Raw genomic sequence first — 106,357 nt, 5'->3', positions numbered from 1 at the left:
TAGACTCCGATCTGTTCCTAAATACTTACAATATTTGTGTCTACTACATATAGTTTTATAATGATTTGTCCATAGTTTGAAAATGAATTGAAAAAATATGCAAGTGGAGTTGATATGAAGGTGTTTTAAATTGTTCGTGGGAGAAAAAGAGAGAGGGACGGATAAAAAATAATTAGTACAAGTAAAATTTGTGAGAGAGTGATACTTTGGCCTTGTTTGGTAAAGAGCTAGCTCCTAAGAGAGCTTTTAACTTATATGTCGTTGAGCCTATTAGAGATTTGACCATAATGAAAAAGGCTAATTTGTGTGTTTGGTAAGCTAGCTTTTGGGCTCAAAACGTGAGCTTTTTTTTTAATTAGGTTATTAAATATTTCACATTTATTCAATGCAGTTAGGGCCTGTTTTCTTACGTTGAAATTCAGTTCAGTTCAGTTTAGTTCAGTTCAGCTCCTAATTTCCTTCTCTTATAAAATATTCACTTCAGTTCAGTTCAGTTCAGCTCCTAATTTCCTTCTCTTATAAAATTAAATATTCATTTTAGTTCAGTTCAGTTCAGGTCAGCTCAGTTCAGCTCAATTCAGTCAATAAGAACAGGCCCTTAGTCAAACTTGCTATTACAACTAGTTATTCAAAGCAGTTACATCAATCAGGTACTAGCTAAGCTAATTACCAAGCAAGACCTTTTATACATAATGAATTAGTGTAAGTGAGATTGGTGAAGCGAAGACATAAACATTAAAAAATAGTAATCCCAAATCATATAAAAAGTGTCAAAGTATTAAAAAATAGACAAATGTGACAAATATTGCGAATATTTAGGAACGGATGTCAGTGATTAGGTTTGAATAAAGAGGTAATTATAAAAATGATAATAGTGAATTTCTAGTCTAAGTTGAGTAACTTATGATTTGAACTTATTGTTATAGCGAAAGTTTAGTGGATAATTGACCTGGCTAACCTTATCTAGTAGACGTTTTTTAAACCGATAAAAACACCCTAATCACCAAGGGCAGCTAGTAGCTACCAAATACACATCTAAAACTTACAATTCACTTAACTATGAGTCTATTAAATATATTATATTTAATGAACTCTGTAAAGAAAGATGCACCTTGTTAATATGAGCAGTACATCAAACATAGCAAAGCAAGTGTTTTAATTATTATAAGTTGTTCCAATCCAATAATCTTTTTTTCACACACGATTAACTATCATTATGTTATAAAAAAACAGAAACAAAAACTCCAGTTGGAATTTGACATAGAGTATGATAGGTCAAAATAGGCCAATAGACAAAATGGTCCGCAGTAATAGACTAAACGTTTATAAATAGGCAAAAAGTCTTAATCCATATTCTCTGGATTAGACAATCTGGTCCTTCGAATGAACAGTCTCACGCACCCATAACGTGTGATTAGAATAGCCTCGTTTTAATTAGTCTAAGCATTTTGATTTGACTTGTTTTAGTATTAGTTGTTTTGATTATTATGAAAATAAAAATGCATTATCAATTCTCTAGATGTGTGTTTTATTGATAATTATAGTAGACGTCATATGACTTATATTAATGAATAATGATAACTCTTCTTATTGTAATAACGTACAACTATACAAGTAATAATAATGCCAGTATAGCTTGATTTGTTTAATTAATGAAAAAAGATATATACAGCCCTAAGTGTTGCATATAAGAAGCTAAAAATGGAAAGAATTGAGAATAAATAAATATTTATTACCCCGATTTACTCGTGAATTGCTGATAAATTCTCAACTTAATATTAAAAATGGAAGTATATTAAATGCTTATATGTAGCTCTTACCTTTCTTTTATTTCCATATTATAACGTGTGTAAATTAAGGTACGTAAATAACACAGGGTTTAAACTAATATGTCTACACATTTTTAGTGAACTAATAATGAATGTGAATACAAACTCACAAAGATTACATTAATTATGTGTATTCTGAATTAGACTATTTTATGTAGGTAGATTATTGTCTTGGTAAGTTTGACCTTGAAAAAAAACACTCTTTAACAACTATAGGTGCTTTACGTACTTCTTGTTAAAAAAAATATCATCACAAATGTTTCATCAAAATCTAATTACTGGTTTTTCTGTGTGTATTCCTACAGTTTGAAAAGCTTGGTGCTGCGTTGGATTCTAAATCGTGTTTTAATTTGTGGGTTAAGCACGGTAACATATTAAATCGTGTTTTAATCGTCTACAATATTATCGTACATAACATAATTAATCATCCCACAACCTGCAAATTAATGTGACTAAGGGCCTGTTCACATTTACTTAATTTCAGTTCAGTTCAGTTCAATTCAGCTCCAATCAGTTCAGTTCAGCTCTTAATTTCCCTCTCATAAAAATATTCAGTTCAGTTCAGTTCAGCTCCAATCAGTTCAGTTCAGTTCAGTTCAGCTCAGTTCAGTAAATGTGAACAGACCCTAATGGTTCAGACCATAAACCTAAAAATCATATTAACCTGTAATAAATGTTACTCCCTCTGTCCCATAATACATGAGATGTTGGACTTTTTTCTTTCACTATTCATGCATTAAGTTTGACCATAGTTTTTTACTAACATAATAAAAATACATTTTATCATAAAATATGTTGTTGGATAGGTTTTCAAATAATGTTTCATGATATAATTTTAAAATAATTTTTATTAATATTAAATTATATAAAAATAAAATCAAACTAATGTATTGGCATATGTGCAATGTTGACTGTGTCATGTATTACGGGACAGAGGGAGTAGTAGCGTATTTCATTCAAAATTAGATTTAAACGTTAAAAAAATACACTAGGCCAGGGTTACCTCTTATTTACAAATCTATTACTCGTATAAAGTTATAAATATCAGTGAACTTAAAGAAACTTTTAAATTAATTATTTTTTTTGTACAATTTAATTTTAGTGTAGCCAACCATAAATTGCATAACACCACCCCCGCACCAAACTGTATTTTGCAGTGTGCCGGTACGGTGTATTTTGTTGATTTATTTATAATTAATTATTATTTTTTTGTATTGTGATTTGATTTGAGGATCTTCACCATTTAGTTTGATTTGGGTCTTAAAATCAAACCAAACTACGAACATACTAGTAATCTCATGAATAATGTAAACTTATATGTTGATCTTAAGTTTTGATGATGACTCAAGGAACCTAAGCAAACCCATAACGGCTTTAACTTTTGTCTATTAGCTTTGATGTATTTGACAGGTTCTTATATGCAACGAAGTTCTAGAGTTAGAATGGAGCATGGAACAAGTCTAAAGGATGAGCTATGGACGAGCATAGAAGACAATCAGAAGCCAAGTTCCTTGAGTGAGGAACTGAAGCTCCAGAGTCGAAGCTTCACTGTGTTCCAAGGAGTCTATTGTATCTTTATTATTTATTTTAGGCTTCTTGTATATATGTTAAGTACATTGTTAATTGATAGGATTTAAGTGGATTTAATTTCAGTTTATAAAGATTTTATTTTTCCTTTCTTTAACAAGATTTAATTTTATTTCGGAAAAATATTTTTTTAAGTAAAAATATCTTATTTATTAAAAGATTTTCTGTTCTGATTTTATCCTAATATTTTGGAAAATCTGACTTGGTAAAACTATTTTTAAAACGACCTTTACTTGGTAAAGGAGGTTGAGAAAATAAAGGAATCACTTCCTTATTGTATGCTTCAGCTTGCTGCCCAAGCATCCACGAACTGCACTTCCTTATTTCATGGAAGTTGTGGTATAGTGGGAGCTAAGGCAAACGTAAGGTTTTCAACTGCTTTCCTCCTGTATAAATAGGATTAGTTTTCTGTTTTGAAAAGCACACTTGAGCATTACGATTCTTAGCTTTTCTAAAGAGTCAAAAATCCACTTAAGTCCTTGAGTGTCTTTGTACTTAGCATCTTAGAAGTTTTAATCTTGAGTTGTATTGGGGTAGAGTTTGGGTAAACTCTAGAGTGTGAAATTGCTTAGAGTGAAGCAAGGAGAAAGAGAGAGATTCGAAAGCTCAACTGATTGAGGGATCAGTTGAGGGGGAACTTAAGTTCGTAGAGGAACTTGAGTTTAGAAGTCTTAATTTGTAATAGGTTGTTTGCCCTATTATTATTAAGAGTTGTGATTAAAATCCCTTGTGGTCGTGGTTTTTCTTCTTGATTAGGGCCAAGAAGTTTTCCACGTAAAATCTCTCTTGCACTTTAAAGTTTTGTTTAAGTTTCTTTAAGAATTCCGCAAAAATTACCCTAGTTTCTCAACAATACAATTCACCCCCCTCCTGTATTGTTCATTCGAGTCAACATTATATTTAGCTTATTGAATCGGATCAATTAACAAATTTATGTTCACAAGGAAGATATAGTTAATGCTGGTTTAATAAAAATTTAAAGCAGGAAATTCTCCATTATTGGAGGGTTGTTGGATTTTAATTAACACTATGGTCAATTAATGTTTAGCTATTGTTTTCTTGTAGTCATACTTTGTAAATGTTAACATTAGTTTCTTACGTATAATTAAAGGTGGGCATCATGTCGTGCCGGGCCGCCGTGGACCGTGCCTGGTCGTTCCTTAGGGTGGCTTGTGCCAGGCCGTGCCTGCTTCCCTGCAGGCAGGCCCGTTTCTGAGATTTTGGAGGCCTAGGGGCGGATAAAAAAATGAGGCCCTAGTTGGCTGATGATTGACTTTACTAAGAGAAAAAATTGGATATGCAAAAAAAAAAAAAAAAAAAAAAAAAAAAAAAAAAAAAAAAAACTTTATTTATATAATGTAAGAAATTTTATTAGTACAATAACGCTTATACAAAACATTAGTACAATAAAAGTTAAAGAATGATATCACCGAATCTCGCAAAATGCTAGTAGTAAAGCCGGAAAGTCCAAAAGTCGTCAAATTAAAAATTCAGTACAATAGAATAATACATTTATGTATATCATTTATCATTTGACAGTTCGACATAATGTGATACTGATAATTCATTAATTCATAATTAAAAATTTATCAATGGACAATTTGATATACTATGAACTGATAATTCATAAATCATAACTAAAAATTTATCCTTTATCATTTGACAATTTGACAATTCATAATCATTAATCAAATATCATAATTCAAACAAAATGAGAATTAACTAGAAAAATATAATCCGTATGAGGTAAGACATCGTATAAAAACTATAATTCGTATAACATCGTATAAAATTAATATTTCAGAATAAATCATATAGTAAAATTAATTAATACTCCGTAACTTTTAATTTCTGGAAAAAAATTAAATCAAAGAACTTACCAATGACATAATAGAAGACTCTACTGTTTCTGATTTCATCTTCGAACGTTGAAGCCAATTTCCATAATAATGGTGAAAAAATAATTAAAAAAAAATAGAAAAAAGTGATCAAGGAAATTGATATGTGAAGAACAATTGAAATAGTATAATTTTAGTCTTAGATTTGTATCCCATTGAAAATTGATTGCAAAGAAGAACGTTTATGGGGAAATCATATTTTTAGATTTAATCTGGAAAGATGAAAGATCAGAAAAATAAAGGTAATGATAAAAATAATTGATTTCAGGAATGAAAATGGAATATTATACGGATAAATTTGTTTAGATTATGGGAAATAATTTGGCAATTCCCCAAAATAAAATAGCTATTTTCTAGGAGAAATTAATGTAAGGAGATTATTAAGTGAATAATTTGATTAATTGACAAAGAAGAAATGCTGCTTAATTACTTCGTAACACTCACCATTTATTTTCAATATTCTTTTTTTTTTTTAACGAATCTGGATTTCAGATTTGGGGGCCCTGGGCGGGTGCCCCGGCTGCCCCGGGCCAGATACGGCCCTGCCTGCAGGCTATGCTAATTTTTGGCACACCCCAGCCCACGACACTGCACGACCCACGTGCATGGCGGGCCACGGGCACGGGCCGACTAACCGTGCCGCCCGCCGTGCTCGTGCCGTGTTCGTGCCTATTTTAAAAAGGTTTGTTCACGACACCGCCCACGGCTCACACCTGGGCCGCCATGCCGGATTCGTGCTGAGCTCGTACCGGCTCAGGGTGGCACAACCCATGCCCACCTTTATGTACAATGTATAATATTTTTAAAAGGCAAAGAAATATTACTACCAATAATAAGTCACATATCACCTCCTCTATACAAAGTGCAAAGACATTCATACAAATGAAGCTCTTCATATACAAAATGTGTCCAAGCTATTAATTTAATTAACACATAAAATTTAGTTGTTCATTATTATTTCAGATATTAACTAGCATTTGAGTCTAGATAATGCTTCATTCGGGTCATTACATAGGGTTAACAATTAGTAAGCACTTAATTTATGGCTCAATTTATAATTCTTGTAATTAAATTTGTTATTTATATTGTCATTCATTACTTATTAATATATTTTTTTCAAACTAGAATATAGAGTATAACATAATTTGATGGTAAGCCATTTATTGTTTGAACGAAAAGTTACCTGTTCAAATCTTGTATGAATAACTTTTATAAATAAGTTGATGAGATTCATGAAATGACAAATAAAAGGTGAAGTAGTGTGCCTTGTGGCAACATATATAGACTTCATTTTAAACGCTTTTTAATATAGGAATTTTTTCATAAAATCACCTTTTATTTTATTTTATTTTTTTTTTTTTTTTTTTTGCATATAACCACCTTTTAAAAAAAAAAAGTTACAAAAAGCCACCAATTTTAAATTTCTTTTTGCAACTTACCACTCTTTTTAGCCAAGTTCATCAACTGTTCTACATTGAATTGGTGGTAAGTTGCAACAAAATTTTTAAAATTGGTAGTCTTTTGCAACATTTTTTTAAAAGGTAGTTATATGCAAAAAAAAAAAAAAAAAAAAAAAAAAAAAAAAAAAAAAAGATTTAAAAGGTGCGTGGTTTTATGCAAAAATTCCTTTAATATATATTGGTATTAGTAAGATTTATAATGGTAACTTTGTGTATTGCATATTTGCACTCCATACAAAGGGCCTATTCACATTTACTTAATTTCAGTTCAGTTAAGTTCTGCTCTAATAAGTTCAGTTCAGTTCAGCTTCAATAAGTTCAGTTCAGTTCAGCTTAGCTCCAGTTCAGTTCAAATCAGTTCAGTAAATGTGAACATGCCCAAAATCATTATATTTATTACCATCATTGTGAGAAAATTATCATTATTGTATTAAATAAATAAACATGTGCATACATAGATTTCTTAATATATACGATTTGATATATTATATCCAATGTGAGAAAATTATCATTATTGTATTCGGCGCCTTTTTGGTGCAGCAGGCCACACCGTGTAGCCTGCTTCCAAGTCAGCAAAATAACGGAGAACGACGCGCGTATAACGGGATTAGGAAACAAGCGCTGAACAAAATGGCTCTACAAAACACGCGCAAATTTCTAAACCTTAAAACCCATAACAACTCATTTACGAGGAGCGAATGCGAAAATTGAGCGAAACCTCACACAATTTTTCTTCCAGAAATTAAAGAATAACAATGGTAGAACAATTCGAAAAATTACCTAATTCACAAGAATCATTAGAGATCGAACAAATTGAAGATTCTTTGATGAATCTTGGAATCCAAACCAGTAATCAGGTATTGGATCTGGAAGATGAAAACAGATACAATGAAATTGAAGAAATTAACAAGTAACCCCTGTAAAATTAACATGTAACCCCTGTAAAACTAATAACTAACCCCTGTAAAATTAACAAGTAACCCCTGTTAAACTAACAAGTAACCCTAAAAAAAATTAACAAGTAACCCCTAAAGTAAACAAGTAACCATAACAAAAATTAACAAGTAACCCCTAAAATAAACAAGTAACCCTAACAAAAATTAACAAGTAACCCCTATAAAATTAACAGGTTACCCTTGTTAAACTAACAAGTAACCCCTAAAATAAACAAGTAACCCTAACAAAAATTAACAAGTAACCCCTATAAAATTAACAAGTAACCCCCGTTAAACTAACAAGTAACCCCTAAAATAAACAAGTAACCCTAACAATAATTAACAAGTAACCCCTAAAATAAACAAGTAACCCTAACAATAATTAACAAGTAACCCCTATAAAATTAACAAGTAACCCTAACAAAAATTAACAAGTAACCCATAAAATAAACAAGTAACCCTAACAATAATTAACAAGTAACCCCTAAAATAAACAAGTAACCCAAACAAAAATTAACAAGTAACCCCTATAAAATTAACAAGTAACCCTAACAAAAATTAACAAGTAACCCCTGTATAATTAACAAGTAACCCCTAAAATAAATAAGTAACCCTAACAAAAATTAACAAGTAACCCCGAAAATAAACAAGTAACCCTAACAAAAATTAACAAGTAACCCCTGTTAAACTAACAAGTAACCACTAAAATAAACAAGTAACCATAACAAAAATTAACAAGTAACTCCTAAAAATATCAAGTAACCCCTATAAAACTAACAAATAACACCTGAAATTTAACAAAAATTAACAAGTAACCCCTCTAACTTAACAACAAATTCTGTAAAACTAACAAGTAACTCCTAATAAACTACGAATAACAAGTAATAACCCCCTAAAACTTTATAAATAACCCTTGTAAAATCAACAAGTAACCCCTCCCTATAAAACCAACGAGTAACCCCTAAAACAAGTACACTGTAATTTTTAAAAGTAATCCCTACATAATGAAAAAAGTAACTATTGTTGTATCTTCTACATTAGCAAGCTCTTCCAGCATCTTCTTAGCAGCCTCCATTTCATCTACCTTTTTTTTTTCTTTTCATTCTCTAGTAATTCTTCATAAATTGCTTGATTTCTACTCACGAATTCTTTCACACCACCAAGAACAATCTCACGATACTTGTTCAAATTGCAGAGCATAGATGACAGAAAAATCGAAAAATTACTAAAATTAGGGTTTGATTTATATCAAAAGTAGGAGAGTTCAGCGTATATGTCGATCCTTTCTTTCCCTTGGGGAAGATTATCTTGATTTTAGTCATTATCAACGAAAAGAACAATTTAGAGGAGAGAGAATTTGAGGAGAAGAATTTGAGGAGAGAGAAAATGGAAGAAGAATAGTTTGAGGAAAGAGAAAATGGAAACAGAAAAAATGAGAAAACTTTGGGAAAGAAGAACCTTTTGATGTAATAAAATGAAAAAAAAAAAAAAGAAAGACGCCTTTTTTTTAATTTAAAATAACGGACCCATTTGGTATAACGGAGTCCGTTATATGAAACGGACTGGCCACACCATGTGGCCAGCCACATATAAAAAGTTGCCTATTGTATTAAATAAATAAACATGTGCATACATAGATTTCTTAATATATACGATTTGATATATTATATACTCTTAATTATACTGTATATAATAGTTATAAATTAAGTAATGGTTGTTCCTTATTAGTAGGAAGCCATGCATATATGAAATTTCTAGAATTTTTTCATTTAACAAACAATATTGACATGGCCTGGTATACTAATCAATGAAATTAATCAAAACGGCAACAACTCCATAAAACAATATTGACATGAAACATATCTTAGCTAATAATTGAGATCACTGTATTTTAAAGTATATCATTTTATAACATAACACACAAAATGCACATGGATTCAATAAAATTTTTAATTAAAAACTACAATAAAAAATGAAAAAAAAAATTGTTTCAACTTCCAAAGCACAAATTTTATTCCTACATGTAAATCTTAGAACCGAAAAAATATATACGATCACAAAATTAAAATTATGTATATGTAATCATATATACAAAAATCAAACTACTACTAGTATACATTAGCTTATTGTTTCTAGTTGAACGAACTACTTATTAAAGGTTATGGAATATAAATTAAATGGACCGACATGGGAACATTTATAATTAAGCTTAAAATTTTTTGGTTCATTTTTATACTACAAATCGTATTAATTAGGTATATGAATTATAACTTTAGTGTATGATTTTCCTGGTTTTGCATGTGCAATCATAAGAAAATATCAGCCATTTGTATGATTTAAGTAGGTACGGAGTATATCATCTATTCATTTTGATCATTGACTTAAAACCGTTAAAGCTGATTAGTTTGTTAATTAATTACTAATTAGTGAATCATTAATTAGTTACGACTTAAAAAAATATACATGTAACAACTTATCTAAAGTTGTTGATTATTCATCTAGATAGTCATTGTGCCCTCGTAATACAATGGAACTGCATGTTGTGCTTTAACAAATTTTTTTATTTTTTTTATAAAAAAAAATTAATTTATTAGTCTTTGTATATTTATGTATTTCCCTAATTCTAATCTATATGAATGTATAATTGAGCTATGCCCTTTTTTTCCTATTACATAAGTTTTTTTTTTTTTTTTTTTTTTTTTTTTTTACAACATACATATGCTTAAAGAGAATCAATAACAATATACTACAAGACACACCAGCAATGACACGTGTCATTTTCTGGTGTGTCCTTAGTATAATTTTTTTAAAAAAATAAAGTTTTTTAAAAATTGACAAAAAATATACGCAAAATATTTACTTTCAAAATTTAGGTAAAAAAATTCGTATAATAATATATTTATAAACTTAAATATTTAACCATATCTTTGTATAAATAAATTCCTATATTAGTGATTTTTTTTTTTTAATAAGAATTAGTGATTACTTTCTTCAAAAAAAAAATTAGTGATTACTTTTTAATGTATAAGGATTATTTATATATAGTTAAAAAAAATCATGAATATATATTTTTCAACTTAATATAGTTGGTGAATGAAAAATTATCATATTTGGAAAAAAAAAAAAAAAATCCATCAAGGTTCAAAATAGAAGAAAGCAATATAATATGTATTCAAAAAATATTTAAAAAAAAAAAAATTAAGTAACTCGATTTGAGATATATATATATATATATATATATATATATATATATATATATATATATATATATATATATATATATATATATATCAAATTGATACTCCTTGACAAAGGTTGAAAAACCGTGCATGGCACGGGATCTAACCTAGTAAAAGGCAAAATTAGTGAATAGCTTAAACTTCTTTCCCTAGTTCATGGCCTACCCTAAAGAATAAGAGGAAGGATGATTAACATATACTTCGTAGTTTGGTAGACTTGGGCCATAATCTTTAGAGCTGCTCTGCTCTGCTCTATCTTGCTATGTTTTGCTCCACTCCGCAGTGTGTGGAAGTCTAGTCTGCAGAAATCTGCTCTGCGTGCTCAGCTTTGTCCTACTCTGTCCAGAAGGTCAAAAGAACAGGGCCTTAGTACTTTAGTAGACTACTCCACTATTTGTTACTAATTAGTTTTAGAAGGGAACCATGCTTTAGTAGATTTGTATGCAATGTAGGTTTAAAAATTCTAAAGTAAAAGATATACATTAACTAGTACTATCGCTTAATTAGGTCATTATTGTCTTGTATAGGGATATACATCACTTAATTTGGTATCATTTCAAAGTAACTATCAATCTACAATCATATCTAATTGTATATTATAGCTACTTATACTATTGAGTTAACTAGGCTCCTAATCATGAACAGGAATATATTGTCATATATTGTTATATCAAACATTACATAAGCAATAATTAATCATATCCAAATTAGAATCTATAAGCCGATAACATCTAACCGATTGAAGGTATATGTTCATCGGAAACAATTAATTTGATTAAGCATCTATTATATCTAATTACTAATTACTAATAAATTGACTACAAATAATGAAATTCCCATTTTAATTATGAAACGGAGTAATATTCTTGTAAAATGCCTCTTTCCTACCGAACATATGTTCCCGTTGAGTAGACATGGCATAGAAATTAGAAATACAAATAATTTGACCCTACAATATGGTTGCACGTGATATAACCCATGATTCTCCCCCCTTGGATTTATATTTTTGATCGATTTTTTTTTTTTTTTTTCTAATACAAAAAAATAAAATAACATACTTATAAATAAGTAATTAATAAAAAAAGACAACAATATGATGTATTGATGCCCCATAAGATTAAGAAGCATCCATATAGACCATATTAAGAACAATATGACAATAAATTCCCATGCATAAGATCGATCTTGCTAGCCCTCTAAAATTTGTTTTGTTCCTTTATCTTCCTCTTTGTAATCACTAGGTCATTTTAAGTTTGTTAGTTTGGGGTTAAGTTAGAAGACCCTACAATATATTTGATCTGAGTGTCTGACCCAATATTAGTAATTGTGGCCGGTACTCATTGCTTGGCTAAGATATTAAAATTGTGGTTATGGTTGGTCGTATTTAGGTCTTGTTCTATTTAATTATATGATTTTCGCTTATATGTTTATTTGTTAAAGTTCAAATACGGGATAATAACTAAAAATGTTAAATACAGGTCTAGGCTGCATGCACCCGCGAACCAAGAGAGAGTCCACTTCACAAGTCCAAAGAAGGTTCCAGTCCAAAATCATATGACAACAGGAGGAGTAAGCCGGCACTAAGCCCCTTAGGCCTTAGCCTTATAAAGTGATAAAATCTCTCTTCTTCAATCAATGTGGGCTAAGAGTTTGTGACACTTACATGTGGTGATACTTGAGACTTTAAGAGGCCTATTCTTCAACACTCCCCTTCACATGTAAGGTTCCTTTTTCACTTTGTCTCTTGTGATTTTTCGAGCTAGAGTGTTTTTTCACTCCCCCTCACATGGACCTACTCTTGGCCTAGTAAACTTTAGCCATTTAGGGTCCCACATTGTGGGTCTAGCTTTGATACCAGATTAAATACGGGTTTGGGCTGCACCCGCAAACCAAATGATGAGGTTGTATTCCAAAACCATAAAAGCGAATAGCCCCTTAGCCTTATAAAGTGATTAACTCTCTCTTTTTCAACCAATGTGAGACACTTACATGTAGTGATATTTAAGAGGTCTATTCTTCAACAAAAAAATAAATTCAAAAAGATATGTATATGAAAAATAAGTTCAGATAATATATAAAGGATACTCGTGATCAATTTAAAATAAACTAAGTTTAGATAAGTGGTAAATCTGAAGTAGAATTTTATATTCAGAGTTTTATTTTTACTTATTTTGAGAAAATGTGTTCAAATAAGAACTAATTAATAAGTTGAAATAATTAAGATAAGATCTACTATAGGTTGATAAGATTTGCTAATTCAATTATTACCTAAGTAGGCCAGGTTCTAATAAGTTCATCATGTAAGTTCAGTCAAGTTCAGAATAGTACGGGCCTGTTCTCATTGACTGAACTGAGCTAAATTAAACTGAACTGAACTGAACTGAACTGAAAATTTTATAAGAGAAGGAAATTAGGAGCTGAGTTGAACTGAACTGAACCGAGCTGAGCTGAGCTGAACTGAATTTCAACGTATGAGAACATGCCCAGTATAATTTGTGCAAATTAATGAAAATCAGTTGAATTAAAGAAACCCTGACCTATTAAAATTCCCGATTGGAAGTTTTGATGCACCTACTACAACTTTCCAAATCCTCAACTTTTAATGTCTATTACTCATTCTTTAATTATGCTTTGGATATATTTTATTTATTAGCACGATTACTCTAACATTTCACAATTCGATCAATTGTACTCCATAAACAATTGTGAATATTGCACGAAACTGAAAACGACTTTCTTCATTTAATTATTTTTTTTTTTCATAATATAAATCACAAAAGGCATTATTGTTATGTAATAGTGTCAAAGTCAAAACCTATCAACTAATATGAAACGGAATTCTACCACATATTAAAAGAGAAAATAGTGAAAAACAAGAGTCTATAAATGGGGATATAATAATTTGAACGTGTCATATATGATGACCATTGATTGAGATATAAAATGGGTGGTTCGGGTTGAGAAGTTTACGGTCAATTTTTGGTCCCCGGTGCATGTGAAACCCTCGTGGTCCTATATACTAATTTTGCATGAGAATACTTCATAATTTATATGCCCATTTGCCTACCTATTCAATGTTTCAATCGTGCCTACTTAGCTAACTAGCTTAACTACAAATTTTCAATAGTCACAAATTTTGTTTCCATTTTCAGAAAAAAATTGCTAATTAGTTTGATGATTGATACATGATGTGATGTCATTATAAATTAATACATAAACATATACTTTGTATAATGTAAGGTCAAATTTATAAATCTATAATACACTATATTCTTCTAGAACATCCTTTCCTAAGAAGGCATATTTTTATTTGCATTTTTTCTTCATCTTTAATTTATAAAATGGAGTGATTTACACCTTGTTTCTACCCAAAAAACATCTTATTATGAAATAACTTAACATTTACGTTTACTAACAAATTATAAGTTAATTAAAGAGATAATTCTAATGTGGTTACTTATATGGTATAATATAGGGTACGAAAATAATTGCACGTTTAAAGTAAAAGGACATGAGTGAAAAGATGCACCACTTACATATTATGGGATAAAAAAATTAAGAGATGGAGGGAAACAAAAAATGTAAAGAATTTTCAGAAATAGAGTTAGTATATATTATTGTTTGTATTATTTTTCATTTATTAATTTGTTTATGGATCATATATAATCACTCTACAAAGGAAATAAAAGTTGATAGATATATAGGTAAAAATAAGCCATAAAAACAAAGCAATGTAGCAACACAAAAAGTTTATGGTTGAAGAAAGTTAAAAGATAAAACCAAAAAAGAGTAGACAAAATTAGAAAGCATCTTCACGTTAGTTTGCATGGCAAACTTATCATCAATTTTGCCATTGTTGTACGTACGGATATTTTTGTGGCTTTTATTTTGGTGTAGAATCTTCCATAAGTAGCATCATGCAATAGCAAAAATTTTCATCACAAAAAATATAAAGAAAAGAAAGAAAGAAAAAAAAAAAAACAAAAGCAAATAATAACCATAATTTAATCCATCATGTCACCATATTTTATGGTTCTTTGTTTATTTACGTGGGCTTTGCAATGCGGAATTTGTGGCAAATTTTACCACCTTCCATTTTTTTTAGAAAAATAATTAAATATAAAATCTTTTTTGGCATTTATATTTTGGTGCAAATCTTATTTTGTCATTTGTAATGATGATATATAGGTTGAATCGCCATGAACGGAGGAGAGTGAGAGAGTAAGGAGTATGTCTCCAATTTAGCCTTTTGTAACCCAAAAGAGAAATGATAAAAATCATATAAGAAACAAAAAGGCTAAGAAAATGGCATTATTTGACGTCTCTTTTGATTGGTATATAACTATATATACTTGATTTGAAGATTTTTTATTTTTTAGCTTTTAAGATGTAAAATGTTCATGTAAATTAATAAGCATAGTTATTTCGTATAATTACAAGTAGTCTACAATTGATTTTTATTTATGTAACTCTTTATTGTGTGGTTATTAAATAGATCGAGGTGATCCGATTTCTTGAACGAGTACATTATTTAGCTTGAGAGATATTTAGATATTCGGTATAATCTAGATACGAAAGAAGAGAGTTTCAATTCAATTCGTAATTAAGACAATTTAAATAAAGCTTAAAACTTATTCAAATTGGTTCAGTGTGATAAGGATTGTGTATATAGCACGCTAACAAAACACGATATTTGTTTAATTTTCTTAAAACATAGATACAAATGTACTTTTAAAACAAAATTTTCAACTAATTAAAAGTCGAGGACAAACTACTGTCTCCATGTTTTAAAAAAATAATGGATAATTTTATGGTAGTCAACCTACCATTATACTAATTTTTATAGGTTGATTTTGATTATTTTAAATTCTAAAATTAATTATAAATCATTTATCTATTTTTTAATTTCATTTATCTATTTTGTAATAATTATGATTTTTTTTTTTTTTTGTGTGTGCTTTTAAGAAATTTGAACATTATAGTATTTTCTTTGTAAAAATGTATTATAAAAAAAAAAAAAAAAACATGTATGAACACCAAATTATTAATTAAAATTTTATCACAATTAAATTATGTCGATGTCTTAAAAAAATAATAATAAAAAAAAAAAAAACCTTTACCTCTTGGTCTCTTGCTCTGAGGTATTAAATATATATATATATATATATATATATATATATATATATATATATATATATATATATATATATATATATATATATATATATATATATATATATATATATATATTTCATGTGAATTATAAATCATTTTCTTTTGCTTTCTTCTCGACTCAATATATAACGGTAAAATGTTCATGATTGTTAGACCGATACTTTTAAAATTTTATTGTATAATTTGGTACATGTTACTTTATTTTTTGTTGAGAGGATAGTTATTATTCAAATTGGACTACTAATCCTATTAAAGACTTTCAATAAATATATATATTGTGGAGTATATATAGTTCATTCATTCAACACTATTTTACAAATTAGCTATTCATTACTATTTTAATAGTTTAGAAGCGATATAGTTCATATTTTACAAATTATAAAAATATATATAATGTAAAATACAAAGACTAGAATAGACTCGGTCTACAATAACTTATTGTAGACCCAACCTTCTTGTATACCATACAAATGTGATTATATCATACGAGATGTGATTATATTACTACAAAAGTGATTATATCATTTTGAAACTGTTATGTAAATGTACAGCTCAAAAAATAAATTTATCATTATAAAAAATATCAAATAGTAAATTACATCATTTCAAAACATGATTTTTAAATTTTATCATCCTAAAGATAATTATATAATTTCATTAAATGGTTTAATATGAAATTATATAATTCAAAATATGACTCACAAAAAGATAATTATATCATCTAAAAAAAGTGATTATATCATCCAGAATGTGATTATATTATTTGAAAGTGTCAAATTTTGGGTCTACAATAATTTATTGTAGATCTGGTCCATACAAGACCAATTGAATATAAAAACTATATAATAAATAGAAAAAAAATATTAAATACTCTTCCATTTTTTACTAATGTTTTTATTTACAATTTAGGTATCAAACATATGCAATAAATATATTTTGCAATTTGTAGAGGATTAAAACGTGTACTGTTATGATGCTATAAATTATCATAAATGTTATTTGCAAATTGGATAAATCTCGTGTGTAAACAAATATTTAGCCTACCTTTAAAATACAAAATCATGACTAGGGGTGTTCATAAATCGGTCCGGACCAAAAAAATGGACCGGTAATTCGGTCCGGTCTTCAGGTCTTAAAATTCATTTTTCCGGTCTTCGGTCCGGTCCAAAACCCTATAAAAACTGGTTTTGGACCGGACCAATTTTTTTTATTAAAAATATGTGTGAAACCTTAAATAATGGTTAAAATTATCCTTAATAAGCTTAGAAACTTTAAATTTATAAGCTTTTTTGCACTAAACATACAAAAAAGACGTAAAAATGACGTTACAATATAGTTTTTCCAATACTTTTTTTGTGCTTTCCTAAACTTTATAAAAAATTTAGTTTTCTTTTAAAAAAAATTCTTAAATTGGTCCAAAGCGGCCCGGTCCAGATTTTGGACCGGTTCTTTCGGTCCGGTCCGGGTTCGGTCTTAACTTAATCGGTCCGGTCTTCGGTTCTTAAAATTCTAATTTTTGATTTTCGGTCCAATCTGAGTCGGTCCGGTGCGGTCTTGGACCGATGAACAGCCCTAATCATGACCTTAAAATCAACATAGGTAATAGAAATAATTCCTCAAAGGATTGCTATATATATATATATATATATATATACACAAAATACAATATGTTGTTAGACTAAAACTAAGGAGTACAATATTATATTCAACGCCTAATTCTAAGGAACAGAAACTATGGGCGTGTTCGGAAAAATATAGCTGTGAAGGTAGTTGTAGCTTGAGAGGTAGTTGTTAGCTGTGTAGGTAACTGCTAGCTGTCAATAAGCTATTAGTTGTGAAGATAAATAATTTAGATATGAGTGTTCGATAAAGTAGCGGTTGACTAGCTGTTACATATAAAAATCAATATTTTATTTTTAAAATTATAGATTAAATTTTCAACAGCCACCTCAAAACCTACCTCTAATTTCAAAAACTAATTTATCTAACTTTTCATAAAATCTACCTCCACCACTAAAAGCTACCCTAACCACTACTTTGCCAAACACTCACTATGCTTATCTAATTTACAAAAGTTTAGGAATAAAAAAAAATATTCACATAACCGAAAGATATATTCACATATACTCTCCAATGTTAGTTGATCCAACCTTAGTTTTAGTTACATAGTTTAAATGCAAAGAATGTTGGAGATTTGAATTTCATGAACGCAGATCCAAAACGAGAACGGGTTCAGTCGAACGATAAATTTTGTAAAAAAATACAAACATAATTTTTAGGAAAAATGGAAACTAATAATCCCACCTTTTTCATTTTTGCTCAAAACAATCCCACCTTTGAATAATTTCAAAACAATCCCACCTTTGCACCCCATCTGCTCAAAACAGTCCCTTGACTGGTTTGTCAAATCAGTAACTGGTTGAATGGGTAATTTGCCACATGTCTCATTTTAATTATCCTTTATTAATTATTTAAAAAACAAAATTAAAAATAATTTTAAACTAAAAAAAAATGTCCTTCCAGTTCTACACCTAGACAATCTGCCGGAACAATCCCCACAACCCCGCCTTCCCAGTCGACAACAACTCCATTGGTGGGAAGTGGACTTCGGTTCGGTGTGTAAGTGTTTCGAAAATGGGGTGGGGTTCACTTCAGTGAGTTGGGTTTCGAACTAGGGTGGGGTTCTTGGTTCGATGCACCGATTTTCGGGGTCTGGTGGGGGTGGACTTTTTGGTTCGGCGGCGGCGTGGGAATCTGGTGGGAAGGGATGAGGGTGGAGGTGGGTAATGTGCGTGCCTTTGTGAGTGAGAATTTTCAGCATGGTTTTATTTAATGGTGTTGGTGGGTCTCCGCCAATTCAGGGTGGGGGCGTCAGATCGTCCGATGAGTGGGGTTTTTGGGAAGAAGCCATCATGGAGGTTCAATTCAGTTCGTTAGGAGCAACATGGGTAAGAATTTTGGGTTGCAATGTGGTGGTGGTCATGGAGGGTAGGTGGTGGTCATGGTGGATTATCCAAAGATGAAGATGGTGAGGTGGGAAGAGAGAGAATAAAGAAAAAATTATTAAAAAAAATAAAAATTAACCTGTATAACAGGTTTTCGGTAAAAAGGTTTGTTTTGAGAAGATGGAGGTTAAAGGTAGGATTATTTTGAGATTATTCAAAGGTGGGATTGTTTTGAGCAGAAATGTCAAAGGTGGGATTATTAGTTTCAATTTTTCCTAATTTTTATGTTTGATATTATTTTACTATAGGTGTGTAATTTAATCCACAATTTTCAAATGTATCATATTATTCAATTTGTCCAATGTGCTATTAATCCTCAATATTAAATTCAATTCAAATTTCGCACGAATAATTTTACTTGCTGATTTAAGATGCATTACATATATAATTGTTTCATATAAAAAAAATCTAACATATATATTGTTTTTCTTATATTTTGCTCTAAAATTGATAATTGGTGGTTAATTGCACATTATTTGACATTATATTTTATAATAGAAATATCACTTATATTGTAAATATATAAGTATTAATCAATGAAAATCAATTTGATCCAAATAAATATTTTTAATAAACATGCGAGTATGGATGATGAATAGGACATTACAATATAATCTAGTAGCTAAAAACTATGAAGTAACATGAAATGGAAACCCTAAAACATCCCAAATAATTTGTTCATATGTTGGGAGTGATTCCATTTAATGGTAGGGTGTTCCAAGGAGACAACGGAACAAAAGCTCAAGTCTTTTTCCCACGCAATTAAGGGCCACTTATCAGGTGGTTTTATAGCTTTTATTTGTCTTTATTGATATGCCAATGTGTTCTAATATTGTTTGTTCCAACTTAGATTTTTTATTAGTGGGCAATTTTTATGACAAATGGTTGAATATCAACCCATGATGCTATATCAATGGCAAATATACTAATTGGTATCAATAATGAAATAAAAAACGATAACAAGCAAGTATGTATGTCACGTGTGACCTTACCCTAAAACAGTAGTAACATATCACATCATTTGGGCCAATTACATATACTGTAAATGCTCAACAAAATCTGTATAACCATTTAGGAATAAAAATTGCATCTAACCATTTCAAATTTTCGTTAGCTACGTTTTCCTACTCCATTTAAATAAGTCAGTTTTTTTTTTTTTTTTTTTTTTTTTTTTTTTTTTTTTTTTTTTTAAATTGGTACGACTTCCGTCATTTTTTTAGTTGTTAAACTTTTATTTTCACATACTCCTAGAAAATTTTTTAAGAGGAGAGAGATAGAGAGAAGAATAAGAAGAACCCATGCGGGTAAGAGAGAGATAGAGAGAAAGAAAAGTCAAAAATGAAAAGTATTGCAACTAATTAAAAATTTTCAAAATAGAAAAGTGTAGAAACTAAAAAAAAACAGAGTAAGTATTAAAACCCATTTAGTTGTTTAACGGTTATAAATTAAGTGAATGGTAATATATTTGTGGGTATTGGGTATGTATTACTCACTTACTCATACTCAATATCATGGTAATGAAATCCATTACATTTGGTAATGGATAGTAATGAAATTTTACGAGGAACATGAGAGCTTAAAAATGACCTCACACACCACTGATATACTATACAATTTTCTCTACAAATTTGCAAATTGATACACTACCATTTTCACTATCTATAACCGCTAACCAAACGTGTCGTTAGGTCTTCACTTATTTGGTGATTTCCTTGATGACAAGTTAAAGTTTTGAGACAAAATACTCTAATGACATTATAATTTCAAACAATTAAGCATTTACTTTAGATTTAACTTGCTTCTTCCATTTCCTTTTTATTACATTTATTATTTTCAAATTGCGAATTCCTAAACAATTTTTATAGTAAAGCGAGATAGAGAAAAAAATAATAATAAAATAAAGTGGGCTCAAATGATATAAGAAAAAAGATAAAGAGAATTTATTGATAAAAAGGAAAAGTGATGTATCTAAATCGAAACTTTCATGTATAGATTGTAATGCATCTATAAAAAACGGAGAAAATAGAATATTGTTTTTTTTTTTCAATAATATTGTTCGAATCAAAACATACTAAGATACTCCCTCTATTTTAAATACTTGCTCCACTTTTTTTTTTCGGATTCTTTTTAAATACTTGCTCGATTTCCTTTCATTTAGAAAGCTTTTACAATATTTAATTTATTTCTCTCACCTGGTGGAGTCAAAATAAATCATATTATATAAATTTCATATTCTATAACCTCCCATTTTCTCAACTACTTTTGCTTTTTGCAATTTTTTATTCTTTCGCACATGGAAAAGTAGAGCAAGTATTTAAAAACGAATTTTCTCAAAAAAAAAAAAGAAGTATTTAAAAATGAAGGGAGTAGTTATCAACAATTTAAAAGATAACTCAGCCATCAATCATGTAATATGAGGAGCATCATTTGAACTAAACACTAGTTTTCGATGATAAATAATATTTAGGGCTATCAGGCTATGGAAGGTATGTCGTTGCAAATGTGTAGGTTTTGTGGGTCAATATGTTTTTGTCACTTAAATTTGTATTTGGGCAATAAATTTCGTTTTCATGGCACAATCACAAGTATGGGCTACACGTTACAGCTATGTTGCACTAAGTTTTAATTGGGCTACAAAGCTTGTATATGCGTATTTTCTTTATATATGAGGACAACGAAGTATATCACTATCACTAAGCTTGATTCACTTGACAAGTTTTCGGATTCTAAAGGTTCCAGGTTTGATTTTTTTTTTTTTTATCGAGGGTTCTTTATTCTTTGCCCTGGATCGAAGGCGATGAGTTTGTTTGACACTCAAATTGTGGGTTGAGCAAAGAAACATTTGCTCAATGCACAACATAGAAAGGTTGTCTACCATTGTGCTGGCCGTCGATTGTAGAAGGGTTGTTGAAAATTACAATTTTTTCGCGCTCTTTTATCTTAAAGTAAAGTGAATGAAATAATAGGGAAGGAAGAGTTGGCTTCTATAAAGGATAAAAACAAAGATACTATTGGGCCTGTATTATCACACGACTCATAATGAAGCTACAAGGAGACAAGATAGCACAGGCAATAAGGTGCAACTTCAAAGCTACCAATAATGAAGCTGAATATGAAGCAATAGTCACAGGATTAACCGTTGCAAAGGATATGAAGATACAACATCTAGAAATAATTTCAGACTCCTTGCTCAGGGTAAACCAAATCAACGGGGAGTATGCAGCAAAAGACGCCAGAATGATAGCTTACCTGGAAGTCGCAAAGAAGCTCATTAAAGAGTTCAAGGAATTCAAAATAGAACAAGTACCCAGAAACTTGAACACTGAAGCAGACGCCCTGGCAAACTTGGGATCAAACATCAACCCAGAGGAATTTGGAACTATCCCTCTAGTGCACGTACTCTTTCCAGCCATAGAGAAAGAATCAACAATGAGTGTTTACGAAGTTCAAACAAACCTTACAAAAGAGGAAGACAACAGCTGGACAGCACCATTGAAAGAATACCTCTTGGGCAAGACAAAACCAACAGGGAAGGTAGCAGCTCAAGCGTTTGCCCAGAAAGCCTCCAAGTACTGTCTAATCAACAATGTACTCTTCAAAAAATCTGCAGAAGGACCTTTCCTACGATGCCTAGAAGAAAAAGAAGCTCATCAAGTCCTACAATCCTTACACAGCGGAGAGTGTGGAAATCATTCCGGAGGAAGAAACCTAGCCAACAGAGCACTCAGAATGGGATACTACTAGCCCAGCATGAGAAAGGACGCAGCAGGGTTCGCCAAGAAATGCCTAGCATGCCAAAAGCACGCACCCTTGACACACAGGCCATCAGAAGAGTTACATCCAACATTGACACCTTGGCCATTTATGAAGTGGGGAATGAATATAGTAAAGCTGCCTCCATCATCAGGACAGAGAATATACTTCTTAGCAATGACAGACTACTTTTCAAAATGGATCGAAGCAGAAGCATACAAGGAAATCAAGGATAAGCATGTCATCTCGTTTATAAAAAGAAACATTCTAAGTAGATTCGGAGTACCAGCAGAGATCATTACAGACAATGGATCCCAATTCATCAGCAATAAGACCACCAAATTCTGTAAGGAATGGAACATCTCCCTCATCACATCTACACCTAGATACCCACAAGCAAATGGACAGGCAGAATCAAGCAACAAAGTCCTTATAGGCAACATGAAGAAAAGGCTAGAAGGAGCCAAAGGGAAATGGGCAGACGAACTACCCAACATACTGTGGGCAGATAGAACAACTCCAAAAGGCGCTACAGGACACACTCCATTCTCATTGGTGTACGGATGTGAAGCAGTGATCCCAACAGAGGTAGAAGTCCCCACATCAAGGTATGGGTTAATGATAGAAGAAAGAAACCAAGCAGAATTAATCCACAACCTAGATACAATAGAAGAACTTAGAGAAGATGCACAAATGAGGATGGCAGCATACCAGCAAGAAGTAGCAAGATCTTTTAATAAGAATGTCAGAACAAAAGTCTTCAAACTAGGAGATTGGGTTCTCAGAAAGGTATACGAAAACACCAAGGAAGTTAACGCAGGGAAGCAAGCACCCAACTGGGAAAGACCCTACGAGATCATTAAGGTAGTAGGTAATGGAGCTTACAGACTCAGAAATGCAGAAGGAAAAGAAGTACAGCGAAGCTGGAATGCAACACACTTAAAGCTATATCATTTTTGAAGAAGCGAAGGTATGTAGTTATCATTTCAATTCTGTCTTTTTTACCAAAAAAAAAAAAAAGAAGAAGAAAAACACAAAAATCTCCAACAGCCAAAATCAGCACGAAAGGTACTCCTCTTTACTCATACTTTGTCAATTCAATTTATGATCATTACGAGTACTGACTTTGGCATCGGAGGGCCGTTGGGGAAACCCACGGCCACCCCTCACCTTATTCTGTTTTGCAAGGAACATTACCTACACTACTAGGCAAAAGCACAACAGACCATCACAGAGCAAAGGTTAACCATCCCTACAAGGAACAAACCAACTATCCTCGCAGAGCAAGCAAACACATGTAAGCAACACTACATTCATATTACAACTGTAATACAACTGTAATACAACTGCAATACGACTGCAATACGATTATAAGACAGCAATGATACAATAAGAAACATAAATACAGATCAACATAGCAAAAAGGAGACATAAATACTTAGTTGCAGAGCAACAAAACAAACAAATTATCCAGCTACAGAAATGTAGCACAAAGACAAAACAAATTATCCAACTGCACTAAGGCAGTAAAAACAAACATCCTTCAAATCTAACAAATTTTTAAAGGTGACACAGCACCATTGAAACTAATTCTCATCCATGTTGTCAGCAGGGACCACTTCCTCAGCAACAGGCTTCGTACTCTCTGGGACATCCCTAACATCGGTGTTGTGAGGAGAATTCACTTCCTCATCAGCATAGCTCAGCAACAATGTGCCAGGAGCAGCAGTCCCTACAGGAAATGCAACCTCAAAAACAGCCTTGTCAGCCTCATAATCCCAGGCCTCATGTTTTCCTTGCTGAAATTCCTCCATCATTTCAAGACGAGCTTTCCCAAAGTAATACGCTGCAGCATCAACAGCCTCGTTCCCAGCCTCCTTCAAGGTCCTTTTCAGCCTATCACGTTCATCCATGCAGTCCCTGTGCCTAGCACGTTCAGCCTTCAAAGCCTCAGTAGCAGCCTTGTACTTATCAGAAAGAGCATCACGCTCCTTCTTCATAGCCTCACACGCTCGAGTAAACTCAGACACTTTGCCCAGTACGCCCAAGCAAGGCTGCAGGCTCTGCAGAACACGAAATCAAGTAAGGAATGCGCAATCCGATTTTAACCATGTTTATTAAATTTCTGTTTTTTTTCGGAGTATACCATACCTAGAAAGACTGCACAACAGCCTCCTGAGAAAGATCAGCAAAGGTCTGCGAAGATTGGCGATCCTTGAAGGACGGAAACAGTAAGGTGTCCACATGCGGAGCCAAGGAATAAAAAGAGAAATCAGCAGCATCAACATCAATAGGCACCCCCAGCTTCCTCTTAAGGCCAGTACGAGGTGGAGGCGGAGGAGCACCGCTCTTTGGAGCCACCGTATTAAGAGGAACAACCTCAGTAGTTGGAGGAGAAGAGCGATGTTTAAGGCGGCCCAGAAGGGAAGATGAGCTAAGAAGGTCATGAGACCTTAGTGACCTCGAAGTATCTACAAGGAACATGGCAGAATTCAAAAGGGAATGTAACAGGGAACACAACAGACATACTCAACAAAATACATAACCACCTCAGAGAGGACAAACAAATTAAGAGCTAAATAAATCTTTAACAAAGGCAAAACAAATTTGCAACAGGACACATCCACAGGGAACAACACAACAAAAACCACAAACAGAAAAGGAAAAAAGAAGAACATACCTTGAGACATAGTTGGGGCAACTTTCTACTCAGAATCAGAATCGTCCAAAGACCTGATCTGGATAACCGCCTCTGATTGCGTCAACTTGATGAAAGATCTCTCGTCCACACTCTACTCGTACAACTTGTCTACCAGGGACAGAGATTGAGAACGCTGCTTCAATTTACTCACTGCAACCATCAAGCAAATAAGCCCAAATCAACAAAGAAGGAGAGCAGAACATAGGAGAATAAGAAAACAAAATACCTTCAGCCTCAACAGTGTCAATCAAAAAATCACAATCATCACCCAATGAGTCAATCCTCACAAAGAAGAACTTGTGATACCACTTCTTATCAAACGCCTTCTCCAAGTCAGTCACCAAAGGACCAACACCATCCTTCAAACGAAGACCAACCCGACCCTTACCACTGGTCCTAATAGTGTAAGGATAACACAAGTCCCTTACATCAAGCTCTATACCCAATTTTGCACTTAGCAAATCCAAAATTCGCAAAACCCTCCAAGTTTGGGGCAATAACTGACAAGGTGAAACCCTAACCCTAGAAAGAAATTGACGAACAAGAGCAGAAAAAGGGAAAGTATGCCCAATTACAAAGGGATACTCGAAGAAACACACCCAACCAGGGGCAGTCCAATCAGCCCTCTCCCTAGAAGATGGGATTTTCACCACAACCCCATCAGGGAATCGCGCAATAGCAGCGATGTTCTGAACTTCCTCTTTCGTGATGGTAGAAGGATAGACATCCTTAGCAGGGAAGACGTTCTGCGCCACCAAGTTAGGCTTTTTCACACCCTCATCCACCCCAGCAAACACCACTTTCACATGACCACCCATCGCAAAACAAAAAGAAAAACAACGAAGTAAAGAAACAGAGGAAACAGAGAAAGAAGAGAAAATACCTGGTGAAAACCGAAATTGGGGCAAAGCAATGAAGTGATTAGACAAGAGCCTGCACACCCAATAAATACCAAAAAAGAAATAAACCGCCACGAACGGTTATCGAGGAAGTTGCCTTAAAACTGCTATCACGTTTCCTATTTTGCTAACCGTTGAAGTAATTTCTGAAAAATTCAAAATCCTCCCAACGGCTTTTTAAGTAATTTTCACTTCCAAATACTTGAAAATAAAAATTAGGGGCAATTGTTGGGCCCGTATTATCACACGACCCATTGCATCTAGGGCATCAATCCAAGACCAATAAATCAGCAAGAATATGCAAAACGGCTTGATTGAAGTAAACAAAGAAAGCAGCATCATACATATCAATCAAGGAGATACTTGCCAAAGATACACCTACAGAACAGGGAAGAAGATAAATCAAGATCTTCCCCATTTCAAATATATTCTGAAGATATTTGTAAACCCTAGAGATCCCTAGGTATAAATAAGCATAATTAGACATTTTTAGCATTCATGTACACACGCATACACCTAAATATAATAAAATTACTCTACTTTTGTCTACGGAACTGTTTCTCTACTGAACAAGGAGGCCTGTCTTTACTCAGTATTGTATCTCTAAACTCATCTTCTTTATATAATCGAATATTTACTGCCTACTTATTGATTACTTGTTGATTCATTATCGTTCTTAGTTATTTCATATGCTATTGGTAGAATGATTGTTATTACCCCTCAAACCTAGCAAATTCTTAAATGTCCTTATTGAGATTTGCCTAAACATATACCATGTTTATTAACACGAAGTATACATGTAGAAATTTTTTTAATTAGAGGTTATTGGATTTAAATACAAAAATGGCAAAAGATATCTCATGAATTCAAGGTAAGCCTATATCAGTTTATGATCATCGGAAGGCAAAAACATATACAGAAAAAATGAGGTCACTGCTCACTATAAACTAGATAAGTTTGAAAGAGCAGAATTATACTGATGTTAGTCAGTCAATGCTCATTGTGCCAAGGCTAAACCAAGTCTGAGATAGAGAAGATACAATTACACCTCGCCCCCCTGAAACATGGATTGGGGGCAAGAAAATACGGAGGGGGGGGGGGGGGGGGGGATGGGAGAGTGAAGCAACACTCGCTATACCATCACAGCTTTCCCTGCATACATACAACTATACAAGATGACACCAAGAATTTTCATGAACTGCAGCTTCACCTACAAAATGCCTGATATGATCCCTCTACTGGACGAGTGGACGAATGACCAGCCAAAAGTTCTGACGAGGACAGTGCTTCCTGTTAGCCAAAAAAGCTGGGAATGAGTAAGGTGACCATCTCATTTCCTTAGACGAAAAATAGGGAGATTGGGACTTGAGCAGCTAAATTTAGGTTTATATTATAGAATGCAACTAAAAAATTTATTAAATCCCCCAAGAAAAAGTTCGCAATCTTAGCAGTGATATTTTTTGCTCATGGATCTGTAAAGAAAGGTCCTAAAAACAATAGTGACGTATGAAAGAAAAAAAAGATGCAAATGACATGAATGCTTACAATGGAGCCATACTCCCTTATCACTTCAGTTACTCAGGCTTTTTAATCAAACTCAGAAGCACACCGGTGGAAAGGCTTGTAGCCACAAAACCAAGAGATACTTCTGTTCCGACATGGAACCCTGAAAGAAAAGAAAAGTAAGAGAGAGAAATTAAACCATTCCTGATCAAACAATAAACATAGACAAATAATAAAAACCAGGAGACATTAGTGTTAAAACACCCACCAAAGTAATCAAGGATCATCTTCAGCCCAATGAAGCCTAGTACAACAGCTATGGAGGGCTGAACAAAAGAAATTGTAGCGTTAATTAGTATTTTAGATAGTCATAGGGAATGACTCCCTCCCAAATAAAAAATAAAAGAAAAGAAGATGATGCTCCACAGGAGCTTGGAGCCACGGAGGGGAAAGCAACAAACAATGAAAATATCCAGGGAAATAGAAATACATATGAAGTAGAAACCAAGCCAATAGTACCCTTTAATTACTACTAATGATATATCCATAGACCGCATTTCTATTGGCAAACATTATTCAAACTGCACAAAAGGTGAAAGAATACTTTGAATTCCTTTTGAGTTGACATATTTTGTTCCAAGCCTTCATCGGTTTTTTAGTATTTTATTTCCCTAATGAAAAAGCATTATGGTTATCAACATGCAGCAGATTACTAAAACAGCAAAACATAAGTCTGTATAATTCACAATAAAACAGGTCTACTGATGACAGGAAAGTTAATTCACCTGCAGGTACTCCAAATTGGCCATGCTTTCAGAAATAAGAGTATATAGCGATCTTAAACCTGTATTAAAATTAGAAGCATCAGTCATACTACTACTTTATAATTATAAAATAAATTAAAAATGTTAGCCACTCAATACACTTGGATCTTTGCATTGCATTTATTTTAGGAAATTTTAGAAAATAACACCACAAAAATAAATTAAAAAGATAAAAAGTGACACGTGTATTTGCTGGGGCCTACAAACGGTTTTTTGGACGGCATCCACTAAGCGGCGGTAAAAGCAAAATTTTGGGATTTTTGGTGGTGTTATAGTAAAAGTTTTTTTTTTGGTGGTGTTATGATTAAAATCGTGTGTTTTTTGTGGTGTTATTTTCTAAAATTTCCATTATTTTATGGTCAAATAAAGTTTCAGAGAAATTATCTACTTTGTATTATCTTTTAAACCTAGTTTGTGTTCCTCTTCTCTCAGCCAAAATTTCCTATCCCTGTATATTTTCCTTAATTTTAGTTCAATCAAAATATCAAGAAACGTCTCTTTCTTTGTCCACCCTGAGCCCAAATTTTTAATTAGCATCTTTTTTTTCCATTCCCTTGGCTGGGCTTGAAGAAGCTTTTGACTCATTCATTTATAAGTTCAAAAATTATCTCAGATTATGTAGTCCAATGACTACCTATTTTTTTTGTCCATTTAGGTTCGTAGTCTTCGGACTTAAAAGCTATAGATAATTTTCTCACTTTGGAAATGATTATTCTGTCACTTAGAGTCTAATAGAAAGGTTTGATTTATTCAGACATAGCTTCCAGCAGGACCAGCACCATAGTTGCAACTCTAGTTACCATTCTAACAGACAGACACACACATACCTCAAAACCTTAGACTAACGTTGTTAAAATAGGTGGTAACCAAGGAAACATAATCTAAGCCAAGACTATATCTATATATCATCAGGTGTTCAGCACTAAATGTGCTTCTTAAGCATTCCAAGTTAAAAGTGTAGCAGAAAATTTTTAATGTCTTTAGTTTCAAGTTAATATTACTTCTTCCATTATGCTATCACAATGTTTATGTTCCAACAAAATGTTCTGCCACCAAGATAGTATAATACTCCACGGATAAGATTCTCATGTTTCATATAATAATGAAGAAGAACCAGTAAGTGATACCTAAACAGTACATTCAAATTTTCACCAGCATAGTGAGCATAGTAAGTGGAATATTCAATGTTTTGTCTAGAAAACTAACACCAATAAATTGTTGGTTTAGCTTAATTACTGAACTAGTGAAGGACTGAAAACAAAATATCACCTAAGATAGCAAAGAGATTGGATGAAAATACTATGAAAGGATCTCGTGTTACACCAAACACAGCTGGTATTGAGTCGACCTGCGTGTAATAGATATAGGCAAACAAAATACTGATTAATTTGTTCATGATCTAAGCATACTTAACCATGAAGTTTATATGAAATTTAAAGCCAAGAGATAAAAGAAAACTTACAGCAAATGCAATATCACTCAATTCAATAACTGCTACAGTGAGGAGTAAAGGTGTGGCCTGCCCAAAATGTTTTATGCCTGTTAGAAGCCAAGTACAAATGTACAATTACTGTAACAATACAAGATAGAGACACCAAAGGAAACATATGTGCACACATTGATTAGGAAATTTTTTACTAATTATCAAGTCATCAGAACAAAATATAAGGTGAAGTGATGGGCAGAAATCTGTTCAAACAGCAAGATAAATAAAAGAAAATAACTGATTTAAAAATAAATTGGTCATCTTATCAAAATAAAGAGCAAAATGGAAAGAACAATTTGTTACATAGCTTGGCGAGTCTTGAAATAAAGCTCTACTCTGTGTTACTCATATACACACTTTAGGGAAGCTCTTTTTAAAACAGTCTAGGATTTTGACGGTGTTGAATTTTCAGTTATAAATTAATTTACGGTATATATCATTTTTTATACTCTCTCTTTTTTGTCTCTTCTCACTATCTACCACCAATCCACCACCATACTCTCCTTACTCTCTCCTCTATAACTCTCCACCCCCACTAACAACACCCTCCTCTCTTCACTCTCCCATGTTATTCTACAAACACCACCTTCACCATCCTCTCTCCTATTTGACACCGCCACCACCATGAACACGTGATCATATCTCAATTAAATCTAGGCATATAAGCAAGGGGATGGTCTGTGAACTATATTAAATTCACAAACTGTTGGAATTATTTTCAGAAGAGTTCCCTCAAAGTTGGGATTATTAAGAGATAATAAAAAAGATTAACCCTATAGTTTTTTTCCAAACACAAACCCCTTAAATAGCTAATTACATGTTTAATGGAGAGATGACATGGATAAAGAGACATGACAAGTGCAATGACTCAATTTTTTATATGACAAACTTGACTGCCTGGTCCAATGAATGATCCATTTTACCTGACTAATGATGGGGGTACTGTTTTCCTTTTCAATGTTTCTCTATGGACGTGAAGAGGTTTAAGAGAAATAGCATTACATGATGAAACCCATAACAACGACATACCAAAAAATCATGTAACTGTTGGCACACTTCAATTTGATTGATGTGCTCAGTATAAGCTTCCATGGATAAAGAAATTAACTAACAATTTTCATTGGTGACTGACCTTCCAGACACCATTGTCGATTGTGAAAAACCGATTGCCATCATACCTAGCTGCAAAGTTCAAATGATGAGAAATGAGATTTTGGACAACAAATCATGACAGCAAAGTATAAACTATTATCATCAGCCTTACAGGCTTACAATTATGATTTTCTTAATAAGATTTTAAGTCTGTTTGGTAACTCATTTCACGAGACTTAACTATGTTATCTGAATTTTCCTGACAATTTCAATTAAACAAGAGAAATTTCTTTAATTTAAGCGACTTAAACAGCCACTTCTACATTCTAACTAGCAGCTCGTGCAAACATCTAATGATCAACATCCTTATCTGTTTCAGTTTCAGTTTCAACGACTTTTGTTTAAGATAACTTGTCAATTTTAGGCCCATATCTGTTAGTATTGCCAACAAACATAGTTTCTATACATAATAGAGCCTGACATGAATTGTAACCCTACTAAGACTAGGAATCCAAACAACTTAGGATCCTTTAAAAGATTACAGAATTTGTAGTACATGCATCATTATTTATGATTCATTAAGAGCAATTATAATCCATTCAAAACTACATGTCATTAAGTGAAAGCTAACAACAACTCAATCGATTCCATTTATCTATTTCATATACAAGAGAAACTAAAAATAACGGCGTTATGTTGGTAAAATAATTTCTCATCAACAAACTCATGAACAGAACTCTTGTTGCCACTGCTCATACAATAAAATCTTTGAAGCCAGGCCTACTTTTAATCAACTTCACAATAATTTTTATTCGTCCTATCAGATATTTCAAGGAAAAGAGCTTCTCAATCTGATAAATAAGTAACACTCCCCACCCCCGAATTTTTTCTTAAAGATTTATATGTATGATACTATAATCTAAAATAGTAGTAGACAAGATTGCCTATTCCTCTGATCTTCAAAACTTAAGTATACTTATCTTGATACATGGTTCGTACACTTAGAAGACAAGATTAAGCTTGAAAGTTCAGGGCACTTTCTTTTTTAAGTAGAACAGTATAGTATCACAAAAGGGAGCCATAACCAGACAATATTATTGGACACGTCCTCGTGAGCTCAGCTGAATGATTGATAAAAACTAAATGTCAAATATACATAGAACAACTGTTACCTGTGACAGGAATTACTTTCTGGCAAGTCTTCACAATAAAATTGTCCGACAAGTCTTCATCTTCTTCTTCAGCGGTAAATAACTATTTTCGATATGCGGAAAAGGGTACACCCAAAAAAAAAAAAAAAAAAAGGGGGTATCAGAATGAAAATTTTGTGCAAAGTAAGAACAAATATAAAGCAGAAAGAACTTCTTAAGCCAGCTGGGGAAAAATTAGAAGACAAATATAAGCAGAACCTAAGTAAGAGGAGCAATTTAAGCCATAGTATGAAGCACGGACCAGGTAACACTGCCACAGCCTACTCAAAGTACTGCAAGTTTGCCTTAATTTAGCATCCAGGACAGGCTTTAAGCAAGGATTCTTTAATGTTTTAGTTGTCTTAAACTATTAATATCAGCTAATTGCGAGTTTTCCCTGTTATTTCAATTATTATTGGGTAATGACCAGTGAAAATAATTAAATTTGATTTGTACTAAGTACTTTGTGTACAGGACTATGAAAAGACCAAGAGATGACAGTTCTTTGAAAGACTGCAACCATATATACCCAATCACATGGGCAACAGTAACAAAGGAAATTATAGAATAAAAAGCTATATGTTGAATTTCTTAATGATGAGTTAAAAAACCACAACATATGCAAGGCATCTATACATGCTCATCTAAGAAAGGGAGAACTGCCAATAGAATATAATATGCAGGTACTTATATACTATTCTAACAACAGAGTATAATATGGCCAGTGCCTCTTAGTTTTTGCTAAACTATCAATTATAAATTTAAAAGTTTGCATCTTATACAGATAAAAGTGGCCCTATGGTTTAGAGTAATGTTACCTTAAATGAGGAATACAGGAGTATTGCTGCTAGTAGAAGGTTCACGACTTCAAACCTCTATCAGAGCAAAACAAAATGTACAAGTTAAAACACTGTCAACAGCAAGTGAAGTTTCAAAGGATTGTAGAAAAAACCATAAAACGATGAAGAGTCAACCTGAAGCGTGGCTGTCCCAAGAAGTATCAGTGTAAATCGGAATACAATGGCCCCAGCGATCCCATAAGAAAGAACACGATTCTAGACAACACCACAAAAAAAGATAAGACATTGAAACAAGTAAAGAAAAATTCCCCTAAAAGTCTATCTTTCAGTTAGAGAGGTAATACAAGTTCTACAGCAGAATTGTCACAATGATTTTAACTGACATAACCTACAGATCACAATTAGCAGATAAGCCATACCTGGTACATAATTGGGACTTTGAAGTACTTGAAAACTAAAACAAAGACAAATAGATTGTCCACAGAAAGACTTTGCTCCAACAGGTACCTGAAAATGACTCTCGTCATACTGATGAAGATTCACAAAGTACAACAGCAAATGTGTATAGTAAAGAGGACAGAGATGCCATACAATACAAATACTACCTCCGTTACAGGTTATGTGCAACGATTAGACAATTTCCCTCTCTGCTTTATGTCAAATCGTTGCACATAACCTGTAACGGAGGTAGTATGTATCCTCCATTTTTTCTTAAAAAAAATAAATAAATAAAAAATAAATAAAACATATGTAGCTGTCCTAGGACACAGGCAGTAGTTATTTCTACATTAAAGTTTAGTCAATTATGAAGCTCTGACTATCATTGAGTATATTATATCTTTCCTTTTCTGCCATCACAACCATAATTGAATAAGAATTCCCCTTTTTCTCGAATCCATCACTACTCAAACTCCAGACAAATACGATAAGTCAAGCTACCACAACCTCATGTCAATTGATTTAGGTAAGAATTGAAGAACAAAGAGGATGCATGAGAACACTAATGAATGAGAATTGTTTTATTAGCTCATCTAGCACAACATATTTAATGATTCAGATGCACAACAAGAAAAATGACTGAAAATAGATGAAGTTTGACTTGTCGGTCTTTTAGTAGTGATGACAATAACCTACTACTGTTAAAAACTTCTTACGAAAACATGTCTTTGTAGTTCCTTATAGTTAGAAGTATAAACATGTCTTTGTATCCTACTACAACACGTATAAGTATAAGCTGCCACTACTCCATGCTGAAAGTTAGGAGAGTAAGTAACTAAGTAACATAATTTAATAAGACCAATCGAGTTTCACTTATATCTGAGAATTAGGAAATTCTTATTTAGCTATGGCATGATTAGTTGTTGTTAACTTGTCCCTCCTAAATCCAATGAGAACTACAAAATCCTGGTTAGAACCCAATTTTAATTCATGCACAAGCCAAGTAATCAACTCCACACAATTTCAAAAAAAAAAAAAATCAACTGCACACAAACCCAACCATATTTCCATGTGTTTTTGCCAGGCACCACCACTGTTTCCACATGTTTCACCATACATCTACCCCCAATCCACCAATAACAATAAGCATAAATTTGCTGCAAGGAGCACAAAGATTAGCTCAGAAAAACGAGTTAAATTAGTGAGCGCAATCTGATGCAAACCCCACAAATTAACCTACAATGAACAAACCAAGATAATGAAGATCTAAATTGAATCAGTAAGTTTCCTCAACTCCATTTTGTGAAAGCTATCCTTGCATTTTAGCGTGTAACAACCAAATACTCCATGCTGTCCATAGTTAGTATTTAATACTATTCATGGATCCATGTAACCTTACTGAATTTACAAAATTCTAATAAATATAATTCCTCTATTCAACTGTTAAATGGGAGACATAATAATTTTCAACATCAAAAAGGCACTTAATATTAAATTTTAAATAGCTATGCCAAAGTTTTATACTCATTAGTCACAAGTGACAACTTTTATACCAATAGTGGCCCTTGAAAGTTGGTAATGATGATTTGTAAGTATATCATTATTTAATTTTGATTTTCAAACGTAAATATCCTCACTTTAGGTTTCAGCTCACTTTCCTAATTCATTCATGACTTCTTTAGAAGTTGCAGCCCAACTATTTCCAAAGACCTTAAACCTTATACAAGTATACAATAACTTTGAACTTCCAAAAAAATTCACATAGTATTAGATTTGTTGCCTAAATACATGCATGGCTTTGAGATTATTGAGCTTGAATGTACATGTTAAGTGTAACTTGCTCTCATTACATAAGCAATTCTCAAAACCTCTTAGAAATAGAGGAACAAAAAATTGTTCATCTGTTGCCATACCCTACAGATGTACTATTTTCTGGGAACCAACCAAGCAAGTTATATCTATTTTCTGGGAGAGGACGGTAACATAAATAATTCTGAAATTTCATTTTGAAAGAATCCCACAGACTAAATATGAATGAAGGAAACAAGAACAGCAAGAGGAAAGATATAGAGGAGGCTAAGGATTTAAGTAACAGTGTCTTTGAAACAAAAATTAAATATGAAGCAACAACTAATAAACACTCTCTTATCCTATTTACCATCCAAACAGTAAAATGAAAAATCATCAAGATCAAAATCATCAGATATGATTCTCCAATTTGGCAAGCCGTCGAGTTCTGTAAGCAGCACCAGCACTAAATTGAGTAAATTCAGCATACTTATTTTTTATGGCAGTATGGATCACTCATTCCATTTGTATTCATATGAGACATGTAGTACAAGACAAAAAGCAAAGCCATGCAGTTACCGGGTATTGGCACATATTTATGCATTTAATTTGTACAGATTTGACAAAATGAAATTACAGTATCATACCCAGCAAAAAATTCTGTAGCTTTGCCAACTCCTTCTGTGAATCCCACACCGATACCAAATGCCACTGATGTGCTTACCTGATAAGATGATTGACTACATTGTTTAACATAAGTGAAAGTAAACAAGGGGGAAAAAGTAAAAAATACTTTTAAAGATACTCACACACAAGGCAACATTTCGAACAGATGACATATAGCTTCCTTTATCATCCTTTTCTTTTATTGCACTGCCTGCAGAAGCTGACAGATGAGACTTCCTATCATTACTACTGGGATATGACTGAGTACTATCTCCATCCTGTTCTGCATGTCATTCAAGCAACAAGCTACTTCATTTACATGAAAAAAAAAGGACGCCTAATAGTCCAAAGACTTTTCCACTTTTGTATAGATACTCAAAATGTCAAACTACCAATACCATTGAAGATTCAAAAGACTTTTGAACTCGTCAAAATAAAATGAAATGATAAGCTAAACTATAGCATCAAGATTGAGGGGAGGGAGGAGAAGAGGGGACTCCAAATTAATACTACCATTCCCATCATCATGCAACTCTCCCTCTCACCTTTCTCTTCCACTCTGCAAATTTTACAAGTAGACCATCATCTTTCTACATATATTTCCATATTATTTTCTGTCAGATAATCTATTCTTGGTAACTGAAAGTATCACAGCAAGGATTTTAAAATAACAAGGAAAAAAAAAAAACCAGAAGTAGAGACTTTGAAAGAATTTGAGATATGATTGTCTTGTGTTGGCAAAGGGAAGAAGTTGATGGATAAAGAAACAAAATGCAGTTTTAATTAACAGCAAAACTGTATTTAGAGCAGCAACATGATCAGCAATTAATCTTGGTTAGTGTTTTGTGAGACCACTAACATGTACATTAAAAGGGAGTATTTGACCTTTTAAAACCTTTCTAAGTGAAAAGCCTCAAATTATATTTAATTGCTTTGAGTGACTCAAGATACAAAAACATCTCTCAAATGATTTTCAGGCAAGCATGTGGCTACTGTTTGTCCGCTGAATATGGAAGAAGAGAAAGTGAAAGAAGCTCAAGCTGACCTGTGGCTTGAATGGAAGCTTTTAGGGTAGGTTTTGTTACTTAAGAATACAACTATACAAGATGATATTATGTTGAAACGTACATAGGAATACAATATGATTATTTGTAGATAGAGGGAGTAGATCATAAGTATACATAGTTGCTCTATGGATGAATTATGGTGACAGCAAACAACTACAAATAGTCGATGCCAATCCCACATACCCAGAAAGGCAATAATTATGTCACATGCAATAACAAGCAAGTCGAAAAGAATGCATTGGATGGATGCCCGGGAACTCAATGACAATACCACATCCCTTCTTGTGTTCCGTTAACAAAGATCAAATTCTAATTTGTCTTAAACTACAATGTACATCAAAATTGAATCATTGTGATAACAAATAACAATAATGCCACTATATTGGTAATCAATTTATACTTTATTCCAAAGGACAGTCCATGAGTACATGCTAATGTCTAGGTTAATGCTTGACCCCTTCAAGTATCTTTTTCGGCCTCCTAAAATTTAGGCTAGTATTCCCTCGTTCTTTAATGTTGACCCCATTTGACTTTTTTAACAATTTCAAATGGATATCATTGAACAACAATATCTTTAATCACGTATGATTAAAATTACAAAAATTTAAAATATTGAAGCTATATCAAAATTTTAAATAATCATGGTCACAATTCCCCACTTCAAATGAAATTATTCGAGATCGAACATAAAGAACAATCAATTACAATAATTAATAGAAATTATACTAGTATAAGGTAATCATTTACAGCAATCATACTTGTATAATTGTAATTTATACCGCAATTATACTTGTATAAGAGCAATCAATTACAGTAATCAATAGAAATTATACTTATATAAGGTACCTGAGGTAGTGGAAATACTATCTTCCTCTTTAGTACTCTTGGCATAAACAACTGATAAACTATGCGTTTGCTGGGAATTCACTACATCAAAATCAATCAAATTAAACAAAATCATCAAATTAAATCGAAACATCGAAAACGAAACTTAAGAGAGAATTACCTGAGCGAAGAAGAAGAGATTTAGGATGCAAAAAGTGAGTAGAAGACAAAGAAATGGAAGATGAAATTCTAGTAGAGAAACCCTTATTGAAATTAAGAGGAATTGTTTGGACACCATTGTTGATCACTGAAGTAACTCCCATTTTTGCAGAAAAAAAAAAATCTGGGTTGTAATTTCGTAACACTTTAATTTAAAATCTCACTCATCTAAGAAAGAAGTCTGGAATTCAATTTTGGTTTTTGTGAATTTGGAGGGAGGAGGAAGATCGTCCATTATAGATGGGGATAATAAACTCAGTAATGTTGTAAGGCTTGATGATTATTCTGATGCTGGGTACGGGCTGGGTCGGGCGAGTCAATGTGTCATGTTAGCGGCTCTCGTGCTTTGACTAAACATATACTACCTCCGTTTTTTTAGTTGATACATTTTGGTATTAGCACGGATCACTATTTAGTCACACTCCTCTTTGAGCAGTGACGGATCCACTCAAAAAATTATATGAGACAACAAATCGAGAATGTGCCAAAGTGTTATATTTATGTATTTGAATTCTTAGGGCCTGTTCACTTCAACTTAATTTCATTTCACTTCAGCTCCAATCAGTTTAGTTCAGCTCTTAATTTTCTTCTCTCATAAAGTATTCATTTCAACTCACTTCAGTTCATTTCAGTTTAGCTCCAATCATTTCAGTTCAGTTCAGTAAATGTGAACAAGCCCTTAGTCCTTCTCAGATTAATTCTTATTTGATTTTGTTAATTATGTTTTCATTATCGTTAATTGTCAATTATATATGTCGTATAACTTTATTTAATGAAACTAGTTTTGTACTCCTTGCGATGCCCGGGTTGTTTATTGAATTTTAAAATAAAACAATTTATCTAAAATATATATGTTATACGGAGTATGAATTTTCTACTCAAGGATTAATAATCACTTGACAATCATACTTGTCCGTTTATGGGCATTAATAATGTACAACAAAAAAGAACGGTTGACTAAATCCATGATCTCTCTGCTTTCAAATGAATATCTAGTGAAAGGTTGGTTGCATATTAAGACTTAAGAAAACGGTTATATATAAGGAAAATTTGTCAAAAAAAAAAACTTTTAAATGTCTCATTTTGCAAGAAAAAACCTTTTAAAAGGATTTTTGTTAAAAAAAAACCACCACGATCACTTTTTTTGTTAGATAAACCTCTCCTCTCTTTTCCGGCATTGACTCAAGGTTTTATGTGTTGACTCCTCATTTTCTCTACTTGCATCCTGTTGTTGGCTAATTTTCCAACCTTTTTCTTAGCTCCCTAATTTTCCCTCTAGGGCAAATATCCTCACATCAATTGAAAGAAAAATTAGGGCAAATTAAACCTCCCCAAATCGAATCAATTGAAAGGTAAACTAGGGTATTTATTTTTATTTTTTTTCACAATTCTAGTGCTCACTAGGGATGTCAGTGGGGCGGGGATGGTCTAGCTTTGGCGGGTCGCGGGGCGGGGATGGATCTAAAATCCATACCCGCCATGGGTGATGGGGCGGGGGTAGATTTTAAACTATACCCGCGCCCCGCCCCGCGCTGACCCATCCCATACCCGCATCATACCGACCCATATGTACATTAAAAAAAATTATACAGAAAAAAAGAAAAAAATGAAGTACTTAGTACTGACGAACTCCGCTAGATAAGACTTTGTAAAGTTTTAAAATAAAAAAATAGAAAAAATAGTACTCTGTAAAAACGCCTAGCTGCCGACACTCACTCTCACCAAGTCACCACCACTGTGAAATGTGAATTCCCGGTCAATTTCCCCAATTATTTTTTCCCTTACCATTTTTCTTGAGGAGATTCAATTTGACAAATCAACTTAGAAATTAAGTTCAGATTTCGCATGCTTAAAACTACAAGAATGTTGGTTCGTTTGATTTGCTTGGTTTTATGAGTTATGATAGGCTTAGTTTATAGATGGATTTGGTGGGGATTTGGCGGGGATTAGGTGGGGCTGAGACGGGGATGGATATCCACGTGGGGGTGGGGCAGGGATGGTTTTGGAGTTAGACCCGTCGGGGCGGGGATAGAGATTAATTTCAGACCCGCCACGGGGATGGGGATGGGAATGCCAAAACCCGCCCCGATAACATCCCTAGTGCTCACCCCACCACTGTAGTGCTCACTTCACCCTTCTTCTCTCTAACAATATGTGGGTTTATTTTAGCAGCAAGTACAATTTAGGAAACCTTGTTTTGCGACCAAACGACCCATTTCTTTCTCCTTTACCCATTAACGACAACAAATAAGTGATTTTGTCAATTGTGGTAAAAGAAGCCCTAATTTTTATACTATTTGCAGTAATAATTTGATGGATTAACAATTACCTTAATTTTTAAATTACCACCCAAAAATGTAACCATTTTCGAAATAACCACCCGTTTAATTTTTAAATAAATGCTCAGATTACCACCCATTTAAAAAATCCGGCGGATTTTCCGTTTGTAGGCCCCTCCTAACACTTATTTTGACCCTTTTGACTGATTTCCCGATTTTTCTCTTTAACAACGTTATCTAAACTTTAATTTACATTTCCTTAACCAAATTCTACCAAATTTCAAAGAGAAAAATGTGAATTCAAGTTAGGAGAGCGTTTTTAAAGAGAAAAATTAGGGAAAGAATCAGTCAAAAAGGTCAAAATAAGCATTAGATGGGATCCAGAGACGAAAAATCCATCAGTTTTTGAAATGGATAGTAATCTGAACATTTATTTAATTTAAGAGGTGATAATTTAAAATAAAAAAATTAAATAAGTGATTAGTTCAAAAATGGTTATGGTTACATTTTTAGATGAAAATTTAAAAATTTTCGTAGCAGTAACTTAAATGTGTGTCTTGGACATTCCTCTAATAAAATTTTCCACTTTTACTCCGGCACCCTTCTGTCGTCCCTTTATTCAAGCCTACTCTGAATTCTCCATTGAAGCGGCTTCTGAGCTTTCTCTCCTCCATTGAAAACAGCTTCCAAGGTTAGATTTTTTTCTTTCTTTTATTATTATTTTGTTTTACTAATCATCGTATATCAATTTCACAATCTAGGGTTTATCGTTAATTCAATTGTCAGTATAGTCAATTTAGGGTTCTTTCAAGGTTGATTTTTGAACTATTAATTATGCTTCCAAAGTTATGAAAGATTATAACAAACGATTTTGATGCTAGAATTTGTTATGTGCAATTTATGTTGATATTCTTAACCTGAAGAAATTTATGTGAATTTCTTGCCTAATTTGATGATTGGATCAACTTTGGTTGCCATCTTGCCAATATATTGCAGGGTTTTGTTTATAACCCTTTAATGTTTGGACGGAACTATAAACATTGGATCTTTTCTGCCACGCCGAGGCGGTAGCCCCTTTTCCCCTAGCTAAGGGACGGCCTAGATAAATTTTTTCTATCATAAATATATTTAGACATTTAGTTGAGGAAGACTAGCTGAATCCGATTTATTGTTCGAGTATTTATTTACGAATCTTAAGATTTAGAACATTTGGAGGAGGTTTGGTGGTGTGGCAGTGTAGGTGTATTGTGCCATCGAAAGGAGCTGAAATTCTGAATATCCCTTTAAATTTATCTGTTGGGAATCTTCGGACTTAAGTCGTTAAATGAGGGCTGGTGTCATTTCATGGAGTTCAATCGCGGGTAAATTGTAATTACATGATGTCTTGAGGATTGTACTATTGTAGCTATGCTAAGAGTTGAAATACAGGAGAGTAGATGTAATTTTGTTGTTTCACTGTATGATTTAGAGGATATCATTCTGATCACGGTCATTCATCATCAATTCAGACTTGGGAATTTCTATTACTTGTATTGTATTAAAAGAATTATCCCCTCCTATTAGAACCGTAGAAGCAAGACAAGTGACATTGGGCAAATCAAACACATTTTTCACAGTTTTATCATGGTAGGGCTGTAGGAGATGTTTACTTTTGTAAGATGAGCTTCGTCAATGAAACAAGCCTGTTATTATTAAGATTTTTTTTTTCATTAAGGAAGTTGTAGTGTGAAGTATGACTGCTTTTGTCAGTACCAACACTACATCACCCCCCCCCCCCCCCCCCCAACAAAAGCATATTTGAAGTGCTTCCATATTTATCTGATGATGGAGAATTACAATCTAGGGTTTTATTCCAACTCAAGATGAGGAAACTTATTCAATGGTCATGGATAACTGCTTTTGGTCCTAGATCTTTGGGATAATATTTCAGTGAATGTAAGCATATTAGTTCTAATAGAATTCAGTTTGTGGATGAGTGCTCTTGGGAATTGTATTAAAACCTATGAACATTTGACTTCATTATCCTGCTGAAGGTTCCAAATGAGAATGCAACTATACCAAAATTATACAGAGTGAGGGTTAAAACCTATGAACGTTTGACTTCATTATCCTGCTGAAGGTTCCAAATGAGAATGCAACTATACCAAAATTATACAGAGTGAGGATCAGAGTCTTAAATAATTTGTACTTGGATGGCGGCTTAAGATTATCCTCGCGTAAACTTGTATTTCTTGGGATTGGGACATACTCTTACGTCTTAATGGTGTGTTCTGTTACTGAATCTGGCACATCTTAACGTAGGTTAACTTAATTTATTGGAGTCTATTGTAGCTGCTTGAATTTATTGGTACGAATGGTACCTATTGGTACTTATGTGTTTGAAGTAAGTTAAGTAAGTTATATATAACACAATTCTATGGAACTTTGACTTTATTCAGCCGTGATGAAGAAAAGATATTTGAAATGGTTGCAAAGACCTTCCATGTGCTTTAGTCTCTTAATATGACCCGAACCATAAGATGATTTTGTGTGTTTATACAGCCTTTTTTGTTGGCAAAGAACAAGAAGTTATTTGTATAAAAAATAAAAATTAATGACTAGCCTTTTTTTTTGCTGCAGCTATTGTTTCTAATGGGAAAGAAAAAATCTGATGATGCTGGAGGCACTTCAAGAGGTCAATCAGCTAGTTCTAAAGACGGGAAGAAAGAAAAGTTTTCTGTTTCAGCAATGCTTGCTAGCATGGATCAAAAGCCAGAGAAAACAAAAAAGGCATCTGTGTCGAGTAAACCCAAGCCAAAGGCACAAGCTTCATCTTATACTGATGATATAGATCTTCCTCCATCAGATGATGATGATGATTACTATGGCTTAGAAGAAGAGCGACAGCTGGATGAGAAGCAAAGCTCTTTACAGCAGCAGACAGAATCCAAGATCATTGGTGCTTCTATAACTGACAAAGAGTTGAAGAAACGAGAGAAAAAAGACATGCTGGCTGCTCAAGCTGCTGAACTTGCAAAAAGAGAGGCCTTGAAGGATGATCGTGATGCATTCACTGTTGTCATTGGAAGTCGGGCTTCTGTTCTCGAGGGCGGAGATGATGCTGATGCTAACGTCAAAGATATTACAATTGAGAACTTTTCAGTTTCCGCTCGGGGAAAAGAACTTTTAAAGAATGCATCATTAAAAATCTCTCATGGAAAAAGGTATGGTTTGGTTGGGCCCAATGGAATGGGGAAGTCTACCCTTTTGAAGCTTTTAGCCTGGAGAAAGATTCCGGTGCCTAAAAATATTGATGTTTTACTGGTTGAACAAGAAATAGTTGGTGATGACAGATCAGCGCTTGAAGCAGTTGTTTCAGCCAATGAAGAATTGGTGAGACTGAGGAAAGAGGCTGCATCTTTGCAGAATGTTTCTTCTGCGGAGGATGGTGTCAATGATGATAATGGTGAGGATGATGCAGGTGAGAGACTTGCTGAATTATATGAGCAGCTGAATTTGTTGGATGCAGATGCCGCTGAGGCTCAGGCATCTAAAATCCTGGCTGGTTTAGGGTTCACCAAGGATATGCAGGAACGCCCTACCAAGTCATTCAGCGGAGGATGGAGAATGAGAATCTCCCTGGCCAGGGCACTATTTATGCAACCTACTCTTCTGTTGCTTGATGAACCAACCAACCATCTTGACCTTAGAGCAGTTCTTTGGTTAGAAGAGTATTTATGCCGGTGGAAGAAAACTCTCATTGTTGTCTCCCATGACCGTGACTTCCTCAACACTGTCTGTAATGAGGTTATACATCTTCATGATATGAAGCTTCATTTATACAGGGGTAATTTTGATGACTTTGAGAGTGGATATGAACAGCGTCGAAAAGAGATGAATAAAAAGTATGAGGTATATGAAAAGCAATTGAAAGCCGCGAAAAGGGCTGGAAACCAGGCTCAGCAGCAGAAGGTGAAAGAGAGAGCAAAGTTTGCAGCAGCAAAAGAAGTGTCTAAGAAAAAATCAAAAGGAAAAGTGGATGAAGATGAAGCAGTGCAAGAAGCCCCGAGCAAATGGAGAGATTACACAGTGGAGTTTCACTTCCCAGAACCCACTGAGCTCACTCCTCCACTACTTCAGCTCATTGAAGTCAGTTTTAGCTACCCTAACCGACCTGATTTCAGGCTTTCAAATGTTGATGTGGGTATTGATATGGGTACCCGAGTTGCTATAGTGGGGCCCAATGGTGCTGGCAAATCAACCCTGCTCAATCTTTTGGCAGGTGATTTGAGCCCAAGTGAAGGGGAGTCGAGGCAGAGTCAGAAGCTGAGGATAGGAAGGTATTCACAGCACTTTGTTGATCTTTTAACAATGGATGAAAACCCTGTTCAATATCTCCTTCGTTTACACCCTGACCAAGAAGGGATGAGCAAGCAAGAAGCTGTCCGAGCTAAGCTTGGGAAATTTGGGCTTTCTAGTCATAACCACCTTAGCCCAATAGCAAAATTATCAGGAGGTCAAAAAGCTCGGGTGGTTTTTACTTCCATATCAATGTCAAAGCCCCATATACTAATGTTAGATGAACCCACAAATCACTTGGATATGCAGAGTATTGATGCTCTTGCTGACGCGCTAGATGAATTCACCGGGGGTGTTGTGTTAGTTAGTCATGATTCTCGGCTGATTTCACGGGTTTGTGATGATGAAGAGAGGAGCCAGATCTGGATTGTCGATAATGGGACAGTGAGAACGTTTCCTGGATCATTTGAGGAGTATAAGGAGGACCTTCAGAAGGAAATCAAGGCTGAAGTTGATGACTGAGAGACTTTTCCTGTATACTGTACAATATCTTGTTATAGCTCCTCGTTACATCTAATTCAGAGGCTATAATATTATAATGCTGCAATCTGGATTATCTGATTCATCCCCCATTTTTGCTTCTGTTTTGACAAGGAATGAAGCAGATGAATTTTGCAATTTTCGGTTTTCTGGTTTCCATGTATTTTTTTTTCATTTTTTAAAATTTATTTATCTTATTTTTTTTTATACCTATTCTTTACTGGATTTTCTACTGGAGTTATTTTTTTTTTTTTGAAAGAGTTTTTGTACTAGACGCGCAAAGCTAGTTTTGTATCATCAATTCAATTGCTGATAGTTTTTCTTTTAAATTACTCTTCCGAATTGAATTACATGATTTACATAATTACATCTGTATTGTTCTGCAAAGCAAGCACAGAATGTGCAGATGTAAGAATTTTGCTAAAAGTTCTGAATTCTTAAGCTTTGAACTGTTACTTTAAATTTCAGCTAATACAGTAATGATCTGCTCTTATTGTTTATAGTTAGTTAAGACGAATTACATCATTAAAAGGCTGCTTTTGTTTGGATCTTCTTAAACTCGATCTATACCTGATTTATGGATTGGAGTAATGAGATCAACAATATCAAATCCTAGATTTTTATTTTATTTTTATTATTTTTTATTGCAGAACTTCCATCAAAGTCACTCCCTTAAGCTGCCCAATTTCTTGTAGATGCGAGTTTTTAGGGGATAATTATGTATTAAAAAAAGAGTTGGAGAAGATATTGGGTTTTTATTTAGACACGAGACACTAGCAAACTACCACAACATTTCGATTATCCTCTATATATGAACCTGTGCTTATATGTAAAAACATACTCTGTACAGTATTATTTTGAAAATGGAAAATAAATTCAATTCCTAATATCCAGACATAAATATGATCAAACTTTGGACCATATCCAATTATATACTTTGTATGACATAAGATGATAAAAATCGTTGCTCAATGAGAGTGGTATTTTATTCCGTATTAGTCCATACTGAAAGATTTACTTAGTATAAATAAAAAACGAAGGGTAAAACAGTCAACGGGGATCTGTGGCGCAATGGTAGCGCGTCTGACTCCAGATCAGAAGGTTGCGTGTTCGATTCACGTCAGGTTCAATATCCTGGTCCCAACAGATCATCTTAGTTTTAGCTCATTTGCATTTTCCGGTCAAAGGAAATAATTAATCAAGCGAACTAAAATTTAATACATTTACTCATTTGATATTTACATACATGTTCTAAAGTACAAGCCGTCTGGAGTGGGTATTGGGTTGGAACCCCAACATTCGGTACCTACATGGTTTAAACTTTTAAGTATAAGACGTCTAAAAGAGCTTATGCACACTTGATAATCCATGGCAAAACAATACGGAGTATTTGTAAACACGATTATAGATTTTGACTTTCTACACATGGCACTCGAGCTGAGGGCAAAGAAGTAAGAATAATTTTGACCATGTTTTCTTACTAGTAATACATAAAAATCAGTTGTTGTTGTGACAAGTGTGTTAAACAAAATGTTATTAGTATTCAGAAATGCAAGAAGTAATAATGAAAAACAATTATGATCCACTCTTGAAAAATTCTAAAATTAATCAATGCAACATTATCTATCCATTGTACTAATTCATACTATTATGCATTTTAAACCTCTAGATTATTTAATTGGTTACTAAATTCTTAATATATGTGTATCCGACCATATTTTAATAACAATCATGAATTGATATTAAATGGAAGCAAAAAAATAATATTATTAACAAAAGGCCAGTAACCCGGACTCTAATGCCATAGGCAAATCGAAGGTCAAAAGAAGATTCCATATTAAATTAAAATCTAATCAATTGGTGATATTAGAAGTTTGGTCTCTTTAGCTTATAAAATGGTAATTATCTATCCTCTTTTACTAATGGGAATCATTCGCAACTAATGAAACTAAAATGAGTTTCAAGTTGAGATGACGCTTGTAGTTTTATTTATAAAATGGAATAATAACAAAAGGCATGAACTTTGGGTTTTCATCTTTCTCTTTGTATATAGTTAGTGTGGGGGTTACCTTTACCTCTTTGTAGTTTTCAAATTAGTGGGAATCAAATTATTTTAAGATGTGGACCATCTTTCTTGTGCTTTTTATATTTGAAATTGCAAAAGCCATTATTTAATTTATCCTCCAAACTTTATCAACAATCCGACCTTAGCTCAGTTGGCAGAGCGGAAGACTGTAGTGGTAAACACAGCTAATCTTTAGGTCGCTTCGAATCCGGCAGGTCGGATAATTATTTTTTTATTTACAATTTTTTTTTTTTTGTTTTTTTGGGGGGGGGGGGGGATAACCATTACTTCATCCGTTCTTTTAATAAGTGCTCTATTTTGACCGATCCAATTAGTAATAAGTATAAGCTATAGATATTTTATATACGAAAACTACACATTTAGACAAATTTAACCATTACACACATGACTATATTTAATCTTAGGTATAAAGCATAAACATTGGTCAAAACAATGTAGTATATGCTTAACTTGAATAAAAAGTTAACATGGAACACTTATTAAAAAATGGATGGAGTAGAAAGTTTCAACATGAAGAAATAAAAAAGTATGATTTCTTGTTTTCTGCCTTCTTTTTTTGGGGAGAGGGGTTTCTAAGCTACGCCCCATGGTTATTGAGTTTCTAAGGTGTGCCTGTGCTTTTTCAAAATTACAAGACGTGCCCTCCGACTTAAGTTGATTATCTAATTATACTCTTTTACGTTAACTCGATTTTACGTTAACCCGACGTTAGTAGTTGTGTTAAATGTGAATTACCCCACGCACTTTGGAGAGAAATTTCACGTTCAAATTGGATTAGAGTTATATAAAGGGATTCACATTAAGCATTTTTCCCCCATTTTCTCATCTACGTTTTCTTCTTTCTACTTAAAACAACCATTGATATGTTAAGCTCTCAATGTATTTCTTCTTCTTTTTTCTCATCTCCTTCTTATTATTTCTTATTAAAATTATTAACGTCAAATAACATTAAAGGGTACCGGTTGATTAAACAATTGAAGTTGGAGGTACAACTTGTAATTTTTAGAAAAAACATGGACACACGTTAGAAACTCAACAACCTTAAGGGCATACCTTAGAAAAATCCTTGCTTTTTTTGAACTCCAATTTGTCTTTGTTTGAATAATACAAAATATTATGGAGTACTTCGTAGGTTATAGGTAAAACTTTATAATTACTAGTGTTTATGCTTAAAATTATATGTAAAATACTATTACCTTAAAGGTCAAGCTTTTTATTATTTTCTATGTTGAAATTAGTTGGTACGTTTCTTTTATCACATTTGTCGATGCATAAATTTAATCGTAAAAATCTCTAATTTTTTACCACTTTAAGCAAAACTTCTTTCCTTGTTTTGGAGAACAACTTCTCCTTCCCTCCTTAATATTTTTTTCCAAACTATGTCTGTTAGAAGCTAGGGCCCCAAACATTGAATTCTCTATTCTTCTATTGATCAATGGGATTATTGGGATCCCTAAATACTTCTTGTGCTTATCTACTTGTCTCATTTTCAAAATACCAATCAACTCTTTGAGATCAATACTTTTACCTTTTTACTAAAAGAAACCTCCAATTTTTCCTTAATAATAAATAATAATCAAATACCAAACGAATGACTTTTATGAAGATGAATTTGTCATTGGGGAATTAATAAAAAAAAAAAAAAAGCTTGAATAAATCATTATTTTGGATATTATATGAATAAAAAAATTACTTTGAAGTTGCAACAAAATTTTCCTTTGCTATTTTAACCATAAATAATGAAATTAAAATAATTAAATTGGGCATTCGTATCCACAATCTCAACAAGAACAATTTTAGAATTTTAAAAAAAATCCAAATCATCCAAGTGAAGTTGTCAATTTCTCCTGCAAGCCCCCAATTTATGTTACTCATACTCTTCATTTTATCTCCAATATTTAAGTAGAAATTTCAATATTAAGACATTGACGGAACATGTAGACACTTAGGCTAAAAAGGCAAAAGCACTTTCTTTTAACAAAATATCTGATTTGAACACTCGTATAGTCATACGCATACCCATTCGGACATGAGCACCCGAGTTCAAGTAACATACTAACATAGTACATAGGGCACACTAAATTCTATGGTTGAGGCAATTGGGTAAAGATAACATTAACAAACATAAACATAGTACTACCGTTATTAAGCTTGTATTCAGCCCCTTTTTCTATGTTTTGCGTCATAGTGTGAAGTAGGAATACTCAAACCAAAAGCTGCTACGTATTTTGCAAAAGCTTAATTACCCAGAATGAGTATCAGCTCAGAAATCTGAAACTTGTCAGACCAAATTTGTAAGATTCCCATCATTTTCTCTAATTTTATCTACTTTTTTTAGCACGTATATTACTTTTCTTTCTGTGTTGCTTGCTTGATTTAATTCTGTATCTTCTGCTTAATTTAGCACAATTTGCTTGGATTATGCCTTTTTTTAGTGTTTCAGCTCAACTTTTTTTACTGTTGAAGTTCATCAAATTTGTAATTTCTCAGGAATTGCGTGCTTTCCCACTGATGGGTTTTTGCTTAGCTCGAATTTATGTAATGGGGTTTTATTACACAATGATTTATTTATTTCTTTTTGTGTTTTTTTGTTGGGTTTAATTGGAAAATTTTCAGTGAATTTTTTTGTTATTAGATTGGGGTTTATGATAATTTATGGAATGAGATTTAGTTGCTGCTTAAAATATGGATCTGCAATAACCCCATTTGGATTTCTGGAAAACAAGGTTAAAAAAAGTGAGGATTCTTGTAAATTTGCAGAAAATAGAAAATGGGTACCTCTTATTTAAGCAAATATTGTTTGAGAGCATGTGAAATTGTTTGTTTTTTTAAGAGTAATTTTTGTTTGGTGTGTGAAATTCTGGTTGAGTAATAGATTTGCAATTTCTTCAATTTGCCACAACACTTATGAAGTTGTGATCTTGTATATGCTGTCTTTTTAGACTTTGCTTGGCTGTTCAAGCAAAATGAAGGTTCTTTATTTTGCTGGTGCTAGGTGTTCAGTGATGTCTGGTGATTGATGCAGAACGTAAGCTGACTCTACTTGTAAAAGGAGAGAAATTGAAAGGCATAGAGCAAGTATATATATACCGGGCTCTCTATGCTACGCCCATCCTACTCGCTTTTGTTTTCAGATTTAGATGGGCATTCCCCTGCTGGCATTACATAGTGAGACATCCAGAGATCAGTTCCCTTTACTTATGGAGCGTTTGGAAGATCGTGAAGGCCATCAGCATGTAATTGATATTGCTGTTGTTAATGATGCTCCTTCTAGTATATCGAATCAAGCTGAATCTCATGATACTGTAGATAGACCTTCGAGTAGTACACAACAAACCAGCTCACCACAGTCTTCTTCCGGAAGAAATAGCTCTGGAAACCCCTCTTATGTGGGGAGAGGTGATTCTTATGGTTACACCAGCCCATTGAATTCTGGTCTATGGATCTCAGTTGAGCTGATTGTCACTCTTGCTCAAATTGTTGCTTCTGTAGTTATTCTGTCCTTGTCAAGATATAAGAGTTCAGATGCCCCGCTATTTGCTTGGGTTGTGGGCTATGCATGTGGTTGTCTTGCAACACTTCCTATTCTTTATTGGCGTCTTCGCAATTGCAGCCGTGGTCGTGATCGATTTTCAGTTCAAGCACATCAGAGTTCCTCAGAGAGTGTCACTGCTGAAGCCACTGTTTCCACATCACCTCTAAATCAAGAAGTAAATAGCCATGACAATTCACGTATAGTTTCTAGAAACAGTCAAATGAGACGAAGAATTAGTGTACGGTAAGCTATTTCTTTCATTTCCAAAGGCAATCTTGGCCGATGGGGCAAGAGCTAAAATATGGTATGTCTAGTCTTTAGTTTCTTTATTAACCTTAGCTGCCGTCACACCATAAAGATGCTTATCAGAGGAGAGAAAAGAGTAAACATCTATTTGATTGAGTTAGTAGCCCAGTTATGATGAAATCTTATTGTTGATGTCTTGTCATAAATGATATGATCTGCACCGTTCTGATTTGGTTAATAGAGCATATGTATCCTTAGATGCAATCTTTCTTTTAACTGAAAGTTCCTTTTTCTCTTACATGCATTCTAGTCCAAATTTTTATAATTATTGACGACTAAAATCTTGGAGGAAAATCTTCACCAAATGCAGTAGGGCTAGTTATTAGGGAATTTTTTGTTTTCTAGAAAGCATAACTATGCTTTTGATGAGTGTTTCATTCTTTGGTGCTGCTACTACTGCATGTAGGTATCACTGTTTCAGCATGTCTTTTTTTGTTTGATTGTTTGTTTGCTTGTTTTAAAATGACCAATTCTCTATTATTTGAATAACCCAAAAAGTGACCGTCCTTAATGAGATAAAAAAGAATGTGTGCATTTTATTTCATTACCAAAGTATTTGTTAGAGAAATTTTCCCTAATAGAACAAGGGGAGGACAAGAATAAATTGGACTGCACTAGTCACTTGGATTTAACTGGTTGTTGATGCCAATGATGAAAGAATTACAGAGAGGGGGCGGGGGGGGGGGGGGGGGGGTGTTCACTCGCAATATGAGATACTGTAGTTAATCTATACCAATTTTCTGAAGATCTAATTGGTAGTTAGGATTTTAGTGCTTAAGACAGGTGCCCTTTTATCATGTGCTGACTGCTGACTAAGTTAAACCATTTACAGTGTGCAACATATGAAGTCTATGCCATTTTGATACTTTGCATAACATCCATGTTCTCCATGTTTTAAACTCAAATTTGTAATATATAGAGAACTAGGATGACTGATGCTGGGTTATTGAGTTCGTGAAAACTTTCATGATAAATTTTTGGCTTGTACTTCGGACCTTTCAAGCTTTGAAACATCAAGGCTAAATTGCTCAACTCTTTTGTGGTTGAATGAGTAGTGTATGTGGTAGATCGGAGGGATTCACTGATAGATCATGGATGTAAGGAAGAAAATTTGAAAGGATATCTATGTGACTGCCTAGTCTGTTTATTTTCTCATTTTAACTCTGTTGCTGAAAGACAATGATTAACAGAGGCAACAATTTAATTATTGTAGTAGTCCAGGGGACCTCTTTCCTCTGGTGGATTGGCTTTTATAGTAGTCAAGCAGACATCAGAGAACTTTGAACTAAGAAAGACTGTTTTCATGTGTGAATCTAAGTCTTTTTTCCGGATTACTGTGTCTTGCAAAAGCTTGAAAGCTTCAGGTTGATTATTACCCTTATGGTCTTCCAATAGGGTGGAGTTGTAAGGACTTAAATGTAGCCTATGTAGGGCATACGTGGAGTGAAATTTTTTTGAAGCATTTCCAAATACTATTTTATGGCATATGCATATGCATCACGAAGTGAAGGGAATGGTAATGGTAAAATAGATACAGTAAAAAGGAAAGAAGAAATAGTAAAACTCAGTGGGGAATAAGGATATCTAGTCAATAAAATAGCTGGCCAATATCTAAACTAGGATGAATATGTAGCCTATAAATTTCCATGTCTTGGGTAAGATTTTTGGTCAATTTCTTTGTAAGTTGACATAAAATGATTTCGTCATTACTAAATTAGAAAACTTTTCATTTGCAGACTCAATGGAGTAGTGGATCACTTCAAGATGGCCTTGGACTGCTTCTTTGCAGTGTGGTTTGTTGTGGGTAATGTGTGGATTTTTGGGGCACATTCCTCCCCCTCAGTAGCTCCAAAGCTGTATAGGTACATAACCATAATTAGTTTCCATTAATCTTCTACATCTTTATACCTCATGTGAACTGAGTTTTTGTGCCCTATGCAGGTTATGTATAGTTTTCCTTACCTTCAGCTGCATTGGGTATGCGCTGCCATTCCTATTATGTGCTACCATATTCTGCTGCTTGCCCTGTATTATTTCAGTAATGGGTATTCGAGAAGATCTCTCAAAACCCAGAGGAGCAAGTATAGAAACTATTGATGCTCTACCAACCTACAAATTTAAGTCAAGAAAAAATGGGAGCATTGATGATGAACAGATATGCTTGAAGGCTAGCAAAGATGACATTTTGGCTGATGGAGCTCAGAATGAGTGCGTCATATCTGGAGAAGATGCTGTAAGTGTCGTGTAATTAGTTTCAATCGATTCTTCATTAATGATTTTATAATCATGGCTGGGGTTACAGAAATTTGGATTAGAAAGCTTAAAGTAATTTGCTAATCATCTGGTTGATGGAGGGACAATAGGAGAATAAATAACAGGATAAGTTAAATGTTCTTACTCTGATCTTTTGAAGGAATGCATATGGGTAGTAATGACATAGAAGTTAATTTTACATATCCATGCCACAAGGTCACAGATCAGTGATCGTTCACATATAAGTGATTTTACATATCCATACCACTTGTAGATTGACCGTGTAGCACTCAAAAGGAATTTTTTTTACTATTAATGTCATGTTCCTCTTCTTCTTTCGCATCCTTGAGCAAATGTTTCCAATTCTTCTTTCTGTTCAATAATCGTACAGCTTGTCTGTTTTGTGAACTTTCAGCTTAGAATTAGCTACTCATGGTTTCTCTCTTAAATTTGGATGCAGCTTTGTTGTATATGCTTGGCAGCTTATGTGGACAATGACGAGTTAAGGGAACTGCCTTGCACCCATCTCTTTCACACCGAGTGTGTGGACAAATGGTTAAAAATCAATGCTTCATGTCCTCTATGCAAGCTTGAGATTGGTGAGGATAGAACTAGGGCCTTGTCATCTGGCCGAAACAACAGCATGCGACAAAATGTGGATGATGAAGGCGATCTCAGTTTAACCTCCTCCAATAATCTGTAGTGTCAGATGTTATATACTACATTATGTAATACCAACCTTCCTTCTCTTGAAAAGTTCAGTATGACCAGTTTTCAGCTTTGTAAAAATTTGTGATTAATAGTACAGAGAGAGACTGGTCTCGAATATATTGAATGAGCTTGGATTACATTATGAAAATGCGACTTAATTGTCTCAATCCGTGCATTCAAAAGTTTATGATCATTTCTTGTTGATTGAAGAAAGTTTTCAGACAGCTAATGAGAGCCTAGGCAGAGTCTGGAATGCCATCTATCGCCATTATTTCTATGAACTAATTTCTTAACCATTGCTGTTACCTCATTGCATCTAGGTTTAAGGCGCTCGGGTACGTTCATACCTGAAGAAGACCCAGGCCGTGCAACCTTCTTTGTACAATCATACCTCAGGTAAAGTTCAGGCACTACTAATGTCACTGAACTGCTACATCATGCTTTACCAATAATATAAAGGACAGAAAAATATAATGGAACATAAAATATACTCCATCCGTCTTAGAATAATTAACATATTGAATTTTTTTTCACTATTCATACATTAACTTTGACTATACTTTTTTTATTAACGTAATAAAAACATATTTTTATCATGAAATATATTGTTAGATGGGTATTAATATAAAGTTTTATAATATAATTTTTTTTTAATAATTTTTATAAATATATATTTATATAAGAATAAGATTAAACTGATATATCAGCATTTGTGATTTTGTGCACAGTTTTAATTGTGTCAATTATTTAGGGACACATGGAGTAAAGAACACAATTGAAAATACATAGATCAATTAAATGAACATATCGAGGAAAACAATTATACCTATATAAATAGTAAAAGATCATAAACAACAATCAACTTATCAACCCAACATAACAATCAATAAAAAAGAACAATCTAATTGAAAGAACATTCAACTACAAACAGCCTTATACTAGTGTTTTTTTAGTCCTCATGAAGTCATGCTTTTTAGTTGACAAGTTTCTTTTATTACATAATCCAATGAACGAGTTTAATTGTTAATATCTCTAATTATCGTTAAAATTATTACAAGTTGATATCAGGTAATTATATGTTGAGACAATTCTAACACGATCACAATAGCTCTAGCAGAGGAAGAAGAGAAAGAAACAGCACAAAAGAACAATAATAATAAAATAGCGGCTTTAACACAACAAGTAGCTGGAGGATTAACATGCCCACCACTTTCAAATTCCAACCTTTCAAAGTCCTTTTCACCCAAACACACTCTTAAGCCTCGATTCTCCCCTATTATCAATTGCTTGATTATTTTGTGGGTTTAGATGATTAATTGTTTTGCTATAATGGATTAAGTTTATTGTAATTTTAGATTGTGATAGAATTTGATTTTTGTTTACTTGGAACTGTTCCGTGTAATTAGAGATTTTTTTTTTTTTTTTTTTTTTTTTTTTTTTTTTTTTTTTTAAATCCTGTTCATATAAATCTATAGATTTACCAACTCTTGGGTGATGAATATATGTGTTTTACAGTTTAAGTGATCTGATTGTGTGAACATGTCATTTATTTTCTTTATACGGGATTAATAGTCATGTATATGTTAGAAAATGTTTATAAGAGTTATGTTACCTATCTGAAGGCAATGTAAATTAAGTGATGTGGTGGGGATGAATGAATTCAACAATAATGAGGTTGTAAATTCATGTCATATCAATAATTATGCAAGTTTTTTTTTTTTTTTTGACAAAAATAATTATGCAAGTTTTTTTTTTTTTTTTTTTGACAAAAATAATTATGCAAGTTTAAATAGGATGTCCATAAAAGTAATGTCACCCTTCTATAATAAGTAATAGGATTTTTTTGAAAATAACACCACAAATTTTACAAAAAATGGATTATAAAACCACAAATTCTCAAACTTTAATTATAACACCACAAAAAAATCCAAAAATTGGATTTCACCACCACCATGTAACAGATTGTTGGATGGAATCAGTTAGTGGGGTCCGTACAAGACACGTGTCAAGTGTCTAGTGGTTTAAATAAATATTAAAAAAAACCTAATGATGCGGTTCCAATGCATCAATATTGTTATTATAATTATTTTTATTGTTATTTTTAGTTTATTATTAGATGACCGAATTTATTAGGATATTTTTGTTAGTTTAATTCGGTTAGTATAAGATAAGCTTAGCTTTAAAGATCATATTTGCAAAATATTATCTTTACAAGTTAGAGTTAGTTTCCTAGTTAGATTAGAATTTGTTTTACCGATTTTTAGGCTAATTATTTAGCTTATAAATACGTGATGGTGTTTAACGAAAAGTATGATTGATTGATTTTGAAATTTATAAAGTTTTACGTAAGCTTGTGCTTGTGTATTCTTGGCCTAGTTTAGGTTTTAAGCTCGTGTTGCTCAGCGTTTCTTGACCGAGACTCAAGATTCCAAACCTTTCAACTGCGATTGAAGGTTATATCCATCAAAATTCATATCAAATAAACGAAGGAGAACCAAGTCGATCAATATGACATTCGAAACTGAGTTTTTTGACACAAGTTGTCAAACTCGACCCTCGTCAAACAGCAGCCACACCAATTTGATATGAATTTTGATGGATATAACCTTCAATCGCAGTTGAAAGGTTTGGAATCTTGAGTCTCGGTCAAGAAACGCTAAGCAACACGAGCTTAAAACCTAAACTAGGCCAAGAATACACAAGCACAAGCTTACGTAAAACTTTATAAATTTCAAATCAATCAATCATACTTTTCGTTAAACACCATCACGTATTTATAAGCTAAATAAATAGCCTAAAAATCGGTAAAACAAATTCTAATCTAACTAGGAAACTAACTCTAACTTGTAAAGATAATATTTTGCAAATATGATCTTTAAAGTTAAGCTTATCTTATACTAACCGAATTAAACTAACAAAAATATCCTAATAAATTCGGTCATCTAATAATAAACTAAAAATAACAATAAAAATAATTATAATAACAATATTGATGCCTTGGAACCGCATCACCTAACCTAGCCCTCCCACCACCTATGCACCACCGCCCTCAACCGCCAATTGCCGCCGGCTTCCACTGCCTCAACAAAATCCGACGAAACCAACGCCTTTGACCGCCGATCCACCACTTCGCCCCCTCTCCCTCCCCAAAAACCACCTTAAGCCCTCCAAAACCACCGCAAAAACCATCTCTAACCGCCGCAAAATCCACCCCCATTCCTGATCTGCCGCGAAATCCACACCCATTTCCCCCAGTTTTGCGAAATCGGCAGTCGACATCGGCGGTCGAAATCGACCAATCGAGGGCTTTCGTGGTCGATTTTTGGCCGTTTTGAGGGTGAAAGGTAAGGGAGGGTGGTTTTCGGGGTTGGTGTTTGCTGTGGTAGGTGGTTAATTGTGGTGGGTATGCGGTGATTTGTAGTGGTTAAGGAGGGTTGGGGTGGTTTTCGGGGGGGGGGGGGGGGGGGAAGAAGGGAAGGGAGAATTTCGCCGGGTTTCGGAGGGGCAGGTGACGCCGTCGGCTTGGGTTAGGCGTTGGCGCGGTTGGAGAAAGTGGTGCTGGTGGTGGGTTTGGCTGGGTTTAGGTTAGGGTTTTTTTTTTCTTTTTTTTTTAACCAAGGGCTTATCGACACGTGTTCATCGTGGGTCCCTTTAACAGATTACATCCAAAAATCCGTTAGATGGTGGTGAAATAAATTATTTTTTTATTTTTTGTGGTGTTATAATCAAAATTTGAAAAGTTGTGGTGTTATAATCCATTTTTTGTAAAATTTATGGTGTTATTTTCAAAAAAATCCTAAGTAATATCCATTTTAATTTAGTGACAGTGGAGGGAATGTGAATTTAACAATGATCAGGGGCGGAGCCAAGGGGGGGCTAGGGTGGGCCATGGCCTCCCCCTTGGCTCAAGATAAAAGTAATATTTTGCACATATTTGTAATGATTTTTTATGTGGAGGAGTTGGTTTTGGTCATTTCATAGTGGTCAAGAGGTCAAAAGTTCAAATCTTACAACCAACATTTCATAGTGCACAATGATGATGATCAGCTCATAGAGGAATAGTTTAAACTAGGATTTTTTGTCAAAAACTATCTAATAAAGCCCAAATTTTATGAGAAACTACCTAATAAAAAAATTGTTGTAAAAATCTATCTAATAAAAGGTAAATTGTTGTAAGAAACTACCTAACAAAATGTTAATTGTTGTAAAATACTAACTCCGCTAGAAATCCGACCCACTTCAAAACACCCCAAAACCACTGGTAGTTTTCACCTCAAAACTAACGCAACCTACTTGAAATTACCTTCACCAAGCCGATACATACCACCCTTCAATCCCAAAACCACCACCTCTAACTCCAAAATCAACATTCCGAATCGCGACTTTAATTTAAACTACCCTCACCAATTTGGAATACCTTCTAATCACCCAAAAAAATAACCTTACCACCCTGAAAAGCAACCTCTGTGGTGGTTTCGGGGGTGTTTTGAAGTAAGTCAACGCTTTAAAATCAGATTAACGGTGGAAATTTGGCCAAAGGTAATACCTTACAACATTTTAGCTTTTATAAGGTAGTTTCTTACAACATTTTTTTTTTATTAGGTAGTTTCTCACAAATTTTAGGTTGTATTAGGAAGATTCTGGCAAAAAACCCTTTAAACTATTCGAAACTTGTGATAAGGTATGTATTTGATTTAATTTTAATTTTCTATTCTAACAAAAATCGATTTGTGAAAATAAGATGTTTTTATAATCCTTCTACCACCATCCCTTTAAAATAAGAAAATAGATAATAATTATTCTTGAGATTGGCTTTCAATTTCATACAGAAAATTTGATTTTTTTTTTTCTTGCTAATCTCTAAATTCGAAAGGGAGTGGATTGTATTAGTTACTAAGTTACTAATTTTTAAAAATAAAGCGGAAGTATAAAGGAACAAAATCAAAATCAAACACAGATTTTACAAGAAAATCATCCACAAATTTCCGGCACCATACTACACTATCCACAAGGTACGGATTACGTGTTAGTCTAAAATCAATAGATGATACGTTACACTAATGATGTAGTAGTTGTAAGAGGTGTGTGAGTGTATTAGTGGTAATTGTAAATATTTGTAATCAATAGTTATTCATGAGGTTAACTTTCAATCTCATACAGAAATTTGATAAACCATATGTGTTTTTTTTTTTAATCCCTCCAATGCAGAAAATTGATAGTTCAAATAAATAAGTTTAAGAGGGAGTGAATTGTATTAGTTCCTAAATACTAGTTTTTAAAAATAAAGCGGAAGTATAAACGAACTCATAATCAAACATACAGATTTTATGAGAAAATCATCAACAAGGTTCATGTACCATGCTACACTATCTATAAGGTACGGATTATGTGTTAGTTTAAAGTTAATAGACGATGTACATTTTTTTTTCAATTCCCTCAATGATGTACAACTGTTTGTATTATTAATAGGTATAACTTTGTCAATAACACTCAAGCCCTACATATGCTCACATCATTTGCAAATTACTTTTACGTTCGTGTTTAGAATGCAGTAAATTAGTTGTATACAATTAAACGACATTATGCAGCACAAAATAAAGAGATCGATGGCATGAATAATGTCTTTTACCAACTGTACATTGTCTCATTTAGTAATTTATGTGATTCCTTTTCTTCATAAGTTATTTTACATGTCAAAAATTAATGTAATTTTTTCTAAGATGTAATATTACATAGAAGAGACATTTATACTGCTCTATAAGATATCGGATTCTTGGGGTGATATTGGAGGATAGATGTTGGTGGATTGTTCCTACAATGATGTCCAAACACCAATATGTTTTATAGTTGAACATGGTGGAGGAAAGAAATGGCTAGATAATTCTAAAACTTCATTCACATTTTTTGTAACTATAATGTTCTAGAAATTTCAGGAGCCATTACGTATTTTTAGTGGCTTCTAATTTCCTTTCAAGTATGTTCTAGAATGTTCTTGCATTAAGAATTAACGTTGTTGTGATCATTTTTGTGCCGTTGTAACGTTGTTGTGTTGCAAACTTTCAATTGTTTAAAATAGAATTGACCATTTTGTTGAAATCATTTTGCTTTAGTTCTCTAGATAACCAAGTCAATTATTGTAAACATTTGACTCAGAGTAATTTGGAATGATGCATTTCTTATTTTCTTTTGCTATTGTTTTTTGCAGCTGTGGGAAAATAGAGTTCTCGTCCAGAAAAAATGATTTTATTGTTAGTTTTCAAAATCATGATGATTATAATATATTTGACTAATTATTACACTAAAACCAAGAAATTGGTAAATACAATATAATAATAACGAACGAGTCTATCTTTTTTAAGATCTGATGTGGTGTTTTTTCCCCTAAGAGTCAATTCTGGTCTCAGAAAACTTGAAAAGACAATCTTAAATCAAATTTAGCCTTATAAAACTAGAAAATATCACAAAAACATCCTTAAATTGTTTAGTAACAAGGTTCATAATTGAGAACAAGAACACTTTGAGCTTTGTTATTTTTGTATGTAAGAGCCTCATATCTTTCAGCTACATAGCACATATTCCTGCAGACTGTTAGAGCCTAAAATTTCAACAAATGCAGCTTAGAAACCTTAAAACTGCATTGCTTCAACGACGCTTAGCTCTTTAAGGAACATCTCCTGTGTTACTTGTAGCTCTCTAAAGGCATCCTCGATTCTCATTCGATCTTGAGGTGACTCTACTGAACACTTCACGCCGATGTCAATGAGAGACCATACACACTTAAGATAACAGTCTTTTCTTGCCAAAGCTACATATTGACTTCCATTGCTTGCAACAACATTATCATCAAAAAGCTTTGGGTCGATAATCTCTGTGAATTGGTCAGACAATGCTGATTTAGCATACTTATGAAGGTCTAAATCTCCCTCGAACATCTTATTTGTGGGAAATATACTGCTCATCATCTCTATCAACACGATTCCATAGCTGTACATATCACCTTCTTTTGATACCACGCTTCCTAGGCCGTACTCTATCCAAAACAGAATGTTTCAAAAGTCAGATCAGTAAAAATACTAATAATAACTTGTGAAAAATGCTTTTAAGTTTTCCTTTACTGATTTTTACTCAACTGAAGTGATTTGCATATCAAAAACTCATTTTTCGCGTAAAATGAACAGAATGGCCTTAACAAAGTAGTGTAGTTACCTGGAGCAGCATATCCAATTGTCCCTTTAACTGCAACTGAACTGCTGTTATATGTGCTTGCATTCGAATGAAATGTAGCTAACCCAAAGTCTCCGACATGGGCAACCATGTCGCTGTCAAGGAGAATGTTGCTTGGTTTTAAGTCGCAATGAATTATAGGAGTATCACAACTGTTGTGCAGATAATCCAGTGCACAAGCAACATCGATGGCAATGTTCAATCTTTGGAGGAGGCTCAGGGGTTTCGTATGCTGTTCAATGTGAATCCATTGTTTAAGGTTTCCATTTGGCATGAACTCGTATACTAATGCCTTAAAATCATTGCCTTGGAAGTCTGTACTCGAGCAAGCAGTGACAATCTTAAGTAGGTTCCTATGACGGATATTTTTCAATGCTTCACACTCTGCCATGAAACTCTTTCTCGCGCCTTTCTGTTCAAGGCTGATAACCTTAATGGCTACAACCATGCTGTTTTCTGGATCAAGGACTCCTTTATAAACAGAACCAAAACCGCCTGCACCTATTAAGTTTGCTTCCGAAAATCTGTCAGTTGCCTTCAGAAGCATATTATAAGATACTTTTGAGAAAGGCTCCTTCACATTCAACAATGATCCCTGAGATAGCTTGCTCTTTTTATTCCTAATACACATCAGGAAATATATTGCTGAGATTATCGACACACCAACAACTAAAGAAGCTACCGTGATAATCAGGGTCACAGCAACAGACAGTCTACCTCTCCTTTTAGACCCTCTTGCCAAGGTAGTATTGGTTGAGCATCTTGGCAAGCGAATCTCAGGAATCCCTCCACAAAGCTTTTTATTTCCCAAAGTTGTCACGGCACTTGTATTTGTGAAAACCCCTCTTCTCGGAACCTCTCCCTCTAAATCATTAAAAGATACATCTAATCCTTGTAACGAAAAATTAGACAGGAAATCCGGAATTTGGCCTGACAGTCTGTTATGAGATAAATTTAAGTACTTGATACTAGTTAAAGACTTGAAAGATTGAGGAATTGAACCAGTAAAGAAGTTTTCTCCCATTTGAAGTTCAAGAAGGCCAAAGCAACTAGCAAGGCTAGATGGAACATTTCCTGAGAATGAGTTTCTTGTTATGTCTAACACCACTAAATTCCTCAACTGACCAATCTCCCCAGGGAAGACTCCTTGCAGACGATTATGATCCAAATGAAGTTCGAGTAACATTGAAGCATGGAACAGATGAGGAGATACTAGTCCACTGAGGTTGTTTTCTGAAAGTATCAAGTATAATAAATTTGTGCACTCTCCTAGACTCGAGGGAATAGTTCCCTCAAAGCTATTGTTATCCATATATAACTCACTCAACCGCGATAAATTTCCTAATGAATAAGGAATATCTCCAATGAGGTGATTGTTACTGCAGGAAAAGTGTTCTAACTTGCTAAAATTTTCAATCTCAAGTGGAAGATGTCCTGTTAGTTCATTGTCTGACAATTGTAGTCTCTGTAAGTTAATGAGGTTGAACAGTTCAGTTGGAATGCTTCCAGTTAGATTGTTTTGTTGAAAATCTATCACAGAAATTTCTGTTGAAAGATTACCAAGAAAGCGCGGCAGAATGCCACCAAATCTGTTAGAACCACATTCTAACAGACTTAACTGACTACAGTTAACAAGAGTTTGTACAAAACTCAGATCATCAGGTTCTCCCGTCCCCAAATAGTTCAAAGAGATATCTAGCCTTCTAAGATCGGGCATGTCTCGAGCACTAAACATGAATTTTCCTGTGAAATTGTTAGAATAAACTGCTAGAACCTGAAGCTGAGTAAGGTTAGAAAGAGACAGAGGAAGAGTACCATGGAAAAAGTTGCCACTTATTTTGAAGTATGCAAGTTGAGGAAGTCGAAACCCAATATCGAAGGGAAGAGTCCCTTCTAGTCTATTAAGGTCCAAATCAACAACAAAGAGAGATGAAAGGTTGTAAAACGACGAAGGAATGGTACCTGAAATCTTATTTTGTGCAAGACTAATGTAAACTAAATTTGTTAAAACTCTTCCAATGTTGTCAGGGATGCTTCCTTCAAAAGAATTGAAAGCTGCAGACAAATAGCTTAAGGAAGTCATGTTCGTGACAACCGTGTTGAGGAGGTCACCTGTGAATCGATTCTCCTGCAGTATTAAGTAATTCAAGTTTGACAGACGGCCTAGTTCACGAGGAATGCTTCCTGTTAAATGGTTTCCTGCAAGACTAAGTCTCTCTAGTTTCGAGCATTGAGATATATTGGCTGGAACTTCTCCTTCGAAGGAGTTCCTCTGTAAAATTAGAGACCTTAGACTAAGAAGATTACCAATTTGAGGTGGTATATGACCTTGGAAACTGTTATTAGACAGACTCAGATTCTGAAGGAAACTCAGGTTTCCAACAGAAGGTGATAAGGTTCCTACTAAACCATAGGAGACAAGTCGTAAGCCAACGACTCGTTGTGAAGGTGTTGCATCACAAGTTACACCGTGCCATTGACACGTAGAAATGGTGGTGTTCCAAGAATTCAGAACACCTTGAGGGTCATTAGTAATTTGAGACTTGATTGCTAAGAGGGCGAGACGGTCTACTGAAGAATTGGCAGAAGTAAGGCATGAGTTTGGTAAACAGAAATAGAACATGAAAACAACAATGAAGAAGATGAGATTCATGACTGATATATGGTTTCAGACTTTCAGGTCAGTATATGATTATATGATTATATATACATACACGGATACAGTTAGCTTGGTAAGGTGGTAACTATATAATGCGGAGAAAAGATAAGTAATTGTATAATATTGATACAATAATATGTCAGGTGTTGACTCTTGACTCTTGACTAGGGTAATGCAATAATGTGTAGACTAATTGGATTATTAGTCATTATTTATGCCAAAAGAGAGAAACTTTCTGTGAGAATTCGAGGAAAGGAGAACCTTTAGAATGTTAGTGCCAAGTTAAGTTGAAATAGTTTATTTACTTAGTGTGAAAATTGATTGAAACTTTTGCAAGATATGAAAGCACTGACTAAAAGTTATAAAATGTGCATTAAAATACAAATAAAGTTTGTTTATTTTCTCTACCTTGACCAGTATTGAAATAGTTTATCATTTTCAATTGATCTCTGATATAGTGATATCAGTTAGTTCACACGGACTTTATAATTTTGTTTTGCAAATTGTCATTAGTTAACTAATTAATTATTTATTGGCATATGCTTATATACATATATGTACACACTTCCAATAGGTATTAATTAAGTAATTTCCCATGTTTTTATTATATAAATAAATATGTACTTTGTACAGACTAACCTCAAAAGAAGACTTTAAGGAGCTCATCAAGAAATTATCTTCTTTTACTATTTCACTGCAAATTGATACGAAGTATTAGTTTAAAAAAAAATAATAATAAAATAAAAATATGGTTGAGCTTTTGAAAAATATGAAGAAAAAAAACCCACAAATTTTGTATATGAAAAGTAAAGATAAGGTTCACACATCACACTTGAAACAAGAAAAATTACAGAATACCAATAAAAGAGAGTGAATTTGAAACACCACAAATACGAGTATAGGACTATTGGTCTATTGCAATTATAGTGAAACAGAGCAAGTAGGCGAGCAACAACCGCCATAGAAAAAGGCAAGAAACAAGCACATACCTAAATAAGAATTCTACTAAGATTATAGAATTGACCAAAAATTTTCACATGGACTGGCGTTTAAGCCGTTTATACAAAAAAGATAATTTAGAATATCTGAAAAACAATACAACAATTCGGAGTGGTTCATCTCCATCTATTTTTTGATGATCACAAAAAGGAACCCTGTAATCCAAAAACTTCTGTAACCCTCCAGAGTTCCTTGAAAAGAAGAATCAAACTCCAAATGTGGAGTATGAAATCATCATAACCCAAAAGCAAGGATCTCATTGAAAGCACATCTTGAGGGGCAAAAAATGAAAAAATCCTAGTCATAATGGACCTAATTATACACATTTGCAAGGCACATTGATAATCGTGTGGTGCATGACTTGCACATGAGAGCCCAGACCTTCTTCTGATGATTCAATAACTTAAGACATGCATATCAGGCAGGAATAGATTGTCTTTGACTCCACGGGAACACGACCCCCTTTTTCTCTCCCGACATTCTGACCCAAGTCATGTTTAAATAGGCATCTCATATACTCGTAGATCAGTCTGCAAACGGGTGTTATCATGCTCGTTAAATCTTCAGGTCTTCCAATTTCCCATTTATTGTGACAGAGCCAGTATCCGGATGATTTGCAGCCCCATTTTCAGAATTTTCGCAAGAGGTGTTTAGATAGGCATTCGAGACAGCAGAGCTCTTGCAGCCTTCAAAATACACAGAATGAGGAAAAAATTCGGCACATCGTGTCTTCCATCCTGCAACATTTAGATAGCATGTTGAAGATTAATAAATTTGACCAAGGAAACAAAAACAATCAGTCACATTCAAATCGCAACCCGTAAAAGGCAAAAAATCACAGCTCAAGATTTCACGAGATGATTAATTAGATTACATAGGTACAGATATGTATGCCTGGAAAAACTGACTGATAATCCAAATATCCCTACACAAACCAGAACTGTACACATGTGCCAAACCCACAACATTCCAACCCTGCCCAGCACAAAAATTAATGTGACTATTGACAATACATATCCAACCACACCCGAACCAGAATCAACAGCACAAAAATTAATGTGACTATTGACAATACATATCCAACCACACCCGAAACAGAAACAACTGGAGTTACAACTACAATATAGTGCACAACACATGATGAAGAGTAGCCATTCCAAAAGAAGATAAACTAAAAGTTGTCTTGTGTCTGAGACACAATTATAAGGCACAAGACCATGGACAAACAACTCGAAACAATAAAGATAAAAAAACCTACTTTGTATATCACTGCATTCAAGTAAAGTGTGTATTCAAGACATGAGGCACGACTCCAAGGTTATCTAAGTATCAACAGACGACTACTAATGAGAACAATAATTAACCTTCGCTGTTTTTTAAGCAAAACCAAGTTTTGACAGAACCATTATGAAGTTAAAAAAAAAAAAAAAAAAAAAAAAAAAAAAAAAAAAAAAAAAAAAAAAAAAAAACTTAGCCAACAGCTCATTATTGCAGATAATGTCAATGTTTCATCTTTTGACTTTCAAGTAAGATAATTTTTCTAAGGTCCTGAACCCAAGTACATCAGAAGGATATACCAAACTTATAGCTTGCAGACTTAAAGCCATTGTAAACCATCTTCATTTTTCCCCCTTTATTTCCGGGAAAGAGGACTTCCAACTTGAATCATTTAAGTTAAAGTTTTGTCCAAATCAGACGTTACAGAGCTTACAGCTATTTCCAGTAGACAAAATTCATCAAGATTCTTTACAAAACTGCTCATGAAAAATTTGTCAATACAGTCAATATTCTAGGACTAAATATGATGCACAACTTTGACAAGAAAGGCAATAATACTAGAAAGGCCACAAAATACTTACTGGATGCAGCATCATTATCAACCAAAACACTTTCCAAGAGTTTGTGAACGGCAATACAGTCCTTAAGCTTCCACTGCCCAACACGGCCGAAAGCTCCATTTCTGTAAAAATATTAAGTTTCAACATCAGCCTACAAAGTTCAAAAACAGTACTCATTTCATTTCAAATTATGTTATCTGCTTCACGGTCTCTTAACACACATGAAAAAGATAAAACTAGTAATCAAAAATTTAAATTGAAACAAAACAAGATCACATATGATAATGCTTTTCCCTATCTGGCAGTGAGAGGAAACATATAATGAAAAATTTATGAATTCAACTTTAAAAATTCAAATGGAGCGAGTTAATTGAGATTGAGAGAATGATATTGGCACTTAAAACAACATTTACAATATCAAATGAGATCACATTACATCGAAAGCACGTCATCTGATGACTCTTCAATCAACTTAACAGCCTCAGACTTTTTACTTGGTTCCAAAAGATTAAGCATTTCTGCGACTGCTGCTCTGTGCATCAAGGAATCTGCAGTAATAATAAATGTCAGCACATATTGCCAAAAGGTCCAAAACACGGGAAACGAGAGCAAGAGCCAAAATCTCCAGAAGCACCTTTATGCTTCGTCAAGAACGACATGTTTGCATCCATCAGAGATTTCTCATGCACTTGACTGCAGTAGAAAGCAATGAAGCAATTAGAATGAATAAGGATAAATTGAAAGAATTTATCCATGGCAATACAAACAATTTAGAAACCTTATGGATTGACGCTCTGCTTCTAAGACATTCCAGACAAGCCGCTCGGCATCAGAGGCAGGAGGAGGCATAGAGCTCACCTTGTTGAAAAATCTAATCTGTAATAAGCAAAAAACTTCAGCACTCAACCAATACGGTAATAATTAGAAGGACGAAGACACCCACCAACGCAAACCAAGTTATGGAAAATGAAAGGAACAGCCAAAAAGAAAGAGAAAAGAGTATACCAAACAGCGATGTGAATCTGGGTTTTCAGCATCCAACCTTAACAAATTCTTTACAGCCTTTAAAAAAAACAAAAATAAATAAAAAATCAATCAAAGAGCAAAAAAAATAACATTTTTTATATTATAATGCCAAATTTCCAACCAACAAACGAAGGTAATGTTATGACATTTGAACAAAATGGCAATATAATAGTGTCAAACTAAAGTGATTATTCCAGTTAAGAGTTGTAAAACTTAAGTGTTCAAATCCAAAATGCAGACAAATTACCTGCAAAGCAAGTAAAACCTTCTGCTTCCTCATATTTACTTCAAAAGAAAGCAAGTGCGTTTCTAAAGAATCAGCTGAATTTTTCTGCAACAGCTTCAGATACTTTGTAGCTTCCATCATTGTGTCCTCGACCTACAAGAATAAATTGTTTCAATGCAACTATACAGTAATTATGCAATTATACTTTAACTAAAAGGATTTACAAATTTTAAAACTACAATTCCTTGGTTACTTAAAAAAACAGCAGCCATGTGGGGTTTTGTTCACTCTCATTAATATTTAAAGGTATTAATGTTTGAAGTCATGTATTGGCAAATATTCCTAAAGGCTAAAGCAATGTGTCAACTATGTTAACACGGAGGAAACATATTTTTTAGAAAAAGTCTCAAAAACAATTTTTAAAAATTATCAAAACCTGCAAAAGTTTCTCTCCATGAGGATCAGGATCCACTGCTTTAACATGTTTTTTTCCAGATTTCGAGACATTGCTTGCAGTTGCTTCCTCATTTTTACTTTCCGCCTCCTGAAATTAGACAGAGATTAGATTGGCATTCAATGGACAAGAAGGATCCACGATCATCATTAAGTAAAAGACACATACTTTCTTAGCTCGGGCTTCTGCCTTTCTCTGCTTTTGCCGCAATTTCTTTTTCTGAGCAGGAAGCAATTTTGACATCTCCTCATCTTCTTCAGTTGCTGACTTGGAGGGGGCATCAAACAGCTTAATGTAGCATCTGCAGCCACCAAAAAATAGTCAACACCAAACAAACAAACAGGAAAAGAAAAAAAAAAAAAAAAAAAAGGGTAATAAAAAAACTTGAAAAGGTCAACCATCATAAATTTAGATTATGCATCAACTTGCAGAGCCAAATCATATAGAGAAGCTAATATACATTTTGATGTACTAACATAGAGCATTATGCTGAAGAAAAGTAATGAACTGCAGAAACAGAGTTATAATTCATGCACCAAAAAAATTAATATCAAATGAACATCTGAAGATCTAATCTTTCCAGCCTTCTCAGAAATCAACTTTTGTATGCAGTAACAACGACAAATTCACAAGACAACATACAAGATGATTTTCCACCACCAAATCTCTCATTTTTTTCATGAATTTCAGTAACACTTTATAGGTGTATTTGATTTGTAATGGAAAATTCATGTTAGGGATCAAATTTTGCTGTATTGGGCATAGGCATTATGCTGAAGAAAAGTAATGAACTGCAGAAACAGAGTTTAATTCATGCACCAAAAAAATTAATATCAAATGAACATCTGAAGATCTAACCTTTCCAGCCTTCTCAGAAATCAACTTTTGTATGCAGTAACGACAAATTCACAAGACAGCATACAAGATGATTTTCCACCACCAAATCTCTCATTTTTTCATGAATTTTAGTAAAACACTTTATAGGTGTATTTGATTTGTAATGGAAAAATCATGTTAGGGATCAAATTTTGTTGTATTGGGCAGAGGCATGAAATCTTTTACTAATCAATATACATTCCAATACCATCATTTATAAGAGTATCTAGCCCTCTAGCAAAAAGATTGATAGTACACAAAAAACAAACATTTGGAAACGGAACAACATGAACACGCATTACATTTGATACTTAGCAGGAGCACCTGAGCTGAAAATCTTTTGGCCATAGATTGTAGGCAAAGGGGAAAAAAACACAGAAATCCCCAATGTTAATGATAGACAAAAAAATGTCAAAATACATATGAGATATAGCAGGGTATCCACCTACCCAGTAAAATAAATTATTGACCCAGGTAGCTGCCATATAGAACACAATTTAGTACGTAGCTAAATCACCTCGAAATGCTTTTCAGCAAAGGCTCCAAAAGGTGTTTGTGTGTGTGGGCGAGCGCACACGTGGGGTGGGGGGTGGGGGTGGGGGGGGGGGGGGGGGGGGGGGCACTGGTTTTCAACTTTTTGTGTTCCATAAAATATGTGTATATCCATATAAAATCTGTTCCACACGTTCAGGAAATGTAAACTGACAGTGACCGAAAAAAAAGATTTGACAGTCGACCACTGAACAGCAATCTCAGTACAAACTTAACCATGGCATTTCGAGGGGGGTGGAGGGGGGATGAGAGAATCACCTGATTGCCCCAGCTGCAGCCTTTTGAAAATACGAGTGTGAATGCAATCGGTCCTGAAACTTCAGCATTTCCACATACGTTCTCAAAGTCATTTTTCTTAGACAGTAAGAGTGGAAATCAAATTGGTCCTCAGTTATATCAGCATAATGCTTCTCCACGGCTAGAAATTTTTTTAAAGAACGTCCAAGATCACCTTGTCTGAAATAGCTCTCACCAGATGCAAGCTCGTACCTTCCATACACGATCAAAAGCACAATCAATATCTTTCTCATATATATAAATTGCATTGAGAATTATTCATTGAATACCAAATACGTACCACATGCACTGCATGTCATACAAATTATTATGCTGATCACCATCTTTTGTGAACAAGACAGCTGTTTTCTCAGCTAAAGTCACCTATATATATGTCCAACAGATGGAAAATATAAGAAATGGAACTAACACAAAAGGTCCAAAAAATTGTTCGGCAAAAGAAGAAAACGAAAAAGAAAAGCGCAGACCTGATCAGCTTGCAGCATACGCTTGACACATTCACTGTTTACATAGCGATCAGCAAGATCCATGCATCGGGCTTCATCTGCTAAAGCAGCAGCTGCCTTCAAGTCACCAGCATGCTTCAAGATTCGGCTCTGTGGAAACATAGCATACAGTATAAGCAAGGTAGCATATAATTGTACAAAGTTCAGAGAATAAAGATGAAGGCAGTACACTTCTCAATTTAACAAACACGAGTCATTGATCACATAATGAGAATGTGATACATACGAGAACAGGACTACAAAAGGCAAGCTCGAGAAATCTTAAAAAGGCTGCGGGAGATATGAACGAACCTTAACAGAGTAAAGATCAATCACTGTAGGGGTGTGATTTATAGCTTCATCAATTTTTTCAAGAGCGGTGCTGTATTGACTACGTCTATCGTAATGCTGTAAAAGCAACAGGTGAAAAAGAGCAAATGAACTTTCAGAAAGTGTAATAGGGATAACTCATTGTAAACTGTAGTAACTACACATTCATAAATGTCAGAAAAGCATACCTGTGCCACCAAGAACAAAGTCCACATGAAGGTAGAAGGAGGCTCTTTTTCGGTTCTGTAAATTACAGAAGCTTAGCAGTCAAATTTTCAGAAATACAGATACAATAATCAAGTTTCTCAGAAAGATAAGCAGAAAAATCAACACACAAGACACAACCATTAATGTTATGAAATACAATGCTGCCCAGGGGTAGACCAAAAAAAAACATTTTGGCTAGAGCAAACAACAACATGCCAAAATAAAATGAAATAAATTACTACCTCCGTTACATATTAGTTGCAACTTTCACCTTGACACGGATTTTAAGACAAAATTTCATAATAGCGGATTAATGAATCAAACAATAGATAATTAAGGATAGGAGAGAGAAAGTGAAGGTAATTAAAAAATTAACCACCACCACCAACAACAGCCACCCCGCAACCGTCGCCCAACAGCAGCCACCCCGCCATCGTCGCCCAACAGCCTGAAAACACCTCCTCTCAGCCGGAACCACCCAGAAACCACCCACTCGCAACTTCTAACAACCTAGAAACCACCCACACGCACATTAAACAACCCAGAAATCACCCAGAAACCATATTTAAGTGTAGATCTGAGGATTTTTTGAGGTTTTGAGAAGATTTCGTGACGAACTTGTGGGTTTTGTGAGGATTTCGTGGGTTTGAGAGCGATTGTGAGGAAATTCGTGACGAACTCATGGGTTTTGTGAGGATTTCGTGGGTTTGAGAACAATTGTGATGAATTTCGTGGGTTAGATCAAAGTGCAATTGTAAGGAATTCGTGGGTTAGATGTTAGATTGAGGTAGGAGAGTGAAATTCATGGAGGAAGGAAAGAGAAACTCTTGGAAGAAGAAGAACCACTCATGGAAGAAGAAGAACCCAGAAGAACTACGGTATTGAAATTTCACCAAATCTGGAAAATAGCAATGAATTGGTTTGATTCATTAAATGAAGTTGGTTCCATTTTTTTTTGAAGGGTGAATGAAGTTGGTTGGGGAATAATTAATTTGTTGAGAATCATTAATTTAATGACTTTGGGTTAATGGTTAAGGTGATCAGATTATAATAGGTAATTGAGATTATGATTTTTTTAGTAAGGGTAAAGTAGTAATTTTATATGAAAAATTTTACCAAAAAAAGAAAGAAATAGAAAGTTGCAACTAATAGGTAGCACCCCTAAATGGCAAAAGTTGCAACTAATATGTAACGGAGGTAGTATATGACATGCCTCTTTATCCAACCCAAGGTACAACTACAGAGCAGATTATTACAATACAAACTCTTGTTTGCTACTTATAAAAAAAAGCACCTACCGTGAGAGCATATCAGAACTTTCAGAAGTGCTCTATAACAAGAGGCATATAGAAGTCAACATACCTTCCAGGATAACCTCCTGTTTTCCTGAGTGAACCCTCCAAGTCCAATATCAACTTTTCAAGAATGTCTACCTGATAAGTAGAGAAAAAGGCAGGATGATATATAAGAACATTAAACAATCTGACCATGTCCCTGACTGTCCTCCATATAACAAAAGAAAAGGGTGGAAGGAGAAATAGATCACAAGAAAATAATGCATTTCATTATGTCAACATTTTGAAACTATTCTTAAGTTAGTTTCAACCATATTTTTTTAACAACATATTATACTTAAATAAATGAAAAATTAAAAAAATAAAAAATCATTATTTTTATGTAAAAGGTTATTGGGTTGATCTCTATGTATATATTCAAGTAGTATATAACAACACGTGTTTTACTGATAGGCAATTAATAACATTAATAGTCAAAATTTTGTCTGACGACATGACAAGTGTGAAAGCCAAAATGTACAAAGCTAAAAATTAAAATACATAGGAGAACTGCAACAATGTCAGACACATTCACATCTGTCCAATTTCACATCACTTTAAAATGTATACTGACCTTTCCAGGTTGATCATACAGAGGAGACAGATCTGAAAACAAAGAAGGAACACCCTGCAAGCATCAAATAACAAGCATGGATTAATATGTTGAAATTACAACCAGATAAATAGAGGTAGCAAAATTCAGAATACCTTGGTAAGCAAAGGCTGGATATAGTTGTCTGCAGCTTCTTGAAACTTTTCCCCTTGCAGGAAATCAAGTGGAATCCGCTGGTAGAAAATAAAACCAGTAAAACAAGAAAATAAGCTTAGCAAAAACAAAATTGGGGAGGCCCGAGGGAGGAGCATGCTAAACTCTGAGGAATAAAAATAAATAAAGAATAACAAATGAGAATCCATCCAATTAAATCAAAATAAAAGGTTTATGAAATGAGAATGTAACTCAAGAACGTTATATTTTTCTGAATAGAGAAAGAGGTAATCAAATATTTGAAGAAATTAATAATTATAAATTCCTAACCTTAGCGGCAGATGACCATTTATATTCTTGCTGCAGTGATTTATACAAAGCATCGAGTTTCTCTATCTCTTCAGAAGTGTACTGTCCTTTTTCTGAATATAGTCCAAGGCATCTTTGCAAACCTTCATAGTATCTAGACCAAAAGAGAGAAAGAAAGATGAATTAGCCTCAATCCACCTTCCTAGCAAACCCCATTTGGCAGCATAATAGAGATACAATCACAAGATATTATAAGGTTCTGGATATTGGCAGAAAATGTTTCACATCTCACTTTGAACAATTGAGCGAGCATTTTTCCACAACTACAAACAATTAAATATGATTATTCATACAGAAAACTAGCATGCAGATTCCTATACAAGTCTGCATGTGTTTTAAAAACAAGTTATGTTTCGCTAATAAACAAAAGACATGAAATAGCAAAAACCTATAATTGTCAGGATTCATGGAGAGCAGCATTCTGTATAGTTTTGCAGCTTCTTCCAGACGATTAAGTTTCAGCAGAAGAGAAGTTTCCTGCTCTTTGTAAGATAATCTATCAACCTATATCCAAGCCAACAAAGGAAAAATCAAGATTATAGATCAACACATAGAAACTATACCAGGACAAAAGTCATATTATCATCTCACGATTTTGATTTCCTTCCGCTGTAGTTCTTCATGAGCTCTTTCCAAGGATCCACAATCTTCCAACAGAGACACCTACAGAAAGAAATTACAAATTTGATTAATGTCATTGCTTAACAAAAACAAGAACATAAAACTAAAGGCAGATAGCACAAGAGCAAGCCAGCAAATGAACCCTGTTATTGGAAATTGAACTACAGGTGAATCATGGAGTGTAGAAATAGTTTATGTGTTCCATATGTTACGTATACTCCATCTACTCCCTCAATTTCTAAATAATCTTGCTTCGATGGTGATTCTCTCAAAAAAAAAAATCAAAACAAGAAGAAAATTAGAAACGAGAGAGTAGTCCTTAATAACTTAATTCAGCTACTATTTTAAATTGAAGTCCAAACATTGGATAGATTAAATTATAAAACACATAGGAATTCTTCTACTAGAATTAAGAGAAAGCATAGATAAAAAAGAATCAAGTGAACCTAAAGTTTGGGATTATATTAATAGCTCAGTTCACCATAAATAAATGGACAATAAGCTTCTAATTTAACAAGACCAAAATCTTCAAACTGTCATAACAACAAATAAGAACATCAACACCACAAAACGTTATACTTGCACCATTCCACATAAATCGCTACATTTAGATACACTATTCACACAACCCTAACATAGTCACGTAGGATATTGTGAGATTCGTCTCAAATTATACTTTTAATATATCACTTTTTAATATTTTTACTCAGACATATATTAAAGATGTTAATAGTTAAAGTGTGCGTTGGGAAGCGTAATCTCTACAGGTTGCAATAAAGATGAAACAGGGGAAGAATATTTTAAGGATACATAGAGCTCAAAGAAAACACAAGTATCTAAATGACATATAAAATTAGAACAGAAGAAAAATCAATAATTGGGACTGCATTCATGTTAACATTTGCACAGACTATCAGAGTTCATAGCAACAGTTGGACACGCCTAGTTTTTAGGTTGTGTTCACACTCCTCAAAAGTGGACTCCACAACAGTGCCTAACAAGCACACGTCCATGGTTTCTACTCTTTGTTTTTTTATAAAGATAACACTCATGTCCAACAAGGGTATGACACAAGTACTGGAACGTAGGTAAATCAAAAGTTTGCTGAAAGAGCTGCCAAGTACTTTTTCAGCAAGTAAGAAAAGCATTTATCATTGGTTATTAAAATAAATAAATAAATAAATAACACATTGCAAGGGACGCCTCACTTGGAAACACACACATCCCCCCCCCCCCACCCACCCGACCCAAACAAAAAAATATACTGTTAACATTTAGGTGCCAAGCATGTCTTTTGTATGACATAGTCAGGTACCTTATACAGCAGCATTTCACTATGCTCACATCGTTCATTATCTGGTGGATAATCATCCTCCAGTGTTCCTTCATATGCCTCTAGAATTTCAATTGCTTTTGATGCACTACAATCCAAAATTGAAGAGTAAGATTTAGAAAAATGCAGATATTCAAGTTTCAAGAACTTCCAATAAATCACATTATTGGATTATACAAGTACATTATAATATTTTCTTACAGATGCACAAACAGAATGAAATGTGCAAGACAAGGAGACGTTTAAATGATTATCAGTAATATGAACCAAGTCAATCAGTGAACAATTCACCGAAACAAAGAAACTTCCATCTGATACAAAAGTACAAAACACACTAACAATTGGTCCTATTTCGCAGTCCTACATCCTAGTAAATTCATCTAATATTTGATCCTGTCAAACAGGTAACTATTATAAGGGCCCATTAGTCCCGCATGTTATTTTACTTGGAACCTTCATGCCCTTCATTGACAACTGAATTGCTGCTGAATGCCTAAGCCACCAGATGAAGGTTTAACATCAGTAGACAATTTAAGCATCTTGCATATGAACAATCAGTATGCCCTAACACAATAAATGCACCCTCGACTACATTGAGCTTTGTTTGGACCTTCCAAAGAAACCATGTCACTAGGTATCACCTAAATGTCTTGCCAGAAGCGCATCGCAAGTATGTGGACCATATACAAAACATTGTCGACTTCAATCGGTGCACCAACTCAAAACAATAAGCAACATCACTCATCAGAAAAGGTAATCCAAGCAAACATTACACGCTAGCACTCAATCCATGGGAAGTGGAGAAATATCTTTGACTTACAGGGCCAATTTTAAACCACCTAGGGCCATATGAGCTTTTAATAGCAATAATCTAAATCAGAGAGAACAGAATCATCTTGGATTAATAGAGTCCAGCGCTTGTACAAATCAATTTCCTCCAACTACAAAGACCCTAAATTTGCAAACCTCATACTTAATCAAGCTAAAACTACCTGGCTTTCTCAACATGGGAAATCTGAAGAATGAAAAAACTTCTTGGTCACCTTTAATTTATACCTTATAATTCATTTATCTCCACCAACCTCTTGCAGACGAGATAAGTAATTGGCAAGGAGTTTAACTATGCAAAATGCGTAAAATTTACTAGGTACACCTTTCATGCACTGATGCACCGGCTCACCTCATAAAATTAAAATAAAATAAGTAAAGTAAAATAAAAAAGTACCAACCAAAGGAAACTAGCAAGTGGGTACACACAAAAGATCATACTTGCACATGTCCACAAGGAATTTTAAAATATTGAGAAATTCAAGATAAAATTTATCTCAACTACAAAGTGCAGGGCTAAAATGCCAGGTTAAGAACCAGTTTCTAATTGGACTCCAGAGTCCAGACAATCAACAACCCAAATATTGAGAAAATCAAGAAAGTGAGTTATGGAACAAATCAAAAAATCGCCTAAGGCACAACAGACAAAAAAATTATCTCCTCATGGTCTAATTACACTTGCAAAAAAATTTTAAAATAATCCAGCAGCATTCTCCTTAATAGAAGATGTTAAGAAAATATTCAAACGATGGAATAGTCCTATAATCCCTCAGTTACAAATACCATCCCAAACTACATCAAAAGGGCACAATTTTTTTCACAGATATTAACCAGATGGAAAACCAACTTAAGAAGAGAAAACATATATACTTTGAGTTTAAGCACAGATATTAACCAGATGGAAAACCAACTTAAGAAGAGAAAACATATATACTTTGAGTTTAAGTGGTGTGCAACTGCAAAGCCAATCCAATTCATGCGATGATTGGGTTTCAAGCTCAAAAGCCGCTGCCTTGTTTCCACAAATCCTGTCAAGTCACGCATTTGAGCCTGCAGGAAAATCAGCAAGGAATGCCTTACAATTTTACAGAAGAAAAAGAGAGAAAGAGATACATATATACTCAATGTGACTAATGAGTAAAGACTTTTATTCTTATCGATTTTAACAATTTGGCTATACTCATAAGTATTAAGAAGAGATTACTGAAGGATTCTTTAGTTCCATGTCTTACATATACATACCACAAAACCTAAATAACAGATCATTGCTCTTAGGATACATTAAACTGACCCATAATACTTCCAAGAGAGTGGCCAAGTCGTAAGAATTCTAAAGAAAAGGAAAACAGTAAACAGTATATCACCTGCAAGAGAGATAAATCCCGCAAAATCTCAATGTTATCAGGATCAATCCTCAGGGCATTTCTGTAACATTTAATAGCCTCCCTGTATTCCCTGTCTGAGCGATACAGAAGGCCATACACATGCCAACAAACATGACTTTTGAGATCATTCTGCACCAAGAGATGCATTAAAATTACAATCTTACCCAATGAAAACAAGACCAAACCATAAAATCCACTAAAGGAAATCTAAGAACACACATGCTAACCTTTAATCCAAGTCTAACAAGTTCATAAGCTTCTGCTTTACGGTCCATGCAATTCAGAGTTAGCCCTTTCATGGACAGAGTCTCTGTTAACCATTCAAAGATAGACTATAAGTTTGCCATTAGGACCTACAGTCTTGAAACTAAATTACAGAACACAATTATTTAGAATTTATCATACCAATAAAAAAGGGAAAAAAAAAAAAAAAAAAAAAGCAACTCCCCACACATAAACATAGCCCATTCACATACAAACACCCACATTTCAGTGTATTGGCAGTGAACTGCTTGATCTACCAGGAAAGAGTTGTGAATAGCATCTTTTAGGGGGAAAAAAAAAAAAAAAAAAAAAAAAACAGACATTTGAGTGATTGGGAAGGCTATTACTCCAAGTAAAAAAGGTAAGAGCAACAGGTGAAAGTATCATATGCATACACAAAGATTATCACCAAAAAGGAAAAACAAAAAATCAAGTTTTCTCACAAGCTCGGAAGAAGTAACTTGCATTAAAAGCTAAAGAATTTTTTTGGGGAGGAAGACGTGATCGATGATCACCATGAATAATTAATACCACGGCGGCACAGCCTCATGTTCATTGATCACACTGCAGCAACATGAGATGCAAGCCTGCCTTGGATGGCATGCAAGAAAGGGGATAAGTGGATAACTACCTATGAACCTGATGTTATAAAACCCCACACAAGCTGCCATCTAAAATTTGATGCAAAAGACGGAAGCTTTATAGTTTTTCAAAACAAAGATGCCAACTTTGGATCAAGGAGTGTACTCTGAAGGAAAGAAAAATCATTAGTGGAACAATTCCCAGGAGTCCTCGCAATCTTTAAAGTAAGAGTATAACAACTTCACAAATGATTTGGGTTTTCTTAGTTTCCTTGAAACATAATAAATTGATGTCTCAGGTTGAACAGAATCATGAACTTTCAAGTTTCAACAGTCTAACCCAGTTTTGAAGGGAAAAAATGTGGTAGAAGAGCCCCTCGACAATAGAACTTCAAACAAGCGATCACAACAATATATCAAAATCAAAGCACCTAACTAATGACTCACTGTCAGCTGAATTTGCTAATTTAATAATATTATATATACATGGAAGATTCACTTTACCAGAGTCAGAAACTTATATGACATAAGATTTTTACATACCTCCATGGTCCGGAAACTTTTTCAGAATGGCATCCGCTGCCTTCAATCCCTTCTTATACTGCTTTGTTTCATAGGATTTCTGGGCAAAAAATTGAGCAGAAAATAAATTATGATTATAAATCCATAAGCAGTCACAATACTGTATTTAAGACCTTCCAAAATTTATAAACAAACAGAAACTCAGAGCTAAAAAGGTTGAGCCTCAAATGTTAAAACTACTGACTACATATACACATAATAAACCCAATGCCCCCTAGTCTGCCAAGCTACATCACAAGGGAAGGAATACATGACAAGTCTTACTCTTTATCTCCTATTACAGTAAACAAGACAATGCTTGTAATTCTTAACTGTGAAGAATTAACGACGGAAAATTCGCAGAAAAAACAAGTTCTACTTTATAAAGCTCGAGAATAACAATCAGCATAAGAATGGTTAATTCCAATTGATCAATTCACCAATTCCAGCAGTGTGTCATTGGACCACTGACACCACTATGATGAAACAAAATTCTACATTATCATCTGTTTCCCATTGTTAAAAAACAACCGGCATTCGTATTGCTAACATTAATTAATAGCTAGAACAACAAATGTGATTATCTGAGTAATTAAACCAGTAGTCAACAAAGAACAACATCAAGCTAAAACCCCAATAATTAAATTTAACAAAAATCAAGCACAAAGCATCAAAATCAATAAGAAAAAAACAACAAAAAAAATCCTAAATTTAAGCCATAAATATTCCAAACAATTGAATACTAATCTAGGGTTTAAGGGGTGGCGCAGAATATTCAATGACGCAAATAAATCAACAACAAAACAATTGAACCTCGATTAATGAAAAGAGTTGAGCAAAAAGAAGAAAGAAATAGCGAAGACATACAACGATGAGCTTGAAGAGATTGGCTTCCTTAGGAGGAAGTGAAGCGCCCATTTTCGGCTGCGATTTTCCGAGGTGAGAGAGACGATGAAGGTGATGAGAAACAGTGGTGGATTTGAAGAAAAGCTTGAAGGAGTTTTAATGGCTGCGGAAGAGAGAGAAATGGAGGAGAGAGAAAGAGAGAGGTGGCGTTTATCTGCTGCAACCCTACTGAGGGTGAGAAAAGGGAAGAAGAGAAGAGAGTGAGAGAGAGAGGAGGAGGATGGAGAAAAGTAGGGAATAGGGACAAGCAAAGCAATACTTGAAATTTTCTTGGTTTTGAGGGTAAAATTGTCATTTCAATTGGAGAATTTGATTCTATAATACCAAGTGTTCGGTATAAATAATTTCAGTTCGGTAAAATTAATATGGAGTATAATAATTTCAGTTCGTATAAGTTGGTAGAGTACTTGAGTATATAAATTGATCCCGAGCTACGACTATTAGGTTAAACTTTTGGTTGAATTAGTCATTTAACATGATTATGGTATAAGAGTTCACTTGATGAAGTAGTCATGTGTTCAAATCTCATTAATCAGTCTTTTAAGTGGGTTCATGATGGGTATCGAGGATTCGAGGTAGGTGTTTTAATAGACTATACCTGAAAGTTAATTAACAATGGCCTTCGGGACACCAAAAAAAAAAAAAAAAAAAAAAAAAAACCCTAAAAATATATATTTTAGTTAAAATCCCAAAACCAGCTCGAAAAAATCCCAAAAAATCCATTTTAGCCTAACAAGCCCTACACTTTGTGTGAGTCTGGGCATTAGATTTTGCACTAAGGCCACGCCCGATTTGAATGTTGATTACATTTAATTGAATTAGATTTTTCCATCCAATGGATCTTCGCCTAGATATGATTCTTAATCTGAAATATTTGTTACTTAGTGTTGTTTGGTTCAATAAAATATTTGTTATCTTATTAATTTATAGAAAAACCACAAGTTAGGCTTTCAATAGGTGTTTTTTTTTATTATTATATTCATTCAATTCAACAATGCAAATTTTTGGAACGTAAACCCATTATATTCATATTGAACTCATTGTCCAATGAGTCTTGAAACAGCTTACAGCTTAGGGGGCTTACTAAATTTAGATTGGGATATCATAGTACTTTCATATAGGATGATCTTAAGAAGCACCTAATCATTGGACATTTGCAAGCACAATTGAACCATGCCCTAGAAAGGGGTAGAGAGTTCACTCTAAGAATTCATCTCTCTCCAAAACTAGGATTCATTCGACAACGTAATGAATACTACCAAATTTATTGTATCATCAGAAAAGTGTGTCTAGTATAATGTGCACCATCAGTGATGATGTCCGTGTAATTGAAAACTGCAACTTGTGTGGTTAAACTTGGTAAAAGTTTTGGTTTTAGAGATTGATATGAGGAATGTAAAAGCTTTGTTTAGTAAGGGATTAGTTATAGTGTATAGGCATAGATTATTTTAATATGAACATCAATAGACTATGTTACCTCGTCCTTTTTGCCCTTCCCTACCTATAAAGGAGGGGAGGGCAAAGTTGAAGAGTAAATAGGACATCCCAAGACTCTCATTAGTTTTACTCTTACTTCCTCACTTGAATATATAGGACATCCATCACTAGTAAATTCATAATTATAAGGATATTAAAATCTCAGACAACAAGAAACGTCTTAAAAGGTAGATATCTTTCATTTTCGTACGCGTAAAAGTTATAAAAAGTAGAGTATTGTAGGTCCATCATAGGTAAATCTGGAAATGAATTTTCAAATGTGGGATAGAGAGATTACCTTTTCAGCCAGCTTCTTTTTTTCTTATTTATTTATTTTTATTTAATTTTTTTTTTTTTTTTTTTACATATAGAAATTGTTTTTAATCACTAACAAGTAACAACAACCGCTTTTGAAAAAAAAAAAAAAAAAAGTAACAACGACCATATACAACAATTAGAACAAGTCTAAATGTACAGATCCATGTTGGCATGCTACACAATAGTGTATATGACACCACAAGTCCACAAGTAGAAAACAACAATATATTCTAGTGTCATACACACAATTTCAGGTCCTTTATAAACTAGGTATCTTGGAGGCTATACTATTGTAAGCATCATTTATCTCATCTTCTGTCATCTCAATTGTTTCATCACTGTCATAATCCACTGAGTTACCAGCTATGTCATCAGCTGAGACAACCTGTTTGCCTTTTCTTGTATTACGGCTGGTAGACTTTTGCTCTCTGTTCTTCTCACTCGAACCATCAGGCATCTCCTTCAGTTCACCCTCGTAGATCTTCTTACACGCAAGAGCCTGCTTTTGAAGATCAGCCTTGGAAATTGAGAAAGAACTTTCAGCACCCTGCACTTCTATCAATTCTTCAACTGCCCGAGGGACAATGTTCCACTGCTCAGTCAAATGCTGTAAATCCTGGACTCCAAAATTAAACAGAAAACCACTGTGGTAAGACCAATAAGAGGAAATAATATAGCAATAAATGTTGCGCTTTCTGGTTTGCAATGCAGCAAGAACTACTGAATTTGCTGAATCTTTCACACAGCAAGCTATGCATACCTGCTCTTTGTCAAGCAAGTCTATGGCATCCTCTAAACAGATCAAAATTCCTTCAGCAGCTACATTCCTTATCTCACTCGGCTCAGGCTGAAAGGTAAACAGTATAATAAAACCAGTTATTGAAAGTCTGAAAAAAGATGATATCTGCCCAATCACAGTAAAGAGTAAAGACGCAATTCAAACACAACACGTATACTCGTATATTTGTCTGGGCAGTTGTGGCTAGAAAAACAAAGGATTCTCGCTTGGGGTTATTAGCGAGTAAAAGGGAAATTTTCCTCAACATTATTGCTATTTTTGATATTTCTGTCTGACTATCTCGCTTACATTTGACTTTTACAGATCTAAAACCACCAAACTTAATAGCTTTAACCTCATGACGGCACATTATGAACACTCAAAACGAAACAAAGAACCTCTGCTACTTTATTGCACCCTCAGAAAGAGATTTTTGTAGTTTATCAGCCCAATGTGATATGTATTTCAAATTATGCGGTTCTTATTCCCTATTGTCGAGCACCTCCAGAAAAAATCACTTCCAGTGCAACTTTTTAGTTTAAATTAAAAGGATTGCTGGACACTACCACTACATCGATTCCCAAACCAGGCTCATGCCAGCACATGGCACTGATAAAAATCTATATGTTTGGTTATTAATGGGACATGCATGCTTAATCTAAGGTGGAAAATAATTATATCAGGTTCTTTTTTCACCTTAAGCAGACAAAGAGGATTATAGTGTTAAAACTATACAGTTAGGTGGAAGAAAAGGGGGGGGGCATAATTCACAAGTTTAGGGGTATACATTGCTCAAAGCTAGACATGAAGATTATCTTGAAAATTTTACAAAGGTTTACCCCCCCCCCCCCAAACAAAAAAAAAAACAAAAAAAAAAAGAGAAAGAAAGAAAGAAAAGAAGAAGAAGGGTGAGCATAATAAAACTAAATAAATAACACTATTGTAGTTGTACAAAAGGTCTCAATGCAGAAGTGCAAGTATAGCTGTATAGGGGATATCATACACACTGTACTTTAAAGCTTTGAAAGGTGGAGAATATATCTGAACAATATTACCCGGATAAATTTAAAAGTGTTAAGTATGTCTACCTATCGCAGTCACCAACAAGTTAAAGTTCAAGAGTTGCAATACAATAGATAAACAGAAAAACATAAACAAAAAACAAGTGTTTAAGGGTAAATTGATAGTTGATACACTTGATAGTAATGCTATGGACAATTCCACCACAAAACCAAGCGAAGTAATACAAGTTCTCAACAATTTTCTGCATATTTCCTTCCTATCTGATCCACTCTATATATAGGCATATAGCCTGCTGATTTCCTTTCCCTCTAACAAACTCACTGAGCCTTCCCCAACCTACTATAACTGACTTATTTACATTTCGCAAAGTGTCCTTTCCTTTATACCTGATGCACTAGTGAGCACTACAGCAATCTGGACATGGAGAAACGACCCTAAACTTTGGACAAAGTACAGGGACATGTCAGTGTCATACAGCATTCATGAAACAATTACTGATCTAGAGCACGTTGGCATGTGCTTTCCACCATTACATCTACACAAGCACAAATAGATTGACTTATTTGCTAACTTTGCTAGAAATCTAATGGCTGACCCATTCACGAGCATATAATTTTCCTCCTCTTTTCTCTATGATATTTTATATTTACTCCAATAATACAGTAATATATGGTCCAAAATAGTTGAGGTGTCCAAGTGAAGACTGAAGTGTCTTGCAGAAATTAGTCCCAATCTTATCTCCCGAAGGACACAAATTAAAAATAAACAAATAATTGCTTTGATAATTTGATTTCTTAAACTGCATTAAAAGCAAATTAATGTACCTTCTCTTCCTGACTTTCAAGCCATGTGAGAGTCCTGTTCAAATCATCAACTGCCCATTTCTTCACCTTGGAAGCAGCAAATTTTTCTCGAAGACCTTTTGATGCATTTTCTCTCAATCCCTGCAGCAATGGAAATACATTTGACCAATGTAACTGAAAGCATATGTTCACATGCTGCCTGAAGCCTAGCAAGCAGGCATTACATGCAAAATAATACATGCCAGCATTGTCAAGAAACTGTGAACAGAACAGCAGCTAGAACTTGTATGACTAACCTTTGGTGAGCTGGGAATACTAGACTCAACTTCAGGTCGTTTCACTTCATGATTACGAGATTTATTATGTCGGGATTTTTCAGAAACTGCAAGCAAACAGAATATTAGCCCCCAGAAGTGCACACACTATCAAGGAGCATCAAGCTGCAGTTCAATCAGGAAAAAGGCATTTTAAGCTTCTAAAAGATTGTAGGAACTGCCTAATGATTATAGGAAGCAACAAATGAAACAATTCATTTATTGGATGATCCATAATATCAAATGCTCTGATGAATTAGAAAAACATTCCATAATGGTTATGCAAACTCATCATAGGAAGGACTAGGGAAAAAAAATAGCACAAGCAAAAAATACAGCAACAAACAGAAAATGATAGCAATGAGGTTTTTGTTCCTAGCAATGTTTAGAAAATTTCATAAGCAGGATGCTGTAATTTTTTATCCCAATTCCCTAGCAAGCGTACTAGTACATGAGAGATACAGGACCAAAGGAGAATCATCCTCAAAAGCTAGCTATAGCCCTATATAAATCCCACATCAGCCCCCTCATATGACTGATGTGTAACTCAAGTCCCATACTTTGCAATGGACCACAATGGGCACCTATGTCTCCAGTGCAGCTTTAAGTTCAGCCTCAACGGAAGAGCCCAAGAAAAGGCTAGCCACAAAACTAAAGTTCTTGTCTGTACTTCTGCAAATCTTAAGCAGCTGGAGTGCAGCAAAAGGCCCTTCCAACTCCACAACCTAGATTGGACTCTTATTTCACATTAGCTGACACTTACACGTATAGTCAGTGTACTCATTTATTTGATCACTTAATTATAGTAGTCTATAGCTACAGATAAGAGGGGGCTAGATAAGAAGATCACTAGCATAAATTATGGAAACACAATCTTCATCTAGTCCTCAATGCTGGAAATTCCAATGCTTCACACCCTCTTTCCAAATTCTGTACACGGCTATGTGAAGTCTAAAGTTTAAGGAATATTCACCATTAAATGACTGAGAAAAATTAAGACCAGTCTGAGGGAAGGAGCATAAACAAAATGGAAAACTTAACTGTGGCAGCATTTCATATAAGTTGATCAGAACACCTTTAAATAGAAACAAACTTAATCACTCCACAAGAAAAAATCGTTGCTCTCAAACAGGACAGGTTTACACTTTACAGGCATGTTGTCAAAGCCTAAAGTTTATATGTTTTCATACCCTGAAGTAAACACTCAACTGTACATTATAACTTCAACTTTCCATCACCACTCAACTGTACATAATAGCTTCATCATAAACAAACAATTTCAAGTTGCAACCTCGATCCCCCATTTAAAAATAAAAAACAACTCCACACAGGCACAAAAGCTTATCCAAGCTGAATCACGCACATAAAAAGCAAAATCGTCTTCTTAATAAAGCAAGCATAGACAAGAGCAAAGTAAAAAAAAGGACGACAGTCAAAAGTCTTACTTTCTGAATATGCAGAGTATTTTTGAGCTATTATAATAGAATTTTTCAGCACCCAATCTTTCTTACCATCTCAAGTTTTAGTTCTTTGCCTAATATGCTTAGAAGAAGAGGAGGAATTCATAGTACCTTGGTTTCCTCTATGAGTTATGTTGCTTTTCCTCCAAGGATTACCAACATGCATAAGATAAGTTTCAATGTCAACCAGCTTCTTCTGGGTGTAGCACTCTGTTAACCAGTCCTAAAAATAAACACACTGGAGCATATAAGATTAACAACTTGTTTAGAATTAAGATTAAATTAAACAAAAGTAAAAGTGAGAACATCACATTATCTACCTGTGTCCTAATTCAAAATCCCAAGTATTACGGGCATGGGTTTTAAGAAGAGCAATTATAAAAGAGTGGGTAGAGTTTATTGTTTTGAGGGAAGGTGATAAAAAAAAATAGGGACCCAAAATGGGAAGATAAGAAGACTCAAAACAACAGTTTAATCTTTTGAACCTACCCAAAATGAATTTTTGAGAAATGGGAAGTTTAGTACACATAATTTGTGAAAAATGGGAAGTTTATTGGGGGGCAGAGGGAGTAACACGTTAATATTGAACAATGCAAGGGCCATCAGAAAACAAAGGTTAGCATCACCCTGATTAGATGTAATACAATCATCTCACAATTACGTATTTTAGTTCATCTGTTTTCCATTTCTATTCTGTTCCCTATGTAACTTAAATGCTTTGATTATTGACTCTTGCGAGTTGTGAGGTCCTGTCCTATAAGTCATGTAAATTTGAAAAAGTATTCCACAAATTCATTATTTATCACCTTGTACTATCATTTAAGTTGGGTGTGATTCTACGATTGATGGCTGTGATTATATGATTGACAGAGAAAACAGATCAGCTTCAAGTGAAGATACAAGTTTCCGTCCCCAACCTTCCTGATAACCTTCTCCTGATCAAGATGTGACGTGTTAAAAAGGGTTTTTTTTTTTTTTTTTTTTTTTTTGGAAATTTTGACAATTACCACCTTCTGTTATGTCCATTTTAGCAATTACCACCTTCTATTTTTTTTTTTTTTTGAAAATTACCACCTTCTATTTTCAAAAACATCAAAAATTACCACCTTCTTGCCTCCCAACTACCACATGACGTCATTTTGGGCTCATTCTTTCCCTTTCCTCCCTATTTCCCTCACATTTCTCATTCCTAACTCGATTCTCATCCCTCCTTTCACTTTTTTTCCCCCAAACAATCAAAAACACTTCAATTCACTCCTCCAAATCAAAATTGACGAACAATTATTGGTGGTTTGGGGGAAAAAAGTGAAAGGGGAGATGAGAATCCAAATAGAAATGAGAAATGTGAGGGAAATAGGGAGGGAAAGGAAAGAATGGGCCCAAAATGACGTCACGTGGTAGTTGGGGGGCAAGAAGGTGGTAACTTTTCATGTTTTTGAAAATAGAAGGTGGTAATTTTCAAAATAAAAAAATAGAAGGTGGTAATTGCTAAAATGGACATAACAGAAGGTGGTTATTGTCAAAATTTCCTTTTTTTTTATAAAAACCTGCTACAACACCACCACAGCCACATGTAGGCAAAATGTTATAGGACTAGAAGTGAGAAGATAGTACAGGCAACCATCCAAATGACAAAATTAGCTCCTTCCAAGGCAGTAATTCAAAGGAAAAAGCATACCGTCTTTCACTTATTGACACTTATCCCTTAACAAGACCACTGACATTACCAGGCAACAGAAAAAACCCCTACTGTCACATATAATAAAACATGTTAAAAGGCAATACAAGCAAGATGAACCAACACAATAGAAATGAGTAAACCTTTGAAACAATTGTTCCACCATCTGCCTCAACTTGTCGAAACTTCGGGGTATTCCGAAATGCACAAACCAAAAGAGTGCATTTAGAATTCCAGTCCTGCTGATATTCTGCCCCCATTTCTAAGGCTTGTGACCGCAATATACCTCGCTCGGGATTAACAAAGCCTGACAGAGCAAAAACCACCCCTTCCTGTCCAAATTAAAATTAAATATTCATTTACTCTCACACCTAACTAAAATTGCATCATGTGGGAATATACACAAATCTAAGCTCCAAACATAACTGTAAGCTTACCAAAAGCTTAGAGAACTCCAATTTATTTGGACCAACTGAAGATAATTTCTCCTCACCATCATCATTCACTCCTTTGCCTTCCTCTCTTGCTCTTTTCTGCAAACTTTTCACTTGACTATCATCATCCATCCTATCATTAACTTGTTTATCACCATTTCCATCGTCTCTTGCACTCATCCAAGAAGGCAAGGCTCGCTTCGGATTCGTGGCAGTCCCACTACTGGAACTCGCCTTCGAAGACGACATTATCAAAATCACTCCCCTACTATTCAAACTACTTCTAGTAGCAGTCAATCACTCACTGATGAATCAACTCAAAGTCTTGAACACAACCCACATACAAAACCAAAACAAGCACCTCTATGTCAACATAGTCCTGCATTATTGAAATCAATATTTCATATTAATAATTATAATAAACCAGTTCAAATCAATATCAATTTCAGGTCTAAGTCATGGCCACGCAATTTCTATTATACACCCAAATGTACCATACCTTGTGCCCCCAACAAAATCATCTATACTCCAATTTCTGAACCAAATATAAACAAATACCCCAATTCCTAAAAAGGGTTTTTAGATAAACACTTAAATCAATCAAAATAAACAGTCAAAATCAAGAAATTCATCAATAACTACCCAAAAAGTAATGAAAAAAAAATGGTACATGCAAATATGCAATCAAAGAATTTAAATTAAATGACTAGCATGAACAGTTTAGGATTAATCTATGCTACAGTGAACTGAAAATACATCATGAGAAATACTACAATCTCAGAAATGTGGGAGGGAAGAGTTGTACCTGGTTGATTATTATGGAGAGAAGGAGAAAGAGAATGTCGTTGAAACTTGTGAGATGGTTTTGCCTATGCTTTTGCAGGAGGAAGGTGTGCGCAATGACGGGTTTGGGTTGGACCGTTAGAGCCTTCGAAATGGGCTCTGGGTTATTTGGGTGTGTTTTTCCCGTGAAGGCTGGTCTCGAGACCAAGTACATATATTTATAATCCCTCGTTCAAAAATGAACTTATATTACGTAGTATAACAAAAATGAATATTCTTTAAATAAACATTTTTAAAAACGGGAATTCTTAAACTGAACTTATTTTACAATAATTTTGTATTTTTCAATATTTAAATGTTCATGTTCAGGAAGATTTCCCTAAAAATTGCTAAATTGTAAATTAATTCCCTATTTGCGTCGGTTTTAAAACATATTCTCACAATATTGTCCACGTAGGTTTGGTAGGATTTTTTTCTTTCTTTCTTTTTTTTTTTTTTTTTTTTGGCAAAGAACTGCTAATGTCGTTAGCGGTTCTTGTATAAGAAAACTTCACAAGTTAAAACTTAATATAAAAACCGCTAACGTTATAAGACTTATAACAAGTATAGAACCGCTATCACCATTAGTGGTTCTTTGTAAAACAAAAATAAAAAAACCCCAAACCTTTTTTCAATCCTATGTGGACAATATTGTGGAAATAAGTTTTTAAACCGACGCATATAGGAAATTAATTTACAATTCAACAATTTTTATGGAAATCGTCCTTCATGTTCGTAGTATGATGTTCATTCTTATAAAATAAATGTTCATTTTCATGTCATATGGTGTTCATTTTTTTCTAGCACATGTTCAATTGTTTTCTAGTAAATGTTCATTTTTATAGTGCATGACCAGTCAGCAATGGCAAGTCACGAGACCAACTAAAAATTTGCGGTGTTATTCACCATCTGACCTAAAGAATGTTTGGAAGTTGGATCATCTAGTATGACTGTATGGGACTATGGCCATAGGACTATAGGAGCACATCAACACTTGTTTGAAAGAACTTTCTATTATATCTCGGTTCAAATACAGATTTGTTCGTGATTAAAAATATAATCATGATAGGTTTTTATTTTTCTTGAACTTTTGATATACAATTTTAATATCTACAGGTTTTTTCTTTCCCCTGAAATCTATGCGTATTGGTGAATGTGACTGAAAATATGTCAACTAAAATAAAGCAATAGAAGTATCAAGCATGTATCACAACTTCCAAATATCAATTTTATTGATGATGGATTGAATGAATTAAATTTTATAAAAGCTCCATAAGTGTGTATAAAAACATACTAAATTGGTGTCACAATGTATCATAATTTTATTCTGTAAAAAAAAATGTATGATAATTTTGTAAGGTATGTTCTATTTTGTCTTGTCTAAAACTTTTAAAAATACTAGAGGTGATCAACATTGGCCCAATCCACTAATCCGACCCGAAAATAGAGCGGGTTTGGGTTAGTCTAGAAACGCATTTTTAGTTAGAAGCTCGAACCCAACCCGAAAAAAGCTCACTACTTTTTTGTGGATTTGGGCACGACATATTATAGGTTCAGCCTACCCTGATTAGTTTATCACCTCTAAAAGGTACTAACTTATTGTAGTGCACCGGCAAAATTTTGCAACATGAGTAGAAATATAAATGGGTATTTTCTTTCGTCTTTACAAAGATAAATAAATAAATAATTACAAATTGTACATATTATATACTTATAATCTTATATTGCTCTTTTTTCTTCAACTCAACTAGTGAATTCATTCCTCAAAAAAAAAAAAAAAAAAAAAAAAAAAGAGTTAATTCATAACAATATGCCATTAAGTGTGTTCAATATTTATAATTGGTTATTGGTGTTGTCTTGCCACAATTTAATGTACTAAAACTAGAGTTGTTATCACATACTTCCTCTGTTTTTTAATAGCCGCAACACACCTTTTATCATGCTTTTCGATGAGTTGATTAAATTAGGTAAATTAATTAATTAAGCTATGAGATTTAACCGTAGCAACTTATCCCTTCTTCTTATTGGCGGTAAAATTTTGTAACTTAATTTATCCGTTTACCTAGTCTAATATCTCCCTTTAAATGCATGTCAAAGAGGTGTGTTGCAAGTAAATAAAAACAGAGGAAGTATGTATTATCTTAAGCTGGGGATTTCTCATTAATTTTAATCATTGGCATGAAGGTAATAGTCCAGGCTTGAGATAGGATTAAAACAGGTCATGTGTGTGTCGAGCTTGTGGGGTTCTTCCACAAACGAGACTCGTGCATAACCCAATGTCCCAACCCCATGTGTCTTGTTGTAATAGCAAACCTCCTTAATAATTTTAAAGTGATATGGGCCGACCATTGTGCTTGTGTGGTGCTTGTGCCAAATTTAAAAAATGATGTCCATACACGACCATGACCCATTGCTATATCTCCCATTATCCAATAAACTAGCAGATTTACAAAGAACTTGTGAGAATAGATTGGACGAATTTCATACCAAATTAACACTACCATCATTTTAGACCCATGGCCAACTTTTACCACCAATAGTGTTGTACTAACTTTTGAAGTGTTAGATTAGAAGTATTACTTAAAAGTGATTGTGTTTTATAGTTGACTTATTGTAAGGTGATATATTAGTTGGTTTAATCTTAATTAAAAATCCTAACCCACCAACCATCTTAAGCCTCTAGTATCTTACAAAATATAACTAAAGAAAATACTGTATGCATTAGAATGACATTAATGACCTATCGACATCAATTAAATTGTTCCTGCTAAAAAGTACTATTAAATCATAAACCTAAAGATTTTGTCATTAGTTTTCCTTTTTTTTCTCCTTTATATGCATGACTAAAATCCATCATAATTGGTATGAATTCACTAACGTCATAAACACACTCACCAAACTCACCTCCCATTTATAATAAGCAAGACAAGCAGTTATGTAAAGCTGTAAACATCAAAACAATTCTCCTACCCTACCATACACAATTACATACACTGATATACATATATTGTTATTTGTCCATACCATCCTCACCATGTTGCAGTTACATGTAATAACAAAACCTATACGGTCAATGCTTTACCCTAGTCAAAGGGCACAAAAATAACAGGCTCCACCATTTCGAACAGAGGGACACTTTAAGGGTGGGGATTTATTAATTTCTTAACACTAATCGACTCCTCGCCTCCAACTTTTAATGGCCTAATTGAACTGACGTAAGACTGTAAGAGTGTGTTTTATTCACCTGATTTTACTTATCTGAACCTACTTGAACTTATTAGACCTTATAAAAACTTATTTTAATTATAATTTGAACTTGAGCAACCCTTATTAGAACTTATTTTTCTTGAATTGAACTATTTGAACTTATTAATTCCGAAATAAGCGAAAATGAGGTAAAAAAAGGACCAAGTGTTGGAATGCTTGATACTCCCTCCGTTTTTAAATACTTGCTCCATTTCTCTTGGACACGCATCCCGATGCTAATCTTTGATCACTAATATCTTTAATTATCAATAGGTATAACTTCTAACAATTGAAAATTAATAATCTATTCATTGAGATGATTCCAACAAATACCTACACGACTATATTTTTTCTTATGTATAAATCACAAACATTAATCAAAGTAGGGTAAATGAATAGTGCAAAAAATAGAAATGGAGCAAGTATTTAAAAACGGAGGGAGTAAGTTTTAAGACAAGTGGTATTGTAAATTGTAATTACCTGTGTGAGGCTTTGGTTTGATAGGATACGTTTTCTTACTATACTCTATAGTTTAAAAAAAAACGTAAAAGAAACACAAGTAGGTTATAGTACGTGGCAACACTATACTGGTCCCTACTCTCCACTGCATGCACCCACAAAAGCTCAATTTCCAAAAAGTACCCTTCCCTCCTCCCTCCATAAACTGCATTTAACAAAATCATTTGGCGTCCACTAAGCTGTTCTTCTGTCTTCACTTTTTGGCGGGGAGAAATGTGAAAAATCCATTAATTTTCTTGAAAAAAATTTCCCGCTGACAAAAAAAAATAGAAGAAAAAAATTAAATTAACAAAAAATACAAAGTAGTACCATCAAAAGGAATGACAAAAGAAATTGTTAGGGTTTCTCATTTCTTGTTTGTTATGTGGGCTTCTCTTTCTTACCTCATTATAACTTTTGTTTAGTTTTTTGATATTTAGGAGAGAGAAAGTGACATTTTGGAAAAAGGGTTTTGAAAATTTTTTGTGGGGTTTTCTGGGTTTTCCTTTGATTACTCAACTTTGCAGAAAGATTAAAGCTTTATTAGTGTTAAGTGCTGGAAATGTGGTAATTAAGGGCTGATTTTTTTTCTTCATGGGTCCCTTGTATTTAATTCAATGCTGGTGTTGATTGCTACCCACATTAGTGTCTTACTTTTTTCTGGGTTAGTGACATTTTTTAGTTGAGATTTCTGGGTTTTTTTTTCAATGTTTATTAATTTTTATTTTCTAAATACTTTTCTTTTGACAGCACAGAGATTTCTGGGTTATTTTCACCAAATGTGGGAAGTTTGAAGAAGTTGCAAGTTTGTTGATCTTTTTGATTGTTTGTTGGCTCAAAAGCTTCTGTTCTGGTAAGAAAGAATTGCCCCTTTGCTGTTCTTTTTATTTTATTTTGTTTTTAATTTTTTGGTGGATTTGGATTTTGTTATAGATCTTTGATAGTTGCATTTTACTTATTTCAATTTGTAGCTTGCTTTTTTGATGAATAGGGTTTGAAGTAATGTAATGTTTGGTGCTTAGTACAATGTCAAAAAATGTGAGGAATTTGAGTATGCTTTTTGTTTTTTACAATTTCAGGTGAAAAATTAGCTTAGGGGTGTGGAGGTAGAATGATGAGGCTTTTTAGGTTAGTTTTGATGTGTCTATATATGGTTTCTACTATGGGGCAGCTTCCGTCGCCGGATATTATAGCATTGCTTCAATTTAAGAAGGGTATTAAGCATGATCCTACTGGTTATGTGTTGAATTCATGGAATGAGGAGTCCATTGACTTCAATGGGTGTCCATCTTCTTGGAATGGGATTGTTTGTAATGGTGGGCACGTTGCGGGGGTTGTTCTTGATAACTTGGGTCTGTCTGCAGCGGCGGACTTGAGTGTTTTTGCTAATCTTACCATGTTGGTTAAACTTTCAATGGCAAATAATTCCATAAGTGGTAATATTCCTAGTAATATAGGCTCATTTGATAAGCTTCAGTATTTGGATATCTCAAACAATCTGTTTGCCGGCTCTTTACCATCAGGAATTGGTAGTTTGGCTAGCTTGCAGAACCTTACATGTTCTGGAAACAACATCTCCGGACCTATTCCTGATTCTATTTCGGGACTCACTTCTCTTGAGTCTCTGGACTTGAGCCGGAACTCCTTGTCTGGTCCGTTGCCTGCTTCATTGACTAAGCTAGGAAGTTTGGTTTATCTAAATTTATCTGACAACAAGTTTCAAAAGAAGATTCCAAAAGGATTTGAATTGCTTTCAAGTCTTGAGGTGCTTGACTTGCATGGAAATATGCTTGATGGAGATCTTGATTATGAGTTCTTGCTATTCTCTAGTGCTATGCATGTCGATTTGAGTAACAACCAACTTGAGAATTCTGGTTCGAAGAAGGAGAAATTCCTGGCTGGTGTGTCTGAGTCAGTCAAGTATCTGAATCTCAGCCACAACAGGCTTACTGGATCGCTAATTGGTCAAACTCAGCTCTTTGAAAACCTGAAGGTTTTAGATTTGAGTTACAATATGTTTTCGGGAGATTTGCCTGAATTCAACTTTGTTTATGATCTTGAGGTCCTCAGATTGAGCAACAACAGGTTTTCCGGGTTTGTTCCTAATGATTTGCTGAAAGGAGATCCTGTACTTCTTACAGAGTTGGATTTGAGTGGCAACAATCTCACAGGTACTATTCTATATATCTAACTTTTGCTTTAGTAATCCTTAGGTTCATAATTCTTTACTTTATGATTTAACTCATAATTGTCCTTTAATTCATGTAATTATAATGCTAATCATTTTCTGCTAAAGAAAATATATATTGTTATAACTTATGTTCTCTCACTGTCATTATTGTCTCTCAGGTTCAATTGGCATCATCATGTCTACTACGCTGCGGACACTTAATCTGTCTTCAAATGGTCTGTCTGGTGAACTGCCACTGTTGACTGGAGACTGTGCTATCCTTGATTTATCAAAGAATCAACTTCAAGGGAACTTGTCAAAAATGGCAAAATGGGGAAACATTGAATTCCTTGATCTCAGCCAAAATCGTTTAACAGGTCCTGTTCCTGAGACGACATCACAGTTTTTGCATCTAAACTATCTCAATCTTTCCCGTAATTCCCTCAGTAGCCATCTCCCAAAAGTTGTGACTCAATTCCCAAAGCTTAGTGTCCTGGACCTAAGTTTCAATAAGTTAGATGGACCTCTTCAGAGTGATTTGTTAACTATGCCAACCTTGCAAGAATTACATCTTGCTGGCAACTCTTTTGTTGGAAGTATTGAGTTCTCTCCTCCCCCAGGCCAGTCCGATCTTCGAGTGCTTGATCTTGCTGATAATAATTTGGGTGGCTACTTTCCAGACAGATTTGGGTCGCTGACTGGTCTGGAGGTGCTTAATCTTGCTAAAAATAATATTTCAGGTTCACTACCGACTTCTATGAATGATATGAGTTCGCTGACTTCTTTAGATCTATCTGAAAACCACTTTACTGGCTCTTTGCCTACTAACTTGTCTAGCAACCTTCAAAACTTTAATGCATCATATAATGACCTCTCTGGGGTTGTTCCAGAGAATTTGAGGGTATTTCCCCGTTCATCTTTCTTCCCTGGAAATTCTAAGCTACAACTTCCCAATGCGCCTCCTGGACCAGAAAGCTCTGGTGGAAACTCCAAGAGGAAATCGATGAAGACCCTGATTAAAGTGATAATTATTGTTGCATGTGTTGTTGTCTTTTTCATTTTGATTTTGCTTGCTATCTTCATACATTACATTCGCATCTCTAAGAGACCTCTATCAGAAGATGTTACTAAGAGAGATGTCCATAGGAAGATGCCACCAAATCCTGCAGGCATTGGTGGGAGGGAAAATCCCCAGAATTTGGTTGTTTCAGCTGAGGACATTATCACCACTACCAGGAAAGGATCCTCATCTGAGATAATGAGTCCTGATGAGAAAGCAGCTGCTGTAACAGGTTTCTCTCCATCCAAAACTAGCCAATTATCTTGGTCACCAGAATCTGGAGATTCTTTTGCTGCGGAGAATCTATCCAAACTTGATGTTAGATCACCTGATCGGCTAGCAGGTGAGTTGTATTTTCTTGATGATACAGTATCTTTGACACCTGAGGAGCTGTCAAAAGCTCCGGCAGAGGTTTTGGGTCGTAGCAGTCATGGAACTTCTTATAGAGCTACATTAGAAAATGGTATGTTCTTAACTGTGAAGTGGCTAAGAGAAGGTGTTGCAAGACCAAAGAAAGACTTTTCAAAGGAGGCTAAGAAATTTGCGAATATCAGGCATCCGAATGTTGTTGCATTACGAGGGTACTATTGGGGACCTACACAGCATGAGAAGCTCATTCTTTCAGACTATGTCTCACCTGGAAGTCTTGCAAGCTTTCTTTATGGTAATAACTTGTGCTCTCATCTATCTCTGTTAGAAAATGAGTTCAAATCCCTAGCTGTGAAGGGGGAATGACAGAAATGAATATCTGGAACCCTAGAGGCCTAGATTAAAAAAAAAAAAAAACAATCATGTGATTTTTACCTGTGTATTTTAGCTCCCTTTTCTTTACTATAGCATGCATTTTCTTTCTTCTTACAATGGAACATAACTGCATTTGTTGCCAGGTCTTACTTAGTATATTGCATATGATTGCCTGACCTCGGGTTCTATAAGTTTATTATGATTGATTACCTTAAACTTATATGTAAAGTAGGCTCTGGTTTTGAAGAAGGTAAATTTTTGGGAGTAGTATAAGATTATGTGTTGGCATCTTTTTCTTCATTTGGCCCTTCTCTTTCTGTAATGTGTATGGTGTCTATATGAGATGAAAAAATGTTCAGGTAATTTAGTCCGATGGAGATACACAAGGTCTTGCTGTATGAAGCTCTACTACCTTTGAAAATTTTATTTTTCTGCATGGATCATGTATTCGGGTTGATCTACAATCTACAATTATGCTCATATTCATTGCTGCTTACATTTTTTCTCTTGAATAAGTATGCAATGCTTCTATGTGCTTAGATGTCTTCTACAAGCTTATGCATAGTTGTACATAATTGCTGTCCATAGAATATCTGTTATCTTCTGAATTATTAATGACTACTTTATTTTTTAGATCGACCAGGGAGAAAAGGTCCACCATTAACTTGGCCACAGAGACTAAAGATTGCAGTAGATGTTGCTCGTGGTCTGAATTATCTCCATTTTGATCGAGCTCTTCCTCATGGTAATCTAAAAGCAAACAACATACTATTGGATGGTCCTGAGCTCAATGCACGAGTCGCAGATTACTGTCTTCATCGCCTCATGACTCAAGCTGGAACAATTGAACAAATCCTCGATGCTGGTGTATTAGGGTATCGGGCTCCTGAATTGGCTGCTTCTAAGAAACCACTACCGTCTTTCAAATCTGATGTTTTTGCCTTTGGAGTTATATTGTTGGAATTGTTGACTGGAAGATGTGCTGGCGAAGTTGTCTCTGGTGAAGGGGGAGGTGTTGATTTGACAGACTGGGTTCGGTTGAAAGTTGCTGAAGGACGGGGCTCTGATTGCTTCGACTTTGCTTTGACTACAGAAATGGGAAATCCTACAGTAGACAAGGGGTCAAAGGAGGTCCTTGGAATTGCTTTACGATGTATACGCTCAGTTTCAGAGAGACCAGGTATCAAGACTATTTACGAGGATCTTTCATCCATTTAGTTTGAGGTTTTAGTTTTTTCTTTTCTTGGGAATTTTGATTTTTAGATCTTCCTGGAATTGGGATATGTTAGTAGCCTCAGTTTTTGAGTGTTAGTTTTGCTGTAGGCGGTGGGAATTGTTTTCTTGAATGATGGTTGTACAAATGAGCCATCATTCAATGTTTGCATATTAAGATTATATGCCCATGTGTAAAAAGAATTGCAGATATCACATTGCAAATATCTTATTGGCAATGTGAAAGCCTTTAACCTGTTAATCAAATCTCTTGCTTGATTCCGAAAGTTACAAGTTTAACTTTTCTAACTATGGCATTACAAGAGCCGAAACTATTTGTTACAATCCAGCTCCCTTGTTTCGTTATGCACTTGTTTTCTTACTGATAGCCGAAACTTTTTGTTACAATCCAGCTCCCTTGTATCGTTATGCACTTGTTTTCTTATTGATACTGTAACGCAATTCTGAATTGAAATCCCTGAAGGCCTGAAGGTTTTTACGGCATTGGTCAAGGACCTCTTCCCCCTTCAATGTTAAAGATGTTAAAGGAGGGGACATAATGGATTTGCACTTAGCAGAGAGGGAGAAGTCAGTTTAAATTTCAGCTGAGCTATGATTCTGAATCGGAGAATAGTTATGTTATTATTTAGTGCATGGTGTAATTCTTGTATGGGTAATTCATCAGTAAAATCTATGAAAATTTACAGGCAGAGAACTAGGTTGGACTTGTTCAAGTCACATGAAAGTATGAAACTATCAAAGCTCACATTCTTCATACTGTCGACGAAATTGCCTGTACTCTTGGTAACTTTATGAGCTCAATTGTGTCAGATGCAGTATGAGGTCCTTTAACTGCTGCCTGTTACTCTCTAAGTGATTTTATGTGCAACCTGTAAAATCTTAGTACTTGTAAGTCATAAGACATGTAACAAGTTTACCTAATACGGTTATAGCCACCCATTCGAGACCACTAGTTTGACAATAAATTATTGGTTCATGTATGTTAGATTGATCAACAACGTATAATGTTACAATTCTTACAAACATTTTAGTTAAAAGTGAAATAATACAGTACTAAAAACAAATTTATGAAGTTATTTCAAATAAATTCATTTCTGAATAATAATTCTAAAAACACATCTTGTTAATGAGCGTATTGAGATGATAGATTATGGCGTATAATACTAAAATGGGCAAAATGTATATTAAAGTGTCCAAATATAATTTTCATTTTATTTGGGAGCAAGAGAGGTTAGGCACTGAAAGAAAATTAACAATTAAGAAAAACTAAGGGGATCATACATGCCATTGCCATACGCCCATACCTATTACATCTTCATGCATATTGCATAATACTACCTAGAGATAAATAAGAATTTAATCAACTATTAGATATGCTGTTTTGGGATACTCTTTAGTTGGCTAGCCAAAATAATTTTTTTCATAGAAGTTGTATTTTCTTTATAAAAAATGTCAAATGTTGGGTAACTATTGAGAAAATAAAACTCTTTATACTACGTATAAAATGAGTGTATATAGGACAGTTTTGCAATGGCTAGGGCGGAGCCACGGGGGGCTAGTGGAGGCCCGGCTCCCCGTGGCCCAATTGGTGATATATGTAATTTTTAGTATGGCACCCCTAGGATAACTAATAAGTAACTAATATTTGTCTTACATATCATGATATTAGAGATAGCTTAGTTGGTTTGTTGGAGTTTTTCATGGTGACTTGGTGAGAGAGAGGTCTCAGGTTGACCGTTGATTTAAGTTGACTAGAAATAGCAAAATAAAACAATACGAAAGCTTTCATGAAAAATTTCCGCCAAGTATGTATAATCAAAGAATCCACTTAACATAATCTTGGCTTTTGGGAGAAATTCAGAGGGATATTCATGGAAATTTGGGGGAGTTTTGGAGAAATTTTGGTACATTCTATTCTACAAACAATCGAAAGCAAAATTTGTGAGGTTTGTAGCCGAATTTCGATCATAGATTATGAATTGGGGATTAGTGTTCGAACTTTTGTTGCATCAATTAGTGCAAGAATAAGTAGGGAGAGTGGTGGAGAGAAGTAATTAAATAATTTTGAACTGTATGATTAAATGAAAGTTGGAACAATCAATCTTGGTTATACTAATCTTATCCATGTACTACCTCTGCTTTATGTCAAATCGTTGCACATAACTTGTAACGGAGGTAGTATAAAACTATCCAATGTATAAAATCAGATTCCTTTTTTTAAGTTTAGTTGGGAGTTTTCCATTGATTATTTAGTTATACTTTAATCTCCATACTTATTTAATGGAGATTAAGTTAAAGGTTGAAAGTTGGATACTTAGGGCCTGTTCTCATTGACTGAACTGAACTGAACTGAACTGAACTGAACTGAACTGAGCTGAACTGAACTGAACTAAACTGAACTGAACTAAGCTGAACTGAACTGAACTGAATTGAATATTTTATAAGAGAAGGAAGTTAGGAGCTGAACTGAACTGAACTGAATTTCAACGTAGGAGAACAGACCCTTAGAAGTTAGAACGACTCATGTATCAATGGTAGCAACAAGCAGTTGTTGTTGTTGTTGTTGTTGTTGTTTTTTTTTTTTTTTTTTTTTTTTTTTTTTTTATTATTATTATTATTATTATTTTTATCTTTTCTAAAATAAAGTAACTTTTGAAATTAATTAATTTTGTTTTAATGTAAAAGTCAAATAATAAATGGACAAGATTAAACTTTAATATTTAAACGGTTGAGATTAAAAGTAGTTATAATGGCTAAAATTTTTGTGTATCCATTGAATAGTCTAATAAAAGTCTATTGATTTTCGTGCTAGACCAATAAACAATTGTTTTCTCAACAAAAGCTTTGACATTGGGCACATGGGCTTCAAAAAGAACACTTCACGCCGTTATTGCTCCATCCATCTACCTTAACTCAGCTTTGAGGGTGAGTTAAACTCACTTTTGCAATTGTCTTCATCTTTATCACGAGGGAGAAACAGAAAAGCAAGCTCACATAGTACATGAAAATGGCTTTGTATAACCTTTAATGAAGAAATCGAAAAGCATGAACAACTTCAATGGAGAAGGAAGACAAACCTTGCCCTTAAGAGTTAACCATGTCCCAATTTCTCTAATTTTTCTAGGAATTTTCGTTTGATTTTGTCGCTGGAAAGGTGGAAGAGGATGAAGAAGATAGGGGACAACTAGTTACTAAGTAATGTCAAGCATTCAAGCATGGAGCCATGACGATTGGTTGCAAAATTCGGAGTTGCAAAATTCCAGTTAGTGTACTACTGTTAGAGTTTTTTCTAGCCTTGAAAAAAAAAACCAGTCAAGTTTTTCGCTCAATTGAAGAACAAAATTTTACCTGAATTGAAGAAGAAACCAGTCAAATTGAAGAAGACGCTTACGTGTCTCTGAAAGAAATCAATGTTCTTGGGTTTGGGCAGGTGAGAGGTTGACAACCACTAACCATGGTTAGTGTTGTCCTCTTAAGAGCAACTACAATGGTTGGCTAATTTATTTAATAGCTTGGCATGCCACATCATCTTCTTAAGCTACAACAATTCAAGCTATTTGTTGCTCCAATGGTTAAGCTAGTTGTAAATTAGTTTATTTTTAAATTAATAATATTTTTTATCTAATAAATATTTTCCAAGCTAATTAGCTTGCCAAAGCTAATCAACAAGATGTGCAACAATGGTGTAGCTACTAGCTTAAGATTTTTAATATTTGCAAGCTAGTCCATTTTCCCAACCATTGGAGTTGCTCTAACGCCCATCTAACAACATAAGTCCGTCCAATAAATGTTAACAAAATTACCCTTACTTTTAGAAGCGAAAAGACGAATTTACCCAGATTTGTTACTATCAGATACTTCATATTAACCCAACCTGGGCATGCTCTTGTATAATCCCTTTGACAACATATTTTAAACATGCTCATATAAGGCTATGTTTAGTTCTCTGGTTTTATTTATCAGAATAGAACAAAATAAAATTTGACACTCTTTGTCGTTTTTTGTGCAATTATTTATCAGTTAAATACTTTTAATTTCATAATGAAAAAATTAAGGTTGTGTTTAGGAAGATAGATTTTATTTCAAATGCATCATTTGAATTATTGAATTTGAGTATTTCAAATGACATGGTTTACCTTGTCATTTGAAATCCTTACCTTCATGGGTTATTACTTGGTAGTTGTATAATTTGGGCCAATTCCTCATTTGAAATTCTTGGACATCCAAACACTATAATTGTCCAATTCCGAAATTTCAAATGAAATTCTAGAATCCAAACACACCATAAGAGAATTACATATTACTCCACCTGATATCATACCCATAATGCCACAATTACATTCTCGTACTTCACAGTACTCCACTTATTATACGCATAATGTTAAAATTTAGTCAAAGTCCATCGAATTCAAAATAAGACCATAACTCTTAAAATAAAAAAAGGAATAAAAAATCAGGAAAAACTTCCGCCTTATCACCTGGTGATTAAATCTAACCCTCCCGCGTCCCGCCTTTCTCAAAATTTCGAAACTTCCCCAAAAATATGGTGTCACTCTGCTAGGGTTTTACCTGAAGAGAGAGAAAGAGACAGTTCGTCGATTTCATCCCCAAATTCTCCAGAATTCAACTTCAATCACCCTAAATTCGAACCCAATTCAACGCAGATTAAGCGCGCAAATCATGGGAGTAAGTAGTGAAACTGAGGGTTTCGAATTAGTCGACCCACTCGTCGACAAATCCAGTTTATCTCTCTTCCCTCGCAGCTTCAATTCTTCTTCATTATCATCTTCTGCCACTATTTCAAACCCTAATTTCTCCATTTCCGACGCTTTGGACGCTTATCTTAAAGCTAGAGTAAGCTACTCAATTCAATGTCTTCAATTTGATAATTTATTGTCATTGGGTTTGGATCTGAATGCCAACTTGCCAATTGTAATTCTAATTTTGTGATTATCAATAGTTTTGAATGGTTAATGATTGTGATTTTTTTTTTTTTTTTTTGTTTGGGAAATTTGGTTTTTAGGGTTTGATTTGGCTGCATTTTTGGTTTCATAGAATTGGAGGGAATTATAATTAAAAGAAGCTTGATGGGTTCGAAATGCCTGAAATTAGTTGGATTGTTTGAATTTTCTTGTAATAATGTTGTTTTTTGTGCTCAGAGATGAACATTTATGGGTTGTTTGAGAATCATTTTAGTTATTACAGATTTTCTCTTATGGAAGTTTAAAAAGTTGGATGAGGATTATTCTTACTTGAATATAGATTAATGTATATAAATTGGGAGGTTTTGTGGACTTGAGTAGTATTGGATTCTGCTTTTGAGTTTTCAAGCGCAACTTATGAACTATGGTATGGCACGATAAGCTGGGAACTGGGTGCATTAAAAGAAATGTTTCCGACAATAAAATCAATTGAACAGTTAGTTTATTGAGTTGGCATGACACTTTTGTTAGGTTTCTGACTGGATATGTTACGGCGTTGTTTGGATTAGATTAGATCTATTATCTTTCGACTTCAAAATGACCTATTTGTTTCATTGTAAGGCCATCATATTGAAAGATTTGAAACTAGTTATTGCTTATCGCAGTGACCTTGCATGGGTTGAAATTTTGTGCTGTTGCAAAATTTTCAGTATCAATGGTCTGGACAGTGAAAGTCATGAAAATTTAAAAATGACTGCAAGTCTTTAGAAAAACAAGGAACTAGAGTACTTGACAATGTCGTCAAATAGTTTTTCCCTCGTTTCCTGCTCTGCTCTGTCTCTCTCTTTTACTTATCTTATTTTAAATTATATAGATTTCATAATATCTCGCTTTTATGGTATGAAATTGTAAGATGAAGAGGTATAGTGCTCTTTATCTTCTGCTATTTCCAACTATTGACTTGGACAAATAAGATTATCTGCTGCCATAGAAGGGAATGGTATGCTTCAGCACATCTATATTGTAGATGTATGGACGTATTATGTTTAGAAGGGAAGGCTCTGGATTAACTATTATGCACCCTCCAGATTGGATGGCGGGCTGACTTAAGAATCTGTATTCCTTATAATTTTATTATCACTGATGAGTAGTTTGGTACAAGCTGAAAAAGTTATTATATTGATGTTGCTTTGCTTTCAGGTATTAAGTAGTCCTGACAAGCTGTTAAAGCAAACAAAGACCATACTAGAAGAAAATGTTCTCACAGAAAAACAAAAAGTTCCTCGAGAGAGAAGACCTGCTCTAGGACTTAAGCGGGCCAAGTTTTCTGCAAAACCTATTCCAAGGTGATGAATTAAATGCATTTAACTTCCTTTTAGGCAGCTGTGATCCCCTCCCTCCCCCCTCTATTGCCTCAAGATAATTCATGCCTGTAACAGTGGCGGACCCAGCCTTGGTCCTGCTGGGTCACGTGACCCAGAGGATTTTTTTTTTTTTTTTATATCTTATTTTCTTATGGGTACCCTTTTCTTAAAAATTATTTTTTGATATAACCTAACAATGCAAACTTATAGCATAATGGTTGGAGTGGTTGAGACAAAGACCAATAAGCAAGTGCGCATGTCTTGAGTTCGAGCATTGCTGCTTGCATTTTTTTGTATTCCTTATATCTTTTTGTTTCCTTCTTTGTTTCTTTTTTTTCCCCCTTCCTATGGTTATGTGATTTATTGATTTTCATGTGATTATTGATTTTTTTTTCCTTTTTTCATTTAATTCACTGTAGCAGCATTAGCTATTATTTGATTATCATGTGATTAATTTGATTATCCTTCAATGTTGTTTTGTTTTGTGTTATTAAGACATTACATTAAGTGGTTTTTCTTTTAATTTGTGTTGTATATATTATGTTTGTATAATTAAATTGGATATTTGTATTTTTGTAAAAAAAAATATTAACTTGGGTGTAGAATGGGCAAGTTGCAAAAAGATTGAATTAATCTATTTTTGACAATATTGGATTGTTTAATTAAATTAAAATCGTGACTTAATTTTCATAAAAAATGTGTGATATAACAAGTTTCTTTAGTCTCAACTCTCAATATGCATCCTCCTCCTCCACAAAATCATCCTCTATCACCAATTCCATCCACCTCATGAACCGATAGGTATGCGGTCGATGGGTGATGATCGATAGGTGACAGTGACCCAGCACCCTAAAAAATCATGGATCTGCCACTGGCCTGTAATGCAATTATAAGTTGTACTGTGGGATGTACTCTTGTTAATATTGTCTTTTGTACTGCAGTCAGCCTGCTGCGACTTTGGATTTTAGCATAGACGTTGATAAACTGAGTGATCCAGGGGAATATTTCGCAGCGTTTGAAAGGATGGAAAGTAAGCTGCTGTTTTCAATTGACATTAATTTAAGTTCTCAATTGCATAAGATTTTCAGTTCATAGTGCATTCTATTGCTGAATGAATTATAGATGCCAAAAAGGAAGTGCAAAGACTAAATGGCAAGCCACTCTTGGACTTGGATCAAAATCGTATATCTTCGGCTTCTAGTCGTCGCCGGCCTGGCCTTTTGGGGTTAGAACTTCTGTTCTTTTCTTGTATGTGCTTATGTGAACTTATGTATCAATGCAATATGGGATGCATGAATGCAACTATATTTGTCTGTACAGGAGGTCAGCCACCTATGCAAATCGTTTTCGCTCTTCAATTTCAGTTGCTGAGGTTGATGAGACCCTTTTGCCTGCTCAAGAAACATTTGATAATGATATACGAAGCCCTGCTCACAATGATGTCGTTCCAGATGCTAAAGTTATCAATAATTCACCAAGTGTGAGAGAGCCTGGTGGGTGTTGTTAAGTTGTTATGAAACTGTTCAATGCTGCTTTGAGATTTATGATTATTTCATTGTTATTTCTAACTAGGATGATAAAAATTT

General features: G+C 34.1%; 8 protein-coding genes, 1 non-coding gene and 1 pseudogene across 16 annotated transcripts in view; 6 read left to right on the top strand and 4 right to left on the bottom strand.

Annotated features, from left to right (window-relative positions):
- The first annotated feature begins 22,278 nt into the window (after nt 1–22,278).
- Nucleotides 22,279–22,872, top strand: LOC145557903 (uncharacterized). The gene has a single exon (XM_081619081.1). It carries the CDS (start codon nt 22,279–22,281, stop codon nt 22,870–22,872), a length of 594 nt encoding a protein of 197 aa, XP_081475207.1.
- Nucleotides 22,873–27,395: 4,523 nt separating this feature from the next.
- Nucleotides 27,396–38,667, bottom strand: LOC145558703 (thylakoid membrane protein TERC, chloroplastic-like). Its single transcript, XM_081620018.1, has 15 exons — nt 38,342–38,667; nt 38,182–38,262; nt 36,412–36,551; nt 36,250–36,326; nt 33,796–33,883; nt 33,551–33,631; nt 33,395–33,451; nt 32,559–32,640; nt 31,427–31,476; nt 30,271–30,327; nt 30,078–30,156; nt 28,770–28,828; nt 28,253–28,310; nt 28,027–28,147; nt 27,396–27,771 (listed from the first exon to the last, which is right to left on the bottom strand). Exons 1-14 carry the CDS (start codon nt 38,481–38,483, stop codon nt 28,056–28,058), a joined length of 1,143 nt encoding a protein of 380 aa, XP_081476144.1. The 5' UTR covers nt 38,484–38,667; the 3' UTR covers nt 27,396–27,771; nt 28,027–28,055.
- A 2,550-nt stretch (nt 38,668–41,217) lies between these two features.
- LOC145558702 (ABC transporter F family member 4 pseudogene) lies at nt 41,218–45,809 on the top strand (annotated as a pseudogene). Its single transcript, XR_014092607.1, has 2 exons — nt 41,218–41,349; nt 43,278–45,809. The product of XR_014092607.1 is annotated as an ABC transporter F family member 4 pseudogene (transcript).
- Nucleotides 45,810–46,533: 724 nt separating this feature from the next.
- On the top strand, nt 46,534–46,605 carry TRNAW-CCA (transfer RNA tryptophan (anticodon CCA)). Its single transcript has one exon. It is a non-coding gene; the product is annotated as a tRNA-Trp (tRNA).
- Nucleotides 46,606–49,684: 3,079 nt separating this feature from the next.
- On the top strand, nt 49,685–54,515 carry LOC145558701 (E3 ubiquitin-protein ligase At4g11680-like). 3 transcript variants are annotated; one of them, XM_081620016.1, is made up of 6 exons: nt 49,685–49,856; nt 50,558–50,961; nt 51,055–51,340; nt 53,140–53,265; nt 53,345–53,636; nt 54,117–54,515. In XM_081620016.1, the coding sequence occupies exons 2-6, from the start codon at nt 50,703–50,705 to the stop codon at nt 54,357–54,359; spliced, it is 1,206 nt and encodes a 401-aa protein (XP_081476142.1). In that variant the 5' UTR covers nt 49,685–49,856; nt 50,558–50,702; the 3' UTR covers nt 54,360–54,515. The 3 variants fall into 3 exon arrangements, with proteins under 3 accessions (XP_081476142.1, XP_081476141.1, XP_081476140.1); XM_081620015.1 differs by having other exon boundaries at nt 50,588–51,340; XM_081620014.1 differs by having other exon boundaries at nt 50,558–51,340.
- A 6,429-nt stretch (nt 54,516–60,944) lies between these two features.
- Nucleotides 60,945–64,244, bottom strand: LOC145557902 (uncharacterized). The gene is made up of 2 exons (XM_081619080.1): nt 61,574–64,244; nt 60,945–61,397 (listed from the first exon to the last, which is right to left on the bottom strand). Exons 1-2 carry the CDS (start codon nt 64,242–64,244, stop codon nt 60,994–60,996), a joined length of 3,075 nt encoding a protein of 1,024 aa, XP_081475206.1. The 3' UTR covers nt 60,945–60,993.
- A 992-nt stretch (nt 64,245–65,236) lies between these two features.
- LOC145558700 (N-terminal acetyltransferase A complex auxiliary subunit NAA15-like) lies at nt 65,237–80,657 on the bottom strand. The gene is made up of 26 exons (XM_081620013.1): nt 80,390–80,657; nt 79,505–79,583; nt 78,344–78,426; nt 78,096–78,245; nt 77,666–77,781; nt 75,886–75,991; nt 74,541–74,612; nt 74,338–74,453; nt 73,911–74,043; nt 73,583–73,660; nt 73,449–73,502; nt 72,903–72,973; nt 71,522–71,576; nt 71,316–71,411; nt 70,986–71,114; nt 70,799–70,881; nt 70,480–70,710; nt 68,962–69,094; nt 68,776–68,883; nt 68,361–68,492; nt 68,093–68,149; nt 67,866–67,963; nt 67,722–67,780; nt 67,524–67,635; nt 67,109–67,209; nt 65,237–65,986 (listed from the first exon to the last, which is right to left on the bottom strand). Exons 1-26 carry the CDS (start codon nt 80,438–80,440, stop codon nt 65,805–65,807), a joined length of 2,685 nt encoding a protein of 894 aa, XP_081476139.1. The 5' UTR covers nt 80,441–80,657; the 3' UTR covers nt 65,237–65,804.
- A 1,662-nt stretch (nt 80,658–82,319) lies between these two features.
- LOC145558699 (DNA-repair protein XRCC1-like) lies at nt 82,320–89,685 on the bottom strand. Its single transcript, XM_081620012.1, has 8 exons — nt 89,518–89,685; nt 88,716–89,091; nt 88,422–88,610; nt 86,712–86,823; nt 85,123–85,208; nt 84,848–84,967; nt 82,983–83,069; nt 82,320–82,838 (listed from the first exon to the last, which is right to left on the bottom strand). Exons 2-8 carry the CDS (start codon nt 88,959–88,961, stop codon nt 82,482–82,484), a joined length of 1,197 nt encoding a protein of 398 aa, XP_081476138.1. The 5' UTR covers nt 88,962–89,091; nt 89,518–89,685; the 3' UTR covers nt 82,320–82,481.
- A 3,840-nt stretch (nt 89,686–93,525) lies between these two features.
- On the top strand, nt 93,526–98,773 carry LOC145560099 (LRR receptor-like serine/threonine-protein kinase GHR1). 5 transcript variants are annotated; one of them, XM_081621362.1, is made up of 5 exons: nt 93,526–93,942; nt 94,034–94,131; nt 94,358–95,449; nt 95,628–97,172; nt 97,887–98,773. In XM_081621362.1, exons 3-5 carry the CDS (start codon nt 94,390–94,392, stop codon nt 98,468–98,470), a joined length of 3,189 nt encoding a protein of 1,062 aa, XP_081477488.1. In that variant the 5' UTR covers nt 93,526–93,942; nt 94,034–94,131; nt 94,358–94,389; the 3' UTR covers nt 98,471–98,773. The 5 variants fall into 5 exon arrangements, with proteins under 5 accessions (XP_081477488.1, XP_081477487.1, XP_081477486.1 ...); XM_081621361.1 differs by having other exon boundaries at nt 94,029–94,131; XM_081621360.1 differs by having other exon boundaries at nt 94,034–95,449.
- A 4,068-nt stretch (nt 98,774–102,841) lies between these two features.
- LOC145560098 (centromere protein C-like) overlaps nt 102,842–106,357 on the top strand; it is a 7,616-nt gene continuing 4,100 nt past the window's right edge. The window contains exons 1-5 of the mRNA XM_081621357.1: nt 102,842–103,339; nt 104,608–104,753; nt 105,713–105,801; nt 105,894–105,996; nt 106,092–106,264. Coding sequence (XP_081477483.1) covers nt 103,166–103,339; nt 104,608–104,753; nt 105,713–105,801; nt 105,894–105,996; nt 106,092–106,264 — 685 coding nt within the window. The 5' untranslated portion in view covers nt 102,842–103,165. The remainder of the gene's footprint in view (nt 103,340–104,607; nt 104,754–105,712; nt 105,802–105,893; nt 105,997–106,091; nt 106,265–106,357) is intronic.

Source organism: Chenopodium album, chromosome 9, assembly GCF_948465745.1.
Source record: "Chenopodium album chromosome 9, dcCheAlbu1.1, whole genome shotgun sequence".
NCBI lineage: Eukaryota > Viridiplantae > Streptophyta > Magnoliopsida > Caryophyllales > Amaranthaceae > Chenopodium > Chenopodium album.
The sequence above is the reverse complement of the archived record's forward strand: the minus strand, read 5'-3'. Positions and strand labels throughout refer to the sequence as shown.

What these genes read in the sequence shown, in the direction of transcription:
- LOC145557902 (XM_081619080.1), bottom strand. Translation starts at nt 64,244, where the DNA reads ATGAATCTCATCTTCTTCATTGTTGTTTTCATGTTCTATTTCTGTTTA. An exon ending in AATTGGATATGCTGCTCCAG is followed by an intron (nt 61,398 to 61,573) that starts GTAACTACACTA and finishes TGTTTTGGATAG; the next exon opens with AGTACGGCCTAGGAAGCGTG.
- LOC145558699 (XM_081620012.1), bottom strand. Translation starts at nt 88,961, where the DNA reads ATGTCGTCTTCGAAGGCGAGTTCCAGTAGTGGGACTGCCACGAATCCG. An exon ending in GTATTCCCAGCTCACCAAAG is followed by an intron (nt 84,968 to 85,122) that starts GTTAGTCATACA and finishes CCATTGCTGCAG; the next exon opens with GGATTGAGAGAAAATGCATC. An exon ending in TTGAAAGTCAGGAAGAGAAG is followed by an intron (nt 83,070 to 84,847) that starts GTACATTAATTT and finishes TTTACCTTTCAG; the next exon opens with CCTGAGCCGAGTGAGATAAG.
- LOC145557903 (XM_081619081.1), top strand. Translation starts at nt 22,279, where the DNA reads ATGAAGATACAACATCTAGAAATAATTTCAGACTCCTTGCTCAGGGTA.
- LOC145558703 (XM_081620018.1), bottom strand. Translation starts at nt 38,483, where the DNA reads ATGGGAGTTACTTCAGTGATCAACAATGGTGTCCAAACAATTCCTCTT. An exon ending in TTCGAAATGTTGCCTTGTGT is followed by an intron (nt 36,327 to 36,411) that starts GTGAGTATCTTT and finishes TCATCTTATCAG; the next exon opens with GTAAGCACATCAGTGGCATT. An exon ending in GAAAGTAATTCCTGTCACAG is followed by an intron (nt 31,477 to 32,558) that starts GTAACAGTTGTT and finishes TGAACTTTGCAG; the next exon opens with CTAGGTATGATGGCAATCGG.
- LOC145558700 (XM_081620013.1), bottom strand. Translation starts at nt 80,440, where the DNA reads ATGGGCGCTTCACTTCCTCCTAAGGAAGCCAATCTCTTCAAGCTCATC. An exon ending in ATGAATCCTGACAATTATAG is followed by an intron (nt 74,044 to 74,337) that starts GTTTTTGCTATT and finishes CTTTTGGTCTAG; the next exon opens with ATACTATGAAGGTTTGCAAA. An exon ending in CAGAAGCCCGAGCTAAGAAA is followed by an intron (nt 68,884 to 68,961) that starts GTATGTGTCTTT and finishes GTCTAATTTCAG; the next exon opens with GAGGCGGAAAGTAAAAATGA.
- LOC145560099 (XM_081621362.1), top strand. Translation starts at nt 94,390, where the DNA reads ATGATGAGGCTTTTTAGGTTAGTTTTGATGTGTCTATATATGGTTTCT. An exon ending in GAGTGGCAACAATCTCACAG is followed by an intron (nt 95,450 to 95,627) that starts GTACTATTCTAT and finishes ATTGTCTCTCAG; the next exon opens with GTTCAATTGGCATCATCATG. An exon ending in TCTTGCAAGCTTTCTTTATG is followed by an intron (nt 97,173 to 97,886) that starts GTAATAACTTGT and finishes TTTATTTTTTAG; the next exon opens with ATCGACCAGGGAGAAAAGGT.
- LOC145558701 (XM_081620015.1), top strand. Translation starts at nt 50,703, where the DNA reads ATGGGCATTCCCCTGCTGGCATTACATAGTGAGACATCCAGAGATCAG. An exon ending in AGACGAAGAATTAGTGTACG is followed by an intron (nt 51,341 to 53,139) that starts GTAAGCTATTTC and finishes TTTCATTTGCAG; the next exon opens with ACTCAATGGAGTAGTGGATC. An exon ending in GTAGCTCCAAAGCTGTATAG is followed by an intron (nt 53,266 to 53,344) that starts GTACATAACCAT and finishes TGCCCTATGCAG; the next exon opens with GTTATGTATAGTTTTCCTTA.